This window comes from Melospiza georgiana, chromosome 5 (assembly GCF_028018845.1).
Source record: "Melospiza georgiana isolate bMelGeo1 chromosome 5, bMelGeo1.pri, whole genome shotgun sequence".
Taxonomy (NCBI): Eukaryota; Metazoa; Chordata; class Aves; order Passeriformes; family Passerellidae; genus Melospiza; species Melospiza georgiana.
Window position 1 is genome coordinate 68,633,344 of NC_080434.1, and position 108,534 is coordinate 68,741,877.

Below are 108,534 nucleotides of genomic sequence, written 5' to 3' on the forward strand. Positions count from 1 at the left end.
CTTTTAGGGATAAACTGTTCAATTAAAGAAGGGACACCTGAATTATTTTTACTTTTAACCCAATAATCAACCACACATGGTCCACAATGTGGACTTTTTATCCAGTGACACGAAACCACCAAAACCCATGGAGAAGAAGATGAAGAAGAAGGAGCAGCTTCCACCCTAAAACCTCCATCTTGTTTTATGTATATATCACTATATTCTAAAACCTTAAACTGAGTTTTTCACCATGTGATATTACACATTTCTATTCAAACTTCACACCCACAATCCCAGTTCTATTATTTAATTTTGGAAGCCTTCTCCAAGGCCTCAGGTCAAAATCAGTGTTCTCCTGGGGATGAGTTTGTCAGCATAGAAAGTCTGAAATTCTCAGCATCCAGGCTTCCAACCACCTCCCAGCAAGTCCCCTCAGCCTTTTCCCAGCTGGCAGAGCTCTGGGAATCTCTCTGTGCCTGTGAAGAGAATATTTTAATCTCAGCTGCTGTTATTAGTATTATCACTGCTAATGGTAATCGATAAATTAAGGGCAATGGGATTCCCCGCTGAGACATTGCTCTGCTGAGCCTCAGCACTTTGCAAACACCTGCTGGGAGAGCCATTCCTGCTGGAATCGCTCTGGAGCTGCCTGGGACAGCCCTGGGGGAGATAGAGAGCTGTAAATCACCTTCTTGCAGAGGCTGGTGTTGGTTTAGTGCGAGGATAAAGGGCCCACAAAGGCTTTTGTGCTGCGGGTTAGAGTGCCACAATTCCTGCCCATGCTCGAGGGGTGAGAAATCAGGGATGCTGTCTTTATCAAATCAGTTTTTTTTTTTTCTTGTGAAGAGCCCAAGATCTTTGAATTTGGCCCATAGCATGTGCCACAACATGGTGAGGTTGGCAAAGATGAAATAATCTGAAATATTCTGTATAACAAGGGAGAGGATAAGAGGAAACAGCCTCAGGTTGCTCCAGGGTGGGTTAGATTGGATATTAGAGAAAATTTCTTCATGGAAAGGATTGTCCAGCCCTGGCACAGGCTGACCAGGGGTGGAATCACATTCTTGAGGGGATTCAAAAAACAAAGGGATGTGTCATTTGAGGATATGGTTTAGTGGTGAACATGGTGCTGAGTTAATTCTTGAACTTGGTGATTTTAGAGGTCTTTCCCAACCTCAGTGATTCTATGATTTGATTCATCCCTGCCCAAGTGCTTCCTGCTTGTCCCACAGCACAGACCAGTGACTCTCCCTACAGTTTTTTTGGGGAAAAAACTGATGGGAGCCACCAAAAGGGGCTGGGATGAGGCAAGATTTGAAGTTTTTTGAGTCATGGAGAATTAGCTCCAGCAAAGCCTGACCCCTCCAACACTCACTCCCACAGCAGAGAGCAGACAAAAAGCAGATTTCAGGCTCTCATTTCCTAAGATATGGAGCCAAAACAGAGCTCACAGGAGCCTCTGCAGTTGTCCATGTCCCTGCTGTGGCTTCCCAGGAAGCTCTTACTTCTACATCCCCACTAAGTTCTCTGAGGATTAAGTTCTACATCTCCCTACACAGTCTTACTTCTACATCTCCCTTAAGTTCTCTGAAGATTTTATTAGCTCATGAAACACAGCAAAGGCTGCTGGCCAATGCAAAGGCTGCTGACCAATGCTGGAATGAAGTTCTCTTGGATCCTCTCTTTTTCAGTAGTGATTTCCCCAGCATGTTTAGCAACAGGTTGGAACATTTTCCTTTCCAGCTGTCCTAGACAGGGAGAGGTGATTTTATTACTAACTCCAGATCTCCAGCTCGTTGTGCCTGTGTGCTTTCCCAAGCTGTGTGTTTCACAAGAATAATTGGGAAGGGGGAAGTTCTCCACTTGGGGATCTTTCCTTCCCAAGGTTTCATTAAATGAGCTGCTCTGTTTTTCTTGCCGGTAGCTGCGAAAGCGCCGCGTGCCAAGAGGTGCAGAATTTACCAAATCCAATGTTTTTCTGTGTTCATTCCCTCCCAAATCTCTATAATCCATATCTGATCTGCAGAGGGTCCTTTTGTGATGGCCTCCAGGCTGACCAGCTTGGAGCAAGCCATAAAATGAGCCGCATTCCTCTAATTTGTCTTGGTAGCGGAGGAACGCAGCATCTCGTGACCACGGAGCGCTGCTGAATCCAATGTTTTCCTGTCTTCATTCCCTCCCAAATCTCTCTAACTGCATATCTGATTTGCAGAGGGTCTTTTTGTGGTGGTCTCCAGGCTGACCTGCTTGGAGCAAGCCATAAAATGATCCATGTTCCTCTAATTTGTCTTGGTAGCAGAGGGATGTGGCAGCTTGTGAGCACGGAACACTGTTGAATCCAACATTTTTCCATGTGCATTCCCTCCCAAATCTCTGTAACTGCATATTTCATTTGCAGAGGGTCCTTTTGTGGTGGCCTCCAGGCTGACCTGCTCAGAGCAAGCCATAAAATGATCCATGTTCCTCTAATTTGTCTTGGTAGCGGAGGGATGCGGCGGCTCGCGAGCGCGGAATGCTGCCAAATCCAACATTTTTCCGTGTGCATTCCCTCCCAAATCTTTGTAACTCCATATCTGACCTGCAGAGGTTCCTTTTGTGGTGGCCTCCAGGCTGACCTGCTCGGAGCAAGCCATAAAATGATCCACGTTCCTCTAATTTGTCTTGGTAGCGGAGGGACGCGGCGGCTCGCGAGCGCGGAATGCTGCCACACAGAGATGCCTTGCTGAGAACATCCCAGTCTGCCTCTGGTAGAGCTCCAGGATCCATGCTGAGCATCAAATCCATGATTAAATGGCTCCAGGGGACACAATGCGTTCGTCCCCATCCATCACTGAACAAAACCTGGGAGCTGAGCCCGGCACCGTGCTCTGGCTGCTGGCTTTGTCCCAGTTTTGTCCCTGCTGGTTCCCACAGCCCCTCCACCAAGCTGTGAGCTCAGCCTTCCTCCCTCTGGAGCGAGGCAGGACGGAGGAAGAGGATGGAGTGCTGCTGGTTGTAATTACCATCACCTTTGTTTTCATGGATGAGTGAAAATGAGTTTAATTTCAGTTTCCGCAGAGGGTGAAGGGAATCTCTGCTCGTTGTTTGTTGACCACACTCCTGGATTTCCACTGGGCAAGCCAAAATCTGAAGGAAAAAAAAAACAACATCTTTCCAAGTGATCTCATTGTTGTTTCCTTTCCCTGGAGCCAGCAAACAGAGTGCACAGTGAAGTGGTCAGCAAGGTACTGCTCCATCGGATATCCAGGAAACACTGCAGGGAACCTGCTCAAGAGCTGCATTTTGCTCTGAAAAAGGCTCAAAAAGGGATTGAGAGGCAGTGGTGACTCTGCAGGGTGGAATTCAGTGATGGAGCCTGAGGACATAAATGTTCTTTGGAGAAAAAGGAGGGATTCAGAGGATTTAGGTATCTGATCCCACTGCAGCACCAGTGGTTCCCTCCCCTTGCAAAGGATGTGGGAAGCACTGGAATGAACATGGAGGTGGGTGGGAAGCTCTTGGAGATGAATCAGCAGCATGAAAATCCTGCTTAGATGAAATGCTGACAAAAGGAGATGAAAAGCTTAGATGGATTTTCCCTTCCTGACATGCCTGGCATTCTCAGCTCATATTTCTGAGACAGAAACCATTGCAAACTGAAAATGGGGAGTCCAGGAATGCAAAATTCCTGCTAAGGAGAAATCCTGGCTGATCTCTGGGAAAAATGGTGGGTGAAAGATGAAGGAAAATCCTCTTAGAGGGAAAGAGCTTCTGAGGGTCTGTTTGGAAGAAGAAAACCAGGAGAAATTTTTATGGAGAAATTTTCATGGCTCCTTCATGACAAGGGCCTGGAGTGCAAGGACAAGGGGAATGGCAGAGGGGACATTTAGATGGAATATTGGGAAGAAATTCTTTGCTGTGAGGGTGGTGAGGCCCTGGCACAGGTTGCCTGGCTCTGCTCAGGAGATGGAATAAGATAATTTTTAAGGCATCTTCCAACCCAAACCATTCTGGAATTCTATGATCCATATCTTCATAGAAACCATATCAATTTCATAGTATTATGCAACAGAGTTATAGCAAACAGAAGCATCTTGGCCAATTCACTTTCTAAATCATCTGTGGATGCCTTAGGAGGAGCCCAGAGCTCTCCAGGACCACCAGCTGAGGAGCTCTGCCCAACAAGGAGAAGCTTGGAGATGTTCTTTCCTTGTACATCCAGCCTTTGAAGATGCTGCACTGCCTGAAGTCGCAGCCTCTCCCCAGGCCAACAGGCAGAGACTTGAGAAGGAACTGCAAAATCTGGTGCTGCTGGCTTAAATCAGGTTTTAAGCAGTGTATCCTCAGGCAGTGTTGAGAGGAGGCTCCTGGAAGGGTGAAGCACAATGCAGGGAGGGATTTGAGCTCTGGAGGAAGCGGGATGGGAGAGGTGGGAAGTTGTTCCTGGAGATAACGAGATGCAGGGGAGGCCACACAGCAAATGCTCTGGGGCCTGGCTTCCTCTGCTCATCTGAGGCTCAAAAAGTGGGAAAAAAGATGAATGTAGGGCTCCAGGAGGTGGTGGCCACACACCTGGAATGCTGAGGGTGGCTAGGTGGAGGTTTTGGGCAAGCAGTGGGAGAGGAATAGGTCCCAGGGAGATCTTTGAGGTTTGGGGTACCAGGGAGGTTTCAGTGTCTCCATCCTTGGATGGTTTCAGGACCAAACTGAAGACAGCCCAGAGCAACCTGGTGTGATCTCATGGGTGATCCTGCTTTGTCACTATAGGACACAAAAGAACACAAGCTCACAGCGCTGTTTTCAAGGTGAAGAAAAAAGGGAAGTTTATTTTCTGACTCCAACATTTATAGTTTTCCAAAAGTGACAGCGGATTGGAGGGTGACAGTGCCACCTCTCCAATGGCACTGGTTAAACCAACAGTCTAACCGATTTCTCCTCTTCCATCAAGGAATGCAAAACAATGAGTTATTTACAGAAAGTGTGTGAGAAAGTTCACTACAAGAATGTTAACATCAGAAGGCTTAGAAAATCTTAAAAAACTAGGGTGACATGCTTTGAGAAGAAGGTTGGAGTAGAGACATCCTGAGGTTCCTTCCAATCTGAATTTCCTTCTGATCCTAAACCATATCCAGACTGTTCCTTGTTTTGAAGAACCTTTCCAGAGCCTCCAGTGTGTCAGAGGAGAGACACCAGCACACCCTTCCAGACAGCAATTTCCTGATTTTTTGCAGACCAAATTTCATGCTGGTAAATTTGATATGGCCAAAGAAGATGGTCTTCAAGTCCCTTCCAACCCAAGTTATTCCATGATCCTATAGCACCTGGAGATGTCCCAAAACATGTTGAAATGAAGAATCCATGACATCAAATTATTCTCAGGGATAGTGGTTTGTTCCCCCATCAGCCAGCAAACATCTCTTTGCTCCATCCACTGTTGGAAAAGCCAAAAAGAACTTCAGCAGTGACCACCACCAGCACCAAATTCCCTCTTTGCATGGAGCCAGTTTGCAAACAGAACATCCAAAAAATCCTTCCCATTTCCTGGTCACCCTCAGCCACCTCTATTTCTCAGCCAAACTCTTCATTTACAAAGAGCAGTGGCTATAACAAAACAAGTCTGGGTAACTCAGGGTCAGCACTGCTATTTTTTGAGACGTTTCCTGCGCTTGCAGGATCTTGGTGCGTTGTGTCTCCATCACCTCCTGCATCTCCACCCTGTCTTTGATGGGTGTGTGGTGCCAGATTCAGGGTGGTATAAACAAGCAGATCTCAGCTTGTTGGAGTAACTCACCCTTTTGTTTTCTTTGACCTGGGGGCTGCTTTTTTTTTGTGGTAAGAATAAAACAGTAATTTCAGGCCAGAGGAAATTTTAATATCTCTCCTCCTAAAATAGCACTAGAGAAGAATGAAGATTTTCTAGCCTGAAGAACTTGGATAGATGGAGTACGAGGCTTTTTATAGCCATCATCATTTATTACTTAATTTTCCCTGCCCAGGTAAAAGTGGGAAACTTTTCAAACAGTCTCATTTTATTCCTTTCTCAAGCTATTCATAAATTTTTCAGTAAGAGCTCTGCAGGCAGCAAGTCCATTCTCTGAGTGAACATCCATTGCCTGGAGGGTGGACTCCTCTGAAACATTCATAGGATCCCATAAATACAACAGGATCCCATAAATCTGAGGAAAAAGGAAGAAAAACAGTTCTTAGGAAGCACAGCAAGGGACATGGTTTGTTTACCATGCAAGTAGAGCACAATTAATGTTTTCTCTCCAAGAAATTTGAATTATTTCCTTAAAAGTGCTGTTGCAGTAGGCAAATAGCTCCTTGATGCTACAGAAGGATAAGGAAAAAGCAAATTGAAAGCCCTAAAGGATGGATCCTTGGCTGGAAGTGGGATTTGTGAGTCATAAAGCTTTTCTGTTTGGTTTTATTTGGAGCTGCTGACTCTGGGGTTATTTCTGGGGTTGCCTTTACCCATCAGGGATGGAGACAGGTCTTCCTGGGGTTCCACCATCCTGGGAAGTCCTGCAGGATGGCTCATGGATGGTTCCTTAGTGTGCACCAGGACGTCAAAGCCATCCCACAGCCCACATTCCCAGCAGCCAACGTTTTCCATGGGGAAGGGATGTGCAGGTCCCAGTAGGATGGGATTTACCAATCAATTTTTATATAAAATTCAGCCTCCGGCCTCAGTGAGCAACCATCAGCCCAGGGTGGGAAGTTTAGGCATTCCTCATGGATGGGGGAATAAAGAACCTCTCCAGGTGCACATCTCAGGGTGAACAGCTAATTTTGGCCTCTCTGTGTGTACAGAATTGTTTTGTCCAGCAGGGATTTGCTAAAAATAAACAGGTATCCAGGGAAGAGGGTGTGCAGGCAGCTGTCTCCGTGGGGAGATGCCAACCCTGAGGTACCCAAGCTGAAAACACAGCGAGGATCAGCCCTACCTGCTCAACCCACATCTGCTGTTTGCTTTTGGACAATATCTAGATCAGGAGGACCCAAGAAACATCAGCAGCAACTTTCCCCTCTTTCCAAACCACTCTGCCTCCCCTCTTCCTCTCTTTGGGAATTGTTGTGGGCTTCACTCAGCTTTTGCAGCCCTCAAAACATGCAACAATAGTGGGATAGGGAAGCTCAGGAAGCTGGAGAGCAGGAACAATAGCTGATGTCACCTTCTTTCCCCTTCCACCTCACCTCCCTCCTTCTCCAGGAAGCCTGACCTCTCTGTTGGGTGTGTTCCAGGTTGTTGGCCTGATTTGTCACCCCAAGGGACATACAGGCCACAGCAGCGGTGTGAAATATCTCCTCTTGTTGGCTGAAAGAGTTTTTGGGGAAAAATATCCCTAAATCCAATCCTGGGAATATCCCTTTTCCCTCTCCTCTCCCACCATAGCCTTGATGTGTTCCTGGGGTTTGGAGTGCCTGGGCAGCCTCATGGAGATGGAAGAGAGGAGATGGAAGGAGCCAAGACAGCACTCAGATGTTGCAGGGGAAGGATGTGCTGTCAGGACATGTGTCCTTCCTTATGTAGGTGTTGGATGTAGAGGGGGCTTGGGAAAAGCTTCTGGAAGCTGGTGGTTCATGGACTGGCATGGGACAAGCAGCAGGAGCTCTGCAGGACACTGTCCCACCCAGCAAAGGACAAGAGAAGCAGGAGGGATGCATTTCAGGATCATTCTAGAGGAAAGCAAAGGGTTTTTAGCAATCCTATCCACTTTTCCTTCCAGGCCTTCAGCTCCTCTTGGTGATGCTGCTTTAGCAAACTCAAAGTGTGTCCAGGGGCTCCAAAAACAGGAAGAAATTTGGGATTGGGATGGTGCCAGCTCCTTGTCAGCACAACCTGTGCCATGGGGACTTGTCTGTACATGGAACCATCAGAGTTTTATCAAGGGCAGCTAAAATGCTTCTCAGTGGCTGCAGGGCAGCTGGGCCACGGCCCAGAATATTTATTTATCTTGTCTTTGCTCTGTGGCACTGAGCAAAGTCCGATTTCATTTTTGGGGAAAAAAGGAAAGAGCACTTTGGAACGCGTTCTCACCTGCACCAGGTTAAAAGCGAGGTGGGAGTGAGAGCCCCTGAGTGTTCCCCACTGAATTGAGATCCTTTGGGAAGGGAAAAGGAGCTTGCTCCAGGCAGCCCCATGTCTCCATCACACCCCAAAGCTGCAGATTTGGGGCTTTACACTGCTGCTGTCAAACACTGGTGTAATTAAAATAAGATGCAGACAAGGGGTGTTATCCCACTCTCCACCAGGGATGAGGAGCTGGGGAGATTAATGGTGCAGGGAACTCGTCAGAGATTAGCACTGGGGGATGGGGATTAACGTTCTGGGGGGGAATGAGAGCCTCCACAGCAAATTCAGCTTTCCTGGATGCTTACTCAACATCTACTCCTTCCCCCAGGGGTGGGTGGTGAGGCAGGAGCATGCAGGAGGAGCAGGATGTGTTCCCCTCAGCTGAGGGATGTGGGATTAATGGGTTTCAGCCCTGTGCCCCTCAAAGCCTGGCTCCAGATCCTTCCCTGAAGAGTGACGACCTCAGTTCTTTGTAGATCCTTGCAGGTTTTCTGTGCAGGACCCAAAATCCCTGCTCCTGCTCCCTGGGGTGCTGCCTCGGTTGTTTGGCAATGGCGACACATCAGTAAAATAGGAGAAGACTGGGGAAAGGGTGTCAGGGGCCAGCAAGGCTGGGATCTCTGGGCAGAGCAGGCAAAACTCCTTTAATTTCTGGTGTAAAGAGAATAAAGGATGTCTGTCAGGGTGGTTGTGCTGGTATTAGCACACAGAGGGGTAATGGTTGGAAGGAGGGGATATTTTTTGGGGATAACACAAAAAAGACCATGTGGGGTGTTGGTGACACCCCAGAGGGGTGCCCAGATGGGGCTGTGGTGGTTTTATAGGGAATGACAGCTGGGGAGGCATCCCATGGTGGGTGCAATGCTGGGTGGACACGGGGAGCCAGGGCATGTCTGTGTGCTGTAGGGTGTTTTTGGGGACAATACTTTGGGGACACCAGGGTACACCACCCCTCGGGGCTCTGCAGGATGTCGGGGTCTCCATGTCCCCCTGCTCCTCAGGGCTCGTTGTCACTCCTCCCTGGAGGCTTTTGCGTCACACATTCTCAGGGGGCTCTGTGTCACCCCTTCCCAAGGGATCAGGGGGTCTCAGGGGTCCCTTGTCCGCCTCCCCGGGGTCTCAGGGGTCCCTTGTCCCCATAGCCCGGGGTCTCAGGGGTCCCTTGTCCCCCTCCCCGGTGTCTCAAGGGTCTCTTGTCCCCTCCCCGGGTCTCAGGGGGTCTGAGGGGGTCTCAGGGGTCCCTTGTCCCCCGTCCCTGCCATCGGACGAGCCCACGCCCCATCGCGGGGGGGGTACATCAGCAGCGGTGGGGGCTGGACGCGCCCAAGAGCGAACGGCAGGGGGGGCGTGAGGGGTGTGTGAGCGGGGGGCTGGACTTGGACGAGCTCATTCCTGTCGGAGGGGTGATCCACCTCACCCCGCTATGTTTACTCCCAGCTAGAGCCGCTATCCCAGAATTCCCAACCGCACTTCCTGTGAGAGGAGATAAAAACTCAGGACAAATCCTGGACCGACAGAAAAGCTGGGAGCAGAGGAGCAGTGCGGGTGTGCCATATCCTCTCCCCCCCTGTGCCGAGTGGAGCGGGCTGCGCGGGGCGGGGCGCAGGGCCGCAGTGGCGGAGCCGCCCCGTCGCCCGGGCGCATCGCGGTCGCCATGGCGCTGTGCGGCCGCTCCGCGCTCCTCCCGCCGCCCCCGCGACACCGGCCCCGGCCCCGAGCCCCGGGGCCCTTCGTCAGGTACCGGAGGGGACAGCGGGGAAGGCGAGGAGAAGGGTGACAGCCAGCGGCAGGGCTGCGCTGAAGGGGCTGTGGGGTGGGGAGGGGGTATGCGGGGTGTGCGGGGTGGGGGGGGTGTGCTGGAGGGGCGCTGAAGGGGCGATCTGGAGGGTTTTGACGGATTTAGAAGGAATTTGGTGTGAGAGCAACTGAGATTTTCACATCCGTGGCTCTGCTCGTGGAGGAAATAGCGTTAAACGCCGATTTGGGGGCGTTGGGGTGCGAGGGATGGGGAGCGCAGCGCTTTGGAGGCGCTGGAATTGAGGGGATAGGGAGGGGTTTTAAACCTTAGGATGGGGTCTTGAGGGGCTTTATCTGGGAGAATTTGGGGTGTTCGCAGAGTTAACGAGGCTGATTTGGGGTACAATAGGGTTTAACACCTATTGAAGGTGTTGTGGGAAGGATGGGGGTGGGACAGAAGGGATGGGGCGTTCAGGAAAGGTTTTATGGTACTGAGCTCTGCGAGTGTTGCGGGCGGATTTGGGATCATTAAAGGGATTTGGGGGGCTGCAGCATCATGTGAGGGGCTGGGAATGAGAAAGAAAAGACTGGCCATGACGGGGACAGGTAGATTTGGCAGGTGGCTGCCGGGAGGGAGGTACAGGACGGCAGACAGGAGCCTGATGTGACCTTGTGGATGGAGGGATTGTCACGGGCAGAATCCTGCTGGAGGAGGAGGATGTGTGGGTGAGGAGCAGCAGGACATCACCAGCAGGGCTGATGTGCACAGAGTGGCTTTGGGGTTCTGTTTCTCTAGGGGATAAACCTGGGACTGGTTTAGGAGGGGTCAGCATGGGCTATTTTGGCAATAAAAGTAAAAAAAAAAAAGGCTTGTGAAAGGCAGGAAAAGTGAATTTTAGTGTAGGGATAGCTGAGGTTTGGGAGGGGCTGAGAGGTTATGGAGAGAAAGGCGAGGTTGTGTTTGTATGGGGGTTTGTGGATACAAAGGTAATAAAATTTCCTGAGCTCTGAAAATATGTTGGGCAGGGCTTGACAGGAGCTGGGCTGTGGGGACATGTGAGATGGTGGCATTGGCTCTGTGGGAGCTCAGGTGTCAGCTCAGGTGTCCTTGTGTTGCCAGAGCTCTGTTTCCTTTTGGAGACTTAAGGTGCACCCATGTGTATGATGCTGCAGCCCATTATCCAAATGGTTTGAATAGAGGAAACGGCCTCAAGGTGTGCCAGGAGAGGTTTGTGTTGGATATTAAGAAATATTCCTCTGCTGGGAGGATTGTCCAGCACTGAAACAAACTGCCCAGGGCAGTGGTAGAGTGGCTAGATATTTAAAAAGCAGTTAAAAACCATTTTTGTGGTGCTTAGTGATGAGGTTTAATGGTGGCTTTGGCAGTGCTGGGGTAACAGTTGGACTCGATGCTCTTGCAGAGCTTTTCCAACCGAAATAATTCCACGATTCTGTTTTATGGCACCACAAAGCACAACCCAGGAACTGAAGTGCTTGATGCTTTCAATAGTTGCAGCACAATACATGGAAGTATTCAGCAGTGGGAAGCCAGATAATCAGGGAAGGGAGACCTTGCACGTGAATCGCAGACAAACACTTGGCCAAGCTGCCTGGCTCTGTGCTTGCTGGAGATTTTCAATTAAAAAACAAACAAACACCCAAACCAAACAGCTTTTTATCTGAAGTACAAGAAGGGAACAAAAGCATTTTCACTTTTTTGGATGATTTGCCAGTGAAATGAGGAATTCTGCTGTGAAAGAGAGAGAAATGGAGGTTGTTGTGCTTGCTTGAAACACGTGAACACGGCTGGTTATGTTCCCGCTCTCTCTTTCTGAATTGAAAATAAAGCAGAAGGAAAAGTGACCTTTTCAAATATTTTTTTTCACTGAATAAATTAATACTAATTATTTAGAAAGAGCTTGGTATTTTTTTAGAGCTGTGAACGATCTAAAAATTCATGATGGGTAATGAAATGCCAAGATGGTTAAAAAAAATGTTGAAAGAGAAAATGGTTTCCACTCAAGCCTTCCTCTTCCTGAGTGATTTTTGTAATTTGAGACCCTGTTTTAGAGTTGTCATGAGAACATTCAGACTCTCTGAACATCTGCAAGCTTTTGAGCTCCACTGGGAGATGCAGCCAGCAACTGTAATTTGGTGCATTTGTAGGAACCATGTCATCTTTTAATTTTTTTTCCTCCTTAACACTCATTCTTGTGCAGTTCTTTTTTAAAATTTTTTTTTTTATTGTCAGGCCAGATGGAGGCCAGTGTTTGCCATAAATTTCCCAGGCAGTCAGCAGATAGCAGGCAGTTAATAAAAATAACTTAAAACAAAACAATCTGTTACCCTCCCCCACCACCCCCAAGCTCCCAAACAGGAATGGAAAAATTCTTCAGACTATATAAAGACTAGAGAAAGGGCCAGAGATAATTCCTGGAGTTCTTCCACATGCTCGAGAGTTTTGGTCTGCCATGTGGCACCTCAGCATTGTAACAAGTCAAGAATGGGTTTGGAAATAGAAAGAAAAAATCCCTTAAGTAAGAGAGAAGTGCTGCCCAAAAAAGGGGAAGTGTTTTTGGGAGGTGATGTCATCTTTCATGTGCCTGTGTTTGGTGGGGAATGAGTGTTTTCCTTGTGAATGCAGGCATTTCTGAACAAAAATCCTATGAAGTGCTTGTTTTAAACATCTGCATCAGAAAATCAATGCAGAATTGTTCTATTTCAGAGCACTCTGCACCCACCCAATCTGAATTACCTTCATGTAAAACAGAGCAAGCAAATCCTCATTATTCATTATCCATACAGATGAGTTCTCACCATGTGGGGAAATGCAAAATGAGTCCTTGGGTTAATTTTTCTGTTGTCTCTTCCTCTGTGCTTAACATTCTCCTGCTCTGTTGTTAATCACATTGTGGTTAAATATGTGGCTTTTTGGTTTTTTTCCCATGAATTTTATTTGGGAGCACAGGACCAAAGAGTTGTTGTGGTTTCCCAATCAGTTTTTGTAGGGGACTTGTCTGTGATGCAAGATTAGCAATTTTTCCTGTGCCTGTGTGTTCCTTATGTAATTATGCTGAGGTTCAGGATTTTGTAAGAGCACAGTTGCACTGGAATTATTTTATTTTTCTTTAAGGAATGTGCTGTATTTTAGCAATGCAAAGACAGAGCTGATTTCACTTGAAGTACAGGAGGAAAAAAAGAGAAACAACCCCCATTGCTTGAATATGGATGATTTTCTGCCACCTTAGGGAAATAAGAATGCTTAGGGTCTGTTACAGTGAGAATTGAGGGGTGTGGAAGCATTTGATTGATGGGAATAGAGAGGAAGAAGAAGGGAAAATTGCCGGAGAGAGGAGCAGAGCTTTGGTGTGGATCTTGCAGCTGGAATTCTCCCTTTGTGATCATCTCAGCATCTGATCTGGAGCTTTGTGGCCACGTGGCTGCAGAGGTTCTGGCCCAGGAATGAGCCCTGAAGGTGAATTTAGTCCTGAGGCACTGAAAATCAGCTTTGATTTCTGCCCAAGTGCCAGATTTCTGCCCTGTCCTTTTAATCAGAGTGAATGATGGCAGAATAATCACCCTGGAGCTGCTGCTCTTTGTCACTTTTTCAATTATTGGCATTTTCTCAGCTGATAATATTTTTGGAAGGGAAAAGTTGATGCTCTCCATAATGTGCTACAGCTTAAGAAAATGAAAATACAGGCATTTTTTTTTGTAAATCAGCCTGTTAAAAATGTTTTACTTCTTAAAGCTGAGGGTCTGACTGATGGGCAACCCAGAATTTAGTAAATATCCTCAAAAAAAAGTTTGTGATTGTGCAGAACAACATCAGGCAGTTCCACATGTTTAGTAAGGAGAGATTCAGGCTTGTTCCTATGTGCTTTGAGGTTTCTGGATTATAGAATTGAATATTCCTGTCCATTAAAGATCAATATTTGGTCCTGAATAGTCCACTTAAGATCATGATTTGATCCTGAAAATGCACACAAAGTTAAAATTTATTTGTCTATGTCCATTTTTTTCTCACTGTTCCTAAAAAATTACTTGATCTCCTGTTTATAGTCAATATCCCAATGCAAATTTCTCTCCCTATGTAGAGAAATTTGCAAAATAGGTGGAAAATTGACATCTCTTTTAAGGTGAGTGAATGTTGTCTTTTATGGATACCAAGCAGTGAAAGATTTATTTTGAAATCAATGAAATTCTGAGTGTCTTTAGCTCAGTCTGATTTCTGGTGTCTGTTTTCACAGCTACAGTGAGGTGAGGATAATGTCAGACTCTGGGAAATCCAGGAAAATCCTGGACTCTCAATACAAGCAAACATTTCTGATAGAAATCATGAGGTCAACAAAAAACCCAAGAAATTTAAACTTGATTTTTCAGGGGCTAAAATGGAAACAGATGTTCACAACAGAGAGTTAACGAGTGTTGTGATTTGGGGAAAAAAACCCCTGTGATTTAATATTATATTTTATTTATTTATTTATGGTAAATTGGGCTGTTAATGGTAAAACCATTGACTTTGGTATGATCTACTCAAGGTGAGGATTTCTCTTAATGTGGATATCTCTGATTTTTCCTGCCATCCATCCAGCCTCAGCCAAGCCTTTGTGGGGGTGGAGCAAAAACATCTGCCAAGAGGAGGTGAAACACAGGGAAAGCAGCGAAATGCCAGCCTTGGTCAGCTGAACTGGGCACAGTGAAACAGAGCTGCAGCCTGCCAGGCTGTGGGAATCCTCTGGGAATTGGGAATCCTCTGGGAATTGGGAATCCTCTGGGAATTGGGAATCCAGCCCTGCCAGGCTGAGGGAATCCTCTGGGAATTGGGAATCCTCTGGGAATTGGGAATCCTTTGGGAATTGGGAATCCAGCCCTGCTAGGCTGAGGGAACCCTCTGGGAATTGGGAATCCACCTGGAATTGGGAATCCATCCCTGCCAGGCTGTAGGAATCCAGTGGGAATTTGGAATCCAGTGGGAATTGGGGATCCAGTGGGAATTGGGAACCTCTGGGAATTGGGAATCCACCCCTGCTAGGCTGTGGGAATCCTCTGGAAATTGGGAAATCACTGGGAATTGGGAATCCACTGGGAATTGGGAATCCACCCCTGCTAGGCTGTGGGAGTCCTCTGGGAATTGGGAATCCTCTGGAAACTGGGAATCCACTGGGAATTGGGAAATCACTGGGAACTGGGAATCCACTGGGAATCCTCTGGGAATTGGGAATCCAACAGGAATCCCAATCTAGGGATTCTCAGCTTCTTTTTCTTCCTCTGTCAAGGAAGGCACTTGAGATGGTATTTTGTGTTCAGGTTTAGATGTTTATTATTTCTTATTTATATTTCAAGTCCTGAGTTCTACAGCATTCTACTAACACGGCACAAAATGGCTAACTATCTTTTGTTACAACATTTTTAAGGCTAAACTGTCCAATTAAAAAATGACACCTAAATTATTTTCATTTTAACCCAATAACTAATCACTCATGTCCCACAATGTGGATTTTTCTGTTCAATTGCAAAATACTACACAAAGCCATGAAGAAGAACAAGCAGCCACTGCCCTAAAACCTCCATCTTGTTTTTTATATATGTATATATATATATATATATATATATATATATATATATTACTGTATTCTAAAACCTTAAACTCTTAAGTTTTCCACCCTGTTGTTATATATTATATATTATATATTATATATTATATATTATATATTATATATTATATATTATATATTATATATTATATATTATATATTATATATTATATATTATATATTATATATTATATATTATATATTATATATTATATATTATATACTATGTATTATATATTATGTACTATATATGATATATGATATGTTATATGTTACATATGTTATATATTATATGTTATATATTATAAATTACATACCATATATTAGATATTATATGTTAATTATATATTACACACTTCCACATTATATTATATTATATTATATTATATTATATTATATTATATTATATTATATTATATTATATTATATTATATTATATTATATTATATTATATTATATTATATTATATCATATATCATATATCTTATATCATATATCATATATCTTATATCATATATCATATATCATATATCATATATCATATATCATATATCATATATCATATCATATTATACGATATTACATTACATTACATTACATTACATATTACACACTTCTAATCAAACTACACACCCATAATCCCAGTGCTATCAATCAAGTTTTGAAGGCTTCTCCACGGCCTCAGATCAAATGGAATATTTTCTTGTGGGTCTGTGAATTTTAAATTTCAGCACAGAAATTGAAAATTCTCAGCATCCAGGATTCCAACAGGGATCAGTGCTGATGGTGCTGCCTCAGTTCTGGATTACCACATCAAGAAAAGGCAGCTTGCACTCAGTTTAAATCCAGCCAGCAGCCAGGGGAAAAAGCATTGTGGGAGAAGAAACAAGATGGAAATTCAAGCACCATGTGGCTTTCTTGAGGAAATGGATTTGTTCTTTGTGACTGAGAAAGGCACAGTTGTTAATATTCCCTTTATTTGCCAACAGACGTGCCTTGCAGCGCCGTGTCTGTTACCAAGCTGTGACGGGCTGCCTGTTGTAAAGCGAGCTACTTTGCATAATTAGTGTGAAGACGTGAACAGATGAGCACTAATTCTTAGAAGTTAATGATTGTCAATTATCTCCCCCTTTTTTTCCCTGGATCTAGTCCAAGATTAGTGGAATATCAAGTACCTCAAGGTACAGTTCCTTAATTGGCCCAAGCACACTTTATTGCCAGCTGTCGCCCCAAAACGTGGCTTTGCTTTTTGACCTGCCTCAATCAGCAGTCAGGTCAGCTTGCTGCTGTTTGAAAGCATTATTTTCTTTTTAATTCCTGGGCTGGAGGTTGTTTGGGTCCATAAGCTGATCTGACCTGACACATGGCTTGCAGATCGTTAGTGCAGCCAGAAAGGGGGTGAGCAGGCTGACACTGTCCCTTGCAGCACCAGGAGATTTTATCCTGCCTTAAATCCACAGAGAAATCCCAACTTCTGCTCAAAAATGGTGCTAAAATTCCCACTTCAAAAAAAAAAAAAAAAAAGTGGTTCAAGTGGTTCAAAAATTCCCACCTTTTTCAACTTCTTACCTGCTCCAGAAGTTGCCTCTTAGATGCATAAATAACTTCCAGCTCTTGTCTTGCCCAAATCTTGTTGGAATCCAGGATTTTGGAGCTTCCTTAGGACCATATTTCCAAACACACCTAATTTTTTTTTGTTTCAGCAGCAGGTTATTTAGGTTTAACTGTGGTTATGTAGGTGGTGGATCCAGAACCACAACTTCCAGGGGAGCATCCCAAGGCCCACAGGTTTGTGTGGAGGTTGTTTCTGTTTGAATTTGTACTGCTGGAGCCAAATGAAAAGGAGTGCTTGTTTTGGAGATGGGAAAAGTCATGGATTTTTGTTCCCAGGACAGTCTTTTTGTTTTTGGCACATGACTGTTTAATGTGAAATCCAAGAAAATGCCTTTATTTTTCCCCTCTCTGACTTTATACCCAGTTTAGCCTGTATTGTTTAAAAGCATGTTGTAAGAATTCTAATTATTCTCTTCCCTATTTCTGAATGGCATCTTTCTTCAGGCACACAAGTCTTCTGTGTTTAGTGTCAGCCTTTGAATATAATGATTTATCCACACTTGAAATGACATTGAAAATTTTTCTGTGAAGGAGCTTTTGCAAAGAATTCTCTCATTCTCACACTTCTTAAATAAGGCAAGGAAAAATATTCTGCTACATGTCTGTTTAAAATTAAAAATGAAATATCTTTATTGGACATAACATCTTACTGTGAAATAGTGAATGTATAATTTGCTCTGTGCAAATTACACATTTTATGTCAGGACACACAGCACTGACATCCAGATTTACCTGGCAGAAATGTTTTAGCAGCTTAATCTGAGATCTTTAAGTGTTTTTAAAGGCTGCACCAAGGTTATAATTTATTTGAAAAATAATGAAAGTAATTTGAGGAGAGTAAAATTGCTAACCTAAAAAGTTAAAATAAGGAAGGAAATGCCCAACCTGTGAGGATTCTCCTCCCCCAGTTCTTCTTCCCTTTTTCTGCCCAGCACTTGAACTGATCAGAAAATACTTTCCCAGAGCTCAAGAAGACAAAAACCTCATTTATTTTGTTTTTCTCTGCTCTGGTCTTCTTGCACAGGCTCATAGCACTACTTCTTTTAAATGATAAATGGGTTTTTTTGGGTCATTCTTGTGTGGAAGCCTTTGAAATTAAAATTTAAATATCTTAGGAATAGCTAACCTTGTTTCATAGGTAATGTATTTTAATAAAATGGAAGAAGTCTTTCCCCATGAGTTTCCATAATTGGTCTTTATCAAATTGAGTTCTAACAATTTTTCTATAAGTGATTAGTTCAGGAAGGGAAAAAAGAGTGGGAAAATCAAGATGTGTATTGCTGCTCTGTTTATGATGCATAAGAAGTTCTAAAAATGTTACAGATCCTTAAAAACCTGTTTTGGTCTGGAGAATGAAATTTGCCTTCACAGTTTACCATGAGTAGCAAAAGAATTATTGCATCTTGTTTTTGAGGAGCTGAAGGAAAATCTCCTTCTTGTGCCCTCAGCATTTTTCCTGTTGACTGTTTCTTTCCTCACTTGGAGCAGGAACAGGAACTTGCATCCTCTGATATGGAAAATGTTTTATTAAAAATCACTCAGGGAGCTGCTTGCTGTGTCAGTGCAGAAGTCCTTGGACATGCTTTTTCTCCCAGTCCTTTAATTTGTCCTTCAGATCCTCTCAGAAATTGTGGGAACAACTCCTTTGCAGGCAGGTCAAGAAGCATTTTGACAAGGATTTCATTTATGGACAGCTTTATACAAAAAGTTGCTTTCTTGTTTTGGGCTTTTTTCACAGAGGCTCCAGCAATCCTGCAGCTGCTCCTCAAATAACTGTGGGCTTGTGTAATTTGTGTTGCTGTTTCCATACCAACAAATGAAATAAGTCCAATTTGTGCCCACAGTGAAGAGTCTGGGGATTTTTTTTCTGCTCTCTATCTCGTGATGTGGGCAGTGTAAAAAGATGAGCTCTGGATAGCTTGGAGTGAATCATCTGTCAGCCAGCTGCTCTGGGCTCCTGTTTAAAGATGGGATGACTATTTGCCAGAATAAAATACAAAACCTTAATTTTGTGTAGCTGTGAGATTCAGGTTTAGGTGAGGTTTGAAAGAATGAATAATTAGTAGTTGTTTAAATGTGCAGCGTAAAGTTCAATGTGGATTTCCTGGCATCGCCCATGTGGGCAAACATCTGATTGTACCATCAGTGGCTTTAATTTCTGTTTCCTTATCTAAGAGTGGATCAAAATATCCATCCATCCATCCATCCATCCATCCATCCATCCATCCATCCATCCATCCATCCATCCATCCATCCATCCATCCATCCATCCATCCATCCATCCATCCATCCAAAATTGAAATATTCCAGCTGAAAAGAACAATTGAGGGATTCAGAACTGAAACATTTGACCTAAAAAGGGATAAAATAAATGCTGGGGACTGCAGTGACTTTGTGCTTCCCATGGAAGCATCTCCAAATGAAATGTTGTCTGTCCTTTATCACTGATGTTTGAATTTCACTTAGATTTGCCATAATGGAAACCTTTCATGTACATTTCTTTCAGAAAAAGTAGAGCATAATAATTGTAGTGTTGCTGAAAAGACCTATTTGCTTTTTTGCTTGGCTAAAGTAATGCTGAAAATAGAAATATTTGACCTTACTTTATTGTTTGTTTGAACTGCTCATAAATTTAGCTCTGTTTTAGTGTTTCTGTGAGAGACATTTGTTTCCTGGAGCTGAACAGCTCATATAAACAAGTCTATAAACAAGAAATCCCATTCAGTAATATCAACAGTGAAATTTCTTGTCTTTTATCTGCATTTAAACAAACTCCCAGAATGTTGCCTGGAAGCACAAATTGTGTTGCTCTCTGTGTGGCTGCTGTAGCTGAAAGATGCATATTGGGCACCTGAATTAAAATTTATGTAATGAACTATTCACTTTGATTATAAAAAATCTGTCTGTCTGTTGCAGATGAAATTTTTGCCTGGTTTAAAGATAAATATTGGACAGCTGAATTGAAATTTATATAATAAGTGATTAATTTTTATGGTAAACAATCTCAGCAATACTTGGCATTATTTAATTTCTCTTTAAAGTTTGAATTAATAATCTTGGAGGTCTTTTCCAACCTTAATTATGCTCCTGATGGTGCTGGAGGTACCAAAACTTTTTCCCACATTTTTTTCCCAAACTTTTTCCCAAACTGTTGGGATATTGGTGCATCTGTGGTCCCTTCTGATGTTACTTTGTTTTTTCTTCTCTGGTAGGAAAGGGAATTTCTGCTGGCCAGGTGAGAGCAAACCTGAGCAGCAATTTTTGCCGGGTTGGAGATTAACAGGGTTGAAGGAATGGTTAAAATTCCTGTCTTCTCTCAGTGCTGTTGGCTTCATCTTTTAGTGGGCAAAAATAATCATGAATTGTTTGATTTAAGGTCCATTTCTCAAGGAAAAAAACCCAAACAAATTGAAGTGTGTGTCCATTTACTTTCTGTAACAAAGAAAACAAAGCTGGGTCAGCTCTTCAGCCTCCCAGTTTGACATTTCTCAGCAGTGACCTTGAGGACAAATTCTGTTTTTTTTTTCAGCTGCAGCCGCCTCCGAAATATTCAGACTATTCTGACACAGAGCAGCAAATCTCAGCCTGATGGAATCCTCTGCATTTTAGGTTAGTGTTACAATTTTTGTTCTCATTATGCTGATAAAGATACCAGAAGTTTCAGAAAGTAAAAAAATCATCTTGTTGCTGCAAGCCTCAGCCTGTTTTCTCAGCTGATGTTGCATTCTTTTCTCCCTAAATAATTCTTCATTTTATTTAGTAATTTTGGGCAAAGGATTTTAAACAGTGGCCTAAGAAAGCTGGAAAACAGGAGTTAAATGTTAAAAATTCATGTGGTTTCTGTGCTTTATTTCTTCTGGGATTGGGAGAAAAGGGCAGCAGGAAATAAAGGTGCATGTGCAAGTGTGTTGTGGGAAAATAACAGGGGTTTTGTATTGCTTTAATACCATTGCATTGATTCTTATTTCATATTATATACTCAGTGTCAAGATCTTGAAGGAAAAATGCAATTATGATTGAAAACTTGAGTCCTTAGAGAAAAACTTGAGACTGAGGAGTAATTGTTTAAATAATATATTGCAGTTAAATAGCAGAAATCTGATGTAGCCCTAGAGAAGCTCTGTGTAGAAAGTGATTCCACAGTCTGGTTTTTAGGATTTTATTCTGTTTTTTAATGATGTAGCTAGAGAACTTAAAGCTTATTTACTGGATCACAGCATAAAATTTATAAATAGATATATAGATGTCACCCTGTTCTTCTAAAGTGCCTCTAAGCCTTCTAATGTTTACATTTTTGTAATGGAATTTCTCAAGCACTTTTCATGTAAATAATGATTGTTTTGCATTCCTTTCTAGAAGGAGAGAATTGATGGACTGTTAGTTTGACCAGTGTGGTTAGAGAGGTAGCAATTTCATCCTCCAATCCATGGTCACTTTTGGAATTCTATAAATATCAAGGTCCAGAAATAAATGTACCTTTTTTACCTTAAACATCTCAGCATTTCAGTGTCATTCATTTCGTATCATGACATATATATAATTATAGGTCTATAAAAATAGATATATATTAAATAGCTGATTTATAATAGATAATAATTTATAAAATTTTAAAATATTAGTTTATAGTAGATAACATTCTCTTCTAGTCAGTGTTGACTGTACATGACCCTGCATTCTCTGGGGTAAGAGGTTAAGTCTGACTAAGTAGTAACTGTACAGCCAGAAGCTCTGTGAGGTCACTGTGTCAGCCTTGCAGTGAAACTTAATCATACAGGATAAACTCCTTGGGTTCTGCCTTTGCTGCTGATTTAATTCCATAAAACATGTTAACTGATGACTCTGCAGTATTTTTTAATTATTATTAACTCTGAGACCGCAGAAGGTCCCAGGTAAGGAACAGGCACTGAAAACATGGCCCAGCTTTAAGGAAAGCAGAGGAAGTGCTGTGTGTAATCCTCAGTGTTGTGTGGGGGATTTAATTCTCTTCAGAAGAACATACCTCTTCATAAACAAGCGCTTGTGGTATGGAACTATGGGAGGTGTGTTTTGTTGGGAGATTTGTGCTGTGCCCTGATCTCTCAGCACCCACAATGGGACTCTTGTGTGCTCTGGCCTGGCTCCTGTAGCCTGCAGAATTTCTGGCATAACTTCCATGAAACAGGTATGTCAGTGTTGTAAATGCATTAAATCTGTCATCAAACACGAGTTTCTGATGACAAAACACATGTAGTTTTACATCCTCTTTCTGTGTGCAAAGTGGATCCTCACAACTGAGGTTTTTTACAGGCAGTGCATGTTCTGTTTCACTTGGCTGCTTTTCATGGCCTGCAGTTCATGCAGCTCCCTCACCTCAACTTCAGTTTCAAACTGGGCTGGGAGATAAAACCAGAATAAACTTCCACAACTTTGCTTCAAGTTCATTAATATTTGTACTGAAATTAAACCCAGCACTGGAGATCCCAGAGAGAGATGAGAACTGACCCACTGTTGATAGAAGTATTTAAATGGAGTTACAGCTGATTTTTAAAAGGAATTCTCAAATCTGATTTTGAAGGGGTTGCATGGTGACATTCCTGCATTCTTTGCTGGGGAGAAAAGGCCTCACAACTGACAGGAAAAAGGAATTTGGAGGTTGGAATGTCAAATGGCTTTAAAAAAGCTGTCAGGTCTCAGCTGGGTGTGTTGCTGTTCAAACTGATGTACTTAAATTATACTGTAGAATATTTTCTATCATAATGGTGTTTCTTGCCATCTTACCTTTCAGCAGATTTCAGCTCCTGGTTCAGTTGCTGTGATTTCTGAGATGTGCTGTGAGCAGGGTGTGTCTGTGACCACTGGAGTTGTAGCTGCTCTGATTGTGGATTAAACTGTTTCACCATTCAGCACAGCTGAGCTGAATTTTTACAAATATTGATATTTATTTTCTATTCTCCTCAAAGAGTGTGGGGATAATTTCAAGGCTGTTACAGTATTTATTTTACTTTGGTTCTGTTCGCATATTGTCTTCTTGGATTATAAATTATCTAGGGGATTTATTTAGATTATATATATTATATAAATATATATAAGCTATATAATCTAAATATATATTATGTATAATTATAATATGATATAAAATATACAATTATATAATACTATTATATATTTTATAATCAAAATACATAATATATAGAATATATAATATATAAAGTTATATATTAAAATAGATAGTATATATGTTTATATATTTAATCAAAATATATTATATATAATGCATATAATTATAATATTATAATATGTAATTATCTATTTTATAATTCTATAATTTTATCTTATATATTATAGTTGTGGTATATTATATATTAAGTATAGTATCTATTTAGATTATATACAATCTAAATACATAATATATAAAGTAGAGTATAATATACATAATATATTTATCTAGTATGTTTATATAATATATATAATATGTAATCTAAATAAATAATTTAATTTGTTTATAATCTAAAAAGCAATATGTGAACAGAACCTAGAAACATAATGTTCACATATATAATCTGTTTTAGGTTATTTTTTCTCCATTATCTCCATCCCACACAGAGCTCTCCCTGTTGGGTTTCTCCCACATTCTGACAACCTTTAGCACATCCCTCTGATTATTCATCCCATTCCCTTTCCAGACAGAGACTTTTTTAGGGATTATTTTGCAGCAGTTCCAGAATTGTGTTGCTTTTGGGCCAATATCTGAAGGTGATTTGTCCATTCCCTCCATCCTCTCCCTCCTGCTGTCCCCAGGTTTATTTTGTATCCCAGGCTATCTCACACCCATTTGATCTTATCCAGCAGACAGATTTCCCCCTGCATTTGGCCAGAAAGCTTTTTTGAAAAATGCATATTTTATGACTGGTTCTTTGCAAATATTAAAATGGTTATGTTGGAAAGTTATGTTGTATTAATCTCTTTTAAGTCGTGTGGTAAATAGAGTTTTTAGGCTATAGCATAATATTAAAATAGAAACTGTGTGATGTAAGAGACTTTTTTGTAACTGACCCAAGACATGGAAAAGATAACCAAGAAATTCTTCTCATTGTCCTCTCTGGATGGAGATACAAGAGGATTCCAAGGAAAGAATTAATGTCTACTTATTGGGAAGGCCCAGAGTCTGAGGAACTGAATTAATTTACAAGATGAAGGGGGAAAGTTGACAATAAACAAAAAAAATCCTTAATTTGAAAGGAATATTTGCATCATGTATGAGATACATGAATATACAACAGGCTGTTCTTTTTAAGGGTTAACCCTTTGTTAGAGAGCTCTGCTTTTTGGGGCCTAGTGCCCAGGAAACATCCAGAGATCCACCATTCTTTCCTTTTATTGTTCTTTATTATCCTAACTCTGATTGTCCAAATCCTTATTGCTCTAATTTTTTTTTAATTACTATTTTTATAACTATTTTATTCCTCTTAAACTTTTACAATTTTAAACCAAATTATTGACTTTTTTTTCACATTTCCTGCCAATTTAGCAACCCGAATGGGCTCATTGAGGAGCAGCTGAGCAGAGCAGGAGCCTCAGGCTGGGGAGCAGAGCAGGAGCCCCGGGCTCAGCCTGACTCAGGGTGTGCTCACAGCCCTGCCCCGGCCTGGGAGCAGGAGGGGGAGTTCCAAACTCCCAGCTCAGCTGGAGACAGGCGTCGGGCTTCCCTAATTAATGGCCTTGCCCATTGTTCCGGGGAGGACTCCTGATATGCTCTTATCTTGGTCATTGTTTCATTTCCTGTTTGTTTTCTGCTAGCTGTATCTGTTCCTTTAACTCCATATGTTGCTGTAGAATTGCACTAAAGCTTCACTGTGAAAGCTGCTGTCTGGACAAGATACTTGAAAGACCCAAGGAAACCACAAATTCCAAATATTCTGCAGAATTCGTGGTTTTATGTTAAACAAATGCTTTCCCTTTGTGGCTGTCAGTGCTCTGCAAGCAATAATTCACCCATGTCCTCTATTATAAGAGTTAAATTTGTCAGCTGTCCCCCTTTAAGGTCTTTTGTTTTCTCTTCCCCTCCTTCTGTCACTAACTGAAAAAGCAGAAGTTTGACATTTGGCTTGGAAGATCTTCCCTGCCCTAAGCTGCTGTACCCAGATAAAATCTCAAACTCTTCAAGTAATGGTGCCATCAACTTTTTTTTTTTTAAGTGATGGCAGTTTCTCATTTTTCTTCTGACCTTCCAGAAATTAGAATCAGAGAATCATAGAATGGTTTAGATTCAAGGGACCTTAAAGATTATGTAGTTTCAGCTTGGTGCTATGTACAGGGACACCTTCCACTATCCCAGGTTGCTCCAAGCTCTATCCAACCTGGCCTTGGGCACTGCCAGGGATCCAGGGGCAGCCACAGCAAATCTGGGCACCTGTGCCAGGGCCTCACCACCCTCACAGGGAACAATTCCTCCTCAATATCCCATCCATCCCTGCCTCTGGTATTGGGAACCATTCCCTGTGTCCTGTCCCTCCATCCCTTGTCCCCAGTCCCTCTCCAGCTCTCCTGGAGCCCCTTTAGCACTGAAAGAGACTTTGAGATCTTTCTGGAACCTTTTCCAGCTCTTTCAGTCAGTGTGTGTCAGATTATTGCTCCTCTGAGCCCTCAGAAGGTGCCTGAGTTGGGCAGGTGATCAGTGGAGCAGATTATCCTCAGGAGATTGTGTGTGCTCACTTCCCAAGGCTGCAGCTGATTCCAGGGAGACTGATTCCATTGAAATGGAGTTCCTAAAACAATGGGACAGTTTCTTCCTGAAAAAAAAGGAGTCTCCAATTGTTTGTAACTAAAATCCCACCTAGACACAAGGGCTTGGCAGCAATATTTGTTTGTTGACTCCATCTGAATTCCAGATTACATTGGTGTGCCTGCTTTCATGAGGCTGAAAATAGAAATAAAATATAAAAATATAAATATAAATGAATGAGAGGTCAGAAACAGCAGGAGAATGAGGATTCAAAGATTATGGCTGGAAAAAAAAAACCTTTGAGGGCTGAGAAAGCTGGGACAGATGTGAGACAGCTTTCCTCCAAATATCATATACCTTGGAGTACATGTGAGCTACCAAAGTTACTGAGCAAACAAAGAGTTTGTTAAGAGTTTTTGAGATGTTCAGTAGCTGGATGCTGACACATCATCTTGTTAGCACTCTAAAGCTGAAGCATAACATGAAAAAGGAGCATAAACAGCAGAACCTGAGGTTTGTTCCAGTTTTTGCCAAGTCCAGGTGACTCTTGGCTGGTTTGGTTTCCAGTGCTGAGACTCAGATGTTCAGGCCATGTTATTACATTATCAATGTCCTGATCTCTCTTTTAGCAGTGCTAACAAATCCTATTTTGTTGGCAGCCATCCCACTGTATCCTAATGTAATAAATCCAAATTTGTTGGCAAGGGTTCCACTGAATTCTAATATAACTTGGTAGGAAAAGTTGCCATTAGAGGAATTTTTTGGCAGTCAGGACTGGTGAGCTCTGTGAAAAAGCAGCAAGGATGTTGCTTTATGTGCACTTTTATTTATTTGAAAAAACTGGGTTTATTACGGTAGAATTATGACTGTGGCTGTCATCCAGAGAGATGAAGATTGATGAAAATAGTTTCTAAATCTGTGACCTCATTCCTTTATGCTTGAATTCATCTTCTATCTCTTCATTCTCCAGATCTTCAGTTGTTTTCATTTAATTTTCCCAAGGACCAGGAAAGGTTTCCTTGGAAGCTTTTTGTGCCCCATATTTTTTGTCAGAACATCTTTTCACAATTTGTCAGAAGCCTGCAGTGGCTCTGTGGTGACTCAGGGATTGCTCTATAACACTGATAAGATAATGTTTAATCATGTATTCTAAAGCAGGAGATTTGGGTCACAGGATTAGTTTGTTAGGAAGCTTCAATCAAGAACATATTAATTAGAATGCATCCTGCATCCAGACAGATGTTTGAATTACTAGAAAAAACAGAATTTTGAAGGCAGAAAACAAGAGATTTAAATTTTTTAAGGAATACTCGTGGATTTGGGTTGAAAGGGGGATGTCAGCATGTGGCAGTGATCTTGCAAAATCTCCTTTTTCCCTACCCTGTTCTCTCAGTGAGTTCAGCTGGGGAGTTGAGTTCATAGTCCTGCTTTAAAGTTTAATAAATTGAGGAAGAAAAGAAACTTTTCATGTGTGCAATGTGAGGACACACAGCAGTTCTCCTGTGGTTTTGCTTTGCAGGGATAGACAGTCGATACAATGAAGGGTGCAGAGAGCTGGCAAATTATCTGCTCTTTGGTTTGTACAACCAGAACAACAATGACTTTGAAAGGACAGGTTTTCCTGAGGAAGTTCTGGATGGTGAGTAATGTTCTCAACATTTTTTACCTGTTCTGGACAGAAGATGAGCAGAAAAGGGACATAAAAATAAAGGTCATTAATCTCAAGTTGTCTGTATATGCCTGAAAATATCTTCTTAGAAACAATGCTGAAGGACTCATTTTTAAACATCAAAAGATAAAACATATGAAATATATCTCAAATGTTGTAAACTTACACAATTACAGTCCATTAGTTCAGTCAATGTGTGTATGTACATGTGATCAATATTATTTGATCACACCTCTGCACTTCTAAACTTGAGCTCTTTTTTACTTCACCTCATTAACTCACCTTTGTCATACTGGGAACGTGGCCAATCCCTGTGATCACAGCTTGTTATTCCCTTATTTGCATGAAACTTCTGCTTGTTGGATGTGGTGTTGGTAGTTTTTACTTGAAGCAGCTCTGGTGTAACATCAGGCAGGAGCAGCTGGAGTTGAGAATTCTGGAAGTGCTCTGGGAAGGCTCATCCTGAGCCTCTTGGCTGCACAAAGGCCAGGCTGATGCAAGTTCTGTGCAAGACTTGGGAATTACCCCCCAGTTGTCTGGAACAGTTACAAGTGCTTGGAACTCTCTGTGGCTGCCAACTGCTCCTTCTGCTCGTTTAAAAGAAATCAGGAATTGCATTCACATAGCTGAACAATTTTCTTTTTTAATGAGGTGCATAATAAAAAAAAAAAATGTTTTCAGTTTCTCTTGTGTGTGGAGTCTTGATGCTGGAATATTTGTTGTGCTTGTTGCAGATATAATCATATTAATAAAACCTGACAGTGTTCATCTGTACTGCAACCCTGTGAATTACAATCATCTTTTACCCTATGTGGCACACTGGAGGAACTTGCATTTCCACTGTCTGACTGAAAATGAGGTGAGTGAAAAGTGAATGCAGACAAGATTTGCTAATGAACTTGTTAATGAACTGATCCTTAAAGTGAAACTTTAAAAAATATTCTTTCCAGAATCTTTTTTTTTCTCCTTCTTCCTCAGCAGGGGAGTGATATGTGTGTACATCTGGGTATTAATCATTTGCTAAAGTGTGCAAGAAGAATATGTTGTCAATACTTTTATTTGTTGGAGTGTGAGGACAAATTGCTCCTCTCTCCCACTAATTGCTGTTGTTTGGACCTGAGTCAGTGATCTCTTAATGAGGAAAAAATGTTGGTTGTGAAAAATGCCAAATGTGAATCAAGTATCACAGTCAACGCTGATATTTCCCACATCAAAGCAAAAGCAATGTTTGCATTGGCTGCCAGTAGAATATTAGGAAAAATGGACTTAGTAAGTCCTTTAAAATCAAGAAACTTCATTATATATTTGAATTTTAACTATTAAATCTGTCTGTTAAGAACTGTTAACCTCACTTCCACTACATTCCATGACTGATGTGAGTTTCATCTTGAACTTAAAAATCAAAGTATTCTAGAAAAAGTCAATTTATTGTTGTGAAGTATTTTTAGAGGAGTAAAAAATGGAAATACTCTTTGTCTGAGTGTAGAATAAGGACCTTTTCATTCCAATGGAGACTGGAAATGCTTCTTTCTACATTGTGTTCTGTGTAGTTTCTTTTCTAAGTCAGAATTGTTCTGAATTCTGTAGGGAGTGGGTTTGGAGCCTGTGATGATGAGTGAAGCCAGTGGAAAAAAGGAGTGGGAAAATCAGGGAGAGAAACTTTTTGTTCTCTTGAGTTTCCAGCTTGGAAGTGATGAGACTTACAATAGCCTGATTGTGTTTTTATGTGTCTGTGATGGGGCTTAGAGTAGACTGATAGTGTTTTTATAGCTTAGATCACAGAATTAGGAAATAATTCAGATTACAAAGGACCTCTGGAGATCATCTTGTCCAACCTCCTGCTTCAGTGGTGAGATCAGATCAGATTTCTCAAGGTTTTTTTGCAGCTGGATGTTGAAATCATCCAAGGATGACTGCAGAACCTCTGCTGCATTTTCCCACTATCCTCCTAGTGAGAAAGTGTTTCCTTTTGTCAAACCCAAATTTGAGTGTTTTAAATCAAGGCTTTTGTCGTGACCACTGTGGAGAGCCTGACTTCACCATCTCAGTAAAATTTTGGTGGGTTTTAGCTGCAGATAGTGAGCAAGGCTGGATCTCTCCTTCTGGGACAAGTGTTGATTTTGGTGACCCTCCACTGATCTTGCTCCACTTTATAAATACCTTGTCCATGGATCCCAAAATTTGTTATGGGTACAATTCCAGGAGTGCAGCAGAGAGGGATAACTCTTGTTAGGCTAGAACAGCTGAGCTCCAGGTTAAAACATGCCCCAGCAAAACCTGAAGCCTGGCTTCACAAGGCTTCTTTGTTGCCAAAATCCTTGCTGAAAGGGCAGATCTGATGCTGAGAGAACATTTGCACTTTGGAATCTGGAGCAGAGAAGTTCTTACCACACAGTTGCCAGTGCAGCTGCAATCTCAGCTATTGAATTTTAAGCTTCATCTGCTTATGGGCTTTGATATGATTTATTGTGCTAAAGAACCTTAATCACACAGTGTTGCCTTGAAAAAAATGATGTAACTGGCAAGGTGAACCATGTGCCTTGTTCTTTGTGGGAATGAGGGGAAAGGTTTGGTTTTGGAAGCTGAAAATACAGTTTTACTTCATTGCTGTTTGGTGTGAGTGAGCTGAGCACTTCTAGTCACATTGCCAATGTATAAAAATTGCCGGTTTCCTAGATTACTGCTGAAAGGCAAACAAAACCTTGCTGTGTCAGGCTTTAAGTGCATCCTGTTTACAGGAGAATTGCCTGCAATGGCTTTTAAATGCTTACTTTAGTGATAGAAGTAACTTCATAAAAATGAAACCAAAAAAGCACAAGAATTTTAGAAATAAATAAAGCAGTGCTGTACCTGGGTCTGACAAAACACAAAGCTTCTCCTTCCGTTTTTCCTTCCTACTTGCTTTAACTAGACCACAGGAATTTAAGAGAATATCCTACTTATTGATGGAAAAAAAATTCCCATATTACTAAAATAAAAAAGCCCATGTTCAAAGTGACCAAACAGGATAAAATACAGAAATTTGCTGTAGTAAATTTTGGGGTGTCACAGTTGAACTGGCTGCAGGAGCAGATTGTGAGCAAGCCTTTAGCACCCTGCCAAAACCCAAGTTCTTGTTTCAATGACATTTTTAAGTCTTGAGAAACTGGCATTTGTTTGAGGCTTGGCTTTGAGCTGCAGCTTTGATCTGACTGCCTGGGATTGAAGGAGGAACACACCACAGAGGAGCTGGGGCTGCAGCTTAAATTCAGGCTTGGCTTAAAAGAACTTGTCCTTAAAAGAAATGTGTTGGGTGTACCCTGAAGCCCACAAGAAGTTCATAATCATGTAATTTGCCTTGATAAGAAGCTCAGAGCACTGCACATAAAAATAAAATAAAATAAAATAACATAGGCAAAACACCTCTGCCTTCTGATCTTGCTCCAGAAAACAAGTGGCTCTTGAAGGAACCAGCAGGGCTAAACCTGTTGGTTCCAGACTTGCTGCTAAACTGCTTTTCAGCTCAAAGTCAGTGTGTTTGCAGCTTTGTGCTCTGTTAGAAAAATGACTTCAATGTGATTTGTCTCTCCAAATCTGGTTTTTATGCTTTTCTGAGCGAGGCTAATTGCTCTTCAGTCTGCTGAAGTCTTCAGACAGTGTTGCATGAGGGATTTTCCTCTTCTTGCCTCCTCCTTTTCCTGCAGTTCACCTCTCCCTCAGACCAAAACTGATTTTCTTTGCCTAATCTGTGACCTGGGTCTTATTCTATCATTGATTTTCCTTGCTCAGTGTTGTTTAGCTGGTAATACAATATCTTATTTTCATTTTTTTCCCCTCAGTGGCATGTTTTTGTGGCACATCAGTTGGTATCCTCACAATTACTTTTATCTTTCAAATCTGGATGTTGAAAGACTAGACTGAAAGCTGGAAATAAACTCTATAATTATGCCTTCATGTGTCATGATTAAAAATCTTGCTCTGAAGTTTGACTTCTTTTTTCAATTTTCCATTGGCTTGAGTCCATCCCTGCCATGATGGGATTTCCAAAATCCCAAAGCTCCTCCCAAAAATGGGTGCTTGAGCTTCAGGAGGCTGTAGGTGATATTTTAATGCTTTGAATGCTGCATCTTCTCTTTCCTACCAATCAAATCAGGGCATGCCTAATCCAATTTGATTTGAAATGGCTTCTTTCAGTATGAGGATGAAGAAGCTGCCGAGGAATTCAAGATTTCCAGCTTTGTGGACATGGTCAGGGATTGCAGCCGCATTGGGATCCCCTACAGCTGCCAAGGTAGGGTGGATGATGCTCAGAATTGTTGGGTTTTGGGTTTTTTTTGGTCTATTTTTTGTTTTTTGAGGGTTTGTTTTTTGTTAAGGTTGAGTTTGAAGGTACTTGAGATGATATTTCATGTTCAAACTTAGATTTAAAAAAAAAAATTATGTTACAGTTTCATAAATAGTGAGTTCTGTAATATTTTACTAATAAGGTATAAAAGGCTAACTCTCTTTCTTTACAAGATGTTTCAAGGTTAAACTATCTAATTAAGAAATGATATTTAAATAATTTATATTTTTAACCCAATAGCTAATCTTTTGTGTCCTGCAATGTGGACTTTTTTGTATAATTTCAAAATACTACTTAAACTCATGAAGAAGAAGGTGAGGAAGAGCAACTTTAAAACTTCTTATATAGCTTTATATATATTATTATATTTTTAAACTTTAAGTTTTCTACTTTGTGATATTACTGTTATTCAAATTACACACTTGTAATTACAAATTACACACTTGTAATTACACACTTCATATATATTATTATATTTTAAACTTTAAACTTTATGCTTTCTACTTTGTGATATCACTCTTATTCAAATTACACACTTGTAATCTTAGTGCTGTGAATCAATTTTGGAAGCCTTCTCTACAGCCTTAGGTTAAATGTAGGATTCTCTTTTGGTCTGTGCTTTTCAAAACAGAAAGTTTAAAATTCTCAGCATCTAGAGTTCCAACACAGAGTGTGGAAGTGTTTTTGCACCCTGCAGCTTCAGGGAATGAAGATTTCCTTGCTTTAGGAGACAAATAAGGATTAGTAAGTCTTTAGTTTCCTTTTAGCATCTTTACCCTGAAGAGTTGAATTTCTTTCTGAGAGCTGGAAGCCCTCAGAGTTCATTTGGGGAGTGAATTCCCCCAGTGTGAGGCAGAGGAATGATTTGCATTCAGAGCAGTGTCTTGAGCTGCTACAGAACTTCTCTGTTCCCATGGGAGCTCCAGATAAATCCTTCTTTATGGAAGGGGAGAATAAACATTTCTTTATGCAAGTTTCCTTTTTTAGAATTGAAAAAAACTGCCCTGCACAGCTTCCTGTTGGGATCTGGAGCCAGCCTTGAACCTCAGCACTGTAATCTTGCATTCTTTTTTTATTCCTAATTCTTTATTGCTTCCCTAAGGGAAAGCTGATATGCTCTGACTGCCTGAAAAGTCATTAATGCAAGTGCCAGGAGGAAGTTTTAATCTCCCTTAACTTAAAATTCTGATTAAATGGGCATGATGGAAGAAATTCCTCCCTGGTGAGGGTGGGGAGACCCTGACACAGGGTGCCCAGAGAAGTTGTGGCTGCCACTGGATCCCTGGAGTTGTCCCAGGCCAGGTTGAATAGGGCTTGGAGCACCCTGGGACAGTGGAAAGTGTCCCTGCCCATGGCAGGGGGAAAATGGGATGAATTTTAAGGACCTTTCCCATCCAAACCATTCTGGGATTCTGTGATGTTGTGTTTCAGTATTTCCTTAAGACCCAGCACTTGATGAACTGGAGTAAGCAAAGCTCCCCCTTTGTTATCTTGAATTTTAATTGTTAATCAGCTTGTAATGAAATTTTCCAAGAGATGTGGAATATCCTGAAAAAAAGAGAAAAATTTAAGGTGTAGAGGAGCTTCTAAAATTGCCGTCTGCACAAAAAATATTTTTCACTTCAAGATTTTTGCTTGTACAAAAATGTGACTTTTCTACAACTGAATCTGTGAATCCTAAGGGCTCAGGGAGAGCTGAAATGCCAGGATTTGTGAGGGAATCTTGCTGTGCTTGCTTTGCAGGCCACCTGCAGATATTTGACATGTTCATCGTGGAGAAGTGGCCGATCGTGCAGGCCTTCGCGCTCGAGGGGATCGGGGGCGACGGCTTCTTCACCATGAAATATGAAGTGAGTCCTTCCCTTGGTCACCTCCTTCCTGAGGCACAGCTTACTCATGAGATTGTTTTGTTTGCAGAGCACTTTTGGGGATGATCTAGTCCTGACTCACTGCTCAAGCGAGCTGCTAAATTGGATGGAGGTTTTTGGGATCTTGTAAAACTGGCAGGATGGAGAGCCTGTGGTGTGGCTGGAATTCTGTTCTGGGTTACACAGCACATTTCCTGGATAAACCATTATTTGAACATTCTCCCCAGGCCTCTGCTGGGATTTAGAGCTCCTTTTTGCTTTCCTTTTTTTTTTGCTTTCCTTTTTTTTGCTTTCCTTTTCTCTTACCTTTTTAACTTGCCTTTTTCCCTTGCCTTTTCCCTTTCCTCTTTCCTTTCCTCTTTCCCTTTTCCCTTCCTTTTTCCCTTTCCCCTTTCCCCTTTCCTCTTTCCCCTATCCCTTTCCCCTTTCCCCTTTCCTCTTTCCCCTATCCCTTTCCCCTTTCCCCTTTCCTCTTTCCCCTATCCCTTTCCCCTTTCCCCTTTCCTCTTTCCCCTATCCCTTTCCCCTTTCTCCTTTCCCTTTTCCCCTTCCCCTTTCCCCTTTCCCCTTTCTCTTTCCCCTTCCCCTTTCCTTCTCCCTGTTCCCTTTTCCTTTCCCTTCTCCTTTTTCCTTTTCCCCTTTCATTTTCCTTTCCTTTCCCTTCCTTCTAGAGCCACCTCTACCAATAACCAATTTTTTTACCCCTATATGGATTTTTTTTTACCCCTTATTTTTTAGATGAGTTCTAAATCTTCAAGAGCAGAGCAGGAGGAGCTGGTTAGTGACAAACCCCTTGAGATGAGCTCAGAAAATAAGAAAAGACTATTCTTGGGTCCCTGGTTTTGAGTGAAGAGATGCACCCCTTCTCTCCCTGACATTTTATATTCCTGGGTCATCATACCCTGCTCAATAGGGCAACAATCAGGATTTAATTGCTCCTATATTTAATAATGATTTAACTCTGAGCAATTTATGTCACGGATTTGCCCATTTATTAATTATGCTCTGAACAGCATTTTTCAGATGACAGCTTTGCATTTCTGTGCTTGTTTAAAGCTTCTTTGCTTTCATTTTTTGAATCTCTGCCACAGCAATGCAGATGTCCCATTTTCTTATCACTCCTCCTTTTTTACAGCCACAGTGGGCTTTTGTCTGACTCCTGATAGCTGGAAAACCTCCAGAGAATGAATAGTTCCATTTTTAAAGTCTCATCATATCTATAATTGTACATGCTTGCTCAGAAATATTCTCTGTGAGTTCCTGTGCCTTTCTGAGCACTCTTTCCACTGGGTGGAAAATTTTAAGCTTTCTTCAGGGTTTTTTTCAGGTTTTATTTCATTCCATCACTGGTACTGTAACACCTTGTGGTGTGAACCTGCCCAAAGACTTAAACACAGAGTGCAAACAGCTGAGATCTTTGGGGAGGGCAATCAATCAATCACCCTTCTTGATGCATAAAATGAGTTAATGAAAATTTCACAGGCAATTCAGGAGCTGTTTGGATCTTTAAATGTCCTTTAATTATCCCAGTTCATTTCACAAATCTGTAGAGGCTCTGAAAAAAATGTTCAGACAGGGTGGCACAGACAGAACCTCTTCTGTGTGATCCAAGGAGCTGATCCTGTCCCCAAGCACTCCTGGAATGCTTCAAAAGGAGCAGGCAAAATTCCTGGACTCCTTTTTTGAGAGCAATCATGTTGGCTCTGGCAGTCCAGGCAGCTCCAGCTGGAGTTCTTGTTTGCTTCCTCCTTGAAATCATGAGGGGATTTCAAATGGGAAGTGGCATTCTTAACTTTGTACATATTTGTGTGGTTCTGTGTCACTGAGGGGGGAGGAAACCAGGCTGGAAGTGCATTTGGGATCACTGTAAATCATCTAGAAATTAATTCTTCTACCATTATTAAAAGGGGAGGTTTTGGTGCATTTTTAGCTCAGGTTTTCCCTCTGAGATTTTTCCTCTTCTGTGTGTTCTCTAAGATTGGAATACAATTGAAGGATGATAATTCAGGATTTTTTCCCAGCCTTTTAAAGGCAGTTCCTCTTTTATTGGAGAAATCAGAGTTGCTCATGATGCTGTAGTTTAGAAAATTTCCTGTATTTGTAAGAATGGAATGGAAGTGAAGTCTGGGAAATCATTATTGCATGAGTACCTGGAATAACTGTAAAGAAAACTGGTTAAGAAAATTCCAGCCAGTGTTGCATTTTTAACTGGGTGGGTGATGGGGAATAAATGCAGAATTATTCAGATACAAATGTCCCTTAAGAATATATTTTTAAATATATTCTTATGTTCTCCATATGCATCTCTCATGTGCATAATCTGTAATTTAGAAAATTTCCTGTATTTATAGGAATGGAATGGAAGTGAGGTCTGGGAAATCATTATTGCATGAGTACCTGGAATAACTGTAAAGAAAACTGATTAATAAAATTCCAGCCAGTGTTGCATTTTAAACTGAGTGGGTGATTCTGCATTTTGTAAATGCAGAATCATTCAGATACAAGTGTCCCTTTAAGAATATAATTTTAAATATTGTTCTCCACATGCATCATCTGTAATTCAGAAAATTTCCTGTATTTATAGGAATGTAATGAAAGGGGAAGTCATTATTGCATGAATACCTGGAAAAACTGTAAAGAAGACTGGTTAAAGAAAATTCCAGCCAATGTTGCTGGAACTAAGTGGGTGATGGGGAACTCTGTAAATGCAGAATTATTCAGATACCAGTGTCCCTGAAGAATATATTTTTAAATATTATTCTCCACAAGCATCATCCTGCTACTTGGAAGAAAGTATTGCAAAGTTAAGCTGTCTTAGCCTGAATTTAGTATTGCAAAGTTAAACTGTCTTAGCCTAAATTTACATCAGCTTGGAGCAAGTTTTGGCTGATGTTCAGGATGACTAAACCTGGAATTGGCTGTTGGCTGTCTGAACTCAGAAAACTCATCTTGCCCTTTTGCCTGCACCAGCTCATGCAGTTCTTTGCTATTAAATTGAAAAAATATTGTGAAATGATTTGTTTGGAGGATGCAGAGAAAGCTTTGTGCAGAGTTCAGACCCTCACTGGTCAGGTCTTTTGTAACAGAGTGGAAATGTTTGTGAAATCAGAGTGGAAATATCTGTGAAATCAGAGTTAAGGAGCACTGTTAGACAGGGCAGTGTTCCCCAATTCTGTCTCTTCTTAAACCCCAATCTGTGGCCTTCTTTGTGGTGTTTTTCACAGAAATGTGTTTAAAATCTCTTTCAGTTAATGGATGTCAGTGCTGATTTGTGGAAAACCTACAGCAAAATGGATCCTGTGTCCCTGGAGGATTTGCTTTTTGAGGTAATGGAGGTGAAATATTTGCCTCAGCTGCTGCTTGGTGTAACCACAGAGTAAAAGTTTGGTTTTGTTTGGTTTTAATTAAATTTATGGGCTTAATTTGGCTCTGCCTGCTGTTGCTTGATTTATTCCTTAAATCTACCACAAACTCTGCAAAACACTAAAATAACTTGTCTTGCTTTCCTTGAATTTATTGTCTGAAAACCTTCTAAAAATTTTCCTTCATGTCATTAAACCATATACAAAATATATAAAGTTGCTGTGCTTTTGTGTGTTAAGGGTTAAAAAAAAATCCCCTTTAACACACAACCGTTCTTCCAGGAGAAAAAAAAAGCATTTTTCAAATGTTTTGTAGCTCCTTTAAGTGGGGAACAGTGACACTCAGTGGCTGCTTTGGTGCTTTGGGAAATACAAACAGAAGGAAGGGATTCTCACATTAGTGCCAGGCTCTGATCTCAATGCTAGAGGAGAAAGTATTGTATAAATATTAGTATTTGTTATTATAATTTATATTTATAATTTATTTAAAATTTAGATTTATTATAATTTATTATAATTACTATAATTATTAAAATTTATTTATAGTATTCTTTATATTTATAATTTATTAAATTAGTATTTATGCTTTCATAGTATATATAATTTTGTAATTCTTGGTATATATTAATTTTTAATCTGTTTCTAGCTTGATAGCAATTTAATATGTACAAAATTCAGCAGTAATTATCCTTCATTAATAAAATATTGGTAGTTCACAGCATTTTGGTTGCTCAATCAACTGCTGTAATGGAAATTAAAATATCATAGAATTTTTACAAGGCTTTCAGTTTAAGTAATCGCTCTCTGATATTTTACTTCCCCTCTCTGTGTGGAAGTGAGATTAATGTTTGAGACTTGTCCTACACTCTGAGCAGACCTATTTATTATAATTTGATGTTTTCAACATGAAAGTTGTTGCTAAATTGACTTAAATTTTCTGAAAACAATAAACGTAAACCACACACCCGCATAAAGACACCCTAAAATCCAGCAGAATGCCCTTATCTTCTAAAATATATTTATTTTCTTGAGCTTATTGTTTCATTGGGCAGTCTGTATTCCAGTGAAATATTCCACCTTTGCCTTCATTTCTCTTGAAGTAATGTCAAATATTTTCCTTGTAGGATCTAAAGATTTTTGAACACCAGTGGACCACCTTTTTTGCTAATTTTGACACTGAAATTCCCTTCATTCTGGAACTCTCAGAATCTCAGGCTGGGGAGGTAAGTCTGCTTCAGCAGTCCTCCAGTATCCATGCAGAAAGAATAATTATTCAGCATGAATTTGTTTTTTTTTTTTTTTTCCCTATCCCATCTCACTTTTCATGTTTGAGGGTTAAAACCACATAATTTGAATTTTTTAAAGTCACCACCCACCTGAAAAATCCATGGCATGATGGCTTAGGACTGCAGGGCTAATTCAGTCAAATGTTTGCTCACTGATAATTCAATTTCTACCTGCACAGGAGATATTTGTAGGTAGATTTAACTTGCTTTGGATGGAATCTGGGTTGTGCAGGGCTTAACAAGTTGAATTTGTACATCTCAAACCTCAAACAAAACTGAGGGGGTGGCACAGAGCATGGGAGAAAACAGCACAGCATTTCTGGGGGTGGCTGTTGCTTTTTGTGGACACATTTTGTTGCTTTTTTGATACATTTCGAAGCCTTTTGATGCTTTTTTGAACATTTTGATGCTTTTCTGAAGCATTTTGTTGCTTCCTCTGGGATGGTAGAAGGTGTGGCAGAGGGTTGGAGCTAAATGGGCTTTAAGGTCCCTCTCAACCGAAATTATTTAATGATTTAATGAAATGAGAGATTTAGTGGTGTTTGTGTTTATTTGTGGAGGTTGGAAGCATTTTCTGAATGTTCAGGAGTTTTCTCTGAGAAAGATAATTCAGGTTTAATTAGTGAGAGGATATTTCACACTTCTGTCCGTGTACTTCTTAATAATTTTTGTTTTCAATTCTTCCCAGCCTTTCAGAAGTTATTTCAGCCATGGCATGATCTCAAGCCATATAACAGATAACAGGTTGTTATTATTATTATTATTATTATTATTATTATTATTATTATTATTATTATTATTATTATTATTATTATTATTATTGTTTACTCCTCATTATCATTATATTAATATAGTATATACTATATACTATATAATAATGATGATGATATATGATAATGATGTATATTATATATTATATATTATGTATTATATATTATATGTTATATATGTTATATGCTATATATTATATGTTATATGTTATATGTTATATGTTATATGTTATATGTTATATGTTATATGTTATTTATTGTATGTTATATGTTATATATATTATATTTATTATTATTACTCATTATTATCGCTAATTACAGTAGTGATCTGGTGTACTACTGCCTCAATATTTTATTTCCATATCCCTGTTGCCATAATGTTTAAAATTCTTTTTGATATCATCTCAGTAGATCAAATCTCATACTGAAAAAAGCCTGTGCAAATTCCTTCATGTCCTGGAAGGATAAGCTGAATTTTCCCAGGGTTTAATGCTGAATTTTTACCTATACCATGAATTTTTGTGCATTATGATCAGTTCCTTCCTTGTTCCATCCCTAGAAAAATTTGGATGGGGCTTGGAACAACCTGGGATAGTGGAAGGTTGGAATGAGTGGATTTTTAATATTCCTTCCAACTCAAACCATTCTGTGACTTTATGAGAGACTTTTAACCAAAAATTGTTTAGCTGAAGGTTCTGTTGCCAAATCCACGTTCTGCTGTTGTGAGTCAGTCAAGGTTTGTTTAGCTAATTCAATCTCTCTGCACATTCTCCTCTATTTGGAGTAAACCAGTGGAGTTTAATGTCCTTTATTGCTGGCAGCATCCTCTGGTGTTTGCTTTGCATTAAAGAAAAGAAAATCTTTGACCTCTCCAGCTGAGTCTTGGGCCCAAAGCCAGAACTAAACCCAAAATAGTTTTGTTTGTTTCCAACACAATCATTTCAGGGCTTTTCAAGATAGTAAATTTTAAACTAAGCAGCTTTTCAAGGCAGTTTAAGATAAAAGAATATTCTAAGAGCATTTGGGAACAACCATGAGATAAGTTCATTGTATTTGAAAGACATTTTATAAATGCAAGAAGATCTTTTCTTTTGAACTTGCTCCTTTCACTGTGAAACTTTAGTAATTTTTTTTAATTATTATAATGAGAAATTCAGCAGTTGAAAGCTTTGATTTCACTTGTTATTGTAAACTTCCTGCAAGTATTTTGGTGTTGATTCCCTGTGTCCTCCTCAGCCCGAGCAGGCAGCCCTTTGTCCTGTTTGGCAGCCACTCCACAAAGGAAAACTTGAACACTGGGAACTTTAATTTTCCTTCTGAAGGGCATCTGGTCCGAAACACTGGCCCTGGTGGAAGCACTGCCAAGCACATGGTAAGGCTTTGGAGAAGTTATCTGAGATTTTGAAGTATATTCTCTTTTCCTTTGTATATTTTTTGTGCTTGCTTTCATGAGTTAAATGCCTAATTCTTCTTAACATAAAGCACCTTAGCAATTCATCAGGTTAAGGAAAAAATGTGATTTTTCTTGCTCTTTCCAAGTGGAACCATACTGGATTCTTAATCAGGGATTGCTGAATGAGTTAAAATAATTTATACTCTGGAAAAAGACAAGTTTGCTGTAAGTGGGTGGGGGAAAGGGAAATGCTCTTTGTGTCCTGGCCACAAAGTGAAAACCTTCTGTGATACACTTAACTGTGACACACAGATTCTATTTTAATCACATTTATTTAGCCATTTCTTTAAAAAGAAACAAATTTTCTGATAACACCTTTGTGACTAAACCTGAAATACCCCCACATATCCAAATTCCACTGTGTGCTTCAACAACTATTGACAAAACTCTGAAAAATCTTTCATAACATTCCAGGATTGTTCAGATGAAGTTGCAAAGCTTAACTTATTTCCACTTCCAAGTAAAAGCTGGGATGTTAAACATGATTAATTAGTTTCCCTTTCTAAGTAAAAGCTGGGATGTTAAACATGATTAACTTGTTTCCACTTCCCAGTAAAAACTGGGATGTTAAATGTTATTAACTTGTTTCCATTTCCAAGTAAAAGCTGGATTTTTAAAGATTATGAACTTGTTTCCACTTCCCAGTAAAAGTTGGGTTGTTAAACATGCTTTTACTTGTTTTGTTAAACTTTTGCTTTTACTTTTACATTTCCCAGTGAAAGCTGGGTTGTTAAACATGGTTAACTTGTTTCCACTTCCCAGTAAAAGTTGAGTTGTTGAACATGATTAACTTGTTTCCATTTCCCAGTAAAATTTGGGTTGTTAAAGATGATTAACTTGTTTCCCTTTCTAACTAAAAACTAGGATGTTAAACGTGATTAACTTGTTTCTATTTACAAGTAAAATATGAGATGTTAAAGATGGTTAACTTGTTTCCATGTCCAAGTAAAAGCTGGGTTGTTAAAGATGATTAACTTGTTTCCATTTCCCAGTAAAAGCTGGATTTTTAAAGATGATTAACTTGTTTCAATTTCCCAGTAAAAGCTGGATTTTTAAAGATGATTAACTTGTTTCCATTTCCCAGTAAAAGCTGGGTGGTTAAACATGTGCTCAGGTCCATCACCCCAGGGATTTGGGATCCTCTGGCTGGGTGGCTCCAGAAGGCAACTTGGCAGCGAAGGAGGAGAGAGGTAGAGTGTGGAGAGAGCTCCCTGCTGCCTCCAGGGGCTCTGGGAGTGCTGTGAGCCCTGAGCAGGTGGATGTGAGAGCATGAGTGAGCCCATGAGTTGATGATTTGTCAGCATTTCATGTGCAGCTGCCTCAGGGATGGATGGACGTGGGGCACAAATCACGTGTGCAGAGCCTGAGAAAAGAGTGATTTTGCATCTTGGTGAAATCTCATCCTCCATTTGCTGCTCTTAACATTATTTCTGTGAAAACACTTTCGATTGTGTCTTTCCTTCCCTTGTTAACAATAAGATACCTTTGAAAATGCAAGTACTGTGTTATTGTGATGTACTTGCTCCATCTGTTGTCCTCAGATTCTGATGCTGTTCTTAAAAAGGTGGTTTATTTACAGGTACAGGTGATACTGTTTTAATAGGGTGTCATGAAAATAGTAAATAAGACCAGCCTAGTTATGGGAACCTGACCCACTTTCCTCTTCATGAAAAGAGCAGTTGGCATAGGAAATTGAAAACACAAGTCAGAGCTCATCTCCTTTCCAAAGTCTTTCAACCATTCAGGTCAAGTCAAAAGTGAAATAGACCTTTGAAAACGTAAGTTGCTTTTTCACAATCCAGTTCTGTGTTGTAAACTTCTGTAGTCTGTCAGTGCTTAGAAGACTTAAGGGGAACGTAGTTAATTGTTAATTATTGCACCAATTTGTTTTACTGATGCTTTTTGTATCTCATTAATACTGCCTGCTAGGTAGTGCAGTGTGTGTCTCCAAAGGGACCTCTGGCTTGTTCAAGGACCTATTTTTTTGGAGCCACTCACATTCCTTTCCTGGGTAAGTGCATGAAATACACCAAGGCAGTTATTACCTCTGATTCCATGAAAATTTGTAGCAATTAAAGGCTTTGCTTCCTTTCTAAGTGGTGGATTCTGTAGCCAGTGCATGAAATCATAGCAGATTTTGTGGGGAAAATCTGTCATATCTGAGTGTTGAACATAAAATCTGTCACATCTCAGTGTGCAGACTCTTTTTAAAGCATTAACCAAATATTTAAGTCCATGTTCCGTATGGATTTATAAAAAAAACAGTCTCCAAAATACATAATTCAAACTGGGAGTTGTCAAGTAACTGAGGATTTTTAGGATGAAGGAAATTCTTTCACTTCCATCTTTTATCCTCAGTGTAATGAGTTACAGTAGCTGTATTCCTAAATAAAAACAAGCCATGTAAAATTTTTAAAAACCATTTTCTTATGTATTTTAAATGGCTGGAAAAGTCCATGGATGAAGTTAGTCCTTAGGGCTTTCTTGAAAAAAAAATTATATTTTATAAAATATATGTGTAATATACATTATACAATATATAATATATAATATATAATATACAATATACAATATACAATATACAATATACAATATATAATATATAATATATAATATATCGTATATTATATTGTATTATGTATATATGATATATGATATGACATTATATATTATATATATTATATATTATATATTTAATTTATATTTTATATATAATATACAAATAATATATAAATATAAATAATAAATAATAAATATATAGATAAATAAATATATATTCTGGGCTCAACTGAAGACAGGAGGATTGGAGAATTGGAAGTACAACCTGTGTTTGCCTTAGTAGCATAAAATACTGGATAAATTCCATGTAAGATGTGCAGCAGAAATGTTCTCAGATTGCTTAAACCAAACCTTTTAAATTATTATTTTTGTTTTATTGTTTTTGTTTTAATACAGGAAATGACAATGAGATCCACAAGCAAGCTGAGCAAGTGTAAGCTGCCAATTTTTTTTTATTATTCCCTAACTCTTCTCTCTTTCTACCTCGTGGCAGTAGGTGAAACCTGCTTTTAGTGGCTGTTGGCATTTGCAGGGACATTTTTATTCAGAATAATGTGCATGGGACAGGGTTGCAAAGGCAAAATGCATGTGGGGAGTTTCAGTAGGTCCATGGGGAGTTGTTAGGAAAGGAATTATTAATAAATTTTGCTCAAATTGTAGTAAAAAATTAATCGTGAATAACTTTTAAAGATACTTTATGTCAACCAAGGGGAGAAAGTCTCTCACACTGTAGCATCTTGCACACATAGAAGAAAAAGTAAATTTTTGACAAGTTTCATTAACAATGTGGAAGATTTCTGATGCTCAGTGAAAATGCCAACAGAGAACACTCAAACCTGTGGAGAAATTCACTATGTTAAGGTCAAATCAAACTAAATTTTTCCTAAAATTTGGGAAGCTGCATAGCTTTTGCACATTCTAATCATCTCAAAATCCCACTTTGTTTATCCATGTTGATGTCCACCTCCTGTGCATGTTGTAGATCCCTGTCCAGCTTGGAGAACACAATAGAAAATCTGCTTTGGTTCTGCTCTCTCTCTTGATAAATCAGATTTTTCCTTAGAGATTTTTGTCCTCCTTATTAGTTGGGATCATTTTAGGAGCCTGTTTTTGCTTCTGCAAAGCTGCATGACCTGGTAGCAAGATACTAAAATATTAAATATGTGTCAGTACTGTCACACTAAATACTGTTGATTCTTGTTAATTGTGAGACATAAAAATGGAATTACTGCACTGAGCAGCAGAATTTCCTTTTTTTAAGAGTAAACTGAACTCCAACAAGTGTTTTTCTTGCATCTACATACTGCTCTAACATATTTTGTCCTCCTTCAAAAATCCCTTTTACTAAATACATTTTAATCAAGTTGAGTGGAGAAGCTCTAAACAAAGCAGGGGTTGATAAAGGCAGTAATTTAAAAATAATAATTTTTTTTCTTGGAAGCATCCCTGTATTGCTTCAAATAATCTAATTTCAACAACAGTAGTGTAATTGACTTTTTTGGCAAACCTGAACTCATGATTTTTACCTTAGTTTGCAGTTGTGTCCTGCTTCTTACATTGGTCAATATTTTATAAAATGAAATAAAAATAAAATGTATTTTATGAACACTATTCATTCCAAATTTGGCTGTATTGATTGCCTGGAGTGTATAAACCAACTTTGAAAATTGAATGATAAACTGGGATAAATTTTTTGGTTTTATTTTTATTTTAAGACAATGCTTCAAAAGCAACAAAAAAGAAATCTTGTGCTGATTTTTTTGGTTTTTTTTTCACTGCTAGCTTTAAAATGTTAAAATGGGAAGAAGAATAAGACAAAAGACACCTCACTGAGGTGTTTTCTTGCAAATATATATGTGAGTTTTAGGGAAAATAGGAATGGTTACAAAGTCTGGAAAAATCACAATATAAAGGAATTACATTGCTTTAATGCAGTGCAAATATGCTAAGTGCATATGAAAGCACAAGAAATTACAATCCAGAAACATGAAAAAAGAGTGGAAAAGCTGAATTTTAAAGTCCCTTGCTAATGTTGGGGATGATCAAAGACAAGCTTTGGTGCATTTTGGGGTTCCTCCATGTTTGGGATCTTCAGATGCTTTTTTTTCCATCCTTCAGGAATGCTTTGCATTTGGCTGAAATGCTGTATTCTCTTTGCTCCTCCTCTTCCCTCCCTCAATATTGGCAGTGGAGTCATGAGAAAATTTAAAATTTAGGGAGTAATTTCATTGGTCTGCTCATTGTTTATTGTAATTTAGCAGGAAAACAGAGGCTGATGTTCTTTGGTTGGGTTTTTCCCCAGTGGTTGTGGAGCTGTAAATGTCTCAATAGCTGAAAGTCACTCCTGGCTTCTCCTGACTTTGGTTTATTTCTGTACCATTTTCTCAGTCCCCTTTTAAGAAAGGAATTGGACTAAGCTGGGATGGAGATTCCATGGAATTGTGGAGTGATTTGGGTTGGAAAAGATCTTTAAAGATCATCTCATTCCAAAATTCTGCCAGGAGAGGGAGGGACAGCAGAGACACCTTCCACTATCCCAAGTGGCTCCAAGCCCTTGGACACTTCCAGGTGGCCTTGGACACTTCCAGGGGTGCAGGGACAGCCAGAGCTTCTCTGGGAATTCCATCCCAGGGCTTCCAAACCCTCACAGGGAACAATTCCCTCCCATGATCCCATCCATCCCTCCCCCTGTCCATGTGAAGCCATTCCCTCTGTCACTCCAGACCCTGCCTTTAGGATGTGATTCTTAAACCCAACTGCAGCAAAAGCAACAATAAATCAGATTTTTATTCCTGACTAAAAAAAGCACCAGACACATTTATATCAAGAGTTATTTCCCTAAAATATCCTGTAATTTGAGCAATTTCCTTGCTCTAATTTAATTTTCTTAAGCAGTAAACTTAACTATTAAATTTCTTCACTTATTCCAACAAAGATCCCTTCCTTATTATTAAGGGAGTTGTGCAATGAGAGGAAAAAATGCTCCTTTAAAGAGAGGAGGAAGAAAACTCTGCCTGTCCAGTAAATGTTGTGTTTGTATTTCTCTTCAGTACGCTGTTGTCGCAAATATATTCTGCTGTTGTAGAGGCTGTGCTTGCTGGCATTGAGTGCTATGCTAAAACTTCCACTGAATCCAAGGTAAATCAAGTTGGTAAATGAAATTTAATTGTTCTCTCTCTGTAATTGTTGATTTGGATTGCTTGCAGTATGAGATTTACGTGCAAACCAAAAAGAAAACCAAAATAAATTCTGTGTTTCGCTTGATGGAATAACACAAGGTTCATACCCTGCCCTCCAAGCAGACTCTGAATTCTGTTTTTTAAACAAAATAAAATAAAAGAGAGATTTCAGAGTGTGTCTAATTTTACCCATCTCCAGTTGGTTTTCCATCTTCTCATGAATTTTCCTGACCTCATCGTAAGGAAAATGAGATCTGTGAAAAATCAGATTTTAGCCTGGTGCATCAGTGTGTTACTGTTTAGTGTCTCCTGTTGGTCTTAGGGTGCTCCTGGAGCTGCTGGGATCTGGAAGGGGATGGGAAAAGGATATTTTAATTTTTATTTCCTTTTTTCAGGCAAAGGAGGTGGCAGAGCAGGTGCTGCTGTCTGTGTTAGACACCCTTGGCTTAGCACAGCTGAAATCTGCTTTACGGTGTGTATTTCCAGAGTTAATCATTGGGCTTCTTTGGGGGGAAAATATCAATTATAAACGGAAAAAATATCAATTATAAACTGAAAAATATTAATTTGAAACTGAGCTTGCCTGACTGCCAGATTTCAAGACTTCATAATGCATTCATCTTTTAAAAATCATTATAATTATCCCATTTTCCAATTTTCTTAATCGCTTCTTTTGCTTTAAGTCTATTCCTGCTTATTTTTTTTCCATTTAAAAATATAAACCACACATTTCACCTCTACATTTTCTATTCTACAGCTCCAAAATTGCTTTTCAAATCCAGGCTGTGAACAACCATGGCAGGTTTGTATCACTATCTTACAACTTCTTGTTATTAATTACATACTACTACTACTACTACTACTACTACTAATCATCATCATCATCATCATCTTGTTATTAATTACAGTAATTTACATACACTAATAAATAAATTTTTCTCCTCTTGGAACTCCTGCAAAACCCCTTGTGTTTGATAATTTTACACAAGAAGTACTAAATGCTTTTGTGTATGAGGTAGTTCAGTGATTTCATATCTGTAATTCTGTGGAATTAAAAAAAAACATTAAAAGGAATAAAAAGCAGTTGGGCAGACTGATTTTTATTAACTGTTAATTAGTAGAAGCAGCATGAGCTCATTAAGTTTCCTTTGAAATCTGCTTTTAACTTAGTTGATATCACAAACTTGTGCTTATTTAATCCCCACACTAATTGACTGAAATGACCTGCACAAATAAGTGTTTATTTTAAAATAAAACAGATTTTTGGTTGCTTTGGAGTCACAGAAAGATGATCTAACTTTTAAATATTTAATTATCATTGTTATTCTAGAATTACTCCATTAGATAATGAGGACAGCCTGAGTTTGATCAAAACGGTAAGAAATAATAATTTTTATTTATTTAATTAGAAAGTAGAGCTCAAATGTCTGTTTTTCTGGGGCATACCGAGATTTTTATGTGAATACAAATGTAAGAGGAGACATGAGTGAGATTTCAGATGCTGGACTATGTTTAATATGAAATCAGAATTCAGAATAAAACATTAACACAGATTTATGATCTCAGGCTTTAACCACAATATAGAAATACTGGTTTAGGATGTTTGAAAAATACAAATTTTGTTTTTTCAATTGAAATATTCCAAGTTCTTCTTTCTCTTCCCTCCAACTGCTGGCTGGCTGCAGGCATCCATGATGGTGTTTGACATTCCAGACCTGCTCACAGGAAGAGGATGCTTGGGATCTGTTGTGTTTTCAGAGTCCTTCCTGACATCACAAATACAGGTCAAAGAGAAAGGTGAGTGGTTTAAATTCTAAAATTCCACACCACTCTTGTTCTTCTGTGGTGGGAAATCCAAAGAAATTCCAGTGGCTGTTTTTGCTCTTACCCTGATGGGTTTGGAACACTGAGAGCAAAGGAAGAACCAAGGAAAGATCAGAATAAATCAGGATTTCTTTGGAACTCTGGAGCAGCCATGGAAGGATCAGAATAAATCAGGAATTCTTTGGAGCTTTGTGTATATCAGAGCACAAGAGTACTGGGAGTTACTGTTCTGTGAAAACTTCATTTAAACACTCAGAAATCCTTAAAATAAAAAGATTTTAATATTTACTATAGAAATTTCCAGTCTTAACAGTAACATAACTGGGCATTCTGAAGTGTGGGGGTGGTATTTAGTGGCTATAGTGATATTAGGATAGAGGTTGAAAAATTTTAAATTCAACACCACTCTTGTCCTTCTGTTGGCTTTGCTGTAATGGGAGAGCCAAAGAAATTCCAGTGGGTGTTTTTGCTGTTACCCTGATGGGTTTGAAACACTAAGAACAAAGGAAGAAGCTGTGGAAAGATCAGAATAAATCAGGAATTCTTTGGAACTCTGGAGCAGCTCTGTGTGTGTCAGAGCACAAGAGTACTTGGAGTTACTCTGCTGTGAAAACTCCATTTAAACACTCAGAAATCCTTAAAATTATAAGATTTTCATATTTGCTATAGAAATTTCCAGTCTTAACAGTAGCATATATTATATTCTGAAGTATGTGGGGAGTATAAATTTAGTGGCCATGGTGATATTAGGTCAGAGGTTGAAAATTCTAAAATTCAACACCACTCTTGTCCTTCTGTTGGCTTTGCTGTGATGGGAAAACCAAGGGAATTCCAGTGGGTGTTTTTGCTCTTACCCTGGTGGGTTTGGAACACTGAGAGCAAAGGAAGAACCAAGGAAAGATCAGAATAAATCAGGATTTCTTTGGAACTCTGTAGGAGCTCTGTCAGAGCACAAGAGCACTGGGAGTTACTCTGCTGTGAAAGCTTAATTTAAACACTCAGAAATCCTTAAAATAAAGAGATTTTCATATTTACTAAAGGAATTTCAAGTCTTAACACTACCATACTGGGCATTCTGAAGTATGGGGGTGGTATGAGTTTAGTGGCCATGGTGATATTAGGACAGAGGTTGATTTTGGTGATCTTGGAGGTGTTTTCCAACCTTAATAATTCCCTGATTTCACTGCTTTGTTTCCCGTGTCTCCCCTGCAGATGGCAGCATCCATCCAGACTCCAGGCACGTTATCCTGACTGCAGCTATCCCAAGATTTGCTTCTTGGCTGGTGAGTGAGAGCACAGAGCCTCAGCTCAGCTCATCCTCAGGGCAAAACTTGCTCTGGGAGTGGGCTTGGCTGAGGGAAAATCTGGAACCTGAGCACTGAAACACAACGTTGTAATATTAACATGCCCTGGTTTTTTTAGATTTGGATGATAAGTGAAAAATTAAGCTGGTGGTTCCATGCATAGCAGGAGTTTTAAACTATTATTATTAAAATTATTAAATTATTAAATTATTATTATTATTATTATTACCATTATTATTATTATTATTATTATTATTATTATTATTATTATTATTATTATTATTATTATTATTATTATTATTATTATTATTATTACTATTATTATTGTTGTTGTTGTTGTTTGTTGTTCTTGTTGTTGAAAATGTCATTATTATAATTACTGAGAATTTCATTTATTATTATCATTATCATTAATTTCATTTTCATCTCGTCAGGTTTTTATCTTTTTAAAGGTCTGGTTGTTTTTGAAGTGCACAGTGGGACTTTTGAAAATTCTGTTTATTGTGGGTAATTTTAGATCAGCCCAAAAGAAAGCAAAGTTTGATTCAAGACCTTTGATGCCCTACACTGTGTAAGAGATAGAATTCCAAAGAATATAACAAAACTGGGCATTGCCCTTGGCAATGCATGCTTGAACAGTAATAAAAAATAAAGCTGCTTGGTTTCTATCTATATAATATTTTAGTCTATAAAACAATTTAATGGGGACAATGTGGTGCAGGAAATTATTTTGGTCCTATGGTAACACATGAGTTTTAAGAGCACAAAATTGTTTTTAAAACACTCTGGGCTCAGGGCTTCTTCTATCTGTGGTACCTGAGGTTCCTGTGGCCTCAAAACTTCTTTAATGCTTTTTATTTAATGTTAGGTTGCTTTATTTATATAAATCACAATTAAAATGGATGCTCTTTCTGGCTGCAGGTTGAAGACAGTGATGTGAAGCTGTCTGAAAAGGCACAGCAAGTATTAAAGGTAAAATTAGATATTTTTTTGTTGAACTAAAGAAGTTACACTTTGATGAACCAGGATTTGAAAAACTTGAGCTACTACCAGACTCTCTTTTTATTCTGTGTGTTACTTCTCTTCTATAAGACTTGCCTGTTCTGCTCTGTCTTTTTCAAAATTGCACATACAAAATAATATATTGTGTGTAAAAGTTTGAGGCTTTCTTTATTTCAAAGAATCATAAAACCCAAGAGCAAAAAGAGTCCTAATAAAACTATGATTTCATGGAAGTCTCACTGAACATTACTCATGGAGCTCATGTGTCTCCAAAAACCCCTAAAACTTGATGCAACTTTCTTTTAACTTAATTAGCATGCTAATGTCTAAAGGAAAACACTCTAAGCACTAGGAAAAAAAAAAAGAGTTTGGAATCTGGAAACATCTTAAATCACATGAGTTTCACATTTGTGGTGCAATTTGTGGCTCCCAGGAATGTTCATTATAAATAGATTTATTTTCATGTAATATACTTTTAGCTCAGTAGATGGACAAAGTAAAAACAAAAAGCTCAGCCTTGTGGTTGTGACAATAACTTGTAACTTCATTGCTGCTGGCAAAACCAAAATGGGGGGAAGGCTTTTAAAAATTACCCTCTTGCCTTGCTCTCTTTCCCTGGTCCATGCAGGATAAAAATCTTTAAAAGTTGTTGACTGATACTGTTTGAAAATCAGATATTTTCTCTTGGAGCAAAAGCAGGAGAAAATATTCCTGCTTGGGTGGGTCCTTGATCCAGTCTGTGATGTTGCTGTTTGATTTTTTTCCTGTTTAGGAGGACAAATCTTTCCTTGGCACTTTACTCACTGGAGGTGATGGAGTTTATATCTGTTCCAGCAATCCACAGGCCATGCCTGCAGAAGGTGAGGTGAAGTTTGTTTTATTTATCTTTTTTTTTTTTGCTTGTTTTTTCTTGTTTTGGTGGGTTTTTAAACAGGAGAGAGGTTCTGGGATTCATACTCTGGTGAGCCAAACTGTGCCATCATCTTAAACTTCCAATTTGTCTTTCCATGTCTCTTGATTTTAATTCCATTTTTTTGTTCCCAACCTCTGCCTGGAAGTCCTGGAAGGAGAATTCTTGCAGAGCTTTGGGCTTTGCAGACCTTTGGTGGGAGGAGGCTTTTCCCCACAGCTCACCTTCAAAAATGCCCAAACTGGCTCCTCCTGTCCTTGCCAGATGTGCTGCCAGATGTTTTCTGCCTTTTCTGTATCTTTAAACATGAGATTGGAAGGACTGGCCATTGCAGAAGGGCTTTGGGTTCCCAGCTCAGGAGGAGAAGGCAAATATTCCTCCCAAAGCCTCCCCCTGGAGCTGATGTGTTCCAGGTTTCTGCCACTGCCATTTTCTCTCAGGAATTCAGAATTTGTCAGCTCTGGTGCTCACTGTGGCACAAAAAAATGCCTGAATTTGGTCCTTCAGATCCAATCCAGTTACAGCTTTTTGACACAACATCCCTGACAGCAATCTTGGATTATTCCTCTTTTTTTGGGTGCCTTTTCCTTCAAGAACTTAAACAACATGAATATCCCAGGAATAAGACTGAAAACAATTTGATAGGACTGTTTAGATTTCCCTCTCTCCTTGTGCCTTGAATTAATATATTATTTTTAAGGCACAATACTTTAATTTTCTATATATTCTATAGTATATAATTATATTCTAGGGTATATTTCTATATATTTTCTATAGATATTTTCTACAGAGGAGGTGCTGCTGTCACAGTGCTGATGTGCAGCAGGAGGTGCTGAATATCTGACATTAAGTGCTTGCTGCTGACAGTATTTAGAGGAGAACCTTCAGCTTTATTGTCTTTGCCCTGGAGTGTGGAGGGTAAATAATGATGTGCAAGGCAATTAAACAGCAACCCTCACATAAGAGCAGCTGCTTTGGCTCTAATTGATCAGATTTCAAAGGGAAGAGGTTAATGCAGAGTGTGATGTTCTGCTGTTTTGCAGTGCAGTGCTGTGGGCACTTGTTCACTCAGTAAATAACTGGAGAACTCTGGATTTTTTTTTTTTTTCTTTGCTAAAACTGGCTCTGTGTGCCTCCAAAGGAGCAATATTTTCCTTTTTAAAATTTTTATTTTTAAGGGTTTTTTTTTTGAGATTTGTGAAGTTCAGTGTTTTACCAACTCTTGAGCTGCAGAGTTACAAATAGATGCTCTAAAGACCATTAGGAAACACTGCAAGGAACATGAAATTTTTTAGGTTTCATATGACAGTGAAGCTGATTTTGTTCCCCAATTTGTTGTGCTCAAATTTGGGCTCTGCTGAGTTGCAGCCCTGTAGTCTGGAGGTGCAAAAGGTGCATAAAATTCATGGAATAGTTTAGGTTGGAAAGAACGTTAAAGAACATTTAGATCCAACCCCTCTTGCCATGGGCAGGGACACCTCCTACTAACCCAGTTTGCTCCAAAAAAGTTAATTATTAAGTAAATTTTCATTTAAAAGGCTAATTTTAAATTATTTCTTTTAAGTTGAAATTAAACTTAATGTTAAATATTCCATTTAAACATTTTCACACTTCAGTTTGTTACATTATTTAAATTTTCAATTGTTTTGGATGTAATCTTTACTTGAGTTCTTGTATTGTCAATTTTGTAGTTCTGGAAGTTTGAAATTTGGCAGGATGGAAATTTTGCTTTTAATTAAAAAAAAGTGCCTCAGAATATTTATGATAAGTGGTTCTGTGGTGTCAGATGAACTCAGATTGTAGTCATGATTCCTGTCCTTGGTGATGAGATCCAGTAAAGACTGAATGGTTGTAAATATTATCCCAAATTAAAAAAATAATTTTATTTAATAAAAATAAAATAAATATCACTAAACATTATCCCAAATCTAATTTTCTGCTTGTTAAATACAACAAAATGCTGCAGGAACATAGATTTCTATCTCAGGAAGACAAGACATTCATCATGAGAAGCTGAAAAGTTGATTTATGCCTTATACAATTATTTTTCCTTCAAATTCTAGGCAAACTGTATTTCTTTTCTGATGGAATTCTGTTCTGTGATCCCCACCATGGCAGCATTTCCATTCCCAAGAGCCACATGAGTTCCATTTCTCTCTATGATGGGGTGAGTATTTTGTCTTTTCTTTCTGTCATGAAGTTTCCATCAATTTTTAACAATGATTCTGTTGGGTGCAAAGTTTAGATTTAAGTTTTAATTATCTGTACAACTGTAATAACTGATGCAAATCACTGCAGTTCTGGTGCTGATTAAATGAAATTAGTGAATAAGGAGGAGAGAATTTTGTATTGGAGTTAGCAACGTGCTGTGAACAGTGTGAAAACTGCTTTTTGTTAAAAGAAAAATTACAGAACGTGACATTCATCAAACATCTCACAGGGTGAAGGGATGGATAGAGAAGAGTTCAAGGTGTGGTGAGTCATGGAGGGTGAAATTCTGCCTTTTGTTAGAAATATATTTGAACCTGTCACTTGGCCAGCAGAGCAATGTTCAGGCTCAGTGGGAATTGAGGGGTTAATGATGGCAACTCAGCTCTGTCCACCTCAAGGCAGAAACACTGTGTTAACCATCACTTCTTCAGGGTGGAAAAGAGATTATTTGTGTTGGTTACTGTTTCCTAAACACTGGGGGGAAAAAAATCAAGTTTCCTTTAGTTTCCCTTTTGTTCAGGTACAGTATTCCCCATTTATTCAGTGACCTCCCTCAGCATTGTGCTGGGTGATTTCATCCCACAATACAGGAAACCAGTAAAATACAATAAAAATGGGATTCAATTGAGATGAAAACACAGCAGCTCAGAGAGTCTTACCTTAGCTGCCTTTTCTTGGACATCAGATTGATTGCCCCTCGTTTCAGAAGCTATTTTAACACTGACCTTCCTGGAATTGTTTGACTCAAGACACTCACTTTCATAAAAGTTGCTATTTCTGGGACCTGGCCATCATTCTTGAAATGATGCCAGATTTTTGTGTGAAGCTGAGCCTTGACAGGGAGTGTATTATTGTTCTACTGACTTGGCAGAATGTGAGGGTGGAGGGTTTGGAAACTGTTAAGAAGTGACAGGAGAAGCAGGGGAATCATTGGTTGCTCTTTCCAAAAGTTCCTGCAGCAATATGGATGGAGAAGAAAAAGGAGAATTTAATGTTCTGATGAAAATAAAAGATAACAAACTTTGAAGTGATGCAAAATGCAGTTTTTTTTTAGCAGCTTTAGCATGATGCCTGTGAGATATTCTTCTTTTTAACTTGAAAATATCTGGAATTCTGCTCCTGTGCTCTGAGGAACTGGGCACTGAGCTGCCCCTGAACTCCTGAAATCCCTGGCACTCTTTCAGGGCAGGGGAGATTCTGGCCATTCATCAAGGGAAAAAATATTACCAAGCAATATTTAGATTTCACAATGACATGAACATCTTGTAAAACTTGGAGCTGGCTCCTTTCAACCTCGTGTCTGTGGGGATTATTGCTGCTGCTGCTTTTCAGCTTTTTTCAATTTGTGGAGCCCAAAATGTTTTCCAGGAGCAGATTTTGTTGGACACTTCTCGTGCTGACAGCAGCGTGGATGAGCTGGCCTTGAAGTCACTTCTCAGGAAATCTCTAAACCATCCTGAAGAATCCAGGATCTGTGGATTCTGTTCCAAAAGACATTTTTTCTTAAAAGAAATTGTTCTCTTTGAGGAGAATATTTTTGTATGTTCTTCAGTGACCTCGGTGACTTTGAGAGGATTATTTTTATGATTAATCCTTCAGTCAGCAAAGCAGAGAGATTCTGTTTGCAAATGTCTCTGAGTTGATACCAATTCTTATGTAACAGCTCCCCAACTTGAGCTTTTTCTTCTCAACAATGAGTACAGTGAGTTCTTTGCCCATTTCTATTGAAAGTGAAGGGGATTCCACTAAAACTCTGATTTGAGCCCTACATAATTGAATTCCCATTTCCCAGAAATGCTTCATGCTTCTAAATTGTTCTGATTTTCTAAAACTTTGATGTGAAAAGGGTTATAAGTGAAAAGGGCTTGAATATAAAACACTTCAGCATCCTGCAGATTTGTATATAAAATCCTGTCCTGGATTCCACAGTCATGGAATGGTTTGGGTTGGAAGGGACCTTAAAAACCATCTTGTTCCACCCCCTGCCTTGGAACTCCTTCCACTTTTCCAGGTTGCTCCAAGCCCCATCCAGCCTGGCCTTGAGCATTCCCACCACTCTGGGGAAAAAAACCCAAAACAAACTAAAAAATAACCCAAAAAAGTCAGTATTTTCTCAGAAAAAAAATTGAACCTGAGTTCAGTTCTTCTGAGGGAAACACAACCTGGTGGCTTCAGCCTCCCTTGTCACCTTTTTAGGTGGCATTGAATTAATTTTTTCATCTGCTGTCTGTGTTGGAGATGTGAGTTTAGAAAAAGAGTTGTTGTTTGAAGCGGTAGCAGAGGAAGGGTCTAGATTTTGGTGTGGACAAGAGAAGATATTAAAATTTAATCTTTGTTTTCAGGACAAAAGTTTAGTGCTTCACTCAAACTCAGATCCTTTGTTTTGAGCTTGTGATATCTCCAGTACCTGCAGATATTTGTGCTCCACCCCTCCTGCTCCATCTCTGTGCCATGCAAGTAGAAAATATTAATTTTAATTTGTCCTGTTTCTTTCTTTTCCAGGATTCCAACAGCATTGTTGCTGCTCTCTTTATAGACTTCAAAAGTTCCCTACTTCCTCATCTCCCCATTGAATTCCACACCCAGAACAACTTTCTGATGATTGCACTTTTCCCCAAAAGAAAGATTTATAAAGCTTTTTATTCCCAGGTAAAGGGAAAAAGGTTTTGTTGGGGTGGGGGAGAAACCACATAATTGCTGTGTGTCTTTTTAAGATGTGTGAGAAAAACTCAAATTTCTGTAAGAATTTCCAGTGCTGGTGCTGCTCGTTGTGTTTAATGCTCCCATGTGCTTTCACTTTGCCTTCTGGAGGCAGCCAGGGCTCTAAAATCTCCTTTTTTGAGCTGCATTTCTGGTGTCTAATTTGCTGCAGGGATTGTATGGAGTGGCAGAGGTTCCATTGTGTGTTTTTGTGGTCAGACACATTTGGATCTTGATCCTTGGGGAAGTGGAGTTAAAGTTTTTCAGTCTCCCATATGGCATTGTATTATTCCCTAAGTAGATTGGCTTCTTGCATTGTGCTGCAGAGGCTTTTAATAAACCCAACTTTATAACAATAGTGCTTTTGAGGAAATGAGCCTGGAGATTTTAGGGCTTCACAAGGATTTTTAGGATGTGCTCATCACACTGGCTTGGAAAAGACCACCTAGCTCAGTGAATAGTCCCCACTGGTCATATTAATGGTCCCATAAAATGTCTCCTCCTTTTATCTTAAGTGTTTAAATTCCTCCCACTGTTCCACTCTGAATGGTTGGCAATCTGTTGTTTGTTTGTATTTGAATTTTCAGCCTATTTTATTAATTCTACTTCTATATCTGTTTTATTTTTCTTTTCTCTACCAGAACACATCCTTGAGATACTCACAAATCTCAGACTATTCTTTCTGCTTTATTTGGCCTAAAAAAAACCCAAAACCAGATTCTTTTCAATCTATGCCTATAAAATGTTCTTTTTTTCTTCTGATAGTTGTAATGCTTTTCTTTTGATCTGCTTTTTGACTGTGGATATCCAAACTGTTTGTAGTATTTGAGATGAGAGTGTTTGTTTCCTCTATTGCCTTTTCTCAGGGCTATTTATTCCTGTCCTCCTTTGAGTTAATTTTTTTGCTGAACAGTTTCACACTGAGGTTCAGTTTGGGCAGTTTAAGTTTTTCATTTGGCACCACACCAGTTGCTTTGCTCAAGCAGATAAAACAAATCTTTTGTCTTCAGGGTGTTCTCTCATGAACAAAACTCTCCATCAAATTGACTCTACCTGATTGTGTAAACCATGGAAATATATTAAAGTATTTTGTCAGTATTTACCTTCAGGTGTTTATTGATTTCCTCCAAAATTCTTTCTGAAAGTCTCTGTGCCTCACAGGTTACAAAGATTCACTAAAATTTAGATGCTGCTTCTACTCTTCTCAATTATCTGGCTTGATATCTCACTCACTGGAGCTGTACTTTGATTATTCCAAACCTCCTGGAATTAGGGAATTGCAACTGCCCTGTTACCCAAATCTGGGTTTGTTACAAACTGAGATGAAATCTGCTGTGCAGGATGAGGTGATGCCTTTGCTATCCTCACTCTAAAGGGAACAGGAGGAAAATTTGTTAAGACTTTGGGCTGTGTTGATTTCTCACATTTTTTTCTTTGATGCCAAAGCAGCTCTTTTTTAAACTTTCTTTAAGTTATACAAAAGGCTCTGATATATTTCTTCTGGGCCTGATATATTTCTATATTTCTAACACTTGCTAGCCTGACCTATGTTTTCACTTTATCCCCAACCCTTTGACTCTTACAGAACACAATTTTCCCTTCACCATTCCTTTTTTCCATCTCTCCCAGGCATTTCTTTCAGTCCCTTCTGTGAGTTTTGAAGTGGTTTTTTTCTGTAGTTATGTGGATCCTTCTGCATGAGCAATATTGCCTTTGTTAATATCAAAAGTATATTTTATTTTGATGGTTTTTATCTCCTACCCTTGTGTTTGGGATGCTGAGTTTTTAATGGAAAGCAGTCGTGTCCCCCCCAGTTGTTTTGTCTTGCAGAGAGTTATTATGAAAAATGACAATGGCTGTTGCCTTTACCTATGAAAAGAAGGGAAATTCCAAACACTGACAGGACTTTGTGATTCATCTGAATCTGATTTCTAGGTTCCCAGTGCCATTCAGATTAATGTGTCTTGGCTGGAGCAATTGGATGGGAGCCAGAACATTCCCTGGAGAAACGAAGGGTTTCCTTTTCTTTTGGGAGGGAACAGAGTTTTTCTTCAATTTTGAGTAATGATTGCTGCAATCTCACCTCATGAAAATTACAGCAGTGCTTCAAAGAGACTTGAATTAATTCAGTTCCTTCTGTAGAGCACTTGGGCCATAAACATCTACATTTCTATCAGGGAAAACCAGGCCATATCAGTAAATTCCTAAAGCTCTTCCAGTCTAACCAAAGAAAAGGTTGCAAAATCTGATCAGTGGATTTGAATTTTAAAATTGGAAGGGACCTCAAGGCACATTTCATTCCATTCTCCCAGGTTTCTCCAAGCCCCATCCAACACTTGGACACTTGCAGGGATGGGGCAGCCACAGCTTCTCTTGCAGCAAAACTTTTATTGTGCAATATTTAATGACTTGTGAAAATGTGTCTATATTTTTAGGTGAGCAAAACCAATTCCTAAACAAATTCACAGCAAATTTGGGAAAATAATGACACTCATGCATAAATCTGCTTTATTCCAGGTTTTCTCTTCATGGCATAACCAGACAAGCTCAGGATTATCTTTAAGGGTTGTCCCAGAAGAATTCCTGTCTGAGGAACAAAAGAGGCTGTAAGTTCCTGCCAGTGCAGTGCAGTTACACAGAAGCTACAATCAGAAAAATGCTGTTATTTATTGGTTTTGATAATAATAATTAAATTCTGACAATAATTTAAAAAATGGTGCATTCTTAGTGCAACACTCAATTTTTTTTTGGTACCATTTAATATGTACCCATGTGATTTAAAGAAGATAAATTTTTAGGTTTCTCCTTTAACTAATTAATTAATTTTCTTCTTTTAGGCATTCCAGTGTGCAGAAGCTCTTCAATGCCTCTTTTGCTTCTGGGGAAAGATGCAGGGAGCTGAAACTGTCTGCTGCCATTCCAGGATTGGAGAGGTGAGAAATTACTTTGGTGTCCAAGGGATTCATTCTGTCAGAAATGAGACAAAACTGTTTTGGTAGATATGATAGCCATCTAAAAATATTTCTTAAATAATTCTTTCTTTACACTAGGATGTTTTTATTCTGAGATAAATTATTTCCTCTCTAGCTTGACCTTTTCATAGTCTTGTTTTAGTAATTTCCCAGCTATTTATGTGGATGAAATCTTTTTTTAGTAATTTCCCAGCTATTTATGTGGATGAAATCTTTTGCTGTCAATTGTAAAGAAATAAACCTTTTATTTTTGGAAGGTTTGTGCAGCACTTCACAGTCAGCAGTGTCAGCACCAAGCCAGTGATGAGGGCACATCTTCCTGTCCTTCTCCAAGAGTCAGAAACCATTTCTGACAGCAAAGCAGAAGGTGATAAGGTAAGGAAACAACTCCAAAATAGTTCCTAACCCTCATATAGAATATTTGGAATATTCTGTCAGTAGTTCTGTTGTAGTGTGATAAAACACTAATCCTGTTCAGCCATGCTCTGCCTCCTCCTCCACTACCACCAGGTTTTTGTCATTTTTTTCCCAGGTTATATACTTAATTCTTTTCCATTTAACCAATCTTTTGGAAGTGCAAATGGCCTTTCAAGCTGATGAATAAGAGGCAGAAAATGAGGTGTAGATCTTTAAGTGAAGTGTTTTCTCTAATGTCCAGAGAGACTTTGCCCTAAAGCAGGCAGCTTGTTTTTATGAATTGCTGAATAATTTAACTGAATTGTTCTCTGGAACATAAAAGTCCTTTAAATAGCATAGAGGTAGCACATGAGATTTAACATTTGCTGATATTATCTGTATAACAATCCTTTCTCTATAGGGGCAATAACAATTGCCCAGTTTAAGGTGGGCTTTAAATAGCATTTTCAGAGAAAATATTTCCTTGGAACTTCCCAGCTTTTGAAATCTGCTGAAAACAAAGCCAAAGCAGCAGGAATATAATCTTTCCTTGCAATATTGCTGGGGTCTGGTTCAGAGACCATTCTGACAATTAATAAACCCTTAGGAATGTTTTAAAATCTGATTTAAGGTTGGTTAACTGTGGAATTAAAAAAAAAAAAAAAAAAAGAAAAATCAATATGAATCATAGAAAACAGCCTTTTTTGTGTCTGCACCAGTGTTTCTGTGGTTATTTTGTGTTTAGACTTGCCTTGTCCTGTCCCTGTGTTGCAGGTGATCATCACCATCCTCACTGGGCTGCCCGGGTGCCGTTCCAGCGATCTCTGTTCCTTCCTTGTCACTTTTACCAAGGAGCATGGGAGGTGTGTGCAGCTCTGCTTACACTGATCACCAAAAAACAGCTTGGCATGAAGGAAAAAAAACTTATCACTGTTTTATTTAGGTTTTTAAACCTAATTTCAGACTGACAGATTCACCCTTAAATTTATACATTTAGGCCGGAAAACAGCGCAGGAGATTTCTTTGTTGCCTATTCCATTTATTGATTTGTAGTGATTTTTAAATGCTTTTTTTCTTCTTTTTTTTTGAGAAAAGAGTGTACTAACAGTCCTTGCCACAGCATTGTTTTTAATTTAGCCTGGTTTGAGGTGCATTCAGGACATCTGTTCTATGGCAATGAGATAAATCTGCTATATAAATCTGCTAAATCTGCTATATTTGCCACTCTGTGTCTTTATAGAGCTTCTGAAAAATAACAAAAAAAATCCTACCCTTTTAATTCTTACAGCCAAACACCTTAGCATTTAATCTTAGCTATGTTCTGCACTGTTCTTACTTTTAACTCAATTTTATCAAGTTGATTCAGAGCAGTTTTGTGGCTCTGTTATAGGGCAAACACGTAAGGTGACTTTTGAAGGTTGTGTAATAACACATCTCCTTGTGTTTTCCTGCAAATGTCATTGTTACTTTCCATTTTTGCGCTGTAATATTTTCATGCCCAGAGTCTTGAATTGGATTTATCTAATTTTTGTTTACTGCATCACTGCCAGTGATCAGAATTACTCATATGATGTACAGCTTTGAAAAAAGCTGGTGAACATTGTTTTATTTAAAAACAACAAAAAACATCCACAAACCCCTTTGGCAGCCATGTGAAGAATGTGCATATGCTGGAAATGATAGAAAGCCAAATAAATTCCCCTTCCCCACGTGGCACGAGATGACGATGAGAGATGTGAAATCGTTGGCCTTGTCAAACTTCATTTTGGTCTGTTGCTTGAAAATAAGTGTTCTGGTTTGAAAGCAGTGAGAGACTCCAAGTCAGAAATATAATTTATTAGGAAAAGGGAAAAAAACCCCCACAAATACATACAGTAATACAAAAGAAAAATCCCTGAGAGAGTCAGAATACAACCTGACACCCTGTTGGTAGCAGTCCAGTTGGAATTGTGGCTCAGCCCTCCTGCAGTGCCAGCTGTGGCTCTGCTGCAGCAGGGATCCTGCACAAGGGGGGAGTTTTCCTCTGCAGCTCCAGGGCTGCTGCAGATGGGCCTGGGCTCCCTCTGGCCATGCAGGGCAGCAGAAAGCTGCTCCTCTGGCAATGCAGGGGGCAAAGGCTGCTGGGGTGTCCCAAACCTCAGATTGGATCCAGGTAGGAATGCTTGGCTCCTCCCCTGGGCGGAGCATCTCCCCATGGGATGGTGGAATTGGATCAGCCATGCAGGGACACTCACTGGCCATGGACAGAAGATAATTAATGATTAATGGCCCATGAACAGAATGTATGTCACAGATATATTTTATGAAAAATCTTTTCGTTAAGATCTTTTCTCTTGAGAAGCTGAGAGGCCTCAGAAATGAAATGTAAACAATGGTTATCTGCTGCTGTGGAATGCAACAGGTACATCTTTGACTGGTCTCATGTGGTTGCTTTTAATTAATGGCCAATTACAGTCCAGGTGTCTCAGACTCTGGTCAGTCACAATTTTATTATCATTCTATTCTTTTCCTTTAAAGCCTTCTGATGAAATCTTTTCTTCTATTTTTTAGTATAGTTTTAATTTAAAATATATATCATAAAATAATAAATCAGCCTTCTGAAACATGGAGTCAAAATTCTCATCTCTTCCCTCATCCTGGGACCCCACCACAAACATAATTAATAATTAATGGTCCATTAACAGCAGATATCTCCCCGGAGGGAGGATTGGCTGTGGAAGAGATAAAGAAAACTGCCCAGTGAACAGGAGATAACTGCTCCACCTCTGACAGATGGCAAATAGAATACAGATTTAGAATATAGATTGCCCTCAGTCTAGGAGAACAGGAAGAAAACAGAAGTTTTGTGTGCCAGCTGCTGACCTGCCTTGCTCCCTGTGTGTGCCCCAGGTGGATTGTGTATCGGCAGACCATGGACAGCCCGCAGTGCTTCAGTGCCTCCCACTTCCAGCGCTTCCTGGCCGGGCTCCTGGAGGCCCAGCAGAACCTTGGGGTCCATCAGCCCACCCTGAAGAGCACTGGGAAGCCCTCTGGGAAGAACAACAGGCTCCTGGTGGTGCTGCAAGGGTAAGGAGCTGTTGCGTAGAATAAGGCAATTCTGGTTTTTATATGGACCAAACTCAGCTTTTCTGTCCCTGTTGGTTTTGTTGCTCCTGTTAAAATGGTGTCCTTAGCTTTCCTTCCATGGTCTGGGTGCACTCACAGCCCAGAACCCCTCTGTGGGCAGCAGAGGAGGGGGGATTCTGCCCCTGTGCCCTGCTCAGGTGAGACCCCACCTGCAGAGCTGCCCCTGCTCTTAGGTGCCACCAGCAGAAGGACCTGGAGCTGCTGGAGAGAGTCCAGAGGAGGCCATGGAGCTGCTCCAGGGCTGGAGCCCCTCTGCTCTGGAACCAGGCTGGGAGAGCTGGGGGTGCTCCCAGAGAGAGCTCAGAGCCCCTTGCAGAACCTAAGGGGGCTCCAGAAGAGCTGGAGAGGGACTGGGGACAAGGGATGGAGGGACAGGACACAGGGAATGGCTTCAGATTGAAAAAGGAGAGATTTGGGTGGGATGTTGGGAAGGAATCCCTGGCTGTGAGGGTGGTGAGACCCTGGCACAGCTGTGGCTGTCCCTGCATCCCTGGAAGTGTCCAAGGCCAGGTTGGAGCAGCCTGGGGTAGTGGAAGATTTCCCTGGTTGTTGCTGGAGGTTGAACTAAGGTGACCTTTAAAGGTCCTTTCCAACCCAAACTGTTCTGTGATTCTGACTCCAGAACTGCCAGCAGAGATCAAACTGTCAGAAATCTTGTTGCCTGATAGGGCAGGTGATAACAGAGGAGGGCTTAGTGATGTGTTTTGGATAAATGCCATTTTCCTTGTGGGATAAAGGTGAAGACTGAGCCACCTACCTGTGTTTGACATTTCCATCTCCAATGTAGCATTTGAGAACCAGGATCATCTTCTGAGTCATTAGAAGGTGACACAAACCAGGGTGAGGGAGGCACTACCCTGACCTGGCTGCAGTGATTTCCAGCTCGTCCTTCTCACTGAGGGTGTAAAATGGAGCTCAGCATTTTCTTCATTAGGATCCATTCTGATAGTGTTAAAAACCATCATTTTTTCCATTTTGGAGCCAGATTAACTAAATTTTTTTGTGTAATTAGTAAGGATGGTGTTAAATCCATTGATGGGCAAAATAACTGATAATCTGGTAGCAGCTCTGGCTTCAGGAACAGAAAATTGGAAGTTTTTAATTCTTTATGGATAGCTGGATGTTGGTGTAGACAGCTTTAGAGTAGCTGGAGTTCTTTAAATATCCCATTTGGCTGATAACTGAATAAAAATTTGTAGATAAAAGTTTGTAACTGGCTGAGAAATAAATACCTGAAATTAAAACTCAGGTTCACCTAAGCCTTGATGTCATCCAGAGATAAAATGTAACAGTGATGAAATCCTGATAAAAAATGGATGCATTAGTGGTAGGAACATATTTAAATTGGCATGCTGATAAATGAGAGAGGCTGTTATTTTGTTCATTTTTAAACTCAAATTGTGCTTAATTTGCTTGGCATGAAGTGTTTGTGTTATATTGTGCTTTTTGTGCTTTCTGCAAGCTGCCAGTTGTTCAGTGCAAGGTTTACACTGTTTTTCTCTGGATTGTTAATAATTTAATTTTAATGTGACTTCTAGCCTTTTTTTTTTTCCTGGATTTGCTTAATTTGTCTGGATTTGCTTAATTTGTTTGGATTTGCCAAGCTCTGAGCTACTTTCAATCTCTTTTTGTAGCTGTTTTGGAAATCCAGTTTTCCTCCAAGCCATCAATTTCTTCCTGAGTAGGGAACTGTTCTGGATCTCTGAACCCATTTTTCATTTTTGATTCTTGCAGGTACACTGATGTTATTGATGTTGTGCAAGCTCTGCAGACTCACCCTGACCCAGAGGTGAAATCTTCTTTCATCATTGGAACAATCAACACCTGTGTGGAGCCTCTGAGCTGCTACATGGAACACAGGTGTGCTTTGAAATATTCTTACAAGTTTAAGAGCAGATATGTCAATTTTTGGTATCACTTTAATAATAATTAGTGATTTGTGATGGTTAAAAGCCACTTAAATCCCATAAAATTGCTTAATAATCCATCTTGGAGGAACTTGGAAGTGCTGTTTGGTTTATCAGGATGGCACTTGGTTTCCACTGGGTATATAATTACATAGAATATCAATTGAAGTTCAGCTCCAATAGAAGTTCAGCTCCTAGAAGAATAAATAAATGTTGTGTAAATATAAATCTTCTGATTAAGGACTTTGTAACTCTGAATAATTCTCTTTTTTGCAATCTTGTAGTAAGGCAGACTAAAAATGGAGATGTGCATCTCATGGGTTATTGATTCTGCCACTACTTTTGGATGTTTAAAAAGAATTTACAGGTTTCAAATATGGAATTGAAGGGAAACAATCCCTGAAATGGGGAAGGGAATGACAAAGCACGGAAGCCAAAGCATTGCAAGTGTTAAAATCTGATATCCTGGGTTACTGCAGAGCCAGGGTGGGGAGGAAATGGTCACAGAGCCAAGTCACTGACCTTTGCAAATAGTTTGGTTTCATAGTAAATGTGTGTGCTCCAGACTTCAACAAACATGGGAATCATTTCTCAGACCTACCTGTAAAATTGTAACACTCCAATTTTTTAATTATGCCTTGCAGCTGATTTGATAAAAGTAAGTTCCAGCAGTTAGAGTTTTTGGAGTTGGTAGCACTGCTTCTGTTTGTGATCCAACTGTGCATCACAGCTTAGAGGAGAACTGCCCAAGCAGTTTCTAAAAGTGCATTCCTGACATTTCCTGGCTGTTTTAAAACACTAACCAAGGTGCTGCTTGTGCTTTGCAGTAGTCAATAAATAGACTTTACCTTGCTGCTTCTTCTTGTCTCTGTGACAAAGATACCAAACAAATATTCAAGACTACATAAAAAAATTTGGTGAATTGATGCTGGAGTGCTGTTTAAACTTGTTCTTTCCATAATTCTAGGAAAGACAAGTTCCATTTCTGTTTTATTTTTAACTTACTAACGTGTTACTAGTCCTGGTACTGTGTAGTGTTTAGCAGCAGCAGCCTGCAGTCCTTTCACACTGTTTTTCTCCTCAAGTGCAGAAGCAATTGAAGGCAGAGGCTCAGCCTGTGCTGGAGATTATTTCTATTTTCCTTTGGAGTTTGTTCTGATAAGAATTTCCCAAATAGCCACACAGCGTCCATGGCAAACCTTGCAGTTGGGAAGATTTGGTGATTTCACTGGGAGAATGGAACAGAGTGGATTTCATGTCTGGCTTGAAACTTGCACTCAAGAAAATCAAACCCATTTCTTGCCTCAGAGTTCATCACTGTAGAGATCCAGCTCTTCCATGAGCATGGCATGAAGCTTTTCCCCATTCTGAATTAACAGACCAGGGCAGAGGAGAGGGGAAGGGAACAGGTAAATTGCTCTTTTTGAGGTTTTGTGTCCATGACAAAGCTCCTGAAAAACATTGTCACTTGTCTGGCACAGCAACAGAAATTGGCATTCTGTACATCCAGTCTTTCTCTGGAAAGTTCCCACTCTTTGAAAGGCACAATTCTTTAGGGCAAACTTTAAATTCCTATTGTTTAAATAAGAATTCAAATAACATTGAAGCATTTCTGCTTCAATTCTTAGAGTTCTGCTTCTATTTCTTAGAGTACAGAAGAAATTACATGGTGGGAATTAGCTCTTAAATCTGTTACAGAATTAAAACCATCTACAAAACTGATTTTTGGAGGAAAAGTCCTGAAAGACATAACCTGTGAGGATGTTGCAGTTATATGGATTGAGGAAAAGAAGCATGAAAATGGTTTGGTTTGTGAGATTTTGTCAGCATCCAAGTGAATGTAAATGTTTTACTTAAATAATAATATCAATTTTTAATATGTGAACTTTTTGGTTTTTTAGGCTTCTTTTTCCCAAGTTCTTGGACCAATGTTCACAAGGTATGTGTCACTTTTCCTGACTTTGAGTTCTACAGAATTGGTCATTGTTGAAGGAAAAGCTGCAAAATGCCCAGGACAAGAGTAGCTGATTTTCTTGCAGTCAACATGCTGCAAGAATTACAAATACCTGAGCCATGTGGCCAAATAAATACCTGTATTTATTATTTTGTGCTGTTAATAGATGAGACAAAGAGTCATGATAAACTCTTGGGGGTAAGAACAGACAATCTCTGTCAAACAGGCAGAAAAGGTAAAAATTCTGGAGCATGATCCTTTTTGAAGTCCTCATGTGCAGGATGGGTTTCCTAAAATCATGAATTAAACTGCTCACACTGAGCTGTTGTAACTTGGAGTGAGATGGATTGAGCTGGAGTTCCACCCTCCTTTGGGGATGTGTGAAGAAATGGAGCTTTCCTTTCATTTCTGCTGTATTAAAAAGGGCAAAATGAGGGGTGACCTTGTTCCCCAAATCCTCCTCTTGGTGTGGCCCTGGAGGGTCCTTGCAGGGTGTTCAGTTTTATTCCTGAAATCAATCACTGGCTGCACTGTCCTCCTTGCCAGGCTTGGGAATTAAAGCAGGATTTGGCATAAATGGGAAATGATCCTTCCTCACCTGCCCTCAAATCCCTGCCCCAACTGTTCAAGGCCAGGTTGGGTTTATTTTTGGGTTTAGTTTTGGGTTTATTTTTGGGTTTATTTTGTCTTCATATTTAAATGCAGTTGTTGGATAATCAGAGTAGGATTCTGTGCTCTTCTGGTGCTGCTTCAACTCTGATTGCTCTGCTTGGCTGTCAGAGTGCTGCCATCTCTTTTTCATGTGTGAAGAGAATCTTAAAGAATGAAGTTGTGAACAAGCTGGACAGAAAGTGGGTGCTGTTATATAAATCAATATTTTATTTGGGAAAAGTTGGTGCTTCAAATTGGAAAATTATCATGTGTACACCCTCTGGTAAAATTGAAGAGAGCAGGAGAATGTTAAGAATATGAAGAATTATTAATAACTACAGAGAAGTTAAAGGTGAAAATTGTTTTATGAAAGAATAAATAAAACACTCAAAGTTTTGTTTTTCTTGAAGTGAATTTGTGCAGACTGGATTGGGTGAGAATTGGTCATTGTTGAAGGAGAAACTGCAAAATGCCCAGGACAAGAGTAGCTGATTTTCTTGCAGTCAAAATGCTGCAAGAATTACAAATACTGGAGCTTAGAGGAATGTTCTTGTGGCAGGGAATAATTTCTCCACATTGCAAAGTGTTGTCATGCAGTTCTGTGACACAGAATGTGACATCAGATACCCTAGAGGTCCCTTTGTGGAAAGAAATTATTTCACAAAAATAGGAGTAATTTTTGTGTAAAAGGTTCAGGAGGAAAAGTATGCTTTGAAGTGAGATGTGGCACACTTAAACTTTCCAGACAGATGCAGAATTGTGCCATGTGTGCAGTAATAGAGAATTTACATCTGCATAATTTAGAGAATCACAGACTGGTTTGTGTTGAAGAGACCTTAAAGAGCATTTAGTGCCACCATTTAGTGCCATCCCCTGCCATGGCTGGAACACCTTCCACTGTCCCAGGGGGCTCCAAGCCCTGTCCAGTCTCTCCTTGGACACTTCCAGGGATCCAGGGGCAGCCACAGCTTCTCTGAGCACAATTAAAAGAGAATTCATTATGTTTCACACACCTGGGAATTCATTTTGGCTGCAACAACAGCAAGATTTAATGAGACATTGACACTGAGATATTAATTCATATTTCTGGAATGCTGTGCACCCCAATATTGTTTGTTTTGCTGTGTCACCAATGGGTCAGGAGTGTGTTGTGCTGGTTTTTGGTTTTTTTTTTGAAGTTGGGATTGAAGGTACTTGAGATGATATTTTCTGTTTAGATTTAAATGTTTATTTTTTAAATTTATACTACACTTTTATAGGTGGTGAGTTTTGTATTTAGTATCCTACTAACAAGGTACAAAATGGTTAACTACTTTTTTTACAAGGTTTTTCAAGGTTAAACTATCTAATTAATAAATGATACTTAAATTGTTTTTACTTTTAACTTAATAATTAATTCCTTTAAGTCCACAATGCAGACTTTTCTGTCTAATTACAAAACACTACTCAAACTTATGAAGGACGAGCTCTTGTTCTAAAACTTTTATTTGTTTCATATATATTACTATATTTTAAAACCCTAAACTCTTAAGTTTTTTACTTTGTGATATTATATGCTACTTTTAAGTTAATAATTAATTACTTCAAGTCCACAATACAGGCAGACTTTTCTGTCTAATTACAAAATCCTACTCAAACTTATGAAGAAGAAGGTGAAGAAGAAGCTTTTGTTCTAAAGCTTTTATTTGTTTTATATCTATTACTATACTTTAAAACCCTAAACTCTTAAGTTTTTTACTTTGTGATATTATATGCTTTTAAATAAATGATACTCTTGTAATTTTAGTGTTATTGATTAATTTTGGAAGCTTTTATGGTCAATTGTAGTGTTTTCTTGGGAGTTATGGTCTGTTAGCCTCAAATCCTCAGTCTAGAGCTCTAAAGTTCTCTAAGTCTAAAATTGTCAGTATCTAGAGCTCTAACAGTGTTGTACTGGGCTTTGTAGAGATCTGAAGCCAAAACTTTGTGGGTGTGAGAAAAGCCAAGTAGAAATTAATTAGATGGAATTAATTAGACTTTGGAGCTGTGCTTTCTCCTTCTATCTTCACACGTGGGGAGTGAGTTTGTTTTGCCTTTTGGTGCCTTTCTCTGTATCACAGAGGTTCCTGGGGAATCAATGTGAGATTTTCCAAAATTTCTGTTTGGAGAGTCCCAAGACTGACAGAGGCAGTTGGGGACTGGGGAGAACTGACAAAGCCAAAGACCAACAGGAGTATCCTGTGCATACTTCCTTAAATTTCTCCAGAAATTCCTGCCACCATCTGTGTCCTGTAAACTCCCTTTTGTCTCTCTTTTCTTTACTTTTTTTTGTCTTTCTGTCCTTTCTTTCTTGCACAGAAGCTGTAAGATGATACCTTCCTAGTCCAAGGGCATCCCTTGTGAAACAATTTCATATAGAACACAAATTAAGACATCACCATTGTTAAATATTCCCATTGTAAGTTTGGGAGCAAAGAGGAGCCATTATTTTCATACAGCTTATGTATTTTTAATCCATCCCTCCTGTTCCTCTCCTGCTTCCATTATTCCCCAGGCTGCAAGGGTTCTTTTCTTTAGAGGAGTGTATAAATAAAGATTTAAACAAAACTGGGTGGTCTTCAAAATGCATCTCTTAGAAACAGAGATGGCAGTTGCAGTTTAAATAGAAAAGGTTAAATTTGTTCATTACTGAAGCCTTGGAGGCACCTTCTAATTCTCAGGAAGTTGTTTTGTTTTTCTTTGGATTACACTCCCTGTTTTTTTTTTTTTTAAACTTAGAGCTTTTCCAGCTTATCCTGGACAGTTATGGATCCTCTCTAAGGCTTGGTGCTGCCAATTGTCACAAGGACTCAGTGGCAGCTCTGTGGCACAGCCACAGGGTGGTGGGGGTGATTCAGGAATCCCAGAATGGTTTGGGTTGGAAGGGACCTCAAAGCTCATCTCATTCCAACCCCCTTCCACCATCCCAGGCTGCTCCAAGCCCCATCCAGCCTGGCCTGGAATACTCCAGGGGTAGAATTATTATCTTATTAATGGTATAATTATCTCATTCATATTTTTATCCTAATTTCATGATTGATATCCCCAAACCTGATACTATTTCAAGCCTGCACATGGCTTAAATTTCAAAGAGTGCTTTGCTGTTCTTCTTCCCTTTTCCCCCTCCTCCAAGAGCAAGTATTGAAGACATGGATGTTGCTGAAATTGGAGTGGAAACTTTAAAAGAGAAATACAATGATGGAGATTGGTGCTGTTAATGAAATTCTGGCTTGGAAGGGTCAGTGATGCAAAGAGCAGTGCCTGGGAGTGTGTGGTGCAATTCAGCAGCCCCAGAAATATTTGGTGCAGGAATTTGTGTGTAAAGCATCCTTTGCATGGATTAATGTGATTTAAGACTTGTTAAAGACCAGGAATTGGTGTGATCACTTGTTTCATTTTTGCTTTGAATAGTTGGAGGCAGAGAAAATGCATCCTGGCTCAGTTGTTCCTGAATATTGGAGATTCTCTGTCCTTCCTTCCGCTCCACTTGTAGTCACAGGAAAGTGTCAGAGCAAGGCTGCACATCTTGAGCGAAGAAATAACATTTCTTGTAAAAATTACAAAATTGTTTAGGTTGGAAAAGACTTCTAAGATCATCCAATCCAATTATCAACCCAGCAGCACTGCCCAGTTCCCCATTTCCCCTGTCAAGAGCCACATCCACGTGTTCTTTGAACACTTCCAGGGATGGGGGCTCAACCACTGCCCTGGGCAGGGCTGGACAACCCTTTCCATGAAGAAATATTTCCTAATATCTCATCTAACCCTCCCCTGGCACAACTTGAGGCTGTTTCCTTTCCATTTCCTCTCCATCCCTCCCATTCAGGACAATGCAGACATCCTAGGGAGGCACCAAGTGTTGACACTGCAATTTCTTTGAGGAACTGGGCTGAAAGTCAAATCATGTATCATTGGAAAGCAGGGATCCTAGAACTGAATGAACTGGATGGTTTTCTGTTATCTTTTTGATGCCTCATGGGTTCAGTCTTGCTGTCTGAATAAACTTTTGGAGTCTTTAAATACAAAAAATAACCCTAAACCCTTCTCTTGTGGCAACTGAGTGTCCAAAATTCTGATTTTTACCTGTTCAGTCTCTTCCTGCACATTGAATTCATCACACCTAATGTTCTTTTTTATTCTTTTTAAACTAGTCCTGCTCAAATTGATTCTTGTATGGATTTGTTGTTTTAATTAATTGGTTCTATGGACTGAGTCTAAATTGATTCTGTTAGATGAAAGATTCTCTGCTTGGTTTTTTTTTTTTGTTGTTGTAGTGGATTTTCTTTTTGTCTTTAATGAAAGAATGCAGCGAAAGGGAAGGAAAATAAGAGAAGAATGGTTGGAATATCACTGAATGGTTTATTAGTCACTGTTTACATGCCTGAACTGTGTAAAATATCCCCTGATTTCCTTCCACAGGACTGGTGAGTAATGTGGTTTTCACAAGTCATGCCACAGAGCAGAGGCATCCACTGCTGGTGCAGCTGCAGAGCCTGATCAGAGCAGCAAATCCTGGAGTTTCCTTCATCCTGGCAGAAAACGGGATTGTAACAAGGTAACTTCCAGCAGGATTTATTGCTTTTGGCACATGGGCCACCAGCACTCAGAAATTCTTTTCTCATGTTTTTACTCTGGTGATTTATAGGAAGGAAATGCAGATTTTTTCTTAATTGCTTCTCGTGCAGAAGGGATTTTCCCTTTACGTTTATGGGCATATAAATACAGGGATTAGGAAATGTGTTTTGTTTGCAGAGTGTGATTTATGTTGCTGTTACTGCCATACTAAAGGAAAAGTGCTCTTAATTTTACTGTCACTAGCACATTATGTTTTAATGTAAGTAGATAGTGGCCATTTTATTTAACTTAGAAAATGAAAAATCTTCATTTTTATCTCTTTACAGGAATGAGGATATTGAACTAATTCTCTCAGAAAGCAGTTTTTCAAGTCCTCAGATGATGAGAGCTCGATATTTAATGTACCCTGGCTGGCAAGTATCTAGACTGAGAAGTATTAAAACTATTTTTCTAATTAACTTGAAGATTAAAATGTTTCACTAACTTCATTTATATATTTTTTCTTCCCTAAGACTACTCATTTGGAACAGGCAGCAGCTTTGTAAATTATTTTTAAGAGAGCTGATGATTATTCTTAGTGGATACAAGATTGCTGCCTTTTTATGGGGGGAAAAGCTCCTTTTTGGCCACCATTTAAATCAATGGCAAGATTACTGTTGCTTTCCAGAAGAATAGGCAAGAACCCTGTGGGAATAAACTGGGAAGGATTGGGATGGGTGAGGTCAATAATGACTGGAGTAATTTCATCCTGACAGCTATTCAGCATTACTGGAATGAACTTGCTCTGTCAGTCTGGCCATTAGCAGAGCAATTATTCACAAAAACCAGGAACCTCAGCGACAGCCCTGGCACAGCTCAGCCACAAACCCACGTGGCACCAAATCTCCACTGAACACCGAGGGAGATTTCTCCTGGCTCAGGGCTCTTCACACATCTTGTTGCAATTCTTTCTGCTGCACCTTTTTGGCAGAAATTTGCAGCTCTCAGCAATCATAACTCCTGGCTGACCAGGCTCTGTGCTGGAAACATTTATTTATCATACCTTGCAGTCCTCTGTATCTCTTTATTAATAAAATTGGTTCTGAATTGGATGCAAGTAGCCAAGCAAAGCTACTGGAGTGAAGCACAGGGCTTGGGGTGAGGATATTGAATTAATATCATCAGAGCTGCTGGTGGATTGCATGGAGACAAAGAGAGAGAGCAGGAAAAGAAAATATTTCAAACTTTTGGGCAGCTGTTAATCTGTTTGATGACAGTATGCAAGAATTGGATCTGGATAGTGTGGAAGAGAAGGAAAGCAGCAAGAACATCAAAAACATCCAGGGAGATCTTTTTGCAGCCTTGTAGTACCTAAAGAGGGCTCATAAAAAAGGAGTAGAATGAATTTTTACATGGGTAGATGGTGACAGGACACAGAGAAGGGTTTTATGCTAAAATAAGAGAGATTTAGATAAGATATTAGGGAAAATTCTTCCCTGTGAGGATGCCCAGAGCAGCTGTGGCTGCCCTTGGATCCCTAGAAATGTCCAAGGCCAGCTTGGAGCAACAGGGCTTGGAGCAACCTGAGCTAGTGGAAGATGTCCATGCCCATGGTGGGGGTGGGAATTAGATGATTTTTAAGGTCCATTTTGACTCAAACCATTTCAAGACTCCATAAAAAGGAATCCTGAGTGCTTTGACCAACCTAATGCTGTTGGCAGCACATTTTCACAGAGAAGAAATCTCTGCATTTTCCTTCCTTTCAATCTGTGGTGAAAGAACAGATGTTTTTTGCTGGGTGAGAAGCAGAAGCTGCTGTGATTTCTGTGTGTTGAAGGTGTTTGTTTTTGTGTGCAGGTATGAGGGCAGGTATGGGGCTGGGCCTGTGTTCCCTCCCATGGTTCAGATCTGTGTGTGGTTCAGCCGCCCTCTGGAGAAAACAAGATTTGTCACCAAATGCAAAGGTACCAATGAACTTTGCCTGACTTGATTGAAATCCAAGTTTGGGATGCTGAGGGATAGAGGGGAAGGAAGGCACTGACGTAACACAGTTATTTAATCACTACTGAAGTTAGTTTTTAATTGAAAACTCAGCTTTCCTTCCTAAAAGTACAGTAAATTCTGTTCCTTAGTGTCAGCTCTGGAAAATTGTCCCATGATTTTTGTTCAGATGAAAATCTAATTGAATTTTTGGTTTCTAGGACTGAGACAACTTCCTGTCTTTGCTTTTTTTTTTTATTTTATGTCTCATTGTATTTGGGAGTGTTGAAATACAGTTTTATAAGTGACCATCAGCTTCTACTTTTTATGCCAAATAATTCTTTGTAGCTCCTAGAAAACAGACTCAGCTCTAGAGTAGATACATTACCAAACCTTTCCTCTGCTTAGCCAAGTAGTGTTAAAGAGGATTTTACCTCCCACACACACTGTGAGAGTTCCTTATCCCAAACACACCTCATTTCCCAAACTCCATGACAAAGAATGAGAAAATAAATGTTAGATAGTGAGACTCCAAGGCACATGGCAGCTTTTCCTTTGGAAGCACTGGGATGTGGATTAGGGATCAGTTGCACAGGTTTTACCAGAAGCTCCACCAAAGAGAAGAAAAATAAGTTGAGATAATCTGTTTATCTTCTGTTTCAAACAGCAATTAAGTCGTTGCTCAAGCCAAGTCCTTTTTCTGGAAACATTTATCACATCATGGGCAAAGTGAAGTTTTCAGGTAAGGGCAAATTACTCTGAGGTGTTGTGATCACACTGCACCTAATGGGTGTTTAAAAAAGTATTTCTGTCCTGGATTCTGTCTGCAGCAGTGTTGATGTTAGATTAGATTAGCAATTATCAGGCTCTTCCTTCTGTCTTCTCCTTGTTAGATGCTGATAAAGTCATTGAAGTGTGTCACAACACAGCAGCAAATTCCCTCAGCCTGGTGCCTGTTCCAGAGGGGCCAACTCCTCCTGATTCCAGAAATGATCCCAGAGACTGCAGCAGTCAACAGGAATATTTCCTTGTGTTCATTGGCTGCTCCCTGAAGGAAGAGGATATCAAAGATTGGCTCAGAGAAACTGCAAAACAGGTTTGTGGGCAGGTTTCCTTTTGTTCTGTGCTTGGCATTTCTTAACAACCAAAGGAAAAAAATGAGTGGCTCAGTGAAATGTTTGGGTTTCTTAATTAATCTTTTTTTTTTCTTCTACCAAGGTATTGACATTCTAGGGTGCAAATGGATTTCAGGAAGGGGACTAAGAGTTTACAAATGTGTGTTGTAATCTCTGTATTGTTTTAGTGCTTGCTACAGCTTATTCATGGATTGATTTGCTCTTGAATGCTTGAGCAAATGGATTATATCCAGGATAAACACAGGATGATTTAGCTGAGCTATGATTGCCAAGGGCTGAAGTGTGCTGTGAAATAAATCTTCTTCCAGTACCTGAATGCTGGCAAAGCTGAAAATTTGTTTTGATTCACTAAATTAAACCTCCTTGGAAGTAATCCACTGAAATGGAGGGTAGAGTCCTGTTCATTTTGTCATCTTTAATTAGTGTATTTCTGCATGGCTGATGTATCCATGCAATGAGGAGTGAGGAACAGGGAATGTGGTGTTGCAGGGAGCTCAGAAGGCAGAGTTTGCACAGAGGGATTGCCACAGTTGATTGACAGAATCACAGATCCATAAAATCCTGCAATGGTTTGGGTTGGAAGGGACCTTAAATCCCATCCAGTTCCACCTCCCTGCCATGAGCAGGGACACCTTCCACCATCCCAAATTGTTCCAAACCCTGTCCAACCTGGCCTTGGACACTTCCAGGGGTCCTGGGGCAGCCACAGCTTCTCTGGGCAACTTTTTGGAACATTTGTAAGTTAAAAAATACTCCATATTACTTCGATATGGATTAGGAGGATTTGCACACAAAAATTTGTATAGGAAGAGAAAAAGTGTTTCCTGCAGACTGTGGCTGGAGCAGTTGCTAAGTTTCCAAGATTTCTGAGGTTTTTGAATTTCTGAAATGCTCAGGTTCTCATCTTCTGTTCCCCTGTGTTAATTCAGGGAATGAATCCATTTTCTGTGCTGATTATCTCATGCTCTGTACTTATCACAGGGGTAAAATATGGAGACAAATGCTTTGCCATGTAAGAAAGCTCTTGGTGGAATACTACTTAAATTTTATGAAAACTTGGAACTTAAATGCTTATCTGAAGTGTGAAGTGTTTCCTCTTTGAGCAATTCAGGACTATAAACACTTTTTGTACAGTCATGGCTAATTGAGGGTTTCAGATAGCTCTAAGAGTTACCACATGCTGCAGGAAAGAAAAGGATTACAGAATTTCTCAGGCTCAAAATGAAGTTGTTTTTCTTTAACTGTGCCAGCTTTCTTACAGTAAAGCTGTATTTAAATTGTCTTGTTTAAAATACTTACAGAATTTTAAATTTCTGAGTGTTTTCTGTAAGATCAGTGAATTTTTACTTTTGCTTTCAGAACATAGTTGTGAGTACCTTCATGGAACTGAATAATTTGAGAAATGATTTTTTAAAAATACATGTTTCTATGTGGTGGTTTGGTTTTTTTTTTTTTTTTTGTTTTTAATTTATTTTTTAACCAACTAAGCTGTGGTATCACATAACTGGAATCTCCTTCTTCACACAGAAACCTCAGAGGAAAGCCCTGAAAACCAGAGGAATGTTAACCCTTCAGGAAATCAAAAACATCCATGTGAGTAAAAGCAATAATTTACAAACCCTTCTTTTGGCTGGTTTCCCTTGAATATCCATCTGGATGACAGAGCACCTGCCACAACAAGTGTACTGAGCACTAAATTATTACAGCACTTTTGGAGCTGTCCAGGAGGGATTTGAGGTATAAATCTGATCTCAGAGCTCCAAATTCACTCTGGAAAGCAGGAGAAGGTGTAAAATTTGCCATCTTTGGTTGCTGTAATGGCCTTTTAATTTTCTTTTATCTATTTGAGTTTGTAAGGACTGTCTCTACAGGTTTTTAATTTAAATTCTTTTCCTGCTGCAGGTGAAACGCCACTTGGATCCACTCCCAGCTGGTTATTTTTACAATGGGACTCAATTTGTGAATTTTTTTGGTGACAAAATGGATTATCATCCATGTATCCTTTAAAATGGGGGGTTTTGGGGAAGGTTTTAGGTAGGCAATGAACTGTGCAGCTCTGAAGTGTTAAGTGCCAAAGCAGATATGGTAAAGAACCAGTTCCTTGCCAGCTAAAGCTTAGTTTTAAAGCCTTTCTTGAGAGATAAGATCTCAGAAACAGAATAGAACCAACAAAACAAACCCCAAACTGCCCATGAGCTCATGCAGGGAATAATTTATGGACCACAGCTTGTCAAAAAAATATTTTTCAAACCAAATAGTGCTGTAATAGCACTGAATGCCTGGGCACGACTGATAAAACTTCCAAATGAATGTAATTTCATGTGTGCACACACTCCAGTGAAAACAATCATATTTTTGTCCTTAGTTTTACCCTGGAATTCTTTGCCAAGGTTCTTCTTGTCCTTGGTCACCACCTGGGGACCTGGCTCAGTGGTGGCCATGGCAGTGCAGGGTTAACAGCTGCCCTTGGTGATCTCTGAGGGCTTTTCCAGCCTAAATGATTCTGTGATTCTCTCATTTTCATAACTTCCTTTTGCTTTTGTCTTTGGTCACCAACTTCCAAATTGGTTTTATATCCCCAGTTTAGTTTTCACAGTAACTTCTCCAAACTTGGTAAAAATCCAGGTGATGCTGCTTTGGAATAAGAACAGAATTATTTCCTGTGTCCTGTGGGACAACTTGAAAATTTTAAGCAGATTTCTGTCTGCGGGACACAAAACCCGACAGCAAATTTGGACTTCACTGGAAAATTCTTGATGCCCCATCTCTGGCAGTGTCCAAGGCCAGGTTGGATGGGGCTTGGAGCACCCTGGGATAGTGGGAGGTGTCTCTGTCCATGGCAGGGGGTGGGATGAGATGAACTTTAAGCTCCTTCCAACCCAAACCATTCCAGGACTCTTCACTCCACCTCCCCCTTGGTGTTTGGCAGGGAAAGCTGCAGGCCTGGTTAAGCCTTTCTGAGGGATTTGAGTTTTGGGCAGTTTAAAACTTTTAAATAGCTGGAAGTGTGTTCAGAGTCCTCAGATAGTTTGGGTTGGAATGGACCTTGAAGCTGATCTCATTCCAGCACCTTCCAGAGATGGGGTGTCCAAAACTTCTTTGGGTAAGCTGTGCCAGGGCCTCACCACCCTCCCAGGGAAGAATTTCTTCCTAACATCTCATTTAACCCTGCTATGGTTTTGCTGTTCTTAGATCTTCCTTCTGGCAAAATAATATACCCCTTGTGCTGCTCCTTTATTCCCTGAGTTGGGGTAGCTCTGACTTCTGAAGTTCTAGAGAACTTCTGTAGAACTTCCAGAAAGTAATATATTGAATTTCTGCTTTCACCGAGTGTCCCAGAACTGGCACTTCTTTCAAACCTGGATGTTCTTTTCTACTAAACTCCATTTGCACAAATATTCTTCCTTCACCTTTCCCAACCAGTAATGGACCAGTTCATGAATGATTACTTGGAAGAAGCCAACAGGGAAATTGAGAAGTACAACAGGGAGCTGGAGGAGCAGGAGTACCACGACCTCTTTGAGCAGAAGATTTAAGCGCGTGGATCCTGAGTGTTCCTGTCCTTGTGTCAGGAACTAAAAATGCTCTTTTGTCCTTCTGGCTCACAAGAAATCAAGTGAAATGTTTGTTTTCAGCACTCCTTCCCAAACTAAGGGATTGTTCCCCTGAGGTTGGCATTTAACATGGTAACTGCTTAGCTGTTTGTACTGTCAGGATTGCTTCCACTTCACCTTAATTCCAGACTGTCCAAAGCATCACCTGGAATCTCTGGCTTGTGGTGGAAACGTGGGAAAAAGAAGAAGAAGGAGGAGAAAAGAAGCAAAACTGGATTTATTTCCTAAAACAAGGTCAGAATGTAATTGTGGAATTGGGCCATGGTGCAGATATCAAACAATCCCTGGGTGTCCCTTGGAAATCGTTGCACAGGAGCATTGATGGTCAGGGGGGAGCTCAGGGTGTGGGATTGGGGTTCCCAAAGCGAGAAATGGGGGAACAGACTCGGAAGAGTCCCCAATCCCAGAACTCTTTGGGTGTTCCTGAAGCAAAAAATGGAGGAATAATTAAAAAAAGTAAGAGAGTCCCTAATGCCACAGCTGCTGGGATGTTCCCAAAGCGAGAAATGGGGGAACAAGGGGAACAACTCAGAAAAATCCCTAATTCCACAGCTCTTGGTGTGTTCCCAAAGCGAGAAATGGGGGAACAAGGGGAACAACTCAGAAAAATCCCTAATCCCACAGCTCTTGATGTGTTCCCAAAGTGAGAAATGGGGGAACAAGGGGAACAACTCAGAAAAATCCCTAATCCCACAGCTCTTGGTGTGTTCCCAAAGCGAGAAATGGGGGAACAATGGGAAAAACTCAGAATTGAGTCCCTAATCAACATCTGTTGGGATGTTCCCAAAGCGACAAATGGGGGAACAGTGGGGAAAACTCAGAACTAATCCCTAATCAGTCCCTAATCAGCAACTGTTTGGGTGTTCTCAAAGTGAGAAATGGGGGAACACTTTCTCAGAGTCCCTAATCCCACAGCTCTTGGTGTGTTCCCAAAGCGAGAAATGGGGGAACAATGGGAAAAATTCGGAATTGAGTCTCTAATGCCAGAGCTGTTGGTGTGTTCCCAAAGCAAGAAATGGGAGAATGATTCAAAACTTGGAATCCCTGAATCTGCAGCTCTTGGGATGTTCCCAAAGTGAGAAATGAGGGAACATTGGGAAGAACTCAGAATTGAGTCCCTAATGCCAGAGCTGTCAGAGCATTCCCAAAGCGAGAAATGGGGGAATGGGAAAGGCTTGGATGAGCACCTCATCCCACAGTTGTTAGGATGTTCCCAAAGTGACAGATGGGGGAACAATGGGAAAAACTCAGAATTGAGTCCCCAATCCCACAGCTCTTGGTGTGTTCCCAAAGCGAGAAATGGGGGAGTAACAGTGGGGATAACTCTGAAAAGCCCCTGATCCCAGAGCTGTTGGTGTGTTCCTAAAGCAAGAAATGGGAGAATGATTCAAAACTTGGAATCCCTGAATCTGCAGCTCTTAGGACGTTCCCAAAGCGAGAAATGGGGGAACATTGGGAAAACTCAGAATTGAGTCCCTAATCCCACAGTTTTCAGAGGATTCCCAAAGCGAGAAATGGGGGAACAATGGGAAAAATTCGGAATTGAGTCTCTAATTCCAGAGCTGTTGTTGTGTACCCAAAGCAAGAAATGGGAGAATGATTAAAAGACTTAGAATCCCTGAATCTGCAGCTCTTAGGATGTTCCCAAAGCGAGAAATGGGGGAACATTGGGAAAAACTCAGAACTGAGTCCCTAATCCCAGAGGTGTCAGAGAGTTCCCAAAGCGAGAAATGGGGGAATAGTGGGAAAAACTCAGAACTGAGTCCCTAATCAGCAATTATTGGGGTGTTCCCAAAGCAAGAAATGGGGGAACACTTTCTCAGAGTCCCTAATCCCACAGCTCTTGGTGTGTTCCCAAAGGAAGAAATGGGGGAACAGTGGGGATAACTCAAGAGCCCCTGATCCCAGAGTTGTTGGTGTGTTCCCAAAACAAGAAATTGTAGAATGATTAAAAAATTTAGAATCCCTGAATCTGCAGTTGTTGGGATGTTCCCAAAGCGAGAAATGGGGGAACACTGGGAGAAACTCAGAACTGAGTCCCTAATCCCAGAGCTGTCAGAGCATTCCCAAAGCGAGAAATGGGGGAACAATGGGAAAAATTCAGAATTGAGTCCCTAATGCCAGAGCTGTTTGTGTGTTCCCAAACTGAGAAATGGAGGAACACTTTCTCTGAGTCCTTAATCCCAGAGCTGTCAGGGCAAGCCCAAAGGGAAAATTGTGGAAACAGTGGGAACAACTCAAAAAAGTCCCTAATCCCAGAGCTGTCAGGGTGTTCCCAGAGCGAAAAATGGGGGAACAGTGGGGAAAACTCAGAACTGAGTCCCTAATCTCACAGTTTCTGGAGCATTCCCAAAGTGAAAAATGTGGAAACAGTGGGAACAACTCAATAAAGTCCCTAATCCCAGAGCTGTCAGGGTGTTCCCAAAGCAAGAAATGGGGGAACAATGAGAAGAACTCAGAAATGAGTCCCTGGTCCCAGAGCTTTCAGAGAGTTCCCAAAGTGAGAAATAGGGGAACAATGGGAAAAACTCAGATGGGCACCCAATCCCACAGCTCTTGGTGTGTTCCCAAAGCAAGAAATGGGAGAATGATCAAAAAATTTAGAATCCCTGAATCTGCAGCTCTTGGGATGTTCCCAAAGCGAGAAATGGGGGAACAATGGGAAGAACTCAGAACTGAGTCCCTAATCCCAGAGCTGTCAGAGCAATCCCAAAGGGAAAATTGTGGAAACAGTGGGAAGAACTCAGTAAAGTCCCTAATCCCAGAGCTATTGGGGTGTTCCCAAAGCAAGAAATGGGGGAACAGTGGGGAAAACTCAGAATTGAGTCCCTGATCCCACAGCCGTTGTTGGGTTCCCAGAGCAAGAAATGGGGGAACACTTTCCAGAGTCCTCAATCCCAGTGCTGTCAGGGCAATCCCAAAGGGAAAACTGTGGAAATAGTGGGAAGAACTCAGTAAAGTCCCTAATCCCAGAGCTGTCAGGGTGTTCCCAAAGAGAGGGATGAGGGAACCCTCCCACCCCCACCTTTGCCAGGGCTCAGCCCATCTCAAACCTCAGCACAGTTTGAGTCTGCACTCGAAATTCTGACTTTAAAGAAAAGCTATTTATACATTTCAGGGTGAAATCAGTGGAGAAATCTTTAATTTCTTCCCAGTGCTCTCATTGGGATTCTTGAAAATATTTCCTGGCTGGCTGCAATGTGCACCTTGCTTAGATTATCCCTGGAGGATTCCTATTGCAGTCCTAAAAATGAGGCAAGGCAAGGCAAGGAGGAGATTCTTCAGCTGAAGAATTCCTTTTCATGAAGATAAATGATTTCCAAAGGTAAAAAATAGCAAAGGATGTTACTTGAAAGAGGCAGGAACTTGTTTGTGGAGCTTCCAGAAGAGTTTGCACGCTGTAACATTTCCCTGTGCTGGTGAGAAATCAGCTTTTTAAATACTTGCAACAGAATTTTTATAGTTCCTAAATGATAGAACAGGAATGCTGGCAGCCTGTCCTGACTTAATTCAGTATCATTTTAAAGGAGGCTTTATAAATCCCTGCCTGAAGGATTCTAAAGTACCTTAGCAGCTACTTACAGGTAATTATTGGAGTTTATTTGAATAAGCAGATTATTGTAGCATGCATGTGTTCAGAATTTAGGCGAGAGCAGCCCAGCAGGAATTTTTTATTTTCATATTCCTTTGCCTTAGGGACAGCTCAATCGTTTACTGCAACTGCAGCTTTTCTTTCTGACCAGATGTTTGTGATACAGCAAGAAATGGAATGAAAAATCTCTTGCAGGACACTTAAAATAATTCAAATGTATCTGCACAGCCTCATCCTGAGGCAGGAAAATGAGATTTAACCCCTGCCATCAAACTTGAGGCTAAATTAGAGTTTATACTTTGCTAAGAGATGTATTTTTTACCTTTGGAATATGAAATAAGTGAAATTTCAGTAACCTGAAGCACATTTTAGATGGTTTTGGTCTCCATTGCTGGATGCCTGTCCTGTGAGTGTTGCACAGTGCAGAGGTGGAATTCCAGGTGCTGCAGGCTGGGATAGAAATATTGATAAGGTTTCATTCCTTGCTTTCCTCCTAGATTTAAAAACTGTCTGAATTGAAGACTTTAGTATTTTATTTTTATTTTTTTTTTTGCACACCACGAGACTTTATATAAAAACTACTTGTATCCTGTTAGAGGCCAGTAAAAGCCAGCAATTAGTTTGTGTTTTTAGGCTTTCCTGGGGTATTCCCTGGATCACAAGTGTGGAGCATCCTGATAAAGCTCGTGAGTTTTATCTATGCATGGCTAAATTTTAGTCTTAATATCCTGTAGTGCCTGTAGAGCAAAGGTAGCTAGCAGTGGGTTTGGGGGGGCTGCCAGGGGTTTACAACTAAATCCAGTTGGTTGCATGAAATGATTTCTTTCACAGTCCAGAATTTTTTAGGAATCCCAAAATTCTGGTGGTGGTGGGGCTGCAATAAAAAGGGGCATTAGGAAATGGAGCTCCAATTGGAATTGTTTTGCCAATGAACTCAGTGTAAACCCAGCTGTTCCAGTCCCAGTTCTCTCACCTGCAAAGCCATATTTTTAGAGTAGTGGGATGTGATGTGGGAAGAAATTGCAGTGGTTGGGACAGCAGGCACGTGCTGGAGGCTTTGTCTCAACTCCTGAGTGGATACAGAGTAGATTTAAGTGCAATTGATTGAAAATAGATGAAGATGCTGTAGCTGATTTTTGCTCTGCTGAACTCTTTTTAAGAACTCCAATTTGTGCAGCTCTCAAATCAATATGGATGTGGGGCTTGATCCAGCTGGAATTCCAAGCCCTGTGAAACAAAAATAAAAGGAAATAATTGGGTTGTGAGTGTGCAAATTGAGATGTTCCTTAAAAACTGGAGCAGGAGAGCTCGGAACAAAGGCCTAGAACCCTCCTGTGCTGTGCTGCATGTGCTCTATGGTCATAGCTGTGTATTACAAAGACCTTTCACCAGACTGGTACTGGCTCAATTCATGTATTTTGGTATTGAAAGAAATTGATTACCTCAATTTTTATCATTTATTTTTAAACTGTGACTTTCAACTGTTCAACCAGAACAAAATAAAAAGAAAAAAAAGTAAATAAAAATACCGAAATAGTGAAACTGTGACAATGGTATCCTTTAAATGTAGTAGTGCCTTGCAGATGACACCATTTATTCCCCAAATAAATGGATGTCAGGGGTTGCACCACCCCTTTCTTTTTTTTTTTAAAGGAAAATAACGGTTTTGGTGAAAGGACTTAAAAAAATTTAAATTTAACCTAGTGACAAATATTAGCACAAATGGTTAAACTGTTTAAAAGAAAACTCTTTGAGGACTGAAATGCCTGATGCTGCTGCTGCTGTTGAAGAGCAGTTGCTGATTTTTTGGGAGTCAATTCTAACAATCAGCAGTGCTTTTTGAATTTATTATTTTCTTTTTTTTTTAAGAAGAGTGTAACTTTTGTACTCTGGTCAGAGCTGTTTGTACTGTATGGAATCCCCAGCCTAGGGGATTTGGTGTCCTCACTCCTTGGAAGTCAAGGTGAGGATGAAACTCGAGGTTTGAACAATTTTTTCTACTGTATAATTAAAAAAAAAAAACAACAAAAAAAAGCACCATTTCTAACCCACTGATGTTTGGATACAGCAAAAGTGCCATTACACCTTTCCTTTTCTCTTTTATTGTACTTGGAAAAATTTGTGTCCAGGCATTCCTGAGCTTGGGAAGTGCTGAAGAGTCCTCAAGGGGTTTCCACGCTTTGCTGACCTTTGTTAGCAGCTTGTGGTGGTGTTTTTTAATTTCTCCTCACCGAGAATGAGTGTGATCAGAAGTTACTGAAGTTATAGGATTCAAATGTGACAAACTTAGCAGGGGAACCTTTGCAACTTGAGCTGCTCTGCAATCTGGGAGTATATTTGAATTTGAAGCTGTGCAATTTGGGATTAATCCAGTTTTACACTTTGCAATTAACACACCGGATTGCAGGGAGGGTTGCATGTGAGGGTTCCCTAATAAGTTGAATTTTTTTTTTAATTATTGTTATTTTTTAATTGAAACTTGTCTGAATTTGCACAGATTTAAGCTCTGGAATACTTTGGTATTCTTGAAAAGGGAAAAAAAAAATTGTGACTAGTATAGTGAATTGTGAACTGTGAGTTGGTAGAACCACAAGGTTGATCTAATCTTAGGTTGTTAAAAATGTACCTCAGAAAGCTCGTGAGAAATTGCTTCATTTTTACCCAACAGCCAGATCCTGGTGTAACACTTCTCACTTTTCAATGTGCCAAAATTCACTTTTATACTAGTTCTCAATGCTTTAATATTTGCAAGTCTAAGTGAAAAACGTGTTATTTACAAACACTACTGTAACTTCAGTTCAGCTGAATGGTGTGATTGAAGCTTTTTGCCTCTCGTATTTATTACACAACTTGATTCAGTAAATATAAAATTACCTTTCCATTTATTTTTGTATTGTTTTACATGTTTATACCTGCAGTTTGTGTGACTTTTACACCTGTAACTCAGATGTGATGGAAAGAACCAATAAACAGTATCCATCCACTGCCTGGCTTTGATTCCTTTCATAAATTCACAGGTTCCTAAACTTGGAGTGGTTTTCATTTAAAGTTTTTAAACTGGCAGAAAGGTGAGTTGTTTGTATTCAAATTAAAATATAAAAATTTAAGGTTTTATGGGGTATTTTAGCTGCTATTTTAATTTAGACCTTCTTGCTTGAGCTTTTAACTGGGTTAAATTCAAAAAGTCAAGCTTTGACTCCTTTAATAAACTCACAGATTCCTAAACTGGAATTTTTAAATTTGGAGTTGTTTTCATTTAAGAGTTTTAAACTGGTAGAAAGGTGAGTTGTTTGTATTCAAATTAAAATATAAAAATTTGAGGTTTTATGGGGTATTTTTTAGCTGCTATTTTAAATTTAGCCCTCACTTGAGCTTTTAATTGGGTAAAATTGAAACTCAAAACTGCTTGAGCTTTTAATTGGGTAAAATTCAAAAAGTCAAGCTTTGACTCCTTTAATAAACTCACAGATTCCTAAACTGGAATTTTTAAACTTGGAGTGGTTTTCATTTAGAATTTTTAAACTGGCAGAAAGGTGAGTTGTTTGTATTCAAATTAAAATATAAAAATTTGAGGTTTTATGGGGTATTTTTTAGCTGCTATTTTAAATTTAGACCTTCTTGCTTGAGCTTTTAATTGGGTAAAATTCAAACTAGAAGAAGATTCATCTGCTTTGTGCTGCTGTCTGTTTTTCAGCAGCTGTGTGTGAGCATAAATTGATATTTACATATTTACAAATACAGGGAGGTGCTAAACCTTCCTCCCTGTGCTCACAGAAACGAGGATGCAGCTTCAGGATCCCTGGATCTCAAATCTGGCTGCCATGGAGAGGGCAATCCCACTTTACCCTGCTTTCCCTCAGGGGCTGAGCATCAATCACATTTTTGCTGGTTAAGCTGAACCTGCTGCTGATTTTCTGTTTCTGTTTTACATCACTTTTGCATTTTGGGGGGAGGTTTTGTGCTCGATTTGGTTTTTATGGACACTTTATGTAAATCCAGCCTGCTTTGCATATTCCAGGTGTGCCCATCAAGCAGCAGCTTCTGGGGCCTGGATTCTGGATTGGAATCCAGGAGTTTTCCTTTGCTGTGCAGCTGGGTTTGGAAAGAGCTCCCAGCTGTAAATCAGGAATTTGGGTGGCAGCAGGACCAGGGCACTGTGCTGGCACTGCTGGGGCACCTCCAGTGCTGGGGTGGTTTTGGGGCCTGGGGAAGGGTCTGGAGCTCCAGGAGGGGCTGAGGGAGCTGGGAAGGGGCTCAGCCTGGAGCAAAGGGGGATCAGTGGGGACCTTGTGGCTCTGCACAGCTCCTGACAGGAGGGGACAGCCGGGGGAACAGGGACAGGAGGAGAAGGAACGGCCTCAGGCTGGGCCAGGGGAGGGTTAGATTGGATATTTGGGAAAATTTCTCCATGAGAAGGTTATTGCTCATTCCTCACAAGCTCTCCAGGGTTACCAAGTCCAGTCATTCCCCCAGCACTGCCAGGGCCACCACTGACCCGTGTCCCCAAGTGCCACATCCACAGAACTTTTAAATCCCTCCAGGAATGGGGATTCCACCACTGCCAAGGCTGGACACCCTTTCCATGAAAAAAAATGGGAAGTTAAAAATGCTTTTAGAGGCTTTAAATGATGGAGAACTATCTGAGTTTCATTTCCTAACAGAGATGAAGTAGATTTTCCTGAGCACACCCCAAATCAGGGTTTTTAGTCCTGTTTCTTGCTTTTAATTATCTCATTTTGGTCAGTCTGGTTGTATCTGGAGAGGTTTCCAGCTCAACTTGGCTTTTCATGAGCTCCTCTTCCTTCCATGTGAACTCATCTGGAATTTCTTTGCCTACGTGTCCACCAACAAATGGTGCCTCTTTAGCTTCATAAATTACCAGCCTAATTAAAGGAGTGAATTCCCAACAGGAATTGCATGGAAATGGGAGCACTTGTTAATTGAATAGCCCTGGGTTAGGCTCCCATTGTACACATCCCGCAAGGTGCTTGTGTGATCCCTCCTATTGAATTGGCTTAAAATAAACCTTCAGGGCAGTTTGATGTCTTGGTAGGAAAGAAAACACCCAACAGGCAAGGCCTGGAGGATTTCAATAGCTTGACTGCTCCAGGACAGACAAAAAAACAACAAAAAAAAAAGTATGGAAATTAAAATGTGGGTGACCCATTCATGGCTAGGAATTCAGCAGGCACACAATGCATTGTATAGATCACTGCAAAACCTCTCCACGCGAGTGAAACAGGAAATTTCTAATGGTTCCAATTGAGCCCTCGCTCAACCCCACCAAAAATCTTCCATTTTTCTGTGTTATCAAAGTTAGTTCAATATTTGCTTTATATACATCCTGTTCCGGACTTTGATTCCTCTATACAGCACCTTCCTGCCTTCTAATATCTGATTTATTGCTGGGCCCTTGTTCTTCCAAAGGTTTGGCTTGGCCTGCTTTAACTCTTTATCTTGTCAGCCTGGGCCACAGCCTTTCCTTGGGCCTCTGCTGGCTTTGGGAACTCTGGAGAAGGGATAAAAGAGGAGATGAAAAAGAAGGAGAGGCTACAGAGGCTGTTGGGAAAAGTCACAGGATTTTTGGGCAGAAATCTGGGATATCCAAGGTGCTTGAGTGCATCAAACCAAAAGTTGAGACCTTAAAGATCATCCAGTTCCTGGGCCATCATCCCAGATGGATCCAACCTGGCCTTGGGCATTGCCAGGGATCCAGGGGCAGCCACAGCTGCTCTGGGCACGCTGTGCCAGGGCTCACCACCCTCACAAGGAAGGATTCCTTCCCAATATCCCATCCATCCCTGCCCTCTGGCAGTGGAAGCCATTCCCTGTGTCCTGTCCCTCCATCCCTTGTCCCCAGTCCCTCTCCAGCTCTCCTGGAGCCCTTTCAGGCCCTGGAAGGTGTTGGAAGGTGTCCCCAAACCCCTTTAGGCCCTGGAAGGTGTTTGAAGGTGTCCCCAAACCCTTCAGGCCCTGGTAGGTGTTTGAAGGTGTCCTCAGAGCCTTTAGATCCTGGAGGGTGTTTGAAGGTGTCCCCAGAGCCTTCATCAGGCCCTGGAAGGTGTTTGAAGGTGTCTCCAGATCCTTTAGGCCCTGGAAAGTATTTGAAGGTGTTCCCAAACCCCTTTAGGCCCTGGAAGGTGTTTGAAGGTGTCCCCAGACTCTTTAGGCCATGGAAGGTGTTTGAAGGTGTCCCCAAGCCCTGGAAGGTGTTTGAAGGTGTCTCAAGATCCTTTAGGCCCTGGAAGGTATTTGAAGGTGTTCCCAAACCCCTTTAGGCCCTGGAAGGTGTTTGAAGGTGTCCCCAGACCCTTCTCCAGGACCTGGATCCTTCTCACCCTCTCCCAGCTGTGGTGCTGGGTTGGGATCCCTGCCCTCCCCGTGCTCTGGGGTCTTTGCCCATCCCAGGGAAATGAGGAGGGAGTTCTCTGCCCCAGGTCAGTGTGGATGTCACCAGCCCTCAGGGAAGGTTCCAGAGGCAGGCTGGATGCTGAAGACTCCTGAAGATGTGTTTCCTGTGCAACAATTGGGAATTCTGTTCCATTTCTTTGTGGAACCTCTTGAGGTAAGAGCTGAAGTTCCTCCTGTCCCAGCAGACACATCCCTTCTCCTTTGCTGGCACAAAGGAGACACACAAGGACAGAATTGCAAATTGTGGTGGTGGCTCCTAAATGCCTTGAGCTGTCAGAGCTGACCTGCCCCATTCACTGTGCTCCATCCTGGATGGACCATGGGATTATAGGACACAGGGAATGGTTCCCACTGCCAGAGGGCAGGGATGGATGGGAGATTGGGAAGGAATTGTTCCCTGTGAGGGTGCCCAGAGAAGCTGTGGCTGCCTCTGGATCCCTGGCAGTGCCCAAGGCCAGGTTGGACAGAGCTTGGAGGAACCTGGCCTAGTGGAAGGTGTCCCTGCCATGGCAGGGGGTGGAATGGGACAAATTTTCATGTCCCTTCCAACCAAACCCATTCCATGATTCCCTGCATTCCCTGCAACTTTCTTTCTTCTGAAGATGGAGTAAAACCTCTCCTTGAATTCTGCAATTTTCCCCTAAAATCTAAAAGGCCCTGCTGTCCCCCGCCCTATCCCTGGCTGTGGGATGTGGTCATGACAGAGCAGGGCTGCTGAGAGATTTCTCAAAGGCAAGGCTTGGAGTGTGCTGCAGATTAAAATCACTGCTGCAAAGCCAATGGAACACAAATGTTTTGGGCTTGGCTGGCTTTGGGAAGGGTGTCCCTTCCTCTGGCCGCTGTTTGTTTGCTTAGGTGAGGTGGGTGCAAGTTCTAACAATAAACTTTCCTGGGAACACCATGGGAGAGGCCAGGGAAAAAGGAGAAACCAGGAGCAGGCGTGGGATGGGATCCTGCGGGGGGATGTGGGAGGATGGAGTGGGCACAGAAAGGGTTGGGATGTGCTCCTTGCTGTGTTTGCCTCATCCTCCTCACAGGCTGAGAGGATGATCCCTTTGGGCCTTGTGTCCTTTCAGCCCCTCCTGCCAAGGTAAATCATTAAAGGGGTTAAATCAGTGTGGGGTGAGAGAAGAAGGGAAAAGCAAAACAACAAAACAAAAGAAAACAACAAAAAAAGCATGGAAATTAAAATGTGGGTGACCCATTCATGGCTAGGAATTCAGCAATGCATTGTGTAGATCACTGCAAAACCTCGCTACATGAGTGAAACAGGAAATTTCTGATGATTCCAATGGAGCCCTTGCTCAACCAAAAATCACCAAAAATCTTCCGTTTTTCTGTGTTATCGAAGTTAGTTCAGTATTTGCTTTATATACACCCCGTTCTGGACTTTGGTTCCTCTATACAGCACCTTTCTGCCTTCTATCCAGGGTGGCTATGGATGGCCTGGAAGTGTCCCAGGTCAGGCTGGACAGGGCTTGGAGCCGCCTGGGACAGTGGGAGGTGTCCCTGCCCATGGCACTGGTGGAACTGAATGATCTTTAAGGTCCCTTCCCACCCAAACCATTCAATCATTGCAATTTACGGAAGGAAACTTGTAGTTTGAGCCTGGTTGAAACAGGGAGAGAAAAATCCCATGGCCAGGTCAGAGCAGGTGGCTCCAAGCCCTGTCAAACCTGTCCTTGGACACCTCCAGAGATGCAGGGGCAGCCACAGCTTCTCTGGGCCCCCTGTGCCAGGTTCTCACCACCTTTACAGCAAACGGTTTCTTCCTAGCACCACTTCTAGAATCCAGGCCCTCTACCTGGTGCTGAGAGACACAAGGAGGGACAGCTCAGCACTATCCAGGATCTCCTGGGACAGCTCAGCATCACCCAGGATCTCCTGGGACAGCTCAGCATCATCCAGGATCTCCTGGAACAGCTCAGCATCACCCAGGATCTCCTGGAACAGCTCAGAATCACTCAGGATCTCCTGGAACAGCTCAGCATCACCCAGGATCTCATGGGACGGCTCAGCACCATCCAGGATCTCCTGGAACAGCTCAGCACCATCCAGGATCTCCTGGGACAGCTCAGAATCACTCAGGTTCTCCTGGGACAGCTCAGCACTATCCAGGATCTCCTGGGACAGCTCAGGATCATCCAGGATCTCCTGGGACAGCTCAGGATTACCCAGGATCTCCTGGGACAGCTCAGCATCACCCAGGATCTCCTGGGATGGCTCAGCATCACCCAGGATCTCCTACACTCCATCCTGCACTCGCTGCCCCCTCTGGGATGCAGAATTCAGTTCCTGGGAAGTTCCTGCTGCCTCTGGCTCCCAGACAGAGCTGAGCTCACCCATCTGCTCAGTCTTGGCAGCAGGGGAGGGGAGGAACAACAATCCTTTTCAATCCAAGCCTGGTGTGTGCACAAAGAGCCCCGAGGATTCCTCTGGCACAGCCCCTGCAGGGGGAGGATGGCTGCTGGAGAGGGCCAGGGAGGAGTTTTCCCCCTGTCCTGGCTCAACCTTGTGTTGGAAGTGAACATTTCTGACTGTCTGCAGCCAGCCTGCCGTGGTTGAGCGCCTCTTGCTCTCCATGGAGGTGTTCTCATGCCTTTTGTGCCTTTGGGAGTCCATCCAGCAATTCCAGCACAATTCCTGCACTGTTGCAGAGAGCCATGAGGACACTGCTTTGGGACTCATGGATTTCTCCCAGCAGGTTTCCCATTGCTGCCCAGGCCAGCAATCCACATTCCCACCCTACCAACAGGGCAGTGAGGAGCAAATCAACATTTTCTTTGTGACCTGGACATTGGAGAGGTTTTGTGATCATTTAAATCCCCATTTTTCTGCTCCAGGTGTGCAGTTGTCTGTGCAACCTCATCCAGACCTGTTTTCCTCCCTGTTCCCCCCCAAGTGTGGGCACAGAGCAGCTGTGGATGCCCCTGGATTCCTGAAAGTGCCCAAGGCCAGGCTGGACAGGGCTTGGAGCACCCTGGGATAATGGGAGGTGTCCCTGCCCATGGATGGGGTGGGATGAGATGATCCTTGAGGTCCCTCCCAGCCCAACCCATTCCGGAATTCTAAAGCAAAAGGTGAAAGATGCTTTTAGCTTTTCCTAAGGAAAACACATTGCTTAATCCTCAAGGCTGTCAGTCAGCCCTTGATGAGTTCACTGACACCTGCACAATATTAAAATTTAGGGAAAACCTGTCTCAAACAGGGCATCACACCAGATAAATTATTGTAACTTAATTGAATTGCCTTTTTTTCTCTATTTTCCCCCTTTCTTTTGTCTCTAAGTCAGAGGCTTTCAGTTATTTACGTATCATGTGAAGCCAGATTTCCTCTCATTTCCAGTGGAAGAAAAGGGAGCTGGTGAACCCTGTCCAGAAAGAAAAGCTGCTGGGCTTTGGGGGAAATGGTGGTTTCTGGTTCAAAGCCCAGCCCTGGTGCTGAGTTGTTTGTGTCTTTGCTTTTTGCTGCTGTATCACTCCTGGTTTGCATGGAGAGAACCCTCTGGATTCCTCCTTCCATGGACTCTCATCCTTCTTTTCCTTGAAGGGGTCACTTGATCCACAGAGGGGCTTTTGAACTTTTCTGTTGTGTTAAAAATCCATTCTCAGCCTCAGTGCTGTTGTGGAGCTGCCTCTTGTAGAAAAAAAAGTGGGGGAAAAAAGCAAAACAATGGGAAAAAGATGCAGAGTGAATCCCCTCTCAGGCTTGGGAGGAAAAGCTCAGTTAAACAAGGCTCTGAACACCAAAATCCTCCCATCTGCTCCTGCTTTTTAGTTGACCCTACAGATGATGTAAAGGAAGGGGACAGCCTTGATTCAGGTGCTTAAATCCAGGTCAAAGTGCTTACAAACCCCAGTGAGAAGTTGCTGTGGGGCTGCAGACCCCTGCATGGAGCCCCTGCCCCAAATCAGCAGAGCAAGGAGCAGAAATTCCTCTGGTTTTCCTCCCAAGTCAAGATAAAAAGAGAGTAAGAGAAAGAAAACCCAGAGCAGAGCTGCTTCCCTGCTCCTGTGTTGCCTCTGCTGAGGGTTATTTTGGGATCTGAGCTGTGTTTTGTTCCCTTTTTGAGATACCTGAAATGTTCAGAATATTTCAGGGGAAGGCTTACAGGAAAAGAAAAATAATGGATTCAGCACATTTCTAGCAAAGTTACTCAAGTAAAACCTGAATTTAAATGTTAATAACATGACCTGGAAACAGACCCTTAGCCTGGCTGTCCCATCTTGTGATGCCACCTCGACCACAGACGACCAAGTTCTCCAAGGAGAGGAGAATTTCTGGAGACAAAAACCCCAAAACAACTAAAAAAAAATAAATTAAAATAATGCATTCTGTAGTGTTTCTAAAGCACATGTGAACAAAATTTTGGGTACAGCAGCTGGATCCTCTCTCAGCTCTTGGAAAGGGGAAACTGGACACATCTTTAGAGCCTGAGGCTAGAAAGTGTAAAATGAGGAATTTTGTTGATCACTGGTTTTCCTGTTGCTGCTTGAGATCTGCAGCCTCTTCCTAGGAGGTTCAGGGATGCTGGATCCCCACCTGGCTCATTCCCAGGAACAGGAGTGCAACATCCTCTCCTCCAGCTGGATAATCAGGAATGCCACCAATCCATCACTCCATGTGAGGACTGAGTCAGTTCCCAGACATTCCCTGCAGCAGGAACTGCCCTGAGATAAATAACCCACATTAAATACTCAATATTTCCAGCAGGGCTGGATTGAGATACCCTTGGGGCTCTCTTGGGAACAACCTGCAGTCCAGCCTAGGAATCCTTGCTGGAATTAGAGAAGAACTTCTCCTTCAGGAGGCAGTAAGGAAAATGGAAAGGTAAATTTGGTGTGTGCCAGGGTGGGCATGCAGGATGCTGGAGGCTGGAAGGGTGAGGAGAGGTGAAGCTCTGGTGGTGGAGAGAATTTGGGAAAACCTGAAGGGGCTTACAGGAAGACTGGAGAGGGACTTTGGGCAAAGAATGGAATTACAGAACAATGGGGAATGGCCTTAAGCTGAGCAGGGTTAGGAGGGATTTTGGGAAGGAATTCTTGGCTATGAGGGTAGTGAGCCCTGGCAGAGAAGCTGTGGCTGCCCCTGGATCCCTGGAAGTGTCCAAGGCCAGGTTGGTTTGGGCATAGAGCAACCTGGGATGGTGGAAGGTGTCCCTGCCCATGGCAGGGGGTTGGAAGATGGTCTTTAAACCCTTTCCAATCCAACCAACCCAACCCAACCCAACCCATTCCATGGTTCTGTGATTTTTTGGCTGCTCTCTTTGGGGTGTGGGATCTGCTTTCCCGTGCTCAGAGTCTGGTACAGCAGAGCCCTGCTCCATCCCATCAGTGCACCACCAAAAAGAGGGAGGGGGAGTTTTGCTTTCTCTGGGAACAAACCTCACAGGAGCAGAGCCCCAGTAACCCTGGTGACCACATTTCATTTGTGCTGAGCAGAAAGACGGGGAGGAGAAGTCCTTTCCTCATGGATGCGCCGAGCACTCCGTGTCCCCACAGACGGGAAGCAGCACAGCAAGGAGGCAAGGAGGACTCTGGTGAGGCAACAAAAGTGTTGTTAGTGTGGTGTCACGGGGTTCTCATCACTCCAGTGCTCTTGGCAAGCCCCTCCTGAGCAATTCCACTCTTTGACACAAGGAGAAGTTGTTCCTTCTGCCCTTTGTTCTTACGTCCCCCGTGGAGATTTGTTTTTGTAGCTCCTGGAGATGAAACAACCCCTGAGTGAAAATGCTAACGAGGTGTCCATGCTCAGATGGCTTTGTAAAAAGGGAGTTGTGCTTTAAATCCTTAATCATGCTGGATTTGGGAGGTATTTTTGCCCAATCTTCAGCCTACCCAGGACAATACCTGGGTTCTGTTATAAAAATGCCCCTTTGTGGCTTTCCTTTGGCCCTGGAAGGTCTCTCCTGCCCCATGCAGAAATTCCTGCTCATAATTTCCTCCCTTTTCCTGCTGGAAGTGAGACTTCCACAGCCAGAGCTGTGACTTGTGCTGTTTCCTCCTTCTCCTCCTCAGGGAATTCCCAGACTCCTCTTTCCCTGTGCTCCCAATGTTGTGTCTCCAGTCTGGTGAGGAGGATGGCACCTCCAGATGTCTGTTTAATCTCCAGCCCCTCCTGTGCTCCAGGCCCTCTGGAGACACATCTCACAGCCAAGCTTTCTCTGAAAAACATATTTTTAACCCTTCCTGCCTCCCACTCGTCTTCCCAAGCCAGATCCCCTGGGAACTCTCTGAACCAGATTGTTCTCACTTACACAGTCTCTGGTGGCTGCACAGAAGAGCTCAGCTCTGCTTTCAGAAATAAACTTCTTACACCTATTTTTCTTGTCTATACCCAGTTTTTTTCCCTTTACGTTTTCACATGAAATCCCAGTTGTCAGGCCAACAAGGGGAAGTTTGAAGCCTATTTGAATTTTAACTTGAAGAGGAAGTTTTTTTTTTTTAATTTTTTTTCTTCTTTCTGTATTTTGAAGTCCTTTGGGCCATGTTAGGCCTGTTTTTCCCAGCGCATTCTCTGACCTGATTGACCAAAGTTTTTGTGCTGTTCTCATACTAATTTTGGAACTTTTTTGATGACGTGCAGGCTTTTATTTAGTCTGGTATTTTAAAGCTGTGTGTCCTACCCCTGTGCAGATATTGCTGCTGCTGTATCCCACACTTGATGATTGGACTGGATGACCTTGGAGGTCTTTCCTTACCTTTAAGGATTCTGTGATTCCATCACCCCCAAGCTGTGGCACCAGCACAGGGGAGTCTCTCATCCAAGATGGACCAAAGTGGGGTGAAACCTCCTTGTTTTGGGTTTGTGAGGCCAGGTTTTGCTAGCCAGGGGCTACAGGGCTGGCTTCTGGGAAGCTGCTGGAATAAATTAAATTAATTCCCCCAAATGAGTCTGTTTCACCCATGGCAGTAACTGGTGAGTGATTCCTGCTCAGTTTTTGGCCATGCACAGCTCGGTGCCTGCCTGGAGGCCTCCTCCTGACTTTTTGAACCGAGTTTGCTCAGAACAAGGTGTGTTTTATAGCTGCAGGTATGTGCTGTAATCTCCTTCCCCCTGATTTAATCCTGCTGGGCAGAGAGGAGCAGAGATGTGTGGGTTTGTTCTCATTGTTGTTCCACCGGTGACGCTCAGCTCAGGGCTGTTATTTTTGGAGAGTTTGGTGCTCGTGTTTATTGCGGAGGCTCCTTGAGCTCTGGGGCTTTGAGGTGCATAAATCTAAATAAAAAAAATAAGGATGACATTTTAAAATAGGTTGCACGCTCTCCCTGAGTGTGCAAAGAGGAAATATGAGTAGACTGACTTCAAATACTTCAAGTTAAAAAATCCCCCGTGGGAGTGCCATTAAAGTTCTCAGCACCTCCAGGTAATTATATTCTGACATAAGTTGTTTGGACCACAATTCAAGGTAACTCTAATACCTCATTATGATGGATAAAGAGGAATTAATCACTGAGCTGGAAGCAGGATTGCTCCCTGGAGGCGTGTGGTCACGACCTGCCTGCTGGAATTTGGGCAAAGATGGGACAGTTGGAGCTAAAATCCTGTGTGGAAACACAGATACAGGGAGAGGCTCGGGAGGGTTGGGCAGCACAGCTGACAAAAGTTAATGGGAAAGGATTGGGAAGGAAAAGGACATGGAGAGGGAGATGGAAGTAGGAGCTGGGAGTCATGGAATTGGGTTGGAAGAGACCTCCAACACCACTCAGTGCCACCTCCTGCCATGCAGGGACACCTTCCATTGTCCCAGGGTGCTCCAAGCCCTGTCCAACCTGGCCTTGGGCACTTCAGGGATCCAGGGGCAGCCACAGCTTCTCTGGGCACCCTGTGCCAGTCATTTTTCTTCTCCCAGACAAAATTCTTCCACAAAACCCAAGAGAAATTACAGTTTTTGGGAGCCTGCTGGGTCTGCAGGTACAATTTCCCTTCCAGAGCAGCCCCTGGATAATGAACAGCTATGAAGCTCCCAGGAGCTCTGGAGGAGCAGCATTCCATTTCTCCTTGGAAAGGTACAGGTACTCAGCTGATGGGGGGAGTTTGGAGGACAACAACCACTTCCAGCAGTTTTCCAGGCTCTGGAAGGGTTGGATTGTCTGCTCAGCCCCGTGGGGAGCAGAGGTTTTTTTTGTCTAGGGTTACTCCCAGCCCTGGCACAGCTGCCCAGGGCAATGGTGGAGTCCCCATCCCTGGAGGGATTTAAAACCTTGTGGATGTGGCACTTGGGGACATGTCAGTGGTGGCCTTGTCAGTGCTGGGGGAATGGCTGAACTGGATGATCTGAGTGGAATGATGGAATAAAGGAGTCTGTGAGTCTGATTCTGAAAGACACACATGGGGTCTGAAGTCCCACTGCGCTTCTCTTTCCCTTATCCGTTATTCTGATATGGAATATTGAGAACATGGCTGAGAAGAGAAAGATCTGGGGAATTTCTTAACTTCTCCAGCACCACAGGCACGAGTTCAGCTGATACTGACTGGTACAAGCTCTTCCCTGGGTGAAACTGATCCTTGTACTTTGTTCTTCAGAGGAATCTTCCAACAGCCTGGAGTGACCCCAGCAGGTTCCATGTCCAATGTGGATCCTGGTATTTTACCTGTAATAATTATTTCCTGGCCCAGAAAAGGTTTAAACCTACCTGAGCTTTTCCTACAACTCAAATTTAAATTTCTAGATCTGAAGAAAGCAAACCTTGTCCCCCCACTATCTTTGGTGCAGCACCCAAAAATCAACCCAATGTTTTTTCCTTCGTTGTTACAACCAGAATTTCCCTTTGAAGCATCAGTCCAGGTCAGGTATGGAGCAATATTCCCTCTGTGCATCTTTTAACCCACCAAAGCAGGAACATGGGGTTGTCTTTCAGGAATCTGGGGGTTGTCAAGGTTTAAGGGCAGAGTTGCCTGTGCTTTCTGTCCAGTGATGAGATGTTTTGCTTCCTTGCCTGTTCCCTCTCTTTGTTTCAATCCTTTTTATATGAATCCTCAAGATTTATACACCATCCTTGATAACAAAGGTCTGGGAGATATTTTAAAGATATAGATGATAAAATGCTACATCTCTACTTTTTTCCCCCTTTCCTGTGCCCAAACAAGAAGGCTTTACTTGTTTTACTATATATTTACATTTAAAAACTCTTGCTGCCATCTGAAGCTGTTGGCTCCAGTTTGGGCTCTCTTGGCTGGTTTTTTAAAAATTTATTTATTAATTTTTTTGTTGTTGTTATCCTCTGGAGAGCAAGAAACCGCGCGGGTTTCCAAGTTCCTTGAATAAATGTCAAATAAAACATTCCAAACAATTATTCAAGCTGGTAATAAGCAGTGAGACATCCTTCCTGTAGAGAAGCTGAACAATGGTTTCCTCTGACAGAAGCACAACATTAGGAGCCTTCCATATGTTGGTTCTGATTTGAATGGCGGCAGCATCTCCGAGAGGGACCCGAGGCCCCAGTGAGTATCTGGATATCCTGTGGGAAGAAAAGCTCTGTGGGTAACACCCTGACTGCCCCTGAAAAAATATTATCTGGGAGTTTTGTCCCTGTCTCCTCAACATCCTCCAGTTTTGAGAGTATTTATTTCCTTCCCTGGGATTTTCCATCACATCCAGACTTGTTCCTCAGGGAGGCAGGTGAGCCATGCCTCACCTCCAGCTCCAGGATGGCCTCCAGGGAGGAGCAGCACTGGCTCCCAGTTTGACCAGTTTGACCAGTTGGATGTGCGTCCCTGCAGCCCTGGTGAACACATCCCCTTCCCAGTTTTGCTCCAGCAACACCCCCTCTCCTCCATGGGCTGTATTCCCTGGGGAGGGGATCCCACCTGGGATGGGAGAAGCAGCAGATAACAGTCTCACATCTCAACAAACTCGTTCTTTTCTTTCTAAAATTTTCCTTCTTTCTTATTTTCCTTCTAAATTCCTTATTTTCCTTCTCCTCTAACTCCTTATTTTCCTTCTAAAAATTGGGCTTTTCACAATTTTTAGATGCCCAAATGTGGGAGCACAATGCTCATCCTGGCTTTCCACCTCAGGTGGTGACCAGGATGGGCCTCTCCAGGTGAAGGTGACACTGGTGGTGTTGTCCTTGCTCAAGCTGGCGACCACATTGATGTTGGGGACATAATGTGGGAGGTGACAGTGGAGGCAGAGTGGCTGTGGATTTGTCCTTGCTCGAGCTGGTGGCACCTTGACATTGGGGACATGTGGAAGGTGACAGTGGGGGCAGAGTGGCTGTGGTTGGCTCCTGGAGCTGATCCCACTCCTGCAGTCCAGGCTCAGCCCCCAAGGGAAGAGCCTGTTCTGGTTGATGGGTCCCAAACAAGGAGTGAGGAATTTGGCCACATTCCTGGTGTGGTGTCTCCTAAATCCTGCACAAACATGGACAGCTGGGAGTGACCTGGAGAGGCCAGAGCTCCTTGGGTAGTTCTTGCCCAGAGCAGCATCTCAATCTTTATTAACCAGCTCAGACATGGCCAGAAAAAGATCGAGATGTCTGGAGAGTCAGGAGCAAAGTTCTCCTTTGGGCTGCTCTCCTTGACGCCAAAATCTCTCAAATTTCAGTGAAAACCCCAGAAGTTAAAAGGGTTTTTGGGCAATTTTTCTCTCTTGTGTGGCCCCAGGCATTGGATCTGGTATAAGCACACCCAGCTGCTGTCTTGGGAGTCAGTGAAGTCAAACAGGTCCTTGGTTGGGGGAGTCACCTCAATGGTCACTTGTTCTTGGACATCATCACCATCCCATGAACATCCTCTCCACTTGTGATGTCCTGGATTTTGGAGAGCTGGAGGTGAACCCTGTACCTTGCTGGTAGGAGATCCCAAATCACTGCCATGTTTTAGGAATTAGTTTAATTTTCCTGTTATTATCATTAATAGTGTTGTTAAAGTAATTTTTCTCTAAATTTTGGCCTCCCCAAATCACAGAACCCACAAACTTCTGGCTCAGGATGTGTGTGCTGACCAGGGAGGAAGGCAGAGCAGGAGGTCCAAAGGAGAGGAGCTGGTGGTACAGCAATGCTGAGGCTCTTTCCCAAAGATTTTTGCTCCTTGAGGGGACATAATCAACCTTCTGCTCAGGATCACCATTCACCACCCAATGGTCACCAGCAGCAGCTCAGTCTGCTCCTCCAGGCTTTAAAGCCACCCTGGACCCACCTTCCCAGCAGAAACAAAGAACCTCTGGGGAGGTCACCATGGAAGGGAAGTGTTTTGGACACCCCAACCCTCCGTGTGCTGTGTCCTGCTCCTCACAAACCCACCCTGCAGTACAAGGGACCAGTTTTTGGTACAGGGAGCCTTCTCAAGGGATTTCCCTCTGCTCCTGGGCAGGATATCTGGCTGATTTTGCAACAGGGACAGAAAAAGGTTTCACAAGCCCTGAAGAGGTTGAGCACCTCACGAGCTCCTTATCCCATGGGAAGCCACAGGTATGGGGCAGCCAGGCTAGAAAACCCTTGTTAAATGATATTTTTGACCTCTTTATTTCCAGGTATAGCCAAAACCATGGGGAAAACAGGCACAGAGAGCAAGGCTTGGAGTCCTTTTAGCTCTGGTACTGAGCTGAGCTGCGTGCCTCGACCCAGCGCCCTCGAGGCCGAGCAGATGAAGCCTGCCCTGCATTCCCCAGGCTCCCCCAGTGCCCAGGGATGGATTGTCTCAAATCCAGCGTGTGGCTGCTCTGCATCCTCCCATCCTCACCACGGATTTGCTGGAGAGAGGGGAGGAGGGAGCCCCAGCCCAGTGGGAGCCCTCGGCCGGGCCCGGCACCCGCGCTCTGCACAATGTCCATTTGTTCTGGGTGCTAACACGAAATGACAAAAGACTCCAGATTCATGCTGAACAAAATTGTCCCCTTGCTAATTATTAGATTATGAAATGTGTTTCGTAATGTAATGAATAATGGGGGGGGGGGATGTTGGCTTATTTTAATTTTTTTTTTTCCTGCGTGAATCTGGATTTTTTCATTGTTTGCCCCGGAGTTTTTGTTGGTAGGTTGAAACAGAGATGCGAAAAGAATGGGAAAGGCTGGGTTTTATTTGTGCCTTGCCTGTTAAAGCTGTGACTTGGCTCACACAGTAAGTGCAAACAATTCTCTCCTGGCAAGTGTTCAGTGGAGACATTACTGATGACAGACTTTATTAAGTGCAGGTTTGCTTGTTATTAAATTCGCTCTGTGCTTGTTTCCGAAGCCGCTGGCCCGGCCGGCTGCATCCCATTAGGATCTTTAGGAAGAAAGAAAGGAACAGAACATTGTCTGCAGCACAGCCAGCGATGAGGTGATAGGGAAGCCAGCACTGGGGAAGGAGACCCAAGGAGATAATTAATTGCTACGTTTTAAAACAAACATTTGTTTGGTTTATTGAGTTAATTCGAGCCATCCCTTGGAGATTCCTGGTTTCCAGGTGAAGCTGGGCATGTGTTCCCATGTCAGCACGCTCAGGGCTGTGGGAGGTTAATGTATGTTGCATTAATTGTTTGGGGGGGAGAGAAAAACCACCATTAAAGCAGAGGCATGTTTCTAATTTCTCTAAGCCTTGTTTAAACTCTTCCCTTTTCCCATCCCAGCTATTGTATGGACAGCATGCCACCAATGACAGCCTTTCTATACAAAATAAATATCTTATAAACTCTTAATCTCATGATTGAATGCCTGCATTGCTGCAGTTCCCAACCCTAATTGTCCAGGCCATGTTAAAAATGAAAAAGTTTGAGCGTCCTGCAGGTGGGTGCCAGGTATTTCCTGAAAATCAGGTCCCTTTTCAAGGTGTCCCAGCTCCAGGTCCCATCAGAGGGTGATTTGTGGGAGGAATCTTGGCTGACAGTTTGGAAGCACTCAAAGCAAATGGGAGCTGCTCAAATGTAATAGAGCAGGAATTGATCCACAGTAGTCAAAGAGGAAAAATAGGCTGATTTTACACTGAGGATCTCAAGAGTTTTTAGACTGAGATTTTTCAAGTGTAACCTGTGAGGTGATATTTTGCTCCTATCAGCCTAGATCAATATAACCATAATTTTGGATCAACAACTGGTTTGGTGAAGACATCTGGGGTGTTTTTTCCTCAGCCTGAGTTTTCAATTTGTTCTTTAAAGCACATTTCCACATTTCTGATGTGGGGTTTGGTGTAGACATCTGGGGTATTTTTTCTCAGTCTGAGTTTGCAATTTGTTATTTAAAGCACATTTCTGATATGGGTTTTGGAGTAGATATCTGGGGGTTTTTTTCTCAGTCTGAGTTTTCAATTTGTTCTTTAAAGCACATTTCTGGTATGGGGCTGGCTGTTGTAAAACAGCTCAGGTTAAGTCTAGGATTTATGGTTCTTTCCCTCCACAAGGTAAGAAATTCGCAAAGAAAAACAGAAAAAAAAGTTGAATTTATCTTTTTTCCTGCTTCTGATGGAAGAATCTCCTTTCACCTCAATTTTGGGGCGAAAAAGGAAACTGTGCCTGCCACCCAGTGAGGGACAAGAACTCCTCCAGCCAAAGGGGTTCCAAGGAATGATGAGGTTGGGATGTGCCAGGCAGGTTTGCTCCCCTGGCATCTCTTGCAGCCAGCAAGGACCCAAAGCCTTCAGCTGCATCTGGGCTCCATCTCTGTGTCCTCTGACTATCAAAAACCACGGGAGGGAGGGGACAGAATGACAAAATACTTCTCTTCCCTCGTTCTTCCCTTCGGGCTTTTGAGGCACCACTAATGGCAGTGGGTGAGAGTCTGAGCTTTGCAATTTATCACTTTGGCACCCGGATGAAGGGACTGGCTGCACTCCTGATCCCCTCTTTTCCCTCTGAGGTCACAGACATTGTGTTGTTTGGGGTTTTTTTTTTTTGCCTGGGATCCTCCCTGGAGACCTGGGCCTGGAAGGAGTTTCTCCAGGTCTCCTGCTTTTGCCACAGAGGTGACCTTGTGTGAGAGGTGAAATCCCTTCCCTGGGATGCTCTGAGGTGGAGAAGCACCATGAGAACTTGACACAAAAGGCAGAATTGACTTCTCAACCATTCCAAATTTAATGTGATTTGCACAGGCCACTCTCTGCTCAAAAGCTTTGTCACAGCCCATCTTGGCATCCTGGAACTACTGGAGCAGTTTGATTTCTGGTTAAGTAATAACCTCCCTCAGTCAAAAGCTTTCCAGGGTGCTTTGTGTGCTGTCCATTTATTTTCTATAAGGCAGATGACTCCCCTCAACCTGAGATTGCTTTATCTCCCACTTTGCTCTCTCGCTGAAATAAATTGCAGGAAAAATCCATATACTCCTAGGAGAGTCCAGGGGAGTGGACGTACAAAGGGTGCCTGGGGAAAATGAATATTGTGCTGATTCTATCTGAAAAATCATTACAAAGCTGCAGTCACAGAAAACCAGCTCCACCCCTCTCCTTTCATTTTAAAAAACTGGACCAGGAATGTTTCAGGCCATGTTTTTATCTGGGAGTCTCCCTTCCCAGCTTGGGAGCACAATGAGGATTGTGTCTCAGGTATGTCGGAGCTATTTTGCTACTGTTGGTGAATTTAGATGGGAAAAGTCAGGCACAAAAGGGCTTAAGTGATTTGCTTCAATTAACTATAATTTATGAACCCAAATTCCCAGTTTACTAATCAGAGTATCACACAATGGCCCTGATTTCAGAAATTGCTTAAATATGTGCCTCTGCTCTGCTCGATGTTAAACATGTGCATAAAAATAGGCAGATGGGCCACTTTGGAAGGAGAAATGTTTTCCAAATGAGATTTTGTATCAGTCAGATTTAGCCCTTGTGTTTCATTTACCTGCTTTTGGAGAAAGGAGGCAGAGCTGACGTCTGAAGTGCTCTGATGTTTTAAAAACTCTCTGCACAAAGTTTTCTATGACATGAGGGGCTGGAGGAGCTGCCAGTGAAGGTTCACAGGGACAATGGGTCTCAATGAAGTGCTCAGGGTCAGAAAGGGAGAAAAAAATTCATCATGTCTGCAGGGTGAGAGGAGAAGACACCTTGGAAGGAGCAGGAAAACCCTCAGCAGCCCAAGTGGTTCTGATGGGATGGATGGAAACGGAGGGGAGCTTCCTCCTCACCATCAGAGCTTCACCAGCTCCAGCAAAGGAGGGCTGAGCTCACATTTGGCCTTTCATTGTCCCCTGCTCTTGTTTTTCTCTCTGTTTTTCTTATGGAGATCTGCAGTTCCCAGCTCTCCAGCAGCCTGTTGGGATGACCTGCAGAGGAGATAATTTTATGGAGTGATTCCCCCACCCACGCCTTTTATTGAGGACATATTCCAATATCCCATCTGATCCCAGTTCAAAGCTCTTCCAAGAATTTATGTGTGGTTTAATAATCAAAAGCCCTCTTGATTCCAATTTATGTCTGACTTTTCAAACCTTCTGGCTGTCCAGAACTCCCTGACAGGAGAGGGTTGGGCTCTGCTCCCATGGGACAGGGACAGGAGGAGAGGAAATGGCCTCAGGTTGTGCCAGGGAGGTTCAGGTTGGACATCAGGAAGAATTTCCTCATGGAAAGCATGGTCAGACATTGGCAGGGGCTGCCCAGGGAGGTTTGGAGCGTCCATCCCTGGAGGCGTCCAAGGAACATCTGGTGGTGGCACTCAGTGCTCTGGGCTGGTGACAAGGTGGGGATTGGTCACACTTTGGATTTGGTGATCTTGGAGGCCTTCTCCAACCGCAGTGATTCTGGGATTCATCCTGTGAACACCTGGAGGTGACACTCAGTGCTCTGGGCTGGTGACAAGGTGGGAATTGGTCACAGGTTGGATTTGGTGATCTTGGAGGCCTTCTCCAACCCCAGTGATTCTGGGATTCATCCTGTGCAGTCCTGTTGACCTGAATTTTGAGGACACTGTTGGATCCATGAAAAGCTGTTATCTCTGCCTCTTGCTCTAGGTGATGTTTCATTCTCCTTCTCTTTTCCCCATGCTCAGCTAAAAACAACCCACACTCACTGGTGTTTCAAACTGCTCTCAGCGAGATAATTACCTATTAGAAATTCCACAATTATTTCATTATGTATTATTACAGAGAGAGAAAAAAAATTAAAAACGCAATCCCATCATGCAGTTAATGGAAATTATTAAGTTCTACAAATAACTTCCATGAGAGTCATTATTTGCTGAACATGGGCTGAGGAATCCCAGGCAATTACATAGGGAGCCACATCAGAGCAGAGTTGCTGTGAAAATGAGGATTTGTCACTTTGTAAGTGACACTCACCACAGATTAAAAACAAGTTGCAGGGGGAAGGTCATCATCTGGAAGGTTCCTGCCCCAGGAATGGTGATGTTCCCATGGAGATCATCCATGTTTCCATGAGTCTCCTCCATAGCTCATGATCAGAATAACTCCATGGATCTTCTGCAGAAGATCTTCAGAAACACCTTCCACTATCTCAGGTTGCTCCAAGCCCTGTCCAACCTGGCTTTGGACATTTCCAGGGATCCAGGGGCAGCCCCTCTAGGCACCCTGTGCCAGAGCCTCCCCACCCTCAAAGGGAAGAATTTCATCCCAATATCTCACCCCAAAGCTGCCCTGTGCCAGTTGAAATGATTCTGGTTGTGTGGCAGATGCCACACAGAATGTCAGATGTGTGTCCCCTCCTCAGACCTTCAAGGGCCTGGAGGAGAAAGTCCAAGGTGAGTTTTACCTACACATCTCCTGGCAAAAATGGGCACAACCACAGCACAGAGGTTTATAGGACATGTTGTGGTGTGTGAATCTTCTGAGTGAGAGAGACACAAGGCTCTATCCACATCCTATTCTAGGAAAGGGAAAACACCACTCAATTTCAGGCCAACATAAAGCCTATTATTCCCCAAACGATCCCATTCCTTCTGCCCAGCCCTGTTTCTGTGCCTACCCACCCTGGAAGCCATGAGAGCTCTTTCATCCATCATAACTCAAGGAGCAAAGGGCTGCCAAGGCCCTGGGGCTGCTGAGCTGCCATGTGAGCAAGCCCTGCCCCATTCAGGGGAGCACAGGACACTGGCATTGTCTGCCACACATGGATGTCATAGGGTGAAAGACACAAAGCTGGCATTGTGCTGCCATTCCCGTGTCCCCAAATGACTGCTGCCAGCCCTGCTGCATTCCCATTATCAGGGAACCCTCAGTGCATCAAGGGGGTTTTTCTGGGGTCTCTGGGGGTCTGGGCTCACCTGAGTGTGGAATTGTGGTGGTTCCATGGTGGGAATCAATCCCTGCTCCAGGCATTTTCCTGAATTTGAGAGGTAACATTTCAATTCACAACTGCAGCAGGAATACTGTAGGGTCTGTTCTGCTCTCCCTGTTTGGATTTGATCCTAAAAGTCTGTCCCAGCCTTAATGATTCCATGCAGGACACAAAGAGCCTGAACCCAGGAGGTGGATTTATGATAAAAGGGACATTTCCTGCCTACAAAACCATGGACCACACTGCCCACAGCATCTCTTTCTGGGATTTGGGATCAGTGGGATGATGGTGGCCTGCATGGACAACCTGGAACACTCAGACTTCACCTGGAATGGGGAGGATGGGTGAGTCAAAGGGAGCAGGGTGGGTGGGTGACTGTTCCATGTGCTGGATTTGCTGGAAAAACAATGCACACCACAAAACCCCCAAACTTGCACTTTCCCCCCCACACTTCAAATTTAAAATGCAAAATTAAAATTTGGGGCAGAATGAGGTGCTTCCGCCACTTTTCTAGGCCTGGTTTTATAAAAGCTAAGGGCTGGTGTTGCAGGCTGGAGGAAATGAAAGTGGCATTTCCCATTCCTCTGCATCAGCTAGGATGGCCAGTGTCATTGTTCTGGTGCCCTCTCTGTCACTTCAACGTGTCCTCTGGCCCAGAATGTCTTGTCCTAGAGATGGATCTCTCCAGTGCAGCTTCTTTGCAACACTCAAACAGTGCCAAAAAGCTTCCAGCCCTTCCCCAGTTATCATCTCCCTGTGTTTATGCAGAAGAGAACCAGGCTGGTGGCTCAGTTGGTTTTATTTTTTTATTTTTTTTTTGAGGCTGTGAAACCCCACTCAAACCCATTCACCAAACTGAATGGAAAGGGATTTTTTTTTTACCCTACCACTAAAATTTCACTTTTTAAATCCCCCACCTGACCCCAAAGAAAGCCTTCCTGCCCCTTCCTCCCATTCAAACATCCCCATTTCTGGGCTCTTCCCTCCTTTGTGATAGCACAAGCATTTTTAGCAGCAGTCCTTTCTTTCCCTGGGTTAAATTTAGTCCACCTCATTCCTCCAACGTCCTGCCTCTACTATTTCATTCCTCAAAGACTTTCCTGTCTCAACCATCTGTAAGATAGTTTCACACAGATGGAAATTCCTTTCTTTTTAGCTTCTGGGGAATGTTGGTGTTGTAATGGCTAAAGATTTTCCTTTGGATGTGGGTTTTGAAAGGAATTAATGCAGCCAGGAGAGCACCTGTGTCTAAATGATGATGCTCCTGCTGCTCATCCACATTCCTGTCATGAGGCTCTTGTGGCACAACCTGCAGCTGTGAGGCAAACAAATAATAATAGTTACTCCCAAGGAAAAAAAACTATTACTCAGCCATCCAACATCTACCTCCTTGCCTGTCTGAACATCTCAAACTGATCCCAAGTCTGGACTATTCTTTGTTTCAGATGCTGGTGGTAAGGAGTAGGTTTGAGGTGAGAGCTGCAAAGTTCCCAAATAATCCCAGTCTCGATTATCATGGAATCATAGAAGGGTTTGAGTTGGAAGGGACCTGAAAGGTCATCCAGATCCACCTCTTTGCCATGAGCAGGGACATCTTCCACAATAAGTTGGACTTGGAAGATCCTGAAGAGATGGGGAAGAGCATTCTGTGCTGCAGTAGCTGCTGGTCCAGAATTTGGAGTCGAAGGTTGGAGCTGTTTCTTCCAAAACCACCCAGGAATGATCCTGCTGAGACCCTTCCCATGGCCAGGATGGATGGATGGCTGTAAGCAGTCTGGAAACTACTCCCAAATGGCCAAAAACCAGGTTCAGCTTTCAGAATGACCAGGTTGTGTCACAGACATATTTTATGAAAAATCCTTTTGCTAAGACCTTTTTCTCCTGAGAAGCTGGGAGGCCTCAGGAACAAAATGCAAACAATGGTTATCTGCTGCTGTGGAATGCAACAGGTGCATCTGTGATTGGTCTCATGTGGTTGTTTTTAATTAATGGCCAACCACAGTCCAGATTGGACTCTCTGATCAGTCACAAGATTTTATTATCATTCCATTCCTTTTCCTTTTAAGCCTTCTAATGAAATATTTTCTTCTATTCTTTTAGTATTGTTTTAATATATCATTTTCTTTTAATATAATATATATCATAAAATAATAAATCAGCCTTCTGAAACATGGAGTCAAGATTCTCATCTCTTCCCTTGTTGGGCTTGCATGCAAATTCCACAAGGTTGGAAGAGACCTTCAAGATCATCAAGTCCAACCTAGCCCCAACACCTCAACTAAACCCTGGCACATCCAGGCTTTGTTAAACACACCCAGGGATGGTGACTCCACCACCTCCCCAGGAAGAACATTCCAGAACTTTATCACTCTTTCTGTAAAACACTTTTTCCTAAAATCCAACCTATATTTCCCTTGGTGGAACTTCAAACTGTGTCCTCTGGTTCTGTCAGTGCTGCTGGAGAATGAGACCAACCCCTTTTGCACCTGCACTGCCTGGGGCTCTCCCTCCATCACCCTGGGCTTGGTGGGGACAGGGGACAATCCCGTGCCCCACAGCACCAAATCAAGGATGCTGAGGTGCAATACCCCACTCGTGGGTGGTCAGCAAACTCCTCCACTGCTGCTCTGGGCTCCAACAATTCCGAAGCTCACCAGGTTTTAGTGCGGCTGGAACTCTGAATAAACAGGGAAACAACTTGTTCCCATGACTCCCCACAGCCTTGCAGGTATTTTTGGTTGTTTATGACCCTCTTGTTCCTATCTTCCCAATCCCTCCTCCTCTCTCTTCTCTTTTTAATAGACTAGGTAGACTCTGAAATCCTCAAGCATCCTTCTTCCCCGAGGGATATTTGGCCTCGGGCGAGGTACAAATTACAGGTTTAACAGTAAGGGAGAGCACAATTAGCACTTGTGCCTCTCGGCTGTCGCTAATGAGCTGACACGGGAGCTGCAAAGGTTCAGCATTCGCTGCTCGGGAG

General features: G+C 41.5%; 1 protein-coding gene across 1 annotated transcript; it reads left to right on the forward strand.

The window, feature by feature from the left end:
- The first annotated feature begins 9,679 nt into the window (after window positions 1–9,679).
- On the forward strand, window positions 9,680–84,992 carry DNAAF9 (dynein axonemal assembly factor 9). The gene is made up of 37 exons (XM_058025316.1): window positions 9,680–9,775; window positions 20,516–20,595; window positions 27,207–27,326; window positions 28,091–28,215; window positions 31,530–31,626; window positions 33,424–33,530; window positions 36,797–36,874; window positions 38,035–38,133; window positions 38,885–38,940; window positions 40,203–40,338; window positions 42,349–42,430; window positions 43,375–43,411; window positions 46,029–46,116; window positions 46,553–46,629; window positions 46,915–46,959; window positions 47,488–47,533; window positions 47,843–47,954; window positions 49,194–49,264; window positions 50,207–50,257; window positions 51,060–51,147; window positions 53,261–53,364; window positions 55,911–56,057; window positions 58,626–58,714; window positions 58,946–59,041; window positions 59,338–59,455; window positions 60,251–60,339; window positions 62,366–62,542; window positions 64,337–64,462; window positions 66,411–66,448; window positions 71,552–71,687; window positions 72,034–72,120; window positions 73,544–73,650; window positions 74,334–74,408; window positions 74,560–74,762; window positions 76,330–76,395; window positions 76,705–76,798; window positions 78,226–84,992. Exons 1-37 carry the CDS (start codon window positions 9,693–9,695, stop codon window positions 78,336–78,338), a joined length of 3,543 nt encoding a protein of 1,180 aa, XP_057881299.1. The 5' UTR covers window positions 9,680–9,692; the 3' UTR covers window positions 78,339–84,992.
- Window positions 84,993–108,534: the final 23,542 nt, after the last annotated feature.

What these genes read in the sequence shown, in the direction of transcription:
- DNAAF9 (XM_058025316.1), top strand. Translation starts at nt 9,693, where the DNA reads ATGGCGCTGTGCGGCCGCTCCGCGCTCCTCCCGCCGCCCCCGCGACAC. An exon ending in AATACAGGTCAAAGAGAAAG is followed by an intron (nt 47,955 to 49,193) that starts GTGAGTGGTTTA and finishes TCTCCCCTGCAG; the next exon opens with ATGGCAGCATCCATCCAGAC. An exon ending in ACAGGCCATGCCTGCAGAAG is followed by an intron (nt 51,148 to 53,260) that starts GTGAGGTGAAGT and finishes TTCAAATTCTAG; the next exon opens with GCAAACTGTATTTCTTTTCT.